Source organism: Parasteatoda tepidariorum, chromosome 7 (genome assembly GCF_043381705.1).
Source record: "Parasteatoda tepidariorum isolate YZ-2023 chromosome 7, CAS_Ptep_4.0, whole genome shotgun sequence".
NCBI lineage: Eukaryota > Metazoa > Arthropoda > Arachnida > Araneae > Theridiidae > Parasteatoda > Parasteatoda tepidariorum.
In genome coordinates this window covers 80,725,000-80,855,367 of record NC_092210.1, presented here as the reverse complement: position 1 = coordinate 80,855,367, position 130,368 = coordinate 80,725,000, and the positions used below count along the sequence as shown (strand labels likewise).

General features: G+C 29.3%; 1 protein-coding gene across 1 annotated transcript; it reads right to left on the bottom strand.

Annotated features, from left to right (window-relative positions):
- Positions 1-42,916: 42,916 nt before the first annotated feature.
- LOC107457172 (heparan sulfate glucosamine 3-O-sulfotransferase 6-like) lies at positions 42,917-100,914 on the bottom strand. Its single transcript, XM_016075270.3, has 2 exons — positions 98,632-100,914; positions 42,917-44,688 (listed from the first exon to the last, which is right to left on the bottom strand). The coding sequence occupies exons 1-2, from the start codon at positions 99,516-99,518 to the stop codon at positions 44,070-44,072; spliced, it is 1,506 nt and encodes a 501-aa protein (XP_015930756.2). The 5' UTR covers positions 99,519-100,914; the 3' UTR covers positions 42,917-44,069.
- Positions 100,915-130,368: the final 29,454 nt, after the last annotated feature.

The window sequence follows — 130,368 nt, the reverse complement described above, 5'->3', positions numbered from 1 at the left end:
TTACATTTATTCGATATTTTAATATCTGCTGAGGATAGATTAGGAGAAACATTAGTGTTCGGAGTACCGGTTAAACACATACGTGCAGTTTCACGTGACTTAAAAAAAATATCAATGCAGGGTGAAAATACATCAAGGTGGCTCTGACCCTTAAAAAACATTGATATAGGGCATACCGGGCAATGGCACTTAACTAGACTTAGTATATATTTCGGACATTTACCTAAGTGACTATGTAACTGTCAACATTCACTAGTGGAAGTCAAGAACAACCAATTTCGGTCATTCACAGTAACATATATATATACACCCTTGTGCAAATTAATTGAAACAATCTCAATAAATTCAGAAAACTAAGAAAAAACGCTATTTTATTTCAATTTATACAAACTCAAAAATTTTTAGTACATAATATGATCTCCACGACACTTTATTAACATTTGGACACGATTCGGCATGGATTCCACTATTTTTTACAGTCATTTATAGTATTTGTGTCCTTGTACCACACATGAATTAACGCCATGATTAGCTTCTCCATAGTTGTACAGTCCATATTTAATATGCGATTCTTGCATATGGCCCAGAGATTCTCAATTGGGTTGATATCCGGAGAGTTCCCTGGCCATTCCAATATCTCAATTTGATTCTCAGACATGAATTTCTTGACAATTTCGGACGTATGACAAGGAGCTAAATCCTGTTGAAAAATCCCTGTTCCATCAGGGTATCGTTTCTTCAACTCTGGAACAACTTTTTTACCCAGAATAGTAATGTACTGCTCAGAACACATCATACCGTCAATAGGCTGCAAAGGTCAAACCCCATTGTAACCGAAACAACCCCAAAACATCTTCTTTAAAAAACACGAAAAAAAAAAAGTTTGTTTCAATTAATTTGCACAAGGGTGTATCTTTGTGCAGCTAGGATCGGTAGAGAAAACTTTTTTCCCGCTTTTTCTAAATATTAAGATATTATATAAATTAAATAGGTGATTACATTACTGTCTTATTAATGGTTGGTTGTCGTGTTATGGACATGGAAAATAAATCAATAAGGGACTGTATTGGACTGAAAGTCCCTTACCCTGCTTCAGCTATATTTAAAATTAATACTTAATTATTATTAACTGTTTTTAATTTAAGAAACTCTAATGGATTAGAACTACACTATAAAAAATTTGGTGCATAGCTACTACTATTTTTGATGTTGAGACATACTATATGCAAGTTCAAAACTGCAATACAAAATAACAATTGTTTGAAGCTTTCAGTGAGAATATATTACTGAGAAGGAGTTTGTTTTTTAAACGAAATGTTTTTGCAATTATACCATAAATTTATGTTTATACGCATGCAAATGTGGTTTTAGTAAATATACAAAAAGTGCCTAAATAAATGAAATAAAAACACACTATCACAGTAAAAAATAAATAAAAAATGCTGTTCAATTCACTGCAGAAAGTTTACATGAACACCATACACACGAAATATTTTCCAGAATAGATATTTCTTAATATCCTTAAAATTTATATAATTAATAAAATTATAACCCAACCATCTCTACAAAAATTTATTTCTGCTTATGCAAGTATTGAGTTCATTTGATTAATTTGTCAGGCAGTACTTCATAATTTCAGCAGAAAATGAAATAAGTTTTTAACATGCAATATCACTATCTAAAGATGTCATTTAAAAAAAGCAAGAAAGTAGTAGGCGTGTTAAAAGTACAAACTCTCTTTATCTTAGAATGAATTTCACTAACGGGGCTGAACAAACTCGCACGAAATTCCAATTTAAAAACACTTTTTATGAATGAAATTTTATTAAGTAGCATGAATAATTAATTTCGTCTGGTAAAGTGTGGGAAAAAACCAGTTCCAACTGGCTAAAAATCGTTTTATGTCAAACATTTCAAAGTGCTCTCCATTGGTTTCAGATAATGCATGTATGCCTATTAACATTGCGTAATAAACATTGCGTGTATGCCTATTGATTTTAAGAAACATCATTCATTAACTTTGTTTTTCATTCATATGTTTAGTTACTACGTGGGCATTGGTATTTCATTGCCTCAAATATTTTAAATTAGTATAACGCATTTTTTCGTGTGACATCATTCGTAGTTAAATAAAAACTCTTCATAAGAAATAAAACATTTTAAAAATAAATCAGAACTTTTCATTCTGAAAAATTTTTCAGGTATGAATTATTTTTTAAAAAAGGAAAATGGAAATGCTGATCAGGTTTTGCCTTACATAGATTTAAAGTCTATTGATATGGAGAGAACGAAAAACTCTCTTCAACCAATTTTGAGATCTTTCCTGGTGTTTGGACTAAACATTGAAGGTAAAGGATTCATGGGGCACCTTCAGAATCAGTTATTCTGGTTTTGGTCAGTATTTGTTTTGATATGTTTTCACTATATTCTGCTATCCGACTGTATTTGGTACGCAAGACACGAAGTCCAAGAAAACGCTGTGGCTGAAAGTGTATCGATCTGGTCTTCTGTTCTAACACTCGATGCTCTGTTTTTAAAACGAAAGAAGATTATAAAAATCATGAAACTTATTCACAGAGAGACACTTAAGTTAGAAATTAACGTACAGAAAAAATTTGAAAGATTAGTTTTAATACTTTGCTTTTGCACTTGGGCATACATTTCAATTTACGTCATTCAAGGTGTATCTTTTCCATACGACAAAACTTTTGAAAAAAGGCACAGTACAACATTATTTCACATTTGGTACAAGCGATTAAATGGTACAGGAAGAATTTTATGTTTAAAAATCGATCGATTTTTCGAGTCTTTTTGCATCCAGGGTATCTTGTCGCTAACCATTGTTTTGTACATTATTCTATGCGTGAATACAAAATTATGGTTTCAGAATTTTGGAAAATGCTTTAACCCCAAGAAGTTTACCAACAAACGATTTGACGTGAAGCAATTTTACAAGTCTTACGAAATGCTGTCTGACATTGTTTCTCAGCTTGATGATATATTCTCACAACTCGTTTCGATCTGGATACTTATGATTGTGGTGACACTATGCGTTCGTATAGTCTCCATCTTGAACCCTTTCACGAACACAACCAATCAGATGTTGGTGGAAATAATTTTAAGTTTTTCCAGAGCCTTAATAACTCTTGTAGGTGTCAGTTTTGTTGCCGATCACGTCCACGCTGAAGGATTGAATGCATTGATTAAACTGATCGAACTTGTCAGACAGGAAGACACAGCTACTTCGAAATTGTTTTTTGAAGCTCAGATGACATTCACTCAATACGAGTTTAATCCAACGCAACTCACTGTTTGGAAATTTGCTAGACTGAACAAAGGTTTCTTAATGACTTGCATGGGAATGATGATAACTTACGTTATAATTTCTATTCAGATATATCCTAATGCAATGAAAGGACTGAGCTCTTTGTAAATGTATCCTGTAATATGAATCTTACTGTAACGAAAAGACACTTGGAGACGAACCATAATGCTTCATTTTAACGTCATCATAGTTCTATTTATGTAATTCTATAATTTAAGTTAACTGTTTTGATTTTAAACTAGCTGCCTCAGTCGTAACCTAATCATTTGATTTTAACATAACCAAGGCATGAATCTTGCGTCAAATATTTACAACACTCACTCACGCAAAACAAAAAGACACTTTGCGAGCCAAAACTTTATCTTCTCATCATTAAGCAGATTTTAAAAGTGATACAGCCAAATTAACTAAAAGCAAATTTTTTTTTATTTATTCAGACATTGCTCGTGCCGAGCTGGATTTCAAGTCGACGACGAGGCATCTTACATTTGGCGTATGGGCATATTTGCCTGGGTCGCCGTAACTGAATTCCTTTATTCAGTCAAATCTTGAAATGTTATTACAATTGTCCAAATTTGAGTTTTAATCTAGTAAATTCATAAAAACAATTAGTAGTTCAACTTCATTATTCACTTATTTCAGTATTGTCGTTTCCCTTCTATGCCGGAATAAAGTTCCATTTTTGAGGAACGATTATTTATCTCTACCGAGATTTTTATTTTATGACCCCACGCTTGAGATAATGTTGAAAATAATGAAACAGGAGAAGACAGAGAGAAAAAGATTAAATGTTGCCAGGTATATATCATGACATTAACTTTAAAATATTTTGAAACTATAAAAAGCTTTTTCAAGGCACGTAAAATATTTTTCAGTTTGAACTGTAATAATGTTATTTAACTGCTATATTAAAAATCATGCTTGCTAAAAATTTAGTTCTTAATATGATTTTTTTACAAAAGTTTATTTTTGCAAGGATTCTCACTCAGTAATAAGTATAATATATTGATTAAACCGTTTGTAATTATAGTATATAAAAAGCTAATGTTAAAATAGGATTTTGTGATCTCCGCAATCAGGTAGCATGGCGTACAAATCTAAAAAAGCTTTTTTTTTAAAAAAAAAGTATTACATTTCTTTCTGTTATCTACTATGTTATAACTGTGTAGATAAGCAGATTTAAATAAACCTTTCTTTCTAATTATACGCAATACAATGAGTTAATTTTCCAGATATTAAGTTCATTTTCCTACAGTTAATTTTAAATTAGAAGAGTTAAAATTGCAAGAGTGTCTTATAAGACATTAAAAAACACTTGATACATTAAAACATTAAAAACGGTGGTTTCAAATAACAATAACATCAAGTAAATCGCCATTTTTTTTATCTGTTTCTTTAAAAACATGTTAAGAAGTTTTTGCAAACTCATTTAAAAACAAAATTTATACAAAATGAATGTAATATATTGAAATATAATCGTAATATTGACTGAATCAACTTGATTTATTTAATCTGCACCCGATAATTTATTTCTTATTTTTCTTCAATGCAGATTCATATTTCTTTAATTTTTTTTAATATTAATTTTATTCTAAGCTATGTGAATTGGGTTTATAATAAATATAAAAACTATTTGATTTTTGTTGTAGCGTGAAATAAGTTTTTATTTTTATCTGTGACATGACTCTTTCTGGGATGCAATATCATCAGAGAGGGATTAAGAGCTTTAAAAATGGTAATGTATGTTAATGTTATTTATAACTAGGTGATGTAGCTATGTAATAAAGGTCTAAAAGCTTTATTATTAAAAATATATTTCTCCTTCCTTTTTATTTTCAGATGTATTCTAATACAATGAATGGACTAAGTAGCTTATTAGTATGTATTATGTCTAACACAGGAAATATATCTTTTCATTAGTTCGATATTTTGTTCTTATCTTGTGTGTTAAACTGCAGTTAAACTTGTGTGTTAAAGAAAACTTAATCTGAAATGGCAGAAAAAAAATTTATACCTTTGAAATTATGTAATTAAAGTTATAATAAAATAATTATTTTATGAAATTATGTAATTGAATTAAAGTGTAAGGAAATCCCTAGAAAACTTTTATCTTAAACTTGAAACAAGTTTAGCCTTTGAGGCAGGTTTAGCACTTCAAATATTTCAGTGACAAATTCAAAACTCTAAAAAAAATTATTTTCTTTCAAAATAAAAAAAAAATTATTTCCTATTACATTAGTGCATAATGAACGTTTAATTATGAACGAAATTTTTTTTCTAAATATATGTATCTTTTGAATCGAATTCAAAAAGTAATTGTAATTATTTTGATACAAATAAAAAAAATTGAAAAAGCAAAAGTTTCACTTAAATATTAAATATTTTTTAAAATTAACCCAATTTCTTTATAATAAATATTTTTACAAAAAATGGTAGAAAAATATCAGAATATATTTATTTTAGTTATTTTCTTTGTCAGAAGTTAAAATGCCAACACCAAATACATCACTAATACACCAAATATTTTTTCATGTATCAGGCAACCTCATTTTCATGTCCGTAGAATATATCGTGTTAACTTTTCAATTGTAAAAGTGCGAAATTTAACAGATGAGCCCCTATTACTATTCTTATTATATTTTTAGCTCCTATAACTTTTGAATCTGACTTATTTTGTAACACTATTTGATTTCTTTTTACTGTGTTACGAATCCGCTATCTGTGTGTACAAAGCCACAATAAGGCCACTTTACATAAAGAAGTCAATCATTTTACATTTTTTTTGTTGTAATTTATTGTTGATTTTTCGAATTGCTTTGGCATAATTAGTTTAAAAAAATTTCTCATGACAAATTTCCTCTATTCTATAACGGAGAATCTATATATTTATCTATAAGGAAGTACACTTAAGAGCCAAAAAAACTGGTATATCTGCCTAATATCATGTAGGGCCCCCGCGAGCACGCAGCCGCAACACGACGTGGCATGGATTCGATCAAAGTGTGAAGTAGTGCTGAAGATAACTGACACCATGGATCCTGCAGGGATGTCCATAAACCAGTGGGAGTAAGAGTGGGGATATCTTCTGAACATCACGTTGCAAGGCATCCCAAATGTGTTCAATAATGTTCATGTCTGGGAGTGGATCCAAGAGCACTCTTCTGAATTTAGACACTTCCGCTAGCCACCAAAATCTCCAGACATGAACATTATTGAACATATTTGGGATGCCTTGCAACGTGATGTTCAGAAGATATCCCCACCCCCTCTTACTCCCACTGGTTTATGGACAGCCCTGCAGGATTCATAGTGTCAATTATCTCCAGCACTACTTCACACATTCATCGAATCCATGCCACGTCGTATTGCGACACTTCTGCGTGCTCACGGGGCCCTACACGATATTAGGCAGGTATACCAGTTTTTTTGGCTCTTCCGTGTATATGCTATCTCACTCTTTATTAGAATGGTTAAGTTGATGTCATTTTTCAGAAAAATTGCTGTACAAATTTACAAAGGTTAAAAGTTCTAGCGTTAAAATGAGCAACAGCACATAAACAAAAAAAAAATAAACTGATTCAGCAGTTTTTAAGTAAAGTACTCCAAAGTTAACACATATTACTTGAACTGATATAAAACATTCAAGAAATTTTGGTATAAAATTATTATTTGTATTTTTAAATCATGAGAATCCTCTTCGTTGCAGTAAATTTATTAAACTTATTCCAAACCATATAATCACGTTAACGTTTTTATCGATGCGTTTTAAGTCACCTCATTATATTAGTTTACATTAATTTTTGAAGTTGGAATCTAAATGCATAGCCATGCTGTTTTGAAAACGATGCACTCAATTTATATTTAGTTCGTTTCGGATCGAAAACCTATTTATTCCTGGAAATGTGCCCTAAACAATCTATTGTAATCGAAACATTTCTATTCATGCCTTATTTTTCATTGGACACGATTCATCAGATCATTCCAATAGTTTTGTAGAAAATCGCCCCCAGATATGGAATCAATTGATTCCTCTTCGAAATATTCGAAGAATACACACAGAGAGGAGGGGAACCACCAAGATGACATCGTGAAAGCACTTTAATAGTGATCCTGCAATAAGATGCAAATCCCTTGATAGCTCTTCACAAAGATTCAAACCCTTCGGAATGAATGATTGGGGGGGGGATGGGGGTGGTATTATATTTGAGCATTGGGTACAGAGGAATGGAATATATTTGAGGTTTTCCTCTTTCCACCACGAACTAAATCTGAATTAAAAGTTTGAATACCAGAATGTGAGCATTGATAGGGAATATTCTCGGAACTTTTATTGTAATAAACGCTCCGTTTTCGATAATTAAATTTATCCGAAATATCAGCTTTTCATTAAATCTAGTTATCTTTTTTAAATGTGACTTCAGATAGAATTGTGTGCAAATGTATCCGATTTCAAGGTGAGATTAAAAAAATTAATTAATCTCAGTTTATGATTGCAACTGAAAAAAATTGATCCGGGATTATCCATGTTATCCATTGTAATCCATGATTACAAACATACTTTTACACTCGACAACTGATTACATACTTTTGTTCAATTTTTGATTTAAGAAAAAACTTCGTAGCCTTTAAAACGTAAATGAATCCTGTTTTTCTCTGCAACAAATGAGGATCTTAGAGTAAGCAAGTTAAGTGACGAAGAACTTAAAAACACCATCTTTGTAAAAAAAGATGCAACTCTGCAAAAACTAGCTGTTTACAATTCGTCTGCAAACCGTCTTAGTTAATGACCTAGACAAGAAAATGAGTTCTACAGCTGGCCGTAGCATGCTCTGGACCCAAAGTTCCTGGCATTTTTAAAATAACTTATTTACATTTTGCTTTTTTTTTTGTACGTAATGATATTTTTGAGCTGATATTTGATAGTACACACAGCAAAGTACCATTAAAACAGTTTTTTTTTTACATCGGATTAAAATAGCAAATAAATACAAATAATAAAAACGCATGATAGCGCTAATTATTTTATTATTGAATCAAATAAAGATTTCTTGAAAATTCTGACATTTCAGCAATTATTACCAATCAAAAACAAAGAAACTTATTCTTTCCCTTCTTCAAATTATCTTTCTCAATATCGAAAATCGCAGGCCATGAAATGATGAGAAAAAAGCAAGAAAATGAACTGCTTTCAAAGATTTACATTCGCTTCTATGCAAAGTCATAAAAATTCTGAGAGCGTAAATTATTCTTGACGAGACCACACAAGGCTTGTAGGGAATAATTAAGCCACATCTTCCCTCCAATTACATAAAAGTAAAGGTCGTAAGTCTTTATTAATCTTTATGGCGCCGTGATTTATGAATGTTAGGGCAGAAAGAAAATTTACCGGTTTATTATAAGGCATATTTGCATTCATAAATTAGATCTAAAAGAGTTATAACTCATTGTGTTATAAATTTCAGCAGTTAGCGGTGTTAAATTAAGTTTTAAAAAAAATAAGTTACGGTATTGATGATATATATGTTTACTTCATTAAAGGAAACTTTTAACTAAGCATTGTAAGAATGATACGTTTGCTTTAGATACGATATTACGGCGTAAATATTATAATTACGCCTTACGTAAAATTGAAAAACAAGATTTAGCTCTTAAAAATTTTACGAAGAACAGAGAAATTCTAATAGAAATACATTATATTTATGCATATAATTTATTTGGTATTTTGTTTTTACCAATGAATATTTTCTATTTCTGGACGCAAGAGTTGTACTTCTATAAATGTAGTTACATACCAATCTATAAATTTATATCTATAATCTTGTATAAATATAGTTGCATACACCCAATGTGCCCTACCGACCTTTCCTCCTTTTATTCTTCTCTTATTTTTTCTTTCTGTTTTAACCGTCAGATTCAGTTCGATATCTTTGTTTAATTATCTTACACTAATATCCAATAAAGTTTGCGAATCCGAAATGTTGTTTCTTAGTTGGCTGATCACTTACAATAGTGGTATAACTAATGGTTACGTACGAGATTTAGATATCAAAAATAGACTAATGTAGATTTGAATTTTTAAATATCAGAAAAAAATGTTACCAATAAATTTTATGCTAAGTTTTATATAAAATAGGGTTTCAACTTACTATGTGAGAAGTGCATACTTACCAGTTCTTTAAAGATAAAACCTTTCGTACATAATACCTCCCTTTTTTTCATCCGGAAAATAAATTTTGGTTGTTCTTACGAATTCAACAACCTTAAAAGTTAAAAACCAATCTTCTTAAGTTAAGACAAAAGTTAAAACATTCCCACCATTTGAAAGCATCTAATCTATGACTCACATTAATAAATACATTGCCTATTGAATCGCCTGAATTGGGACTTTTTTTACAGTCAAAAATATTTAGAGGTTTCCCCAATCAGGTGTTAGCTAAAAAAAAAAGGGATCCATTGAATCTTCTGTATAAAAGCAATTAAATCAGTTAAACTAATGAAAAAACTAAATTAGTTAAACTAGAATATTTAGTTACGATACAATAAGAGATAATATCGTCAATATATTCAGTTGTTTGACACAATGCAGCTACTTCTGAATCTCTTGTCGCCAAAATTGGCATTCATTCCAATCCACTTAGTCGATTCTTCAACAGCTGAAACTTCAGGATACATTTAGAAACTTTTGCTTTGTCTGCTTATCGCTTTCTTTGGAATTCAAAAACTAAAATTTCTAATAATTTTTTGTGAAATGTATCTAGAACTCTCATTTCCATTCTTTTACACACAATATGAAATAAGAGCATCTTTTATTAATAATAGGATTAATTAGTTTTAATCATTTCCTATGAACTTTTGTCGTTGGTCTTAAAAATAGGTTAACAGAACTGATATTCTACAAAATTGATCTTTGTATAAACCTATCCATATAATCCCTCTTCTGCTCTAGTTTTAAAACTAACGAAAAATATACCTTAACTTATTAAACGGAAATATTTTTCCTCAAAATTACAGTTGCCTTGTTGAAGACCTTTGAAGAAGAAAGACTTTCACCATTTATCTTCTACCTTGCAGCCGAGCCTTTGTAATTAGGATGGTCTCTGAAAACAAAAGACTTCGAGTCGCCTGCAAATTGTGAGATTAAGGGCTTAGACTCCCTACAAAGAGATTTCGAAATTTGATTTTTCACATTATTCTTTACAACTCCATCCTCCGCGTACAATCTCCTTTTTTTTTTACTAATATTTCTTATCATTTGTCTTTGTTGCTAGATTATACATTTATATTTTCTATTATCTACGTGCTATTTATGTAAATAAGCAAACCGGAGATTATTTAAAATTATGAGAAATGCACTTTTAAGGATATTTAAGCATTATAACGATTAAAAGAATTTTACCATTCTGCGCCTATAATCTGTTTCTAATTGCTCGTTTTAGAAATTATGCTCTAACTACTTACAAAAATTTTAATTTTGCAATGACTTTTAAAAAAATAAAATTTTATTCAGAAGACTTACAAATTTATTACTCTATATTGCTAGAAGTCTTAAATATTTGTTTTATTGACTATTCTCGATTGATGCAATGAAATAATGAAGATCATCGCGAAAGCATATTTTAAATTACAGTTCAATAATTGTGCTAAAAACAGATTTATAATGTATAGAAACATTAAGAGGATGATCTCAAAACATTTTGACTTCCAAATAATTGTAATAAATTTTACACAGCTATACATTTCACCAGTGAAATCAAGGAGATTTATTTTTACATTTTTATATTTTCATCGGGAAAAAAAATCAAGTGTTCTTTGGGAAACTTCTAAAATTATTATAATTTCTTTAAATAAAAATTTATAAACAGATGAATTAGATGCCGTGGAGTTATATGACCAAGCGTTTCGCATAGAGCAAATTTGTATCGAAATTTCAACTCGAAACTCATTAAGTTATTTGACATTGTGGATTAAATATATAGAATATTTAGATATCTACGTCAATAATTAAAGCCAGCTAAAATCCATGCATTTATAACAATTATTAATTCTTTTACAATTTAATTCTTAAATCTTCAATACATTTTTTTTCTTCAGGAGATTAACCTTCTGTCATAATATGGTTTTAATAATCCATGGTTTTAATTTTTTTAATGATGCTCATTTTTACATATCCTAGATTTATATATCTTAGATTTATATATATCTACTTTTATATATATCTATTTTCCATATATCTTAGATTACAACACTATTTGGCCGATTTCATTAATTATCTAATTAATTTTATTAATTAACGCTGCAGTTTGAGCATGTGCTATTTAGATTCGATAATTAAATTTTATTCTTGTTATGTGTAATACTTGTTATGTGATGCATCTACAGACAATGGAGATTGATTATTTTTAATTTTGTTTTTGTACCAAACTTGGTTTGGTGATGCCATATTGTTTCATTATCTTGGAAAGCATAATATCCTTTAAAAAAGATGCAGTATAGCTATTTCTGGTTCTTGTGCAATTAAACTATATATTTCATCACATGCGTTGTCAATATTTCTTGAATTAAGAAATTTTTTAAGGAGTGGAAAAGTGGCAAATAAAAATTGACTAAAATGACAGCATTTAGTATTTCCACAAAAGAAGGGAATGACTATTTAATGGAAAAGTAGCAGGTAAAAAACCATCAAACCAACTAAACATCCGGTCTAAACATATTTACCAACTAACCAAACAATTAGGTAACCAACAAATGATCTAAATATCGGGTGAATGTCTGATTTATCCGGTTTATCAACGTGCATTATTAAAAGTTAAGCATTTTAGTGATATTCGCTATTGCTTTTAAGGCGTTAAACATAGATTTCTTAACACAGTTAAAGCGTAAAACTTCGGTCAACAACGCTGGATATTCTTCATAATTAAAATATGCTCCTAAATTTTAGCATGCCTAGTTTCAATTTTCAAAGAATTAACATATCCACCTTATCAAATTCAAACGCCTGGACAACCCTAATACACTCCCCTTAAATGAATTTTGTCTTCTAGTCTTGCGTAGCGCTTGTGTTTCCCGTTTTGACTATTCTCTTTCTATTTATTTTCCCCCTTTTAGGAAAAGCCTAAAGAGAACTCGGGAAGAAAATTCCATTCCTGGAGCATTATCATTTCCTCTCTTCTTTTCGTCATCTTGGGTTATCTGATGCGTTATAAATTAATTAAGAATACTTTTGGGGAATAAGAGAGAAAATTAAATAAACTAGTAGCTTCTTTCGTTTATTTCGAGGGCACAAATATGAGTAGGCTGGAAACTGCAGGTAGAAGGGGAAAATAGAATATTTAGGTGGTAATTTTATTTGAAATATTCCAGATGTTAAGTGGAATTAAAGAGTGGAAACAACTGGAAAAAAAAGAAGTTTCGTTGTACTTTTAATTACGTTAATTTCTTGCTAATTTTTTATTAATTTGAATGCTTGAAAAGGTGTCAGTGACTTTTTAATTTAATTATGTAATTAATTAAAACGATTATCGTTGTTGCATTTTTATAATAAATGAAGTTAAACATAATATTATTTATATTATATGACATAATATTAATATGACATATTATTTAACATATGTGATGTAAAATATTCTTTTAAATTGGTTGTCCTTACAAATTTTATTGCATAATTCTTTAAGCAGTTTCCGATCACTTTCTTAACTTTAACCTCTAATAATTTTTATCTGACATTTTAAGGTCATTCTTTTCATTTCAAAAGACTCAGGGGCACGAAAAAACTGAAAGTTATGAGAAGTTTTTTTTTTTGAAAACTATTGCAATTAAAGAAAAATTGTGTTTTTATCTCATTTAGAACGCGCGATTCTAATTTTTCTAATTTTGAAACAATTGAGTTTCAAGACCTTTTAAAGATAACATCATGGAAATTGGAATACACACGCACGCGTATATATTTAGCACTTGATGGAATAAACGTCAAAACTCTCTTTTGGATGTATTCCTTTACGACAGAGGCATGATTACGCATAGTTTCACTTTCTATCTGAAGTTTCTGTTATCTGGTAAGGGTCATAGAAGGTGACCATCTCATACTTGGCCCAGCTGTATCCAAACGTTCTCTTGTGAACCGATATTGGGAGGCCAGGGAACTTATAGATGACTATCGCTACAGCTGCTTCTCTCTTATTCTTTATGCTTTTTTTTCTTTGTGTGTTTATTCTCTACATGGTTCTTTATGTGTTTTATTTTTTTGCTATAATTGTTTTTAGTCTTGCCATTAAAAATAATAATTGTTTAAATTGGAAGCGTTTTTTGTTTCTTTCAGTTTGCTGCATTTTTTGTTGTTGAAATTTTCCAGATTATAGCAAACCTGATTGACTCGTGTTGAATCAGTTATTAGTGAAGTGAAATTAGTAAAATTGATACCTTTTTGTCCCCCTTTTATGACAGAATAGTGTTGTTTATCTACAAATGAGAGTCAATAATGATTTAAATGAGCTAAATAATATAATTGCACGGCGGTTATTTGAATGCTCACTGTTGGGAAACCAAAGAGTTTTCTTCTGAGCTAATTATAGATACATGAATAGTTTTTTCGGCTAGGTTTCAAAGAGAGGTTCAGGGAACCTCTCATTGAAGAGAGAGAGGAACTTGTGCAAAATAATATATGCTTCCAAAAAATGAAAAGAAATATACTAAAGTGGAAAGTTACACAAGTTCCTTAGAATAAGGAAAAATATTTCAATAAAATTGAAGATATTTTTATAAATAACGTTGCTGTATTTAAAACATGATGATAATTTGTTATAGTATTTTAAACATAAATCAAATTGAGATATTATATGATGCATGCTTGAGCAAGTGGTTAATTACTTTTAGAAAGAGTTATCAAATCTGAGTGGGTCGACAGTTCTTAAATAATTATGTTTTATTAGTTATGCCAGATAAGCTCAGGGATCAACATGGATATCATGGGAGAGTTGCTTCACCAAATTAGTATTTCAAAAATTACTTGAAACCAGTTGATTATTTTTCTTACAGCTATTCTTTTAAAACGCGTTGATCAAAAATTAAATTTTTTATCAACGGTAATTGAAATAAAAACAAAAACAATATACACAAAAATAGCATTGATAGTGAAAATAGCTTTTTTGTGAATTGCTTGATTGTAACTACCATCAAGAGCATCATTTTCAGGACTGAATTAAATTGAATGTAGTTAAACCATAAGTTGAAAAGCTTAACTTCTAAAAAAGTGTTTTTCTGAATCTAACAACTGAGAGAAACGTGCTTTTCTCAAAAAGGGTAACAAATAATAATTGTAATTATTTAAACTCTATGAATTTTTCTGAAATATCGCTAAAGTATTATTACCTTGCTCACATCCAGTTCGGGCCAATTCGAGGTAACTAACAAATCAAACACACATCTGTATTATAGTAAGAATGAGCCATAAAATACATTCCACTATCCTTCATTTGCACTTCTATTTTCATATTTTATAATCTGTCAAACTTGTTACGAAAATATTTTAAATCATTTTTGAAAGATGCCAGTGAGTGGAAGTATATTTGAAATCTCTACTTTATATATTGCATTTTGTGCTTTTTCTTAATTTTTCTTAAATTTCTAGTTTTCATTTTTTGCTTGATATGTTTTATGCTTGATCGTTTTAATTTTTCTTTTGCTCCTCAAACTATTGCATTGATATATTTTGCTTTGGGTATATTGATGCAATGATAGAAAACACTCTTCCTTGCGGACATAACCGTGTGAGCTGATGTTGAGATTAGAAACGCGTGGTTTCATACACCTTTTAAAATACGAATTTGGTGACGACATTACCACGCGCCATGAAATTAGTAATGTTGATTTTACTTCTAACAATCAAATATATGTAACCGAAATATATAATCTATACCAGGGATGGGCATTTCAGCACNTGAAATGTTTTTGCCAGGTTGGTAGATTAGTAATATTCGATGCACGAGTATGCCATGAAGCTGTATAGATGCATTCAGCAAGATAGTGTTCTGGAGTGCCCAGAAGGTCGCAAGTACAGTGATCATTATCTGAGATATTTTAAATAACAGGGAAAAGGAAGATGCCCAGTTAAAAACCAGATTTCTTGTTTGGATGGTATCGTCTTAAAATAATCTACTTTATTAATAATTTTATGTAATCTTCCCTTATCTGAATTGTTCCAATAATTTTGCCAAATTTGTGATAAAGAGTTCCGAAGTTGATTCTTGAGATATGAGATCGGGAAGGGATATAAGTAATTTCGTTGATTAGTTGTCGACAATTTAGCTAGGGAGTCTGCATTTTCATTACCTGTTCTGTCATCATATTCTTTAATCCATGAGATAAATAAATTTGTATTAAGGAGTAATTTTCGTATTTTAGCCGAGGGTGAATTTTTCGTGCCTGGGTTGATTAGAAAGTATAGTACTGATTTAGAATCCGACCAGATTGTATATTTTTTAGATACCTTCAATGAAGTCTGTGATTTGATGAATCTAATGCATTCTAAAATAGCAAGTTGTTCAGCTTGGAAGACTGAGTTGTTATTATTAATTGTGTAATAATTAGAATGATTTATGTTGCAAAATACAAAACCAGTTCCAGTATTTTGTGGAAAAATTGCATGGATCTAAGTGATTATAGTTTTTATTTTCTGCTAAACTGATTAAATTAGTGATAGACTGAGAAGGGTGAAAAATCGTTATTGTTTGTTTTTCCTCGTAAGTACTGTATTGATAATTTATATTGTTATAGGAAATGTCTTTTTTAAGTTGAGTTATGATTATTGAACAGGACAACGACGCAATCTGTTCTGAGAGAGGTGGGAATCCAGCTAAGACTTGTAGAGCAGCTGTAGGAGTGGAATGATAGGCCCTTGTGATATTCAGATGAAATTTCTTTTGGATTGAGTCTTAAGTTCTTGAGATTCTAGGCGAGATTTTTGGTGACCATGCACATGAACCATGGGCTAAGGAAGGGATTATTACAGTTTTATATATGAGTTTACGAGCTCTCTGGTTTATGCCCCAGGATTTTGTATTAATTTTACAAAGAGAAGTGAGTAGTTGATTTTCAGATGACTATCGCTACAGCTGCTTCTCTCTTATTCTCTATGCTTTTTTTTCTTCTTTGTATGTTTTATTTTTTTGCTATAATTGTTTTTAATCTTGCCATTAAAAATAATAATTGTATAAATTGGAAGCGTTTTTTATTTCTTTCAATATTTTTTTCTGTTCTTTTTTTTCCAGATTATAGCAAATTTGATTGACTCGTGTTAAATCAGTTATTAGTGAAGTGAAATTAGTAAAATTGATACCTTTTTGTTCCCCTTTCTTGACAGAATAGCGTTGTTTATCTACAAATGAGAGTCAATAATGATTTAAATGAGCTAAATAATATAATTGCATGGCTGTTATTTGAATGCTCACTGTTGGGCAACCAAAGAGTTTTCTTCAGAGCTAATTATAGATACATGAATAGTTTTTTCGGTGATGTTTCAAAGAGAGGTTCAGGGAACTTCTCTTAGAAGAGAAAGAGAGAGGAACTTGTGCAAAATAACATATGCTTTCAAAAAATGAAAAGAAATATACTAAAGTGGAAATTATACAAGTTCCTTAGAATAAGGAAAAATATTTCAATAGCCAGGTGATTATTTTTTTACAGCTATTCTTTAAAAACGTGTTGGTCAAAAATAAAATTTTTAATCAACGGTAATTAAAATAAAAACAAAAATAATATGCACAAAACTAGCATTAATAGTGAAAATAGCTTTTTTGTAAATTGCTTGATTGTAACTACCATCAAGAGCATCATTTTCAGGGCTGAATTAAATTGAATATAGTTAAATCATAAGTTGTAAAGCTTAACTTCTAAAAACGTGTTTTTCTGAATCTAACAACTGAAAGAAACGTGCTTTTCTCAATCAACACCAAGAAGGTAACAAATAATAATTGTAACTATTTAAACTCTATGAATTTTTTCTGAAATATCGCTAAAATATTATTACCTTGCTTACATCCAGTTTCGGGCCAATTCGAGGCAACTAACAAATCAAACGCACATCTCTGTATTACAGTAAGAATGAGCCATAAAATACATTCCACTATCCTTCATTTGCGCTTCTATTTTCATATTTTGTAATCTGTCTGTACTGTGTTTCTTGTTTTGTAATCTGTAAACTTGTTACGAAAATATTTTAAAACATTTTTGAAAGATGCCAGTGAGTGGAAGTATATTTGAAATCTCTACTTTATACATTACATTTTGTGCTTTTTCTTGTATTTTTCTTAAATTTTTAGTTTTCATTTTTTGCTTGATATGTTTTATGCTTGATATGTTATCGTTTTAAATTTATTTTTTTTGCTTCTCAAACTATTGCATCGATATATTTTGCTTTGGGCATATTAATGCAATGCTAGAAAACACTCTTCCTTGCGGATATAACCGTGTGAGCTGATGAGATTAGAAACGCTTGGTTTCATACATTGCTTATTTTTACTTTTTTTAAATAATTTTTTAAATCACTGTGATAAAAACAAATTAACCGAAAATTCTAAAATGTGCATATTTTTTTTTTGTACAGAGCTGTTTAGATTTCTACTTTGCGAATGAAGGTGACAGTGGATATTTGTAGGTTGCAAAAATTTTACGTTACTCTTGATCAAATATTTTCTCTCTTTATGTGACGTGTTTATCTTTCGTCATATCTCATATGCTTAAGGGGGAAAAATGAAACGTCAGCTTCTCTTTATACAAGGAAGAGCGTCCATTTTTCGGGAAAGTGAATTCACTTCAGTTGAAGCAAAGAAGAGCGGAGAAGGGAAATAAAAATGAAATCAATTTTGTAGAAAGATATGGAAAAAGTTCTGGTTGGGCATCAAATCATCGAAAGAGAAACCAATACTGACAGGTGAAATGTCGAAGAAGAGACCCTTGCAAACGATGTTTTTTCATCCTTCTATTGGTCTCTGTTACACTTGAAAGTAACCTTTTTTAACAGATCATGCGGGTCCCCTTTCAAATTCCGACCCTGAGCGTCCGTAAATATTTTTCTTGTTTTACGAAAGTAAATATTTTTTATTTACTTAAATTTTTTTCTGGAGAAATACAATGTTTATTTACCAAATATAAAAGCCGATACTTTTTGCCCCGAGCAGTATAATTTTTTTTACACACACACTTTATATATATATATATATATATAAGAGATTTAAATGAAAGAAGAGTAAAAATTATTAGAAAATATAAAACAAATGTTAAAAATGTAAACAAGGAAAAAATATTAATTCGTTGTGAGAATTAGAAAAATTAATAACCGAAAGATATAATTTTGTCTCCAACTCACAAGATTATTCTGAAATTTATACTTATGAGACGTTGATGTTTTAATTCTGATTTTCCTCATTTATCAACTTGAATTTTAGAATTTCCTCATCCAAACTCAAGGATACGGGATATTTTCCGCTTATTTTACATTCAAACAAATTATAAAATACCTCAGTAACAGATTTTAATTCGATTTAGCTCTTATATTAACCTTGCTATCCTGATTTTAAACTAGTGTAAACCTAGTTCGTTTGATTTTAATAAAATTGCCTGAATTTCTATCTTGTTATTTTGCTTCTTATCTGTTATAGGCGTGGTATAGCCAAAACATGGCTCTTTGCGCAAAAAATTTCATATCAATCAGTAAATCAATATCCGCAAAAAATAGTGTTTTCTGATATTTTATTAATATAGCAAAATAAGAATATATCAATATAAATTTCGTTGAGAACATATCATTTGAGTTTGACACAACATAGCCACTTATTGTTCTTGTGCCGTAAAATTCTATAGTTTACCAAAACCAATAAAAAAATAAAGTATTGAGGCTAACTTATTTGTCCAAAATCACTTTTTGAAGCCTGGGAATCGATGTCCGAAAGTAACAAAGATGCTGATTTCTTCGCTTTCAGCAAAAACTGTATTAAGTGGTAAAGAAATTAAAAATAACAACTTTTGGTTAAGTTAGGAACTTTTCAAAAGCTTATACTCTTTTATGAACATTAGAATTATTTATATGAAATGATATGTAGATTCAAATTAAATTAAACTTAATAAATTAGAAATCCATCTTTAAAATGTAATTTTTGCTACCACTAGGAAGAATGTGCCCACAAAGCAAATTTGCATCAATGCAATCAAATAAGCTACAAGTATTGTAATCGCTTAAGCAATGTGATTTTTAATCCACCACTCCTTATTTTGAAATATGTGCATATAAAGCAAATCGTTCCATTCTGAAAATGGAAACGATGACCAGAATGCTCTTTGATTTTCTTGACTAAATTTTAGTATTGAACTCTTCTACCCGCTTTAGAGTTAATGATAATTTTTGCGCGTTTTCTATGTCTGGGACAGGTTACAAGCAAATAAAAAAAATTTAGCCATACTTATATAAAATTTGTTTATCAAAAGGTAATCTTAGGATAAAATAATTTTTTACCAATTTCTTATCATTTATATTAAAAAGATCGAAAATATTTTAAATGCAAGATTTGTCAATTTCCGCATCATTTTAAATTGTGCAATTTTTAATAGCAAATAAAAGTTTCGAAACAAATCGATAAAACAGTTCTTGAGAAAACCAAAAAAGTAAATGCGACTCAGAAACTACTTAAACGATTCAGCTTTTTTTTTTTACTTTGATGAACGAATTTTAATTACTTGAATTTTAATTACTTTAATTACTTGAAAACAACCCAAATTTTCAATCGCTTTCCAGAATAAACTATTGACACCATAATTTTCATATTGTGACTTCTTTCCTCCATTCTTTGATTTCCGAAAATTTGAATCTGTAAGGAAAAAAGGAATGTATATTCATAAAAAGAAGAATTTTGTGTCTGATTTAGTAATTTAATTGATTGTTAACACTGATTTATTGGCATATTTGATGTCAACTTTTCAATTATTAAAATCGGAATTCGTTGCAAGAAAGTCCTTTTGTTAGATTAAAAACTATTTAGGGTTATAATTTTTTATTCTTTTGCTCTCGTGCAAGAAAAATTCAATGTGCCTTCAAATATTTTTAATGTGTGATTTTAAATTTGTTTAGATTTACATGTTTGCGTAAACATCTTCTTAGAAATCTATCATACGTATATTTTTATTGTTTGCAACAAGTTAAACTTTTTAAAAGTATTTTTAAACTTCTTCGTTTGAAAAAAAAAAACAATTTTAAGAATTGATTTTTTATCTATCCTATACTTAATTTTTTAATTATCTTAATTTTTCAACAAAAACAAATTTTTTTTATTTATAGTAAAGTAAATAAAGCATAAAATAATTCATTCATTTGCGTATAATATATAGCACAGTTAATTGTATCGTCATCCCCCAAAATTTAAGGTAAAGCAGTTTATGAATAAAATATTCAATTTTGCTGTATGCTCTATAGTATTAAACGTTGTTAAGATTTATATATATCTAAAACTCTGCAAATTTCATCGATTTTATAGGAGTTTAGGAACTAAAACAATTCCGCGTTCAAACAGAGCCATAAGTTAGAGAGCAGCCGCTCTACTTCGAGAAGTAACTTCTTAATTGATGCTCAAACAAGGCGGTGAAACAATTCAATTGAAAGCAGCAATTTATTGAGCACACATAAAAGTGACGCACCCCATAACATATGACGTGATTTCAAACCTTAAGTGTCAGGAAAATCTAATTTTCACGCCTTCCTCTTTCCTATGTTTGACTGCCGAACAGAAAAGAGAAGTGGATAAGACTTTGTTAATTTATGATAATACTTTGAAAGTGCTGATTGCTGCCTTTCATTTTAAAGATTAACATTTACTAAAGAACATCCGATTTCACTGTAAAAAAAAATTAGTGTATCTCAGCACTAAACACGAGGGCAACTACTTTACACTCACTATAAGTGCTGCGGTGAATAACTTTCCTTTACATTACTTTTGGTGTAAAATATTTTGCCACCATTGATGTTGTTCCGTAGCACTAACATTTATAATAACAATAAGATATTTACTCGTCAGTGAAGTTATTTTTACTGTACAATTTTGAGTGAGAACAGTTAAGGCCTGGTTTCTTAGGACAGGACGCCGTCAGCTGGAAATCAGCGCTAACCTCTGATTGGTCCATTTGTGAGTTTGATAGTATACGTCATGGAACGCTCATCTTGAACTACAATTGCCGTCCAACTCAACTGCAGTTGGATTACAACGTGACGTTAACCACAGAAGCAATGGCGGACAACATCCAACAGCACATTGAAATCAGCCAAGATTTTGATTTTGACATTAAACATAGCTTCTTCATTAAACATAGCACTCTTCATTTAGCTCAGCTATAATGTGTTTTTTCTTGGACAAAGTCATTATTTGTTCCCTAAAACACTGGTCGAAAATAACAAAATCAATACAAATTCAAAATAAATATTTGTTTACGTTATTAACGCATGCGCAATGAGAGATAATGTCTGCGTAGGACCGACTGCTCACGCTGAGCTGACAAAAAAGTATTTTTATGTCGTCAGCTCTACGTCAATTTTCCGCTGACGCCCAGATAAGGCGCTAGTTCTAAGAAACCAGGCCTTGAGCTAACAAACCAGTATTTTGTTGGCGTCAGCGTGGCGTTGACGTCCCGCTGACGCCCAGATAAGGCGCTTGTCCTAAGAAACCAGACCTTTAGTTGAATGATACGCTACATTAATTCTTAAAATAAAATTAGCGAAACTACATATTACAGAATGACGTAAAAAATTTTACACCTTACAATTCAATTTTTTTTTCTGTAATATAATAGAATTATAAACATTTACCAATTTTTTTGAATGGAATTATCTTTAGATAAATGAATTGAGCGCAAAAATTTTTCAATTCGCTTAAAAAGTTCCCAAGATATGGCGAAATACACAAAGAGTAAAATTAACATTAATTGGTTCAAACTTCGTATCACTCACCTGATCAAACTATGGGGACCCTATTTTCCAGATAGCGGCTGCCCCCTTTGTTTTGGGAGTCAGAATATCGTTTGCACTAATTAATTAGCATATTTGAGATCACCCCTTTGATAGATTAAGAATGAGAAGAATTAGATTAAGAGTTATTCTGGGTGGTGCGTTTTCTTTAGCGGACTATGTTTATAATCGCGAATTTCGTACTTTTTTGTTTCAGTAGATGCATAGCGGCTTCGGAGACAACCACAATTATATACCAACTCATACTCTATTCCGCATTCTTCTAATGGTGTTTTAATTAAGTACACTATCATAAATGTTTCTGGCAGAGAAAATAATTCACGGATAGTGACAATGCGTATAAGCGTTATCAATTAATAGTACTCGATTTGAAGTTAACTATAAATAAAGTTTTCCATTAAACAATTGTTTGGTTTATTTACATTAAATTTGGCGAGAAATTACACCACAGTTTTTACAATTATACTCATATGTTAAGGATATATGATTTTTGGCTGATACTTATAAATGTAATATTCGCTTTTCACAGAGACTCATCAATTCGAATCCAAGCTTTTGCATGTAATCAAATTTTTAAATTGGTACTTCATGTAACAGTCTACTAGATAATTAGTAAACTTTGCTTTATTAACGAGGCACCCAATTATTGTAAAGAAAATTTTTGTACGGATTTTCAAGATCTTACTTAAATTTGCTAACATTTTTTTTTTCATTTATAAAAGTCAAAAATTTTTATAGTTAAACATAAAAGTNTAATTTGAAATGTAAACGAGCGTCTCTTGTCTGAAAGTAAATTTTCATTCCTGCAGAAGCTTCTTTCAACGTCTACTGATGTTATAGGTGCGTACTTGAAAAGGACGGTCTCACTTACTGACAATTCTTCTTCAATTTGAAAAGATTTTGCTTCACCTGTTAATATCCTGATCCTGTAGATTTTCTTCATTGTTTAGAAGCCAGTGTAATAATGAAAATTGATTAAAAAAAATAATAAAAATTGAAAAAATTAAAAAAAAACTTTGAAAAATGCATTAAAATGCAAAATACACCCCAAACATTTGAAGAAAAATGCCCTATAAATCTAAAAAAATGCTCAAAAAGACAAAAAATGTCCAAAAATGCAAATGTCATCAAAATCCGGGCCTTAATAATAACAATAAGATAACTCGTCAGTGAAGTTATTTTTACTGTATAATTTTGAGTGAGAACAGTTAGTTTAATGATACGCTACATCAGTGTTTCCCAAAGTGTGATACGCGTACCCCAAGGGTACGGGAACTGTTTAACGGGGGTACCAGGGTGCGTAGCCAAATTATTCAACAAAAATTTAGCACTTTTCAAGCACTCAAAAAATATTTTTAAGCACTTTAAAAAAATATCATAATGAGGCAGGTTTGGGAAGTTTTTGACAATTGACGATTTTATCTTATTTTAACCGTCATTGTTTTTGACAATTGTCAAAAATTATGAAATTTTGAATCATGTAAAACGAATGGCGTTTTCATACGCTACGGACTGACAATTAGATTGGGTTTGAATTTATTGTGAAAACGTTGAATAGAACAATGTAAACTGTGTCTCTGCATAATTTGAAACGAAAAAGGGAAAATTAAGCACCTTTTAAAAACACTCAATGAAAAAAGCACCTTTAAGGGCTTTTAAAAATCGAAACTAAGCTCCTTTAAGCACTGTTTAAAAACGATACGAACCCTGGGGTACGCGTTCTTATGCGAAATATCTTATCTAAAATTTCAAACTTTTTTATTTAAAAACAAAGCTAGCCATGAAAATTTACGATTATGTATTTTTCTATTGGCTATTTTTTGCAGAGTCAACAGTTATTAGTTAACAGTATGGGTGGTGTCAACAGCGAGTTGTGATTTTTAACTTCTGTGCAATTTTTTTACAGTCAGAAACACATTCATTTTTTTTATTAGTGGTACACAGCGTTACGAAAAATTTAGAAAGGGTACAAAAAAGTCGTAAGTTTGCGAAACACTGCGCTACATTAATTCTTAAAATAAAATTAGTTTGTAAATCAATCTACTCATAGTATGGAAATAAAAGGCGAAGATGGGATACCGGCCACATTTTTATATTTTTTTCGGTCTCTCTAATTACGACCAAAACTATATTTTTGATTCTAAAAACAGTTTAATAGTTACTAAAAATATCTGATAGAGTATCGGAATTTTATTTGTACTAAAATATAAGATCCAAAACAAATAGCTTGAATTTTTTTTCATTCATACTTAAAAATTTATCCATAATTGATTTTATAAATTAAATAAATTTCAATGATGAATAGCTGTTTATCTTAGTTCGAAGTAACTGTAAATTAGAGAACTTATGGTCTGGACGTGAGCCGTGTTTAAAAGCCTTTAACACAGATACCGGTGCTTAATGCTGTATTTCAAATTCATTAACTATTAAAATACAATTTAATATACAATTTAATTAAATATTGTCTGCACTAATTAATTACCATATTTGAGATCACCCCCTTGATAGATTAAGAATGAGTCCTATAGCGTGAGGATCTGATCATATTAGATTAAGAGTTATTCTGGGTGGTGCGTTTTCTTTAGCGGACTAAGTTTATAATCGCGAATTTCGTACTTTTTTGTTTCAGTAGATGCATAGCGGCATCGGAGACAACCACAATTATATACCAACTCATACTCTATTCCGCATTCTTCTAATGATGTTTTAATTAAGTACACTATCATAAATGTTTCTGGCAGAGAAAATAATTCACGAATAGTGAGAATGCGTATAAGCATTATCAATTACTAGTACTCGATTTGAAGTTAACTATAAATAAAGTTTTCCATTAAACAATTGTTTGGTTTGTTTACATTAAATTTGGCGAGAAATTGCACCACAGTTTTTACAATTATACTCATATGTTAAGGATATATGATTTTTGGCTGATACTTATAAATGTAATATTCACTTTTCACAGAGAGAGACTCATCAATTCGAATGTAAGCTTTTGCATGCAATCAAATTTTTAAATTGGTACTTCATGTAACAGTCTACTACTGTGTTTCCCAAACCTATGACTTTTGTGTGCCCTTTCTAAATTGTTCGCAACGCTGTGTACCACTAATAAAAAAATAAATGTTTTTTTTTCTTATAAAAAATTGCACAAAAGTTAAAAATCACAACTGGCTGTTGACAACACTAATTATTAACTGTTAACTCTGCGAAAAATAGCCAATAGAAAAATACGTAATTGTAAATTTTCCTGGCTAGCTTTGTTATTAAATAAAAATTTTTGAAATTTTCGTTTGCTGCAAAATATTTCGTATAAGAACGTGTACCCCAGCTAAAATGTTCCCGTACACCTGTGGGTACGCGTACCATACTTTGGGAAACACTGGTCTACTAGATAATTAGTAAACTTTGTTTTATTAACAAGGCACCCAATTATTGTAACGAAAATTTTTGTATGGATTTTCAAGATCTTAGTTAAATTTGCTAAAAAAATTTTTTTCATTCATAAAAGTCAAAAATTTTTATAGTTAAGCATAAAAGTAATCGATGCAATTTTTTAAGCTATAGAGCAGTAGTTCCCAAGTGGTGTTCTGCGAAACCTTAGGGTTCCATGAAGGGGTTCCGTGCTTTTTAGTACTTTTTAAAACCCAGTGATGAGTTTTGAAACTTCTGATTATAATTAGATTAAATCTGTAATTAATAATTTATTTAATCTTTCGGTTACCTCTATTAAATTACTGCAAGTAAAATGCCAATGAAATGGAAATTGCATTTTTGAAAAGAAAATATATTATTTTTAATAACAATATATTGAACAAATTTTGAAAAGAACAAGCATTTATGGAATATAGCATTAGTATTACCTCTAGCACTTTTCAAATAAAAATAAAAATAACAAAAGTCTTTAATAAAGAAATATATTTACCTAATAATAATTTTCAACGTTTATAGCAGTTCTTACAAGTTTTCATTTTCATAAGTTTTAATTCGGTTTATTTAATTCATTTTCAGCTAATGTTTATGCACCAACTGCCAATTCATAACTAGACTAGATATAGCACAAGGACTGCAAATTAAAACTGGCTAGCATAAAGTTGAATTTAAGATTATTATAGATAAAACGATTAAAAGATCTACATTTCTCTTATTGAATAATTTAAAAATTGTCTTTTTGTTATAACGTTTACAATTACCTTAATGAATTTGATTATTGAGGGTTCCGTGGCCAAACAAACCGCTGCAAAGGAGCATGGCTGTAATAATCCCCAATTACTAAAAGAATTTCTTCGATAAATCAGAAAAACCAATGGAAATTTCAATTCCTATGTTAAAAATTCGAAAAAAGCATTATTTAAAAAATAAAATTAAAGAAAATATTTTTCTATCCTTTTAAAAAATCACATTTTCCCTCCTCTAAATAAGGGTAAATGTTACTTTTAATGAATCAGAATACTATTGTGACCAAAAATAGTCTGGAATACTTCATTTAAAGCCTAGCAATGATGGATGTTGACTGCAAACTTTTATCAAACACTTTTCTGACTTGGATAAACATTTGAAAGCTGTCAGCAAGATATTTTTTTTAAATCAATTTTGAAAGATAATTATTTATTTACTTGGAAGATATTTATCTATTATTATATTATAAATGGCTTTAAAACAGGGGTTTCCAACTTACTTGAGCCGGGGGCCACAATTAAAAACACAAATCAAATGGCGGGCCGCAACTTTATCAAGATTTTATGTAGGACTCTTTTATGTTTGAAGGAACATTAAATATTACTGTCAGATTTTTACCAAGTTGTACAAAACAAAAGTATTGAATTACAAATTAAAATAAGACGGAGATTTTTAAAAATATTTAATTGCATATTTAAAAATTCTGGCTACAATAACTTTAATGTGCACCCATGTATTAAACAATTAATGTGCAGCAGATATCTAATTGTTAAGAAATAAAACTTTAAAGAGGTTGGTATTAAAACTTACATAGCAGCACAAAAAATTTTCAATTGCAAAATTGAGGTTTGTTTGCTGCAAATACCAGAGAATAGATATTTGCATTTTAAATTTAAATTTACAAGTGTGTGTGTAAATATTTTCGTCCAAAATGAGTGGTTTCAAAAAGTTAAATCGGAGAATTTCTTCGAGAAATTTTCTGATACACACATGCCAAATTATATTGAGAAAATGCAAAAAAAAATGAAATCAAAAAGAGCAACTTACACGATTATTTTTGTAATTGAATAAATATTTTCGTGGATGCAAAACCTGAGAAATAATTTTTTTTTGCACCGTTGGTATGATAAATTTCACAGAAACGAAGATATTAGGTTTTTATTAGCGAGAAAAGTATTTTAAACCCATCTATATTTTTTACGAGAATTGTCCGCAAAAAAATGACAACTAATATATTTTAGTTCGCGGGCCACAAAAAAGGGCTTCGCGGGTCTGGATGCAGCCCCCGTGCCGCCAGTTGGAAACCACTGCTCTAAAATAATTAGTGTTTAATGAGAAAAGGATTTCCACTCCGTTTGATTTCTGAAGTGGCAAATGTTTTTAAGCGAAGAACGTGCATTTTTCGCATTTCTTATGGAAAACCATTTTAAATTTTGCAAAAAGCTTTCAAAAATGAAAATTTTTTTCACCAAAAAAATAATCAATATTTGATTGGTTAAAAAGTTTACCGATTCCATTGATGAAGAATATCAAAATATCAATAAAGTCAAAGACTCGTTGATCATCGTTTAACAATAAAGGACATTATTGAACAAGATCCAATACTGCCAAGCAATTTTAAAATAACAATTAAGGTAGTGATGCGTTGCAACTCCAGTCCTTTCAAGAACTTTGAGTTTGTTCCAAAAACAATAACATGCTCAAATGACCCAAGATATGCTATTTTTAAAACAGTTTATTCCAGTGATGGATTTTCGCTTTTGACACAAAAACAGCTCGAAAATCAAGCTCTTGAAATGAGCACTGCATTTCTTGATTACCGCAGCGTTGTAGATCATGAATTCCTAACCACTAAGTGAACATCTTCCTGATTGCATTCATTCGATAAAATAAATTTCGTTAAGGACTTTTTGTTGCATTTTTATTTCTATTAAATAAAGAATAAATATATGTCTTGCTTTTAAACAAGTAACATTTTATTATTTAAACAATTTAAGAAATAACATAACTATATTAAACCAATTTAGCATTTTAACATAACTGTTTTTGAATTAGAATACACAATTAAACCAGCTTATCATTTTAACATTAATTCTTACGTGCTTTTAGAATATATGGANCAGAGTTGATGTGACTGAGTGGATATAATTTTGGCATTTGTCGAAATTGAATTTATGTCCAAGATTCCAACAAGGTGCAGCGATTGATGATTTCTTGATATCGGACATATCTGTCGTATTCCTTAAGTTTTAAATCGCGTCTAATTTGTCCGATGTAGCCAAAGTCGCACTGATAAGGAATGTGACAAATGTGGCGTTTTTTAATTCTGTTAAATAAAGAATAAATAGAAGTCTTGCTTTTAAACAAGTAACATTTTATTATTAAAATAATTTAAGAAATAACATAACTATCTTAAGCCAATTTAGCATAACATAACTATTTTAGAATTAGAATATACAATTAAGCCAACTTATCATTTTAACATTAATTCTTACTTGCTTTTAGAATAGATGGAGAGAGAGACTTACCAAGTTTAGTCATGGTTTCGGTTTTAGCGCTCTACATGCTCTGGCAGATTGCTCTTGTGATTGCTTGCCCAACCCTTTCCTTTGGCTGCTTTTATATCGTATTTTTTGCGTGATAATAAGTTGCAAATCTGAGGAAAGGTCAAGTCCAAAAGTTGTTGTTTTCGAGTTTGTCCCATGATGGGGGTGACATTGTAAGATTTAAACCTAATTTTTTATTTGAATTACTTTATCCGTATTTAAGTTACTATTGGCCGATGGAGATTTCCCACGGTAGTTTTATTTCATCGAAGACAATGAAATGTTCTAGAAATCTAATTTTAGCCTTTTCTCTTGATTTTAATTTTGAGTGACAATAAGCGTGACATTTGAAAGGAATTTTCAAACACTATTAAGACATTTTTTGATGACTTGTTGGCAGAAGTACGTTGAAGTCGGAGGAGAGTAATTTGAAAGAAATGAAATAAATTGTGACAAATAGATTGATTTCTTTTGTTTCATGCCACGAGTACTTTTATACCAAGATAAGTAAACGGTTACCTGTTTCAATCAGCATAAGTTGAAACCTGAACTTTTCTTTGTGCGAGGAAATAAAAGCTTAATATTCTGAAATTTTAAAGCTAGGATTAAAAAAAATTGTAGGTACAATATTATTTCATAAAAAATTAAAGAAAGAAGGATCACTTTTGGCGCAATTTGGCGCTTCTTTGTGGCAACCCACTTACCAAGAGTGGCGAGAGTTAAACAGTTGGACAGGCGGCTGCCAAGAAGTCCATGAATAATGGACTTTGGTTGACCCTCTAGGGTCTTATTCTGCCTTCTCCTCCATCTCCCTCTATCTATCTTACACTCTTTTTCTGTTCTTTTACACTTCTCTGCTTCTGTTCTTATTGGAAAGGCAGAGAAAGAAAAGACTTTGACCTACACTGCACCGTCTTGCATTGTGACTTTCGAATCCAGTGGGAGACATTGGTGGGAATTGAATCAAGACATAGAAAGCACTGATTGTTAAGCGATAATTGGGTAATTTCATTATGTCTCTTTAATTAGATATCTGCAAATAATATAATTAATTCATCACTTTCATACAATTTTTTTTCTAATTAAATTTTAAAACTTATAACGAGATAAATTCCGTGGTATTTATCAATTTTAAGTAAATAATTATTCAAGTAAATACCGGTTCTCCTGGCATCCCCAGTGCTTTCTTCCTTCTTTCATGCTTTCCCCAATTTTTAATTTTGTATCAGGCTCAATTTTCTAGATGCAATTTAATTTTCTTATCTTCATAACCTACGCTAATTACGTTTGTAGTATTATAGCCACCATTAGTATCTATATGGATATTCTTAGATATTTTTTTCCCTTTTCAACTTTCGTTTTGCTTTCAAAATGTATGTAGCGGAAATTGATTTCTTAGCAGACTTGAGAAATGCAAAAGCGTCTGTAAGTAATGATTGTTTTATTGCTGTTACAGTAAGCAATGTTTTTCGCCATCAATCATAAAGCATATCCACTCACAGGTTCCATATCAGATATAGCTTGAAGCACGTTGTAAATACGTAAATCAGGGTGGGTATGCATTGTCGTAAGCAAATTCTACCTTCAATCCATGATCCCATGGTAACTCAATCCTTTTTTGCTTTTTGTTGTTCGTATTAGGTAATTTTTACTTGTACAATATACCAAGTATAGTTTCAATAATTTCTAATACAATAGTTTCAATACAATAGTTTTACAATGCAATACAATAACAATAGTTTCAACAATGCAATAGTTTCCAGTCATCATCAACTCATCAGTTTCATCTCACGCATGCGAAAATTCGTTCACCGAGATTCTCAACTTAACTGTGATTTCAACCCCTGGTCTTTCTTTCAGTTTACTAAGCTATATATACTGATGTCGTTTTTAAAGGTTACTGGAAAAGATTCTCACCTATCGTTGCTTGACCAGTAGTTCCTAGTATCAGTAGTCTCTTTTAATGTTGCAAACATTTGCAAAGTATTTAGCGATTTTTCCGATATTATTGAGCTTATTTCCCATACTCCGTAGTAATAATGTGAAGAAATTTTCAAGCTTCAAGTTGTATATTCTTGTTGTCTTTCACAATTTTGCAATCTTTTCTTCAAATTGAAAAGAGCTTATGAATCATTCCTTATGTTGATCACGCAAACCCGCTACTCTTTGTGAACAAATAAGTATCGACATAAAATGTTTCTAACCGCATAAAAGTTGCACAAAACAGCATGACCTGTCCGCGTTTAGTATCTTTGAAGCAATTCAATTCAGCACTTGAAATTACCTTAGCGCCCCTTTCCTCGTTGTTATAATAGAGAAATGGGAAAAGAAGTAATCAACAGTCATTTAAATCCTATCAACTATTTGTATAAACCTCAAATTTAAATACACGTAGTAGGGTAAACTGATTATAAAGTCTATTACCATTCAATTTGATATCTCGCTTAGCTGTTAAAATGTGTGGCGTAACTAACACTATAAACATTAAATACCGAATCACTAGTACTGTAAACTAACCAGTGAAGGAACACTTAAGCTTCGCTTGCTTTTTAAAAAATCATATTAATTTCAAAATTCGTAATTTTAGTTAAATGACAGTGTCAATATATTTGTTNTGTTGATCACGCAAACCCGCTACTCTTTGTGAACAAATAAGTATCGACATAAAATGTTTCTAACCGCATAAAAGTTGCACAAAACAGCATGACCTGTCCGCGTTTAGTATCTTTGAAGCAATTCAATTCAGCACTTGAAATTACCTTAGCGCCCCTTTCCTCGTTGGTATAATAGAGAAATGGGAAAAGAAGTAATCAACAGTCATTTAAATCCTATCAACCATTTGAATAAACTGATTATAAAGTCTATTACCATTCAATTTGATAGCTCGCTTAGCTGTTAAAATGTGTGGCGTAACTACCACTATAAATATTGAATACCGAATCACTAGTATATAAGACATGTTAACTTGATTCTCTCTGGAGGTACCTTTTGATAATTGAAGGTTGACATAGTCCATAATTATAATTCCCCACAAATGTTTAAATTACCAATTAAAGGGAGGGAAAAATTATATGTCATGGAGAATAATCTAATGATAATATCGTGATTTTTGTTTAGATTTTATTGTGAAAACCATTTTTTTTTTTCGTTCAATTTACTATTCAGTATTGTAATTTTTATTAATGGTGTCGGTAATGAAAACTTAAATTTTGGAAATAAGAATTTCAGATAAATTATAAAGAGCTGTGAAATTATCAAATAAATGATTCAATTATTGAAAATGTTAATATTGTTTACCAAACCTCTCTTTTTATGATCAGAAATGCCTTCATTCAATGATTTTTTTCAGACTTTTAGTGAGATCCCAGACTAGGATCCCAGACTATTCCGTCCAAAAATATTTTTCAAAAAATGATTAAATTATTACTATTTATAGAGTTTTGCTCTGCATCATTGTCACATATGACTTCACCTATTTTCCTAAACAACCTGTCTCACGAAAAAAAAACTAAAGCAGTATTGTTTTTTTTTTACAATAATGTAAAGAAGTCATCAAAAAGTAAATATATAAAACATTTTATTTGCCTCTCAAAGTTAATATGCACACGTCTAACGGAAATCAATAGAAGGCAGTAGATTATGATCACCTTGATTCATTACTCAATTCACGCTATATAAAATATGCATCATCACACTTCATCACCTACGAAATCTATCGCCAAAGGATGCCGTTAAAATCTTGGCTGAACTTTATGCCACGTTGCCGTTAATCAACCTGCAGCACCAATACCTGAAAGTTTAGGAATATCCCGAAAGAATTTGATACTTATCCCCTATGAGCGATGGGTGGTTCGCGCACATTAGTCTTGTCTTCATCCCCCCCCCTCCCTTTCTTTTTCGTATTGGCATCTGATGATGGATTCCTTCGCCAAGAGGTTGACTCAGAAAGAAAAATATAAGCGTTTACTTACACTGTCTGTAATCTTTACGTTCGTTCAATAGGAAGTGATTTGTTCTTTTAGGATATCCCATCTTATAGCTGTTAGTTTGCTCCATATTTAGCTGAATAGTCAAGATTCATTTCTCTATATAACATAAAAAGATAATAGTCTAAAGCCATTTCTCATTGTTGTCCATCATTGTGTTAACAAAAAAAAATCGAATGATAAATTTAAAAGAGAAGAACCAGATTTTGTTGGTTCACATTAGCATAAAATTAATAAAATTTATAAGAGTATTTTCTACCTATACAATTTGCGATCGCAACGAACTATAGGGGGCGTTGTTGTATGAGACGAATACCTGCGATTTCTATATGAACAGTCGTTCAGTAACTCTGGAGATGTCTTTAATGTAGCGTGAAGCATTGTAACGCTCCTTCTTTATTGTGGCTAATTAAATTTGAAAAAGAAAAATTTTTGATATTCTTCCTTATGCAAACGAAAACAAAATGGTATCTCTTTTTTTAGAGAAGGAACATCCAAAACACATCGGAAAAATATTTGTACATAAACAGAAAAAATATGGATATTCTTAAAGCGTTAAAACCTAATGCCCGAGAAATAGTTTTACTAAATTTAATGATAAAACATGAATGGCCTATTTAAACTTTACATTCCATAGTTTTAAGAATCATATTACTTCAAAAATTAAAATGAACAAAAAGTATACATAAGCCTCATAATTTTATGAAATTTAATTTTGTAAAAAGTTTTTTGAAAACAATTTTTATCAAAAAATTTCAAGTTTCAATAAAAATCATTATTTAGAAATTAATAAACGTAAAATAAAGAATGCTGATGAAACAAAAACAATTCTTTGTTGTCGCCATTTTTTAGTACTACGAAAATTCGTCTTTGGGATTTCCCAAAAACAAAAAAAGATGCAATTTTATTTTTTCAGGAGCGAAATATTTTACCGAAAAAACGAAAATTTTATAATTCCCACGACATGAAACTTTATCTTAGTAAACGTACGTTTTGGAAATGTTATTTCATTTGGAATCTTATTTGTCAGAGTTCATATAGCGATATGATTGTTTTGAATCTCTGCTAAACTCTATATCGACCCATTTTCCACCGAAATCCGATTGACTACTTTGATTTTAAATAAAGTGTTTTATTTTATGATTTGTCGCAAAAATTTTAAGTGTAATTTCAGATTGGCGGCACTTAAAAAACCGCCAAATCTGTAGCGGCGGTGGCGTTAGTACGTAAATAAAACGGAACTATATGCAGTCACGGATGATTACTAAAATCCTATACTGCAATGGTCTTTTCTTATCTTGCAATGGAGTGTAGTGGTATTTCAATAAGGACTACAATCATATGTGTCTTAGCTTTCTTTTTTGTCACCCTATATAATTTCAATAATATAGACTCCTGAGGTTTACTACAATTCTTTGGAGAGAAGAAAAGACTATTATTTTAAAGTTAATGCCACAGAAGAAGAAATAAAACAGCTAAGATATTTTAATCCAACTGGAACTAAAATGCTGATTATTTTCCCTCTCACAATTCGCCGTCTTTTCCTGAGAGTTGAGTAAATATCATTAGGTGGGTAAAGTTCGTGTCAGCCAGAAAGCCCGGAGGCTGGAAAAATCCGGTATGAAAGAGTAGGGTTCACCAATTTAGTCAATTACATAATACCCTATGTATGTTAAAACAATAAAGCTGCGTGAGCATATTTGATACCTTAAAATGAAAAATGAGATATGTATTTAAAGATATAAAAGTGTTACATCATATCAGACATTTACGTTCGTCATGTATCTAAAAAAACTGTATGTTTAAGGCTGTTTAATATTTCCAGTGCAAAATATGCTAAAAAGTATGAAGCAAATAAAAGCCAATTGTGCAGAATGCATTAAGAACTTTTGTTAGTACACTAATACATAATTTTACTTTATGTAAAATAGTGATTTTTTTTAATTCAAATTAAAACTAATTATACGTTTTATGATATTTACTGCCTTTGGTGTGAAAGAACTTTACATTTTCTTGAATAGAAATCAATGTCTTCATTTACAAGATTATCTGTTTTCTAAAAATTTTTTTGATACAACTCATTTTTTAAAAAAAATTACATAAAAGGTGAAACTAGAAGAGAATTTGCGAAGTCGCGTACAGACAGGATCGTAAGGAACGATCTCTGCAATTATAGTTGTTTAGGATTATTATAGTTGCAATTACAGTTGTGTAAAAAGGAGTTGAGGCTATACTTTTTTAAGTTATCGTTTGCTGAGATTGCGAATCGAAACCAAAGATGGCGCATGTGGTACAACAAATTTTATGACATTTTGGGAGTTACGAAGTTTTGACAAATCAACAACATGGAAACTCGGTTCGCTCCGAGAGTTATTACGTAGTTAAGATTGGCCATGCTGAAGAAAAAGTTCTGTTAACTCGCAAAATTCATTTTTCTCAGAATCAGCTTCCATGGAGATAAGCAGTTCTTGCCTCTCGATCTTAAAATAGTATGTGATTTTCTTCCTTCACTTCTTCACCTGCTATTTTGGGTTCAATATTTTTTCTGATCAGGTGATCTGAATCGATTATCATTATGAACGTTTGGGATATCAGAGCTCTCGTAAGGCTGAAGAGCTCCATCCTCGTCCTAGAAAGATTTAAAAATAAAAGAAATAAAACAGAAAATAAAAGTTGTTGTTTTAAATTTCAGCTTCATAAAAATCAAAATATTTTAGCATAAGTTGTGTACTATGAAAGCTTTACTTGAAGGCTCTTCTTTAAATACTTGGAAGTTCATGATAGAACTGTAATACTTGGTGAGATTTTAATATCGGGAATTACCCAAAACATTTAAGACAATTAGCATAAACTGTTTATTTGCAAAAATAACTTAACATAAAAGTACTTTAATTTTCCAAGGTAAATTGGATACCCGTATTAGTGACACAGTGTGTGTATTGGATACTTTGAGTATGCTCTCGGATGAAAGTGTAAAGGGAATTTTCCCTAGATCACCTTGTGTTATTATCAAATTCCTTACAAGTAGGGATTATATATTATTACAAACAGGCCTGAGGAAATTCCGTTTACATTTTCATCCATGAGCATGCGCAAGAGACGGCATGTGTCTGTGTATAAATGATATTCTTATTTTTGAGTTACAAGTACCCAATTCTGGACAATTTTTTTTTCATTCTAACAATATTTTGAAAATGATTTTTTAATTGTAATGCTAGATGTGTTAAACGTTTTAGAAAATATTTAAAACATTGACATTATAAAAAAGTTTTTTTTCAGTGTTTTGCATATTTTTGTATTATTATTACTATTTATGCAAACCAGTTTTTCATTTTTGTTTTAAGAGTACGATTTTGTTTATGTATTTATTTACTTATGTAATAGAAAAAGTTCAAATGAATACGAGGCTTTAATAAAGATTTTTCTGGTTCTCGTGTAAAAGTTGTGGTATATTGTTGGTTATTCACTCAATTTTAATTTTATAAAATATAGCAATATTTTAAACTAGTCTGTTTCTTTGTTTAGCACACTCTATTTTCTTCCAATCCACATTTTAGCTTAATGCAACGTAACATAAATACATCAAATATAACGTTTTTCAACGTAAACAGCACTTTTGATCGCAAAAATCTTATTTACCTTCCCAAAATTTAGATCTAGATTCATTAGGAAACGATATATTTGATAATTCACAAGAAGCTGTAAATGATGAAATATTTTGGTTAAAATGTATAAATCAAACATCTTTTGTTTCCAAAGAACCATATAGTTTATTCTAAAGAATAGGATTGAAAGTCCAATTTTGTTGTATGTAGATATCGCTCATGGGCTGCAATAGTGGCACAACTCAAAAAATACGAGTTTTGGTTTAAGAACAGGTGTAAATATGAAAATACACATTCTTTCAGCTGCAATACTAGCACAACTCATAATTCAACTTGAAGATAAGCTTCCTTGAAGCAAACTAAAGCATTTCTTATGCATTTTGCTCAGCAAAGTAAACTTTAAACCCACTAATCTCAAAACATGATTTCTTGAGTTGTGCCGCTATTGCAGCCCATGAGAGATATAATGGAGCTGAAATGTGTAAATATCTAGTCTGTAAAAGCATTTTCTTATAGACTAGATATGATCATTCTTTTACAATCTATACGAGATGTGCTTATTCCTTTTCCAAGTTATTATGGAACTGAAATTTAAGTTAATTTTTCCATTTACTGGAGTTGAGAAGTTGTTGCATTTGTAATTTTTTATGATTCTAGTGTTTAAAATGTTTTGAAATCTAGACCTTTATGAGATGAACAGCAGAGTATTTTCATGTATCTATTATTGTTGGTATTAAGTAATTTTTCAATGCGAGAAAATGTGTGACCATCGAATGTAGATATCGTAAGAGAATTGGCTCTCACTTTAAGAGCCCCATTGAAAACAATCTGCATGTTACAAATATTAAGTGTTGCAATAAAAATACTTTAATTTAAAAATTGAGGTTAAAATCAAATAATAAAGTATGTCAAGAGTAATACGAAAAATATTTTAATATTATTTTCCTAACCCTTTGGCAAAAAACCGCTTATATATTTTTTTCTGACGCTCTAATTACAAGCAGAAATATATTTTGGTATATATACATATTTGGTATATATACAAAATATATTCAATTATTAGAAACAGTCTAATTATTTCTAAAAAAATCTGCCAGATTATCAGAATTATATTTGTTCCAAAATAATAAAACAGTCAAGAAAAGAAAATCCATTCATATTCAAAATATCAATAACTGATTTTGTAAATTAAAAATTTTCGATGATGAATAACTGTTTCTGTTAAATCTAAACTGCAAATAAGTGCAAACTTCAAAAACTATTGTCTGGAAGTAAGCCATGTTTGGTAGATTTCACATTTAACGCAGAAAAAAAAACCGGTGTTTTATGTTGTATTTCATGACCGTAAAATATTAAAACGCTAAATATAATATTTTTTTTAATTACTTCGATCTAAATTAATTCAAAATAATGAAAAAAGTAGGAAAAATATGTTTCATAAAATTCTGCGTCAAAGGGTTAAAAAAAATAATTGCTTAATTATAGCGTTGTATATTTTAATAATAATTAACTCTCCCAGCTATAACAAATTGAACAACAAATAATTTAAAGCAAACAGAAATATTTTATTTATATTTGAAATGATCTTATAATGATATCAGAAACAGAATTTTTTTTTTGTAAAATCCTTAATACATGTTCTATTGCTTTCATCACAATGGACAATAGTAACTGCTTTTTTCCAAGAAACTTATTATTTACAGTTGAATAAATCTATATTGGCAAAAACTATTTTTCACAATGTCACACATGTTTCAACATTCATGCTGTATATTTACATATTATGTTTTATTTACATATAAACAATACACCTGAATACAAACATACACATTTATGTATATTGTCTGATTAAGCCATAGTGTGTGTTATAATAATACCAAAAAATGGTAGGTTTAGAATATCGTTATCAAAAGACTTGATTTAGAGAGCATTGCATTTGTTTATATTTCAAAAACATTTTTAATGAAAGCGTGTGTTTTTGAAGAAAGATTACCATTTATAAAACAATCTATGTTTTATAAACGAATTCATTAATTATGAAGAAACTGAGTTATTGTAAAATGAAATGAATAATTCGTAGTTGTTATTAAGTTTTTACAATTAAATTTTCCTAATTGAAGTAAAATAAGTACAAAAATTGAGTATTCTTATTATCTGCATCGAGTACTCTCTTAACGCAGAAATGAATTCAAACTCATCATATTTTATTTATTACAAACTAAGTTTTTATTTATTTCAAGCTGTTAGTAGGGAGCTTCGCATTGATCTAACACAATACGAGCGCTTCTAAGCAACGCGTCAGAACCGACGGGGATTTCCTTAAAAGCACCAACGAAACTATGTTCAACTTAAAAAATGAAGCGAAAACTATCAAAATATTCACCTGTTTGTTTTTAGAACCAAAATTTTTTTCGACGTCCAATTTTGAATTAAATCTTCCTTTTCCAGGATACCTTTTAAACTGGTTTGAATAATATCGAATTTCATGTTAACCACATTATAGTTGTGTCTCAAAAGAGGCCTCAGTATTGAAGACATTATAAACATGTAACAGTCAGACAGTATACGAATTGGAAGGATGTCTTTAGTCACGCAGGAGTAAGAATGTTACAGTAAATAAATCTCATGTAATATTTAAGTAATTATAAATACTAAGCATAAAATTATTCTTGGGGAAAATATATGCGCAGGAATGTGATAAATCAATATGAACAATTCAATATTATTACTTTATTTACATTTATGATTTCATCCAGTGTGAAGTTTCCAAAACATCAACTGTATTCTGTAATATGGGTAAGATACTTGAGTTCTATAAATTAAGTGGCCATGCAATTAAGGGGAATTACTGGAGCACCTCACCTCAAAGTTAGGAGAAGCCTGAATTTGCTGAATATGTTTTTGCGACATATTATGATTTTAACAAACCAAAACTAAAAAAGTATAAAAAAAACTTTATTTCGGATGCTTCATTATTTTTTTCAAAAAGGTTTTAACATCATTTTTTAAAATTTTAAATCAAATATGTAAAGGGTACAACGCAAACTGGAATTAAAAAAAAAATTCACATTTACTTTTTATCATATTTTGTATTTACTCTTGATAATCCGTTGACCTCCTGATAAAATATTGGAACAGACTTATTGTTTTTAATAATCTGATTTATAACGCATTGTGTATGATTATTGTCAGACTCGTGCCGTCATAAATTTTCATACAGTTTTTATGACTACATAGTTTCATGCATTCATGTAAATATCAGCTTGAAAAATCACACAAAGCAAAAATGTCATACATACTGTATTCAAATACCTCTAATTTAAAAAAAAAATTACTAACAGAAAAATATTTCAAATTTCACGGCATTTTCTTTCTCACAATTTTATTTCCCAATACATTGTTAATTCCTCTGATAAATCCACAAATTCCATCCTACTTCCATAATTAAAAAAAAGTTAAACAACTATGCCAGTGGCAAGTTACATTGCTTCAGTATCTAATTAATATCCATTGTTCATATTTACTCTACCTGCCCAATTACACTTCAATTGCTGTCCATAACCGATGCCTTCACGATTCGTTTAACATGGCTCCCTTCCAAACTTTGAAGCACCTGGATCAGATTCTATTGATAGAGGGCTACTAATTAGAGATCCCTAATTAGTTGGATAGAATAGGGCAATGTCTCATTCGAGGAAGGAAATGAAGTTGCTTACAACTCCCAGGGAAGGACAGTCGAATGAATTTTGAAACATAGAATATTTAACAGTTCATGATTTACGCATGGCAGAGGTTGTTAAATTATATAAAAATGATTCTTTTGTAGGAAAGTTTATTCGTTTCAAAATTAAAACAGGTTAAAGTTTTGAAATTAAAATACGAGTGAAAGTTTGAACTGTTTATTCATGGAGTAATTATTGTGATCTGTTTAAAACACATTGCAGTTGATTTTATAGAAATTTAGTTGGCTCAATTATGTTAAAGAATAATATTTGAGCTATATGTATGAATTGATAAATTTTGGAACCAGAGTTAAGAGAGAGATGACTGCTATTAGTATTATTTTTTAAAAAAAAACCTAATTAAAATAAAAAAGTCTCAGATTTCTCATGCATGAAAAAAATGCATTTAAAGAATGTGATGACATATGAACGTTGTTTTAAAAAATAAAAGTCAATATATTAAATCTAAAGTTTACCTGGATTTATCTTCACTAATTACTCGAGAATAGGAGCACACTGATTTGGATCGGGTTTTTTTCCCAGCACTTTGCAAATTTTCAAAGGGGGGAGGTTTAAGCAATCACCTTTTTCTAATGTTATGCGCTTCGGGCACCTCAAGATTTATGAAATTTCACTGATGAAAACCATTGTCATAAATTTAATACTTTTTTACTGTTTCCAAAGTATTCTTTTAACTTATAAAAACTAGGTTCGTTTCGTTGGAAAAAGTATCACAAATGAGATTCTTTGGCTAACATAGTTAATAATAACGAATAAGAGTGCAGTTTGAATTTAATCATTTGATTGATCACTTGATACTATTTGAATCATTATTTATGAAAAGCACCCTTGAGGTAATTAGTATATTTTTTTAATGTAAGGCATATTATTTTAATGTTAGTATTAAATATTTTAATAATAAATCCACGATACCGTACAAATTGTAAAATACGAAAATTAAATCCACTCTCTCTTAAGCAATATGAGTTTACTAACATATTGCCTAGATTTTTTAAGACTGTACGATTTTAAATCCTGGTATGCTTGAAATTCTATTTATTTAAAAAGGAGGATCAGCTGGTTCCTTAATAAATTTTTTAGTTCCTTTAATTTAAAAGTTGCTTCTTTTTTGTTTAAAAAATAAATTTCTTTTAAATTTCGTTCGTATTTTAATTTCACTAGTTCTTATTGTTAAAAAAATCTCAAAATCTAAGCAAAATCGTTTTAATTATTTAAAAAATGCAATTTATTTTGAAATCTAATGTCATTGTTTGGAAAAATACAAGATAAAAATAAATAAATTTAAGAAAAAGAAATTGATAAATAAAAATGTGGATTACCGTGAGTTTTTATAGGCAAAATTGCTTCATCAGGCAATTTCACAAAATTAATGTTTGTTTGACTAGTTAAAAATTGAGAATATGTAGAATTCATGCATTATATTATTCATTTTTAGAACGATTCTTGTAAAAATATACCCAGATTTTAACAATCACACTCTTGCACTTATTAAGATTTTATAAAAGAATAAATAAAGGGAGAAAAACGAAGAGTGTATTTAACTTATCAAACAAAAACTACCTAACGCACTTATAATATTCACCGATCAAGCTTTTTGGAGGTTAGGGAGCTGACCTAATGCCAGACAGGTCCCGGGTTCTAATCCCGGTCAAAGACATGGATGTTCTTTCCTTCTTATCTATGCCATCTGTCCTTCTTACTGGGGGATATCATTGCATATTTAATAGGGTGGCCCCTAAAAAAGTGATTCTTCTGATATCCTAATGATGGGTCATGCCAACCCTCAGTTTATGGGTTGGCTTTGGAAAAATGAAACACTCAGCTATCGAACTGCATTAAAAAATAAAATATTTTATCATGGAACATTTAAAGATAAAAAATAAAACTTTAATGGTAAATCCCAACATGGACATTGGTCGATTCACCAAATTCATCACTAAGAATTGAGTATTTGTTCTATTCCCTCCGCCTATGTTATATAAATCAAAGCTGTAATGATAAAAAAATATAGGTTGGTGCAAATGATTTAAAGTCGAGGAATTGAATTGAATTGAATGTAGGGTTTACTGGCACAAGGTCCACAAAGCACATTACAATTTTATTAAAAAGTAATAATAAAAAACTTAATTAAAAGTTTCGTGTCTTCATTCTTTCATTTATATCATAACTTTCTTTTATTCATTTATTTTTGAAAATCTAGTTCAAATGGTAAAGATGAAGCTTTGTAAGTTTTCTGATGAGAATTCTTAACCCATTGTAATATTTACTTTCTCATCTAAGCAGTCAAACATATTTTTCTGGAAATGATGTACTACTTTCACATTTTCAAGGCAGTCTCTGGATTTTTTGACTTAAGTTTTACATGTTATGCTGCATTTCATCAAACCTATTTAAACCTATTTTCAATTAAAAAAAAACTTTTTCACCAACCTAATTAGCGATACCCCAATTCTATACAATGTTTAATCACTATAGGCTGAAAATTTGAATTTTTTTTTTTTTTTTTTTAAGANTTTTTTTTTTTTTTTTTTTTTTTTTTTTTTTTTTTTTTTTTTTTTTTTTTTTGGAAACACTTAGAGAAATTTTTAATTCAAAATATGAACATTCGAAAGAGAAAGTTAGAATAATTTCTTATGAACAAGAATTTCTTATTTAATTTATGATATGATAAAAGCATGACTAGAATGCAAAAATAAAGTATTCTCTTAATTTTTCAATATTTGGCGCGGCATATAATTTATAAAACATCTTTGGCATATCTAACGGAAGATATTTACAAACATTAACGAAGAATAATACTTTTTCATTAAACGTAACAATTTTTTTCATTTACTTAAAAGCAAAATATGCATCTACGAGTTATCTTCATGTTGTGAAAATGAATTGCCAAATCATATTAATTGATTCATCACACAAAACAAATTATTACTCAAGCTAGAACTCTATTCTTTACATAAAAGATCACAGGAAACTTAAAAATTAATAGTTAAAATATTCATAGTGTTATAATACTTTAAGTCCCTAAAGAACACATTCATCTCAGTGAAAACAATTTACTTGAACTTTATGAAGCAAGAAATGCTTTTTTTTAAAAAAAAATTTATTATTTTTTTTTAACTATTACTAAAACTTGAATGATAAAGTGGTTTAGAAGACACCATAGGCAGATAAAAAGGAGATAGTAAAGAAAAAACTATGTTTCATTAGCCAGAATAAGATATAAAGTTTTATTAATAAATCAGTTTGCTGGTAATCAAAGTATTATAAACCAATATGAAAATCTTAACCACTTATTGACAAAGCTGTTGAATCCTTTTTATTGGTAACAGATTGCTGAGGCAAATCTTTTGAGTGATTTTCACAATATTTATAATAATTTTCACATAATTAGAAAACACAAAAAGGACTTAAATCAAATAATTTCAATAATAAAACAAGGCTGTATTTTTCGTAAATTGGCAGAAGAGTCGTATGGAGAGTTTAACAAGACTAATGCATACAAATTCAGCGTAAGAATTTTTAATATATTTTTTTTAAATGGATATATTCATATATTAATCCTAAATTGATTTGATATGCTTCAGTCTATTTCTTGCTGAATTACTACCGAACATTTTGTATATGTTCATGATCTACAAAATGTATTGCTGTTAAGAAATATTTAAATCCTACGATTCACGCACAAAAAGTATTACGGCCATCCGAAATTCCTACCCACCATTTGATAAAACTTCATGTTAAAAGGTCTGTAAAAGTCTCTCAACCTTTGAATAGTTGATAATGATATATCTGGATGAGCTCGTCCTTTGGTTTTGCCTAAACAATGCGGATTACCACTGCCTTCGGATTTCTTCAGGCAGGGGAATCCTTTAGTTTCATTGAAATAAAAATGTTTGTCTGATATGACTTGTTTCAAGCCCAGGAAGTCCTGGACTTTTCCCATTTCCCCAGCAGGATCTCGTATTAGATTTTCACCACTGATAAAATGTATTCTGTCTAAACTGAAATATCTAGTCCACCACTCTAGAAATCTGGCGTAAACTCCTATTCGGATGGCACTCCAGGACGTGTCCACAAGTCCAGTACTAACGTTGAGGAAGGCCATGTCCTCAAAAGACGGAGTGTCTTTTCGCTTACTCGTGGATTGAGTATAGTCAGAAATGGCTCTGGTGACGGGATCTCGTACGACTACCAGTAAGCGGACGGACGGTGACATGGCGTGTATTCGGGGCGGAACTTCTTTAGTAATAAAGTAACTCGGAGTTTTCTCCATAGTAATCTGTCCTTCCAGACTCGTAGGCATTTGTTGCCTGTAAAATAAGAAAATTTTTTTTAATCACAATAAATAGTTATTGAAATTAATAAATATTTAAATAAATTTTTTGGCTTTGATAATAAGAGAAGGGAAAAAATACTTATTTCATGTTAGAAATTGAAACATTCACTAGGGACTGTCTTTGTAAATAAAATGAGCGTTTCAAGGTTATGTAATTTCCACACTATCAAGACTCTAGATTCGTCCGTTACCATAGTACCCGCAAATCTCTCTTTTTCCCCAAGCCAGTATATTATTATTTTAATAATATATAGTGATAGATACTCTTTAACTGCCTTTAGAATAAAAAAGAGTTGAGTTGCTGCCTGCCACATCGTTACCAAGGTATCGAAGAAAGTGTGATCTTGAAACGACAATTTTATTTACAGAAAGCATAAATAATTACATTATAAATTCAAAATATTATTAGATATTGCAGTTCAAGGAAGTCGATTACTTCCTAACTATGTTTTCTTTTCAAGCACAAGCAATGTAATTTTTTTATGTCTAAGAAGTCTCATGTTTTAAGCACTAGAAATCTAGAATCATCATAAGTACAAAAAAAAAATTCAAACATTACAGGTCAATTTGGTGACTGATTCGTGACAAGACATTTCAGTGATGGGTGCAATTCAAATACGCTGCACACAAATAAAAAATCCCAAGAATTTTATGTGTCTGACATCACTGTGACGTCATCTCTCATAAAATTATTTACCTCATAATTAATGAACACCGCATCGTCGCTTTGAAACTAAACAGTGGTAACTCAAAAAAGCAAGTTTTTCAAGAGAGCGATTTCTAACTTTTCAAGAAGGCGAATCGCTCCAATGCGATAACGATTTATCTGCTCTCTAAATTAATTTTATGGAACTTATGAAGATAACACGTTGTTTTTCTAAAAGGGTGATTTTCTTTACACAAAATGACCCAAACATCTCATTTTTCGATTTTTTTGAGTTACCACGGTTTAGTTTCAAAGCGACGACATGAGTTAGTTCCCAAAATTATAAAAAAAATAACTCACAAATGGCTCGAAGAAATATTTAGCATTTTTATTCAATGACCAGAATGAAAGTATTATTTAAAAATAGCGACAAAGTCAGACATATAATATTACTAATACAAATTTAATTTAAATACTCTTCATTATAAACTCATTTAAAATGCATTTTACATTATGTTTTGGGAAAAAAAGAGAGCATCTTGTGTCATGACGTTTGAATATAAAGGATAAAAATGTGATATCTGCTTTAAAATATAACTTGTTAGAGGCAGACAATTTTATTTACAATTTGCGAAACGAAGTAAAATCTAAGGAAAAAACTGCTCGCAAACAAACATTTTTTTTTTCGCCTTGTATTATTAAACTGAACAAACTTTAGATTACATTCGATAGTTTTTTGGAGGGAGAAATAAAAAGAAATATTTATATTCTAAAAGATGTATTGATAAAAAAAAAAGTGGAACGGGAATAGAAAAAAAATGTTAGCAAAAGAAATCATAAGCAAGACGTAGAAATCTTCTACAACATATCGAGATGACCCTTGAAAAATCTACTTTCTTCTTGAATGATGGTAATTCCAAAAGCAGAGAGCGAATTTTCCAACCGTCATTTTTCATTTCACAAAGTTATGGAAAATAGCTCTTCCCACCATTCCTTCTCGTGTCCCTTTTCCTAAAGGTGCGTTGAGTTGTAGCTTATCTGATAAGAAAACGGAATGAAATATGTTTGATATGTGGAACAAAAGGAAGCAAAGGGAAAAGAAAAACAGAAGGTAAAATATTTCGCGAACGTGGAATTTTATACTAAGTACATACAGCACACAAACTCGTATGAGGACGTATTTTATTTTATGAATACCACCTAAAAATATCGTCTTTTTTTGGCATTGCCAACTCGTAAGCGCAAAAGTTAGAGAATGTTGGAAATTATTTGTATATTCCTTAAAAATACTAATCACGTTCCTTTAGATCTGTCTTTCTCTAATGTTAAAATGTTGGAATGCTTGGGGTTTACATTTCAAAAAAGAAATAAATAATACTGGAGATTGATTGTTGAAACTAAAGAAAAAAAATGGCAAAATGGAATCATCTTTTTAATAGTCAGTTTTTAACATCAGCATTAGATTAAAAGTGTTCTTTTGAGTTTTGAATTGTTTTGAAGCAAGCATAAGTTATGTAAATTTGGAAAGCAAATTTTAACAAATTTCATATATAGGTCAGTTCCTGAGTACTTCAGTGCGGAAATAATTAGAAAAAAGTTGGAAAGTGTTTTTTAATGTGTGGTTTCGGCCGAATATGGATACCTAAAGTTTGACTTTTCACTCAAAGTGAGCTGTAGCTGCCATTTTGAATTTACTGAGGAGTAGAGGGATCAGAAAGGGAAAAACTTCACTGAATAAGTGAGGAATTGCTTTCTCTGAAATATTTAATTTTAATCTGAAATTCATATCTAAGCAAATAAGGTATTCTCTTAACCACATTGAATAGAATAAAAACCAAAATAATTTATACGACTAATAGTTTAAGATTTATAAAGTATTATGTATGTGAAGTTAAGTTTCGTAAATCCTATGTATGACATTGTATGCCATACCTATTTGATTATCTGGCATATACTGAAAAGCAAAGTATTGGATGCCATATGCTTTTTACGCTAAATACAATGAAATCAAAATTAAGTTAATAGAACGAAAGTTTAATAAGTTATAAAAGTTTGAAATATTGAAAATATAGTTTTCTGTTTATACATTTTTAAACACAAAACCCCAGTGACTTAAAAATTTATTAGTTCTACCGACTTACTTTTGATTTTATTGAACTTAACGTTAATAAGTACATAAAGAAAATAATGCCTCACTTGTCTAAATTTAATGGTAAGATGCATGAATATGTATAAGAACAAATATTGCAAATTTTATTCAATGTTCAACGCAATACTCAGCTTATCTGCATTACTTATATGCGCTGAACTCAGCTGTCGCGAAACTAGAAAATCAATCATACAGTTATAAAAAGAAAAAGTAATTGAGTTTTTTTTTGTTTCATACTCTCTATAAACAAATTAAAAAAGGTCTCTTGCTTAAAATTAAATTTTCAGAATCGATGAATGAACAATCAAATAGATGCTCAATTAAGCTAAATTAATATTCACGCTTTTCATCACTAATTTACCACGAGCGGTAGTCAATTAAATTGTCACAATCTCCCCAGTGAAGAAATTTTTCATTCAGTTGAATCCCCCCCCCTTTAGAACGTAAAAACCATTCCTTCATCTCTCAAAACAGTTTAAATTCTCATTGCGTTCCGTGTGAGAAGTAATTAGCATTGGAACGCTAATAGAATTTGACAAACGAGAGAGTTAAAAATCCTCATTTTTCATCACCTTAATCACCATAGCAAAATGGAAATTAAAGAGCTTTCATGAAACAATTAGTTCGAGAAGTTGGACTTTTCTTGCGAACTGCTAGAGTTAAGCACTTCGCAAAAGACGCATCTGTCACTTTTGTGAGTATTGATTGGGCGTCATTGTTGAGCATCAGCTGGCAAACTTTTAATCACCTCCTATACTCTACCGATGGCGAGAAAAAAAATTCAAAAGCATTGATTTCAATTGATGTGCCGATACATGTCATATTTATAAATTTTAAAAGTAATAACATATATTAAGTACCATTAAATATTGAGAAAATATTTTAGGTACGTTTTTTATGTCATAATTATATTCCTTTATAATAATTCTAGTCTCGAATGCATATTTTTTATATATTACACAAAATTAATTATTTGTGTGATATATCGTAAGTAAATGAACGTAGTTTCAATTCAGAACAGAAAAATATTCTAGCTGCATGCATATGCAACAACAATGGAACAAATGCATTTTACACTTCTATTGTCATTTCTTTTTCTTGTAAATTCTAAAATTAATGTTTGGTATTTACAGCAATTGTGACATGTTTACTGTAGCTACCATTAAAAGTGTAGAGTTTTCTGGAAATACCTAATTTAGTGTATTTTTATGGTGTAGGAAATGTACGCGATTCAAATGGGTAAAGTTCTACTTTTAAGTAAAATTGTCTGATTATCAGTCTCAAAACTTAAATGCACCTGCATGGAGTTCCAGTGATGACAGTATCTATACACCTTCCATTTTATATTCCAAAATTGTCGAAGTATTTCTAAAAGCCGAAATAAATTTTTCACCATTTGTTTTATTTATTTTATTGTAAAATTTGTACAAGATGTAATTGAATCTGGAACTTTATGTCATATTTTTCTATCTTTAAGAATAATAAATTTTATAAAAAAAATTTGTATTGATGAAGTTATTTAAATATGATTGCTTTTATGAAAAAAGTCAAAAAAGTGTAAATTTATGCAATGTAAAATTTGTGCTTTCTATGGTAAAGACGTTTTTTTTCTCAGAAAGCACAATGTTAAATTTTCTGTTTTTCAAACAGGAATAAAGTACGCAACTACTGTTGTAAATTATATCCTATGTATGTTTTTCAATAGAATAAGCATTGAATTTTCTAAAAAAATTAATTACTTCCTTTCAAAATAAATAATAGTATTGAAATACAATATTTCAAAATACACTATTGTAATTATAATTAGGAATAAATTATGAAATGTATACTAACATTTATGACCTTAACTAAGCAAACTGGGTGTTTCATATTTAGTTAACTAAAAATAATTACATTGTGCGAAGTCCATAACTGTTTCATATGGCAACCGGAATAAAGTTATTCCGTCTCAATAGTTTCATATGACAACAAACAATTTTCAACGTACTGCAACATTCCGAAAACATGAAACACTACAGTAAAGGTTGAAGCCCTTTAAAATACGCTAAAACACCATTGTTTATTGTCGTTCGAAGACATTTTCCCGCAAATTTCGGGAGAAAAAAAACCAATGGTTCAGCGCAATAATTTAACGATAGATGAAGACACGGTAGACAGGACACGGCCAGATCAGGACAAAGAGCAACTGTAGCAGCGAACTGTACAAATGCTCGAAATATTTACAATCGCTTATTCTATCACACGTATGGCAGGAATTGGAATATTGCTTAGCATGTTACCAAAAAGACGAACACAGAACATTTACTGAAACAATAGTTATGCATAATTTGATTTATTAAAATGAAGTGATTAAAGCGTTCATAAGTATGCTTCGTCTTTGTCCAGTTCATTAAAACAGGGTTTCAATTCCCATAGTCTGCATTCGTCTAGAAACTTGTCTAGATTTATCAACCAGCTCTCACAAATCAAGACTAGTATCACTTTATTTTTAAATAATAATATTCGTATAACTATATTTTACTATGCACCAAAAATATTTCGCAAATGACTACACTGGGGAACAAATTTGTAGGTATTGCAAATCTTAAATTATTTATTGTCCTAGAGCTACAGTTTTTCTTAAAGGGCATTTTTAGTCTATTTTTGTCGAAATGTAAAAGTTTAAAAGGGTTTTATATATAACAGGGACCGCTTAAATGTTGCAAAAAACTTCTAGGGAAGTTAGGGCATTAAAATTGCATTTGTGTCATACATCTTGTTGTCAACCATACCATCAAAACTCACACGAAATTATTTTAAATTAAAAGTGGATACAGAAATCACTTCAAATCTCTGTATGTTAGTCGATTTTCGATCTTTTTCTTCTGAACTGTATATATTATACTGTATATTTGCTGCCTTTATGTCTTATAACATTCTTTTGAACTTTTCAAAACGGCAAGGTTAATATAAAAAAATCAGCATTTTTAATTCTTTCTTTTTAAAATTTCATTTATAAAAAATAAGATATTGTGAACAACAAAAACAAGATAAAATAGCAGTTGAAAAAACACAAAAAACAAACAACTAAAATCACTGCTAGTTATTTAAATTATCTGACAGTTGATATTTCATTAATTAGTAACCTCAAAGCAAAACAAACTCGAAGCAAGCACATCGTTAAAAAATAATAAGCTACAAAATAATCAAGATGTTGTATAAAATCTAATTACTATCTATTTTTAAATATGAAAGAAATAACCTGGCTATAAAAAAGAATTGTATTGAATTTTTTGCCTTTTCGCTAATAGTAAAACATATTGTAAAAAAAAAATTTTCACTGTCCATAATACGAAGCCTGAAACCCATTAGATTAAAATTAAATATTTCGTAAAAGAACTTTTTTTTTCTGTATAAAAAACGCCACAAAGGTATTTCCAGTTCTCATCGAATCAACATTTTTTAACTCTTTCACAACCAAAATTTATTTTTGCTTTTATTTTTTTCTTAAATCTTTCATCTGCACAAATGGAAAAGTAGAATTTAAAACCCTTTTAGGCGAATGCAAAAGAAAATATCCCGTAAAACAAACCAAAAAAAAACCCCATTCAAATCGATACTGATGACCAATAAAAAAAAAGAGGGAAAATTCAAATAGAAAACGTTCGAAATGCGAGAGTATCCAAAGGAAGGTTTGACACAAAACTAAAGGAAAGAAAAATTCGAAAATAAAATAAATAAATAAAAAAATATATAAAGTTCGATTTTTCTTGCGTAAAGGGGGTTGGAAACCTAAGTTAGGTAGCATCGATTTTCGGTAGGTGGCAATCAGGGTTGCTGAAAGTCCCGAAAGGAAAAATGTGTAAAATTTGCCTTTTTTTAACGTCGTGTGGAGATTTGGAGGATGAAAAATCCAATAAAGTGAGTGGCCGAGAGAATTTTTCAACAATGTGAATTTGTGGCATCCAATAAATTAGAAATTCGATGATGAAGGGTTGAGGCATTCCTCATATAATCATTTTATCCAAGTTTCCGGAAACATTATATTAAGAATCCAGTATTGAAGTGAAAAAAGTAACATTTTTTAAAGAAGTCGGTTATTGCCAGTAGCAATTTTTAAACGATTGTTTGATATAAAAGTAGCCAGCTTCACATTAAACACATATTTTCTTTTTCTGGTGGCTATTATTTTTTTAAGATTATTTTCATAAGAATAGAGTTAGTGTATAAATGAACCATTCGCAGAACATTAGTTAATTCCTTAAAAAAATTGAAAATGGGAAGAAATAGTCTAAAATAAAAATAGAGAGCACCTTTATAACTTCCAATCTAATTATTGGATTTTCCGCCTTGAGATACTATTGTAATGATTCGAGAGAATGACTTTATGCTGAAATATTTGTGCAAGTGATATTTAAAAATACGTAATCATACACAGAAGCGTACTTTCTTTGAGTAAACATGTATTTATTTTTTTATTTGCTTACCCATAAGGTATAAGTGGCATTGCCATTTGCAGACAAAATTGGTTACCCAAATCGGATTCTTCAGCTGGTTAATATGCCTCCCTGTATGCTGAAAAATCTTCATGGTATCTTTTTTAAACATTCTTATTTTTCGAGTAAATACAAATTTCACAATAGCTAAAAATTATTTTATAAGTATTTATAAAATTCAACTTCTATTTCTACAATGTGGAACTTAGTAAATGTATATGTTTGGTTTCAATACGCTTGTAATATAGATTAATACATTCAAAATAAAGTCAATAAATTTTACAGGAATATATTAATTTCTTCTATTGATCTAAACTTAAAAAAAATATTTTAATATTACAGTATCTTTTGTTGTTTATACTACTGTCATGCTAAGGATGATTACCGGCATTAAATTCAGGCTGCAACAAATTAAAAAGAAAATACTAACTTTAGGTATTTTTTTACATTTTTAAAGCCTAAAACTATTCTATATGAAAAAATTAATCCAATATTTACTTTCACTTAAAACGGAATTTTATAACAAAAACAAATGTCCAGAAAAAAAGTCTGAAATCAAAATTAAATTGGTTAAAAAGTGAACTATTTTGTATTCCTATAGCATCATATGAATAGGTAATTGAAATGTTTAAGCTGACATCACTTCAATTACCTGTCCACTGGACGTTCGTTAATGATCAATCAGTTACAGATAACAACCAATACGAATCCGTTTCTATTGGTATGATCCAATAGAATTGTCCAATAGAAATATTGTGAACGACAATTGATTGATCTATTCCGTTCAAGTGATGCAGTTGAAAAGATATCTCCATTATAAGTATCTCACTCTAATAACTTTCTTACTGAATTGAACAAGCTTAAATATTTAGAGCTGGAAAATTTCGTCAACGATTAATAAAGTTTCAATTGGTACCTTTAAAATTAAATGATGTTATAAAAATACTTTATATTGAACTCACATTTTTATTAAGCTACATTAGGGCATAGTTCTTTATGCATGTCTTTGTTCTGGCATATTTATTTACAAACTAAAAAAGTTCGAAGGAATTACAAAAATTCAAACGAAAGTTTAGAACGTAAAGGCTTTCAGTGCGCAGAGATTGTAAACAAACGACATATGAGCACAGATGATCTCAGTTCCTATTGGATAAAAACGAAAGTAAGCGTCTTTTTATTAATAGTTCAATAATTAGCAATATTAAAAAAGAAATAGTGTTTGGGGGTTTTGAGTGGTTCAAAATGCATAAAAACTGAATAAAATACTGTAATTGTCCATTAGAATTAAATGTAGCCAAAGATTATGCTTAAAATTAAGATGACCGTCGAATTTCGACTGCTACTCTAAAAAAGCATCAAGTTTAGATCGACAAGAAAAAGTGCTTGACTAGCATTTGAAACTGCTGAAAATAACGCAGAAGGCACATTTTATGGATCAGGATGCATTATACTTAGTTGCAAACTTGTATATTTATACGATCAAATTTACATACATATTTATATAATCAAAAAAATTTAAAACGCAATGTACTCGAAACTATGTTTCTCGTATTTGCTGTGTCTCTAACCAGTAACATTTTCAATCGATATACTTCAAATTCTGATGCAATATTTGCAATGTAGTTTTCGATGCACGTAGGGAGTTTTTTTTTATTGCATTGAGGGGTCCAGAGTAAACCACGAAAATGTTATTTTACGTCATTTTAAAATTTTGTTTTTAGACTCCATCATTTTGTGAGATAAATATCTTAAAAATTCAACCATAAACTAAAATTAACTTCATGCAGTTTTAAAAATCAAATTGAAATCAAATTTGGTTGATTTTTTTTTCAATTTATGAAAATGGAAAGTTAGGGATAATTTAAAAAAATAAAGTTTAAAACATCGTATTATATAAGGGCTATTTTTTAAAATTTTCGTATTTGTAATATGATAAACTAGAGATTACAATATGTGAAATAAAATAAAAGAAAAGTTCCCCCCTTATTTTTTTATGAATTTTAATTTAATATACATTATTAATACTCCTACAATAGACTACTTGGGAGGTGACTTCTCTTTTTCTAGTCATCGATTTTTCTGATTGTTAACGGGTTTTTAGATCTGATTTGACTCCGTCAGACCTAATTGGAGATGAGAAACAACGCAATAACTCTTTCCACACAAAAAAAAAAAAAACGTTTTACTTTTGAAAAAGAAATATCACTTAGTTGCGTCTAGTAAGTTCTTAAATTTTGCTAATTGATGCATGCCAATGTGTATACTATAATTAAGGGCATAGTTAGCTTTATATATGTATTCACGCCTCGGCTAGCTTTATATAACACTCTATGTAACACATCAGATTGTATAGACCAACGTCTACATAGACAAACAGATATCCCAAACTTTCCCATGCTTAATCAATTATTTGAAAGCCGTTTTTAATTTCATTTTTACACAAAAATTCTATTCAATTGATAGAACACGTTAAAAAATTATATTCTAACAAAAAGAAGGAGATATGCCAGACATTTAAATGTTTATGCTTTTTTATGTGCACAATTTTCTCTGATATCTTTTAACCGCTCTTAATTATTCAAATGAAACCACACATCATTTTGCATTCTTACATATGTTCTGTTGTTATTAAATATATTTATTGCATTTCAGTTTTTGTTTAAGAATATACCAAGAAAACTTCAGCCTAAAAAAGGCATCGACGAAAAATCACTCGCCAAGTGTGGAGTATATTGGCGATACGATCAAAAGTCGACGAGCATGAAATACCCTTTGGAACTTGAATGGACTAGAAAAAGACTGTAACAAGAAACAGAAACTTCTTATTTTTGGACTACTAGTGGAAATGGCGGGGTAAAAAGACGCTTTTAAAGGGTGTACACTGCGCAAGAAAACGATTCAAAAGATTTTTACTTTCTTTCGAAATTCCGTTGGGTGGTGAAGGGAAAAGAATATTTTTTCTGCTCTCATTCTTTTTAGTATCGTTATTCCTTTGCTGCACATTTTTATGACAAAAGGAATCTTTTTTCACTTTTTACAATGATATTGAAAAGTCGGAAAGCGAGACTTCGAATTCATGTATCAAAATGTTAATGCCCCTTTCTTGTACATCGCTTTTTCGATTTTCAGATCGCAAGAAGATATGCAACAATAGTTTCTCCCTCAAATGATGCAACATTAAATTCGAAAGATATTCAGCAAGCTCTTAAAGGATTTTACAATTGAGTTCGAATTCAAACTGGAAGAACGATACTCAGAGTTTGCCTTATTTCTCTATTTATTGTAAGAACTAAATTATTTTTATCAGTTTTAACTGTTTAAATCTAGATCAAGAATTACGCGTCATTTTTTAAAGAAACTAACGTTTAAAATAAAACGATTGTCTACTTGTGAGGATTTAAGTCTCTTTAAAATACAGAAAAGTGAAATTGAAACTCATAGGCAAATAAAAATTATTCAATCAGTTTTTATTCACGGTAGCTTTCAGACGAAATAAAATAACTAAATTTTTAACTAAATTATAACTCGAATGTTATGTTAGAACATGTAAGGTTTTACTTTTATGGGAAGAATAAATAACAAAACCAAAGAAAAAAATCATTTGAAGGACATCAAAACCATGAAGCAAAATATGAAGAAACGCTTGAAAATAGATGAAACAACTCATGAGGAAACTGCTAATGAACTCCTCACCTGAAGAATAAATTAGTACATAAAACAACTTACCCTAATCTACTGATTGAATACTCATACATTGAAATTTCAATTTTTAAGTTTCAAGTGGTAGACCTGGAATATATTACAATAGTGATATGGGTGTTTAGGAAAAAGGACACATCTGATAATACATGTTTAAGGAAATGGACACAGCTCAAACTGTGAGGGCATAGCTCAAAACACGCATTTGAGAAAATGTAAACAGCTCATAACGTAACATAAGCAGCTCAATGTGAGGATATAACTCAAAACATGCATTTAAGAAAATAGATATAGTTACATCATTATACATTATTTATGTTGACATTATTTAAGAAAGCTATTATTTATTTAAGAAAATAAGCATATAACATTTAATTACTTTTTTCAAACTTCTCTGGTGAAAATTATTTTTTTAAACAAAGGTATTCTGTTTATTTGCACACGCGCTTGGTCTACGCTGATTTCATCAAAAGAGGTTGCAATAAAAGAAAAAAAATGATGTGAAGTTTACTTTACAGTGTGTCACGCAATGTAATTTTAAATATCGCCTCTCTCAGAGTATCACTTCTGCTTGAAATGGACTTGCTTCGAAGTAATTTTGTTTTTGAAAACAAACAATAAACACAAAATTATCAAATCGACTCACTACACACTTTTTTTTCAATAAACATACCCTTTTTCAACGAATTCTGATTCTGGACCCTCAAAATTTGCAGAATAACTGAAATTTATCAAATCTTGCTTTCCATAAATTTTGTCAGAAATGTGTTCAGAAATATATTTTCCCAGAATGTGTTGTTTTCTCAAATGTTATTCTTACTTTTTTCATATTTCTGGAAGAAATAGCTAAAAAAATTTTTTTGAACCCGTTATAAATTTTACAACTGTCTATGGGTACGAAGCAGACGTCGTGAGCAGAAAATGCGTTTACGTTTGGTTTAAAAGGACACTAAAATGCGACACAAACCATTCCGAGCGAATTCTTTTTCATCTATATCAGTAATTTAATATTAAAATATAGAAAGGAAAGTTCATGTAAACTTAGTTTAGTAATCGTAGTTTTGACCTTTTCCGCTTTGCAACCAAACTCTTCTCTACTGTTTTTCGCCAGCCCATCTTTGCCAATATGAACTATCCAGTTCATTCTTTTAGCTGTTATATTTTTGATAATACCTTTTTCTTGGCACTCTTTTCACTATTATTCTTAAATATTCAGGTAAGCGCAATTTTTTTTTACCATTTCATGCTGAAGTTCTTAAAGGCGTGTGACAATTGTGTTCCGATTGATTTTGGATGAGGCCTTCACTGACATTAGCTTTATCGATGTTATCTATAATGTATTGTGATTTGGTTTTGAGTAAAGGTATTTTGTTCCCACGTTATATTTTATGCTAATATTTGCCATGTTCTTCAGTCGCACTTTTTATCTAAGTAACACTGTTTTATCAAAAGCAATAATTTTAATATATAGCAATAGATAGAACAAACGTGCCCTTTTTGACTTAGAAATGGATGAATTGCAACATTAGCTTTTATTTATGATATTGTGTTTGGTTTCTGAACTATTTTTCTTTTTTGGTAATAATGTTATAAATAAACAACGCCGTTTAGGAAAATGCTCAACGGTGACAGTTAATTTACAGAAGAGATAAGTTCACGAAACTAAAATCAATCAATTAATAAAAGGTTAAATTTCACTTAGATTAGAAATTGAGAAGAGTTAAATACTGATTTGAATTATTAAAAAATTAATCTAAAATGCTCTGGACATTACAATTATTTATATAAAATTCAAACGAAATTCAAATTAAATAAATGGTTAACGTTTTTCATACAAAATCTTCATCGCCATTTCCTAGCAAAATATTTTGGTGCCTCTTAGCAGATTATGCAGATAATATTGCTACGTCTTTAACATGTAAACAAATTTTGACATATTTAATTAAATTCAAACATTTAATCAAAAGGTGCCATTTAACTACAAATTGTAGCGTTTAATCAAATTTTGGAAATTGAATCGAATTTATTTCGAATAAAATAAATCGTTTTAGTCTTTTTCACGAAAACCTACACAGCCATTTTGCTAGCAAAATATTTTGGTCCCTCGTCGAAAAGATTGAGAGATAAATAATGATACAATTTTGAAATTTAATTAAATTTCATCATTTTATCTCAAATGTTTTTTTCAACAAATATTGATTAATTTTAAATTAATTCAATAATAAATGCTTATACCCTAATTTTAAAACGCTTTGCTTCGTATTCCAATTCTTTTACTCAAACCTGCGCATTTATTAATTCAGTACAATACAAAGTAAAAATAAGAAACAAACAAACACAGAAGAAATAAATTGAACGAGTCAGTTTTTGATCTTAAGGTCCCTGTCTGTGATCACAGAAATTAGTTTAATATGAAAAATATTTTTTAGAAAAATTGAAAAAACACACATTCACAGGAAGGGAAGCACAAAACAGTGAAGAAAATAGAAATATAATTCAAAGATTGAAGGGTGAAAGTCAGGAGTATCTGGTTTAAAGAAAGCCATAAAATCTCAAAGACATAATTAGGAAGAAAGATACACACAGATAAGATAAAAAGGAGCTTAGTACTACTGTGCTATAATATCTTTAATATTAAGTAGAGTATTTAAAGTAGTAAAATTTTTAGGAGTATTTTATAATCATTTCTGCTATTATGCATTTTGAATTTCAGCAAGGAGTAACTCACGATGTAACCTTTTTTATTATAAGAGCACATTTGAAAATAAGTTATAACACTATTTAAATCCATATTACTTATGGATAAATTACTAATTTATTGCGGGAAATATTTCTTCAAAAGAATTGCACTATTCACATAAGAAAAGGCAAAATATTCTTTTTGATGTCGCTTTCCAATTCCCTTTTGGTTCCATCAAATAGCATTTTTTTCCCTTCAAATATTCCGCGATTCAAAAACAGAAAAAAAATGCAAAAAGAATATCTATCGTTCGAATACAAAGGGGTCAAACCAAGCTTCAATTCATTCTTCAGTAAAGAGATGTCATTTTACGAAGACATGAAATGAAATTGCCACTTATATTTGTTCATATTATTTTCTTAGCCTTGTTTTGTATGACTGTCATTTAGAAGATGAAATAAAAATAGTGGTGACAAGCTTTTTCATTTATATCTCTTGTGGGGAAATGAGTGTTCTTAAAGCATGGAAATGATTTATTCATTGATTTTTTTAAAATAAATTTTAGAGTATGCAAAGTGAGAAACATTAAAAAGGAACTATTACGCAAGATGGCGACCAACATTAATATACATTGTCAGAAATTAAGTTGAAAAGTAAAACTATGAAAAAAAATTGCTATCGAAATACAACGAATCATTATTGAGGATGCAAGAAAGTATAATTGCATCAAAGTGTATTTGATTGCCGGAAGAAAAAAAAATCAAAAAAGAATTCAGCTAGCGGGCTTATGAGTTGCATCAGACTATTAAACGGATTTTGATGTTTTAGTTAGTGTGAAAGTTTTGATGTTAGCAAGTTAGTGTGAACGTTTTCTTACATGAATTAAATTTATTTTGCATTTGATTAAATTTGATATTTATAATAAAATTTTAAAAAAAAGTATGTGAATAATACTTTTTTTAAAAAAAATTCCTATGACTTTCTAACTATTTCAGATTACAAGTTTGGTTAGAGAAACTTGTTTGTGGTTTCTTACCTATTCAGTTGATTTCTATGAATTTTACTTACCTAATTTTTTTTTTTAAAAAGTGGATAAAAAAATTAACTTTGTGTTTATAGTATATAAATAAATATTAAGCATAAAGTAAGCTCGATAAAAGTAATTCTACAATTTTTGGATCCATAAGTCGGCTATTTAAGAAAAAAATCAGAAATGTTGCTTAACCACTTTACAGGAAAAATTAAATCAATCCAAAATAATCCAGCAGTCATAACTTTCTACGTATCTACATAATATTGAAACAAGGTCTGCGATTTCTAAAATATTACTTTCCGATAATTGATTCGCTCATCTGTTAGTCACATTACTTGAAAGAGGTAAAACGATTCCGATTAAAATACCGAAGTAAATTCCTTTTCCATCGTTCTCTTTCATTCGGTGATAAAAATATATTCTGCACGGCAACACAGGTGATACGATTTTGACATAGTATATCACTGAAGTTGGATACTTTTTTCGAAGGAAGAAAGAGGATAGAAATCAGGAAGTGGGTGAAAATCAGGAAGCAAACCATTAATCAAAGAACGGCGTCGCCCTCACTTAATACGAAACCTGTGATTAATCGTTACTTTTGGGGGAACATCCACAAACTATTCCAAAAGAAATGCACAAGATAAAAAAGATTAAGCAGTATTTTGATTTTAACATTTATGCAGTCGTTTCTATTCGAGCAGAATAAAAAAAAAATTATTTCAAAATTTTTTAATTTTTTTAAAATTTTTAGATTTTTAAACTTTAATGATGCTGTGTCGTAATAGTTCACTTCTCTTGCTTACATGGCTTAAAGTTATGATAATTATCTCAATTACCTTCATATTTATGGTTAGCTGGATGTCATGTCTACATTGCGTTAAACGTAAGCAACATTACATACTTCTGTTATCAAGATCAAGTGTTTTTATAGTTTAAGTCTAGAGCAAAGAAAAGAAGAAAAAAAATTGCATAAAGCAGAGTATTAATCATTGGAACATTTCGGGGTCATTGAACCAATGTTTATCAAAAGGAAGTAAGTCCCCTGACGATTTATAATCATAAGAACTAGCATAATACACGTAGGTATAATGCGCCAAAGAAGAAAAAAATGGATCATCCAGATTAACTTTTGATTTAAACAGCGAATCTCAAAGATTCGAGGAAGTGACCTCAAATATGCTAATTAATTAGTGCAGATTATATTCTTAGTCACAAAATTAGACAAAATAGAATTAGAAATACAGTAAAATTTTATGAAATAAACGTGTTTTTCATTCCTTTAAGAGAGATATTTTGAAATAAAGAATAATTATCCTAAGATAAAAATTACTCTTTCTAAATATATTAAACGCTGATTCGAACTGGAAGTCGAAGATTTCAATACTATTTTAGGCTACCAATTTTACTTTTTTAGTACTTAAATGGAAGTTAAACTCCACAATTTCATGACTTACAATTTCATTTCATGATTGCAGCAATGTGGTCAGGATAGTATATAAATAGATTTCACTTCTCAAACTAGTTGCTGCCTATTGATGTGAAGCTAGGTGCCATTGAGAACCCTAGTCTTTTACAATGATAAATCAGCGCTTTTACTCATTGCATGATAGCTACACATGAATTCTGATCTTTCACAACGGACACAGTGAGCCGCAAAAAACCGACCATTCTGAATAACTTTTGAATAACGAGTCGGTTTGTTTTGTGAATATGGGAGATATAACAATGAAATTCACCAGCGATTTCTTTCACATTTTGCTTTCCCATCAGGTATAGTTTCTGTCATAATTTTACAATATTGCTATCGTATCTTATCGCGTCTTAGTTTCGTAAAGCTAAATTCTGTATTATTTCCATGATACTTCATCTTCATTCCGATCTTTCTCTTAAACAGTATTCATTAAGATATTTTTATGAGAGTGGTTGAACAGCCGGCACATTTTTTTGGAGTTAATGACACCGTAACGTATAGTAACTTTTGAGTTAATGACTCCGACTTGTATTTTATATCCATCTCCTAGCCTTGTAATTTTGAACCCAATTCAGAAGACAAGGTAACTCCTGGATCAAGTAGTAGGAGAAATTTGCCTACATGGAGGGCTTGAGATGGAATTAACCTGCTTTTGTGTTACATAGAGTGAAAAACCACAAAAAACTCTCACAGTTAGCCTGACGGAAAAGTGACTCTAACCAGAGTGACCTCGAAAGGAGGAATTGACAGTCGAAAAGGAGTTTCAGTACTGACACTGATATTCAGCTCTGACGTCACGCATCACGATCCATGTTTCAGCTGATCTTGTGTTAATTATGTGCTGTGTTGATTCTCGTGTTATAAATCATATATAAAATCGTCAAAAGAGAGAGTCACTTTATTTCATGTCCTGGAAGATATAGATTGTACATTCCAGTTTTAAATAATTTCCATTCATATATTCTTCATCGATTTCTAACATTGATTTGTGAAAAGAAATGTTTCTAATTAAAACAATGGTAGCTTCATGAAATGGATGATGAGGATAACGAATTCTAGTTTTAGAATTTTAGAAATTTTCTTTAAAATGCTGAGCAATTTCCTCTGAAACTTATGTAAAATAATTTTTTTACGAGTGGTAATGAAAAACAAATTATATTTTGCTCTAGTTGGTTAAACTTAAAGCGTAACGCTAACTCACATCATATTTATGTATATGCATATGTATATGCATCTATATTTATTTATTTTAAAGATTGCACCAATAATTTTTAAGTTTTGGTGAGGTTATGTCTTTCAAACTCTATTGATAAGCTATTGTTTTAGTTTGTTAGATGCACAACAATTGAAATATTTTTACAATATCAATCAGTTATAAAAATTAATTCTCGTTAAATTGTAAAGAACTAAAAAAATTTTCCATGACTAATTTTCCCATCTGATAGTATTCCAAATATATAGGTTCAAAACTTAATAACAATATATATATTGAATAAATCATAGTTGAATCATAAAAGTGTAGTAGGTTGTTCAACTTGTATGCTCAAAAAATATAATTTACAATAAATTATTGATAAGCAACATTTCAGCTAAATCACAATTTTATTTTTTTTTTCGGATTTAATAAAGGTAAAGCATGGAAAGAATATTTACCATCTTTAATTGATCAAAATAATTTTAAAAATTTAAATGCTTGAACAGAGCACAATTATCATTTAATAAATAAGCTAGTTATTATCTCTTCGTACATTCAGATCTTTACAACTTTTCTTATGGATGATAATTTCATTTGCACTAAGTTATGTAATGTTATATGCTTGGTAATAAAAGATGCAAAATAAACTGAAGTATATGTATTAAATTTATATTATGTTTAATTAGTATATTTAATACTGACCTACATTTTATGTACTCTAATTCTTCAATTAGAAAATAGCTGAAAACTTTTAATGTCAAATAATTTAGGCTGATGAAAATTTTTAAAAAAATAACTTGTCATTCGTTTTAAGTCACGCTTTGAGTTTAAGATTTATATACTACGTTCTATAGTTAGAAAGAAATTTAGTTTTTTTCTTTTTTTTCTTCCTTTTTGCTTAAAAATCTGATATTTTATAGTTGAAATATTTAAACGTATTAAGATTTAATTTTTTTTAACTCTGCTTACGATCCATATTTTAAATTATAATTATGCAGATAAAAGAAAAAGTTAATTTTTGTAAAGTATTGCAGAGAAATTCAGAAAATAATTAAATAAATATTCTTTTAAAATTATTAGTAAGGAAATTCAAGAATTATATTTTCGTTGAAATGAAGATTCCCTTTCCAGCAAAACTTTATATTGAATGAAGTGACGTGGCCCACTGAAGTAATAAACCCTCCTTTCAAGGTAGCCCTGCTCTAACCCATGATTACGTCTGCTACTGAGTATATTTTACGTTAGCACAGTGATCGGTGCGAACCGTGTGCAGAATTCATATCGACCAGCTATAGCTAGGATTCTGATACGATAGTTAGACGTTTAAAAATGGTATTCAACATTTTAAGCAATATCTGAGACACTTTAGTTTCATTTATCTCATACCGGAACTTTTAAGGGTTGTTAAACTTTGATGTGACATTTTCCTTTTTTTCTTCTTTTTTTTTTGTACTTTCTTATTATTATTTGTTTATTTTTTAAACTGTAGTTTATTTTCGTTGGACCGACTAAATTCTTTATGATAGTAATATCGTTTAAGTGGGAATTAGTTCATTCTATTCTCGATTCTAATTATTGGGAAAACGAGCAATTTAAAAGAAATGAGGAGAACGTTATTTTTGACGCACACTCTTCTATACGCTCCCTAATTCTCCTAATCAAGTCTTGGGTAGTGAAAATCAAGCTTTAGCCAGTGACTAGAGACAGGGAAAAGTCATTGTTCATTATTAGCCTGCTTCCCATTCACCGATATAACAGATTTTGGCCATTAATAAAACTGTTAAGAGCGCAATCGATGTTGTACTTGCATCTAGTTAACACATCAATGAAAGCTGATCGTGATTTATGTCCTCATTATGCAAACAGAGGTCTTCGATCGGACTTTGGTCACTCCAATCGCTCTTCCTAAAGTGTAAAGGTTGGTAGTTTTCAAAAGAACTTTCCTCTCTTAGGATCGTCACTCATTTGAATTGCTTCCAGAGACTAATTTAGAACGTATTTGAATGAATTGCCAATCTCTTTTGCATTGATGATTCGAGTTTTAGTTCTAAAGAAACGAGTAATCAAGTGCAGTAAGTTGAAGAAAAAAAATACTTTAAAGAAATTCGCCATAAAATCAACGTCATGTTTTAATATCTTGAAACAACGTGTTTCTGATCATATTTAATGTTATTTTATTTGTGAAGAGAAATTAGTCGATAAATATAGCAGTTGTAAGATATTTAAGTGCTCGCCACGCACACATGAATTATATTCTGATTGAAACTAATTACATAAATTTTCATTTTTTTTTAATTTAAAGGTTTCATAAAAAAAAAAACTCTAAGCAGTTCAAACTTTGAAATGGGATTATCAAGCTTTTTAAATTTTTTCTTCACAGCAAACTATTCTCAAAGGGTTTTTTTAGAAATAAAAACGGTTTTAACCGAGGGACCTCAATGATTTGTCCAGGTTACTCATATTTTTTTCGTTAGACTTAGTACTTAATATTTTTTCATTCAGCTTACCTAAAGTATATAATTTTATTTACGTTTGACCATAAACTATCTATCTTAAATCTATTACGTAAGTGATCGATGTTAATGAGAAGTTGATTTTAGAAGAAGTGGAACCCATACCCTATGGCGATAAAAAGATCTTATCAAAATTAAATAGTAATGTCATAATATTATATAGGTAATATAATATTATATGTTATATAATATTATATATTACCAGTATGGTTAAATATATATATTATATTTAACCATACTGGTCTTTCAAACACAAAGCTTTCAGGTGAAGATTGGTTTCTAGACAATCGATCTGCGAACGAAAGTAAATATCAAAAATTTCTTGTGGCTGTTATTTCGATCTATAATTAAGTAGGATTACGATTAATTGTGGCATAAATTAAATGTCTCCCACAATTAAGAAAATCTTAATCGATTGTTCCCTCAAGGGCAAATTATTTTTTTTAAAAAAATACTAGCTTCGATATGATAAAACAATTACATATATCCAAGAAAATTTAAAATGATTTTTACAGGAAGTTAGAAGTTTCGGGAATTAGGAAATGGATAAAAGAGGACAAAAGTATTTTCAAATATAGAAGGCAAATAATCGTGTTTTGAGTCAATTATTGCATGTTATTTTCTCGATTATAATCACGTCTCTCTTATCATCAATCGGTTCAACTTGGCAGCATTCGTAATTCAAACCTAATACGATGATTTTGTTAATTGTTTTTAAGATTTCCGTTTTATAGTGACTATCTTGTTTTTTTGCGACTCATACTATATTCTTATAAGACTCGGGGACAAAGTTTTACTATGATATAGGTATTTAGAGCTATTATACTGTCCAAATTTTCTGAAACATATAAGTATAAGGCACTCAATTGAACCATAAATGTGTGATCACAGCGTGGCTCATGGTGCAACAAAAATGTTTTAAGTGCAAAAAAAATCTGAAATTTAGAAAATTTTGAATTGATATTTAATACAATTGCGGTTAAAGACATCCTGTATTTTATGTTGAAAAATATTTAATCGTTTTTCAAGCGTTTCTATCTTGTTATACGAAATGACTTAGAATAAAAATATTATTGCAGAAAACTAGTTTTTTTAAGGGAGGGGGGGGATTAGAAATCTTTTAGAGATGTTGGAAAGAGTATAAAAAAGGGGAAAAAAAGGAAAATAGTTTATGGCTCGACAGCAATCAGATTTCAATTTTGTTTTGTAAACAGTGCAACTAAATTATCTAAGCTTTTGCGTTTGGATGTTTTATTGCAAAATTAGCTGCTTGAGAACAGCATCAAATTCTTTTACATAATAATTGTGCGAAGAGATTTATGAAGTAATTATTAATATTAAGGATATTGAAAGTTTAATTGTAATAACTGCTTATTTATTTTAGTATAATGTTTATTTCTTTAGTTTAGAGTTTATTTAACTAAGGATATTCATATGCATGTTACATTGCGTTATTAAATGCGTGAAACAAGCAGGAAAATGATTCAGAAGAGTATTCAACATTTACTATGGTAAAAAAGAAATAATAACAATCCAAAATAGATAAATAAAAAAATACCTTTCATTAATTTACACTTTACGACTCGTAATCTAATCTGGTGCTACAAGTAAACTAATATGCATGAAAAAATGAGCAGATTAAAATATAGATAATTAATATAATTAACTCTCTATTTATTGAAAGTAAAATAGATTTCTAAATTTCTTTTATACAGTATTATATATTGAGTTTATTACCACCTCTCATTGTTAAGGCTAATCAAAATTAAAATTTTTCTATTCTTACATATTTCTTCCAATCTTTAAAACTTCTGTTCCAAATGTTTAACTACCTAATCATTTTTCGAGAGGGAAATAAAAATTACCTGTCAGTATTTTTACTAGAAGTATTTTAACTAATAATAAAAAAAGAACACAATTTCTTCTCAGTTGAGGCTTTAATTTGTTTCTTTTAGTATTTAAAATGTGCACAACATGCAAATTGTCACAGTAGAGTATATTTCAAGACTGAAAATAGTTTTTAACGCTTTTATTTACTATTAACAATATTTCAAAGTGTTTCTTTTCTATACAATAAATTTCCTTCTATTTTTTAAAAAAAATTAATTGGTTCATTTCCATACACAACTACGAATCGAGACAAAAATTACTTTTTTTTAACCAGAGACTTGACGTTCATGTAAGTGAAACATTATTTCCATCATATGAAACATTCATATAATGCTACTCATTTATCACTCGCCATATCACTTATTATTCATAACGATTGTCATAGCGACACGCGATTGTATAAAAACGATTAAAAGGCAATTTTTGTTGAAACATGATCATTGTTGTTAAAACATGATTAATATCATTAAAATATAAACTCTAAAACAGAAAGAAAACTGATATAGAAAAAATAGATTTAAAATAGAAAAACAAATTTGTGAATTTTTTTTCTTCATAAAGGCCCAATTTTTGACGACTTTTTTTATTTTAAGTTTCATAATTTTGTAGTTGAAAAAAAACCGCGTTTAGTTTATAAAACGTTTCGCCGATAGATGGCTTGATATTCAGTTTTAATAATAAAATTATATTTATTTATTTTTTAAATAACATAATAGTATCAGTTCGAAAATTGTTGCTAACGTTATCGAAAAATTTTCCTGAGTGTGTAGTGTGAATCAAAATGAGAATTGAATTAAATAATTGAAACCATAGTTCCATCTTTGTATTTGAAATTAATAATATTTTCAAATAAATCACGTGCTTTTTTTCAACAGCAAGAAATCACTGGTAAGCCCATTTTGATAACGATTCAAAACTTTACTAATCGATATCGTTTTTAACCAGAATTATGAGATTTTCTTCAGTACAGAATTTTTTTCTCCGTGTGGGAACTCATGGCAGGTCTTTACATTTGATAAAAACATGAGAAGGAACATTGTCATAGGGAGTATAGCATTCAACATCTGTGAAAAGAAACACTTAGTTCAAAATATCCATGCCGATGCTGGCTTACTATGAGAACAGCCTCACACATACGGCTGGATTTGATGCAAATCCGCTGGTGTCTTTATTTCAGGGATGTGTACACAACTCTGTTTCATTAAACTCTATATTCGTTCCGTAAATGCCAATCCATTTTAATGAAGCTGATTTTTTTCCCTATAGAAATCTTATTTCTAGTTAGTTAACATTATTTTAAGAATATTTAAATCTCGAAATATTTTAATCGCTTTTTAACGTTTTATAAGGTTTTCCCACCATTTCACTTACTTTTTCTAATGTTAATGGGAAGTTATTTTTTGACATATGATTTGTTCGCCAACAACAGACGATAAATCCAGAAAATACTGAAAAGATACTTATGAAAAGATTTTTTTCATTAATGTGATTAACATCAGTAATAACAGTAAACTTTTGCATGAGGTCAAGGAAAGAGGACACTTGTGGAGAGCTGTATTTTCTTGTGCATTCGATAATTTGCTCATTTCTCATTGAGTTCATTTGCAGTTATAAGCACAGAATTTTTAAATTTGGTCATTCGTAAGTGCAGAAGTTCTTCAAGCTTATGGACATGCTTTACAGCATGTAAATTTTTAAAATCCCCAACCTTCTGCAAAATCCCCCAAAAAAGGATCTTAAAAATCAAATTAATTTTAGGTAATAAGCTAAATGAAATTTTTTTTTAATCAATCTTAAAAAATATTTTCACACATCATCACTAGAAAAAAAATGAAGTTATGAGTTTACAAAGTTAAATTATATCTCAATAACTATATTCTCAAAAATGGTTCTGTGTTTTAAGGCAGATAAACCTTTCCATTTACGATTTCGTGAAATATGTTTCAATGGCTTTTTATTTTTACGTTGTAATAATTTTAACTCTTATAACCGATATCGAATTAATTAATTAATTGACTTCATATTATGTGAGTTTCGCAATGAAATCTCAAACTTTTTTCGCCTGTTTACATGACCATGTTCATTGCCTTTTTCTTTCTTACCCAACCCCTTACCGATCTTTTGTTCGCATGGCTTGATACAATCGATATACGTTTTGTCAAGCAGGACTCGTTAGTAGAACGACCGTCTTTCAATAAAAGATCCTCATGTAATACAGCAGCCGTCTCCCCTTCTATTTCCTCTTTGTCAACTCCAACACACCCCGACTTTTAAAAACTTTCTTTTTAGAAGAAAAGTGGAATAAGACAAAACACTTTGTTGTTCAAAAAAACATTGAATCTTTCTTATATTAACTTCAATTATTGAATTAGTTGCTTTTTAGGTGAGGAAAAAGTATTTAGTGAGGAAAATAATTTATTTCATTCATTTCAGTTTTTGTTTATTCAATTCCTTTATATTTCATTCTATTTTTTTATAAATTGTAATATATACCGATTTAATATAAATTAAAATAGTTGAGGAGACTATTTTTAAAAATTTATATAAATATCATCAAACTCTGCATTCAAATATCAGTTTTTTTAGTAATTTACTTCTACTTAATAAATACAAAAATGCAATTTTCACTAAGAAAACAGTTTGTAAACAAATGAGCTTGAAAACTATCAAAAAAAAATACAATAAGTTGGATTTCGGTGATCATCTTAGATGGTAATAAACGTAGATTAAAGTTTGTGCAGTTAAGAATGGTAAATCAATGCCAGTGAATGAGAGAATGCAAAGTATAGTGTGAACAGAAATGTTATATCACACCATAAGCTCAAGGAAAAATCATTTTAATCTTCTCTGAAACGAAAAAAAATGTTTAATTCTTTTCGAAATGATAGATTCAATTATCGTATTAGTTTATTTTAATATGTTTTTGAGTACATTAAATTCATATGCTCGCATGTAAACAGAACAAATTTGAGTGTAAAATTGTAAGTTAATAATGTACATTTAAATTTAAAGCAGTACTTAGAATATTGTTCAGCTGCATATTAATCACGAAATTTAACCCCATTATCTGCGAAATGCTATATGCAAAATTCATAAGAGAGTAAAGTTTGAGATAGGATTCTCAGCGACTACTTCACGAACGTGTGCTTAAACTCACGCACTGGTCATTATTGGATATTGTTTTATGAGGAAGAGACCACGCTTAATATAATTATCTGAAAACAAAGGTTGGTAAAATTTCATCATGATGCATTGTGTGTCTCATCTACATTTTATTTAAAGTGTCTCCCCTCAGGCATGTTAAAGGTGTCTCATCTAATTTAAAGAGTTTAATATAAAAATTACATAGATACACTAATTTCATCAACTAATGTTTTAAAACAGTTAACTAAATATGCTAACATAATACTGTGGTTTAAAATGTCTGGATTGCTTCATGTAAACTTTTATCAAACAGTTTTACGACTTGTATAAACGTTTGGAAACAGTTAAGAAGGTGCTTCATTTTATAGTTTAAAAATAGTTTAGCTCTAAGTGACAAAAGAATTTTCATTTCGTTGATTTTGTGGCGTATAGTTTTGAGAAATGAGCATGTATTAAGGTTTGTTTTCGAAATGAAATTTCTGCTGCAAAACATTTAAAATATTTAAAAAGCTTTTAAAGATGACTTTTAAACAAGAATAACAGTATTTGATTGGTATAAAAATTTCAAAGAAAATAAAGAACCCATTGAAAATAATTAGCTTTATGGTAGATAATCATCATCGGTTAATCAATGATATATCAATAATAACGTTAGTGAATTGGCACTCCATGATCGTCTGTTGATAATAAGAGAATTAATTCAAAAAGTTCCTAAATCTTTTGCTCCAGTCAAGAGTTTGCATGAAGCAATTCATCGAAATAATAAGGTTGAAAAAGCTTTAGCTTTAAACGTGAGAAGAAAACAAAGGCGAAGGAGAGTATTTTGAACGAGATGAAATACATTTTAATTAATAAATTGATACCTTTTATTTTATGCCTCTATTCCGAGTACTTTTTGATCACAGTACTATGTTATATTTTACATTTAAATGGCTGAAATACACAAGCCTCAATACACGTCGTCGAGAAAGCAAGTTAAAACATGCAGTGCTATATGGAACGACTATGTTGGCTACAGTATTTTTTTTCTACTTTTCAGTACAGTAATTCAGTAATACTGAATTTTATTAAATGCATTTATTAAATAAAATATTTATATGAAGTATTACTTAATTAGAAGCATTTTAGTAGTTCTGAATATAAAAAATATATAAATTCCTCCAAAATCTAAATCATTAAATTATCTTCTACTTTTTGTTTTTATAATAACTTAAGTAAAAAATTTATTTCACAAACCTAAATATTATTATTTTGAATGAATACAGTCTTCTTGAACTATAACAAAAACATGTAAATTAAAGCAAGTTTCGAAGTTTGGAGGCAAAACATAGCCTAATAATAGAAATAAACAAGTAAAATTAATCGTGGTTTTCAACTGTCGTAATTCAAACTAATGGTATATGAACTTTTCATTTGTTTACTAACTAAATCCTTCATTCATCAATTTATTAAGTTGTTTTCATTTAATTCCATTCATTCACTTTCTTATTCACAAGCTACGTCATTTTAAAATATCCTTAAAATGACGGTGAAATCCAAACGGTTGAATAGCAATAAAGGATAATAAATAGCCAAAGTCAATATTCTTTCTCTAAGTAAATATGCAGAGATTTTATTTATATTTTATTAGATTCTGTATTATTTGGTCTCATACAAAACCGAGTTTAGGAAAGGTAAATTTTACTTTATGAATGCTACATATTGTTTCGCATGGTATACTGGAAAGTGTTGTACCTCAGATATCATGTATCCTGAATCAGTTTAAATAGTAACAACCAGTCCGAGTAAAAATTCCTTATTCAGTGTAAGAAGTTACAATAGCAGTTCGTGTCCCTTTAAAATTTTTCAGACATGTCTTAAAGAGCTTTTTTTAGTTATTTATCCATTAATTTGATTAAGATCTAAAGCCTATAAAAAAAACCTTAACTTTAATTAAAATTACATTTTAATTGCGTGAATATTCAATTTCAATCAACTGAGAAATCTATAAAGCAGCAAGAACTGAAAATGAACCTTGCCTAAATAGACAAATGAATACTTATAGACAAATGAATAATGTAGTTGTAACCAAAAAAATTCTTAGCTTAAAATTAACCTTATTAACTTAATTCAAAATTAACTTACTTGAATCAATACATTTCGTACAACAAGGTAGATTGTTAAAATTGATACCCGAGACAACTCTCTTCCATATTAAAAGCATGAGCTTTGGATTATGCTAATGGGGTATGGAAGTTATGCTAATGGAAGTTATGTTATGGAATGCTAATGGAGTATATATTTTTCTATAATCTAAATTCTTCAAGACTTTGTTCTTACTGATAATTTTAAAATTAACTTTTTTTCCTCTGCAAACAATGACGGAAACAATTTCTATGTACCTGGCATAACAAAACAAGTAAGAAGTTTGAACGATACACAAGAAAAAAAATTTTTGTGCGTGATATTTCAATATATATCAAATGATTCTGATATAATATTGTTTAATGATTATGAAAAGTAGAAGAATATTATGGTATTCACATCATAAGGAAAATATCGTTATTTATAATATAAATAATACGGGAAACCCAAAATTCCTATTGGAATTTTTCAAAAAAAGGAAATATCGTGTTTTTAGAGCAATATTCTGAGAAATTTTTAAAAGACACGTATCTAATTGCTGTGCTATGCTCCTTCTTCAAGGCCGATAAGAGCCACTTCTTTTTTAAAATCCACCAAATTCCGAATTTTCATTGAATACCCAATTTTTTAAAACACATTCTTGGAAGATTCTATAGAATATATCCTTGAAAAATCGATCCATTATGATCATCTTACGCTGACCTGTTTACTGTATGTTTGATAAGATCTCAGTTCAGTTTACCTCAGAATTTATACATTCGCTCGTGGTTTCTCCCCCCCCCCCATTGAAGCAAACCCTTCCTCTTTCAGTACAGTGCTTGTAGGTAACGAAGCGTTTTATTAGAGTAACTAGGTATCGGAATTCCCAGATAGAAAGCTAAAAGAATTTCAGATACAAAGTGGCAGGGATAGGGGAATCCCTTTTACGGGCAATGATTTACGGAAGTAAAATATTTCTTTAGAGTTTCAGGTAAGGAATTTTCACCACTTTTAAAAAAAAAAAAAAAACTGGTATAATTTGATTATTTAACCGTAAAAGGATGAATTCACTCTCCAATTAAAGTATTAGTTTATAGAAGTATTCATTTTTGATTATCATACGGAAAACAACAAATGGTATCTATTAAAATGGCTCATAAAACGACCCTCTAAAGATCATATACATATATATATACTGAAAATAAAAAATTTTCTTGATTCTCAAGATTAATTCGATGTATTAATAGCATGATAATTTTCTTGTTTAAATTTTTAAAAATTAAAATTTTCAAGGAAATGCTTATGGAAAAAAATACGAAAATAAATATAATTTTGTCTTTTATTTAATCCTTTATTTATGCTAATTTTAATGGTTGCTAATTTTACTTTTTGCATATTTTGCCATGTCTCGTTATTTTTTTAAATGAATTGAAACATTTTTGTACACAATTATAGAATTTGTTTATCCAAGGATAATTACAAGCAAAAAATAATTTTTCGTAAATATTTATTATTTTTTATTACTGTATGTGACAGCAGTCTGAAAAAAGTAAATTGCAAGGTCTACAATTTTACATCATTTTAACGAATGCAATTTTGCATAGCAAAATACAAAATTTTAACGAAAGCAGTCAAATAGTTTCTGAGAAATCGAATTTTAAAAAAAGCTGTACTTTTAAAATTCAATTTCACGGGAACTATTTGTTGTATGGGAACTATTTGCTGTATTATCTATAACTCGTTGGGAAACAAGCTCGATGAACTCGTTGGGAAACAAGCTTATATTGTAAAACAGTCTGAAAGAATAGCGAAAACAGTAGTCAGTTTCAATGTTTGGTGAGAACAGCCCTCAGAGTATTTATAAAGTGCATTATAAGTAAGTAAATGTGTACGGTACTTCAATATTATAGTATATATAGTAGGAATTATATATAGTATATCAGACTTAGACTTACTATGACTAAATATAGCAATTGCAATGCACAAAAAAACAATAATAAAAAGTACCTATTAATTTATCTAATAAATAAGTAAATATATACAGCTCTTGAACAATGCAAATTGCAGAGAATAGGTAAAATGTTTAAATGTAGCAATTGCAATATGTAAAAGAAAGAAATAAAAAATAAAGTTTCCTAAAACAAGAGAAAACCTGCGATTTCAGTTCAGACAAATAAAATAAATTCTGAATAATATCATTTTGTTCAAATAGTATTTGATGTTATTTTATTGCATTCTATTTCATTTTAACTAATATTTTATTTAATTATCCAATACTAATTTACTGAATAATGTTTTTAAATGATGGTAATGATTTAAAAGTAATTTATATATAGTAAAAATTTCAAAAAAGGAAATATTTACTTGAAAAATCAAAAATTCATATCATTCATCAAAATTTATAATATCTAAAAGGAAAGCATACATTTATCAAACTATACATTTTATCAAGTACCGAGTCAAAAATTATAAAAGTTTGCTAAATACTTTCTTCATTTCTTTAAAGTTTTATGAGAAGTCAAATTTTCTTCTAAGTTGTCTCTGAGAAAATGATATTCAAAGCCAAATCCTCCCTGAAAATCTTTTTTCTTAATTACCGTTTCACTTAGAAATTTTTCGTTTTTCTTTTCTCTGAGAAAATACTTTACATACTTATAAGAAATATTAAACGAGAATGATACATTTTCCACTTTGAAGTGACCATTAAGAAAGTTCAATACCATCCTCATTATTTCCAATGAACTTACTTTGAACATTTACAACTAATCCCACCTACTCTTCTCTCGTAAGCTCAGAAGCACGGAAAGTACGGATAAAAAATCCCTATTCTTTGCCTGAATGGATAAGGGGAGGAAATGACAGCAATTTAAGAAAACTGATTTTTTTTTCGCCTATTTTGCGATATACTTCTAGAAATCGTCTGACCGCTTCGATTATCTTCTTTTACGCTTTNTCTATGTACGTAAGACACTTGACTTCGGTGATCTACTGGGAACCGTGTCTTAACGATCAGTCCACTGCGGGACTTCTAAATATCATATACATATATATATATACTGAAAATGAAAATTTTTCTTGATTCTCAAGATTAATTCGATGTATTAATAGCATGATAATTTTCTTGATTAAGTTTTTAACATTAAAATTTTCAAGGAAATGCTCGTGGAAAAAATACGAAAATGAATATAATTTTGTCTTTTTATTTAATCCTTTATTTATACTAATTTTAATGGATGCTAATTTTACTTTTTGCATATTTTGCCATCTCTCGTTATTTTTTTAAGTGAATTGAAACATTTTTGTACACAATTATAGAATTTGTTTATTAAAAGATAATTCCACGCAAAAATAACTTTTCGTTTTATTATTTTCATCATTGTACTTGACAACAGTCGAAAAAAAATTTAATTGTAAGGTCTACAATTTTACATCATTTTAACGAATGCAATTTTGCATAGCAAAATACAAAATTTTAACGAAATCAGTCAAATAGTTTCTGAGAAATCGAATTTAAAAAAAAGTTGCTCTTTTAAAATTTAATTTCACAGGGAACCATTTGATGAGGAAGAGAAAATATTGTGAACAAGCTTGTATTGTAAAACAGCCTGAAAGAACAGTGAAAACAGTAGGCAGTTTCAACGTTTGGTGAGAACAGCCCTTAGAGTGTGGACTCCCATGTATTTATAAAGTACATTATGAGTAAGTAAATATGTACGGTACTTCAATGGGAATTATATATAGTATAACAGGCTTATTATTAATATGACTACATATAGCAATTGCAATACACAAAAAAACTATAATAAAAGTACTTATTAATTTATCTAATAAATAAGTAAATATATACAGCTCTTCAACAATGCAAATTGCAGAGGTCTACTGATTAAGTTAAAAAATTACAATACGCAAAAAATTTAGTAAAAAGTAATTAATTATTTACCTAGTAATTAAGTATAGAATAGAGTATAGAATAGTTAAAATGTAGCAACTGCATAAAATAAATAAATAAAAAATAAATTTTCCTAAAACAATAGAAAACCTGCGATTTTAGTTCAGACAAATAAAATAAAATCTGAATTATACCATTTTGTTCAAATAATATTTATTATGTTATTTTATTGCATTCCATTTCATTATAATTAATATTTTATTTAATTATCAAATACTAATTTACTGAATAATGTTTTTAAATGATGGTAATGATTTAAAAGTAGTTTATATATAGCAAAAATTTCAAAAAAGGAAATATTTACTTGTAAAATCAAAAATTCATACCATTCGTCAAAATTTATAATATCTAAAAGGAAAGGATACATTTATTAAACTATACATTTTATCAAGTACCGAGTCAAAAATTATAAAAGTTTGCTAAATACTTTCTTCATTCCTTTAAAGTTTTATGAGAAGTCAAATTTTCTTCTAAGTTGTCTCTGAGAAAATGATATTCAAAGCCAAATCTTCTCTAAAAATCTTTTTTCTTAATTACCGTTTCACTTAGAAACTTTTCGTTTTTCTTTTCTCTGAGAAAATACTTTGCATACTTATAAGAAAGATTAAACGAGAATGATGCATTTTCCACTTTGAAGTGACCATTAAGAAAGTTCAATACCATCCTCATTATTTCCAATGAACTTACTTTGAACATTTACAACTAATCCCACCTACTCTTCTCTCGTAATCTCAGAAGCACGGAAAGTACGGATAAAAAATCCCTATTCTTTGCCTGAATGGATAAGGGGAGGAAATGACAGCAATTTAAGAAAACTGATTTTTTTTTCGCCTATTTTGCGATATACTTCTAGAAATCGTCTGACCGCTTCGATTATCTTCTTTTACGCTTTCCCTTCTATTTCCCAAGACTAGTATATCTCTTCTTTTACTTTTTTTTATTATCCTCTCTTGGACATCTATGCGTCTCATAGAAAAACATAACGTCAGCAATATCTTTAGAGGTTCGAAGAGTGAAAGTAGAAGTACTTATTTTAGATAATCTCGAAGCCATAAATTGATGCTTGGAAATTAAGAGTAGCTTAGGGCAGCAGTCATTACGTAAATTTCTAAATAGTTAAAAAATGTGAGTAAGAATTCTTTAACATTTATTCATCAAATATGTTTCCATATTAAACTGGATATTATTTTAACAAATAGTTTAATAAATCTCATAAAATGTGTAGTTATTGTCGATTTAATTATTTTATTTAGCGTACATATCAAACTTAAGCATAAATTGTATTGTTTTACCTCAAATTAAACGCTCAGTAATAAATTACATAAATATGTCATTAATTCTAATGGATACCAAAAGGCACAAATAAGGTATCAGAAAACTACTATTGTTAAATTTGATGCAAGACGAAACGAAAGAGAAAAAAAGCAAAAGAGAAAGGGGTGAGATAGTACCAGATATAAATCATCTGTCCTTGCCCAAATCTATAGTCATTTCTGTTGTATTTAATAAAAACATGAAAATTTTTATTAAACGAGGTATATATCTTTTAAGAACACTATAACGAGTTAGAAACTTTCATGACAAATTTTAATAAAAACCATAAAAAGAAATCCTGGAAAGTTTTAAATGCTGAAAAAATGTTTTTAAAATCTCAAACTTCGAATAAATTATTGTTGTTATTATATCCCTATTCTGTAATCCTGCACTGAATTATCCTTTCATAATTTGTATGTTTTTATATATTTTGAATTTTTTTTAACAATTTAAATTTTATAGTTTACTCTAAGTTTATTTGAACTTACTTCGAATTACCAATGGATCCGCAATGAGAAGTTTCTCCTGTCATGGTATAGAATGCTCTTAAGGGGCAAAGTCATACGTTGCAATTCTTTACACTTTCGAAGCAGTAAGAAAAGAAGACAATTTCCAAAAGAAAAAAAATAATAGAAAATATTTCTTCATTCCTTTTAAGTAAAATTTATGAATATAGTTTTTCACCATTTCATTAAAGGACTTCTAATTAGTGTGGCAATATTGTTTAAAACAGAACAAGTGGTTTATAGAACAATTGTCCCAAGTCATTATTCCTAAGTAAAGTGAACCTTTTTTTTTCTAAGCGATTACGTATTCTTTAAAAGTTTAAAAAAAAACGAATGATTCGGTAATGATGACTTATTAAAAAATCATTCTCAACTACAAAAAATATGTATATAAAATACATAAAATTTAAAAAAGAAGATATTCATTTTTGAACAAGCAATAAAACACTAATCCATCATTTTTCCCGAACGCCTACACTGGTTTAAATTAAGTAATATTTCATTCCAGGCTGTGAATTGCAAGAGGCATGGAAGCCACTTACAGCGATTCGCTTCACCTTATTAGCACTGCGGGCAATTTCTAGAGAAAGACCTTAATTGGAAGTTAATGAGTACGTCCGCCAATCTTCTTATATTTTTCCTTTAAGTCACTGTAATTTGTGAAATTGGCGTTGGCGTCAGTGGGTCATTACCAAAAAGAAGCGCTTTCATTCTTTTATCTTTTCATTTGATTCTGAGAGACTGTGTCATTCTTTCAATAAAAGAAAAGTAAAAATTCTAACGGTTTGAAATCTTAAAAAAACCTAAGTTTCAGACGCAAAACATCCAGTCTCTTTGTAAACATAAGCTGAATTTATATTTACAAAGAGAATTAAAAAAAACTATTTTAACAATAAAAAATCTACAATTTTTTTTTTCTTTTGCCAAATAAATGTGTAAATATTTTTTAGGTAGAACTACTTTAAGTGCATAAAAATAAGATGATAATTATCTGTTTTAACTAAACATAAGCAGTAGTTATCTGTTTTAACTAAACAATAAATATTATGAGTTTTCGTTTTTTTCATTAAAAAAATAAAATCATGAAATTATTCTAGCAATAAATTCACTAAATTATTACAATACTGAGTGAAACTTAAAGCTAAGCTAGTTCAGTTGTTTAAACTAATCTAAGTTAAAAGTAATTATTTACAAATTTAAACATAGAAAATGACAGCAAAAGTACAATTTCTATAAATGGTAGCATAATCATTCGGTGAAAAATTATTAATTTTTTCCTTTCGTTACACTGGAATGGATTTTTTGAAATAAAATATAACATTTTAGAACAATTCTTAACTGTAGCATATCTTATAAATAAAGGTTGGCCAGTTGTGTAAAAATATGAAATCTAATTTAGCATGTATTTCATCGAAGCAATCTGAAAGAGAAATTTTCTTAAATAAAAACAGTCGCTTATGACAACAGTGCTTGTGAGCTATTCTCAAAAAAAAAGGGGGGGGGTATAACGCCAGGTTTAGTTTTAAATCTCTGAAAACAATTCAGTTTAAATTTATAATTCTGTCGAGTAAGAGAAATTAACATAAATTATTGTAAAAGTTTTCTAGAAATACCTTAAAAATATTTTATTTTAAATTAAAGGTATCAATTTGAGAGATTTATGATGATAACTGAATCAATTTAATACCCCAAATGTATTTAAAATAGTGCCACTATGCTTAAAAATGAAAGCAAGCATCTGTCAATACGGTAATATGATATCCTTAACAAATCACAGCAATAAATGAGTTATATTTTAGTATGTAAAATACTTTTAGAAAAAGCAATTCAGTGTTTTGATGCATGCCCAAAATGTACGGAACCACTAAAATATTTCAACATAAAATAAGTACTTATTTATCCTTCCTTAAAATATTTTTCCAAGTATTAAGTATTTTATTTAATTTTTGTGAAACATTTCTGCAACCAGATGCTATTTTCTTACAGGCAATATATAGGATTGAGTCAATTATGTAATGTAACCAACAACGATAACAATAATATAAAAAATGTATAAAAATTATTTTTTTAATATTATTATACATGGGAGTATAATATATGTAATACTTCATATAATATATTATAAATGTATTAAATTTAATTAAATTTCTATAAATTTCACTATAGAAATAATGTTCTTAATTTAAAGGAAAAAAATTATTATAGTGTTCTTTGAATAGAAAATTATATTACACAAGTAACGAATATTTAGAGCATACAACAGAAATATCAATAGAATTTAAAATTAGCTGCTGTTCACGTCATTGTTCCCACCTTTTAAGAACTGCGCTCTTCATGTTGCATGTTAATTACTTTAGTTTAGTTCTAAATGCCAGTTCAGCGATAAAATAGATAGCAGGGCTTAAAAACTGTCATCTTAAGTTCCGTCTCACTTAGCTCACAAAAAATTTTTGCTTTTTTTTTTATTCAATAAAACACCCGATTGAATTGCACACAAAATGTAGAATCAAAATTTGGACAGTAGTATAATTTTTTATATTATACAAATACCTTATTAAACAAATACCTTACTGTGGAATGGGTCGCGTTAAAATTAAAGCATTTTAACTACTTTTAAGCAATGTTTCATAGTAGAATTAATTATTAAAATAAGTTAGCATTTAGAATAAATTAAAGAAACTTATATATTTAATCTTAACAAAACACAAATTTCAAATTAACCCTTTAGAGTGTTTCTGTCTTCCGATAACAAACACTAAAATGTCCATATAATCTAAGTTTCTTTTTAGTTTAATTTTTGCCTTCTATAGTTTCTAGCACCATTTTTTAAAATATATTTTGTTTAAGGGACATAGTGTTGTGATTTTAGCACTTTTTACTCACTTCGGTAGTTGTGCTATTATATACGGAAAAAAAAAGTGAGAACAAAACTATATATAGTCCAATTTACCGAGTTCCTGGCTCTATGGGAACACCAAAAAACCAGGTAACTTTCATCAAAGCGCCATGATAATGACTTTTTGATAAAATAAACAACAAAATGTGGTTTTTTACACCATGTTGTTTGGTATTAAATGTGATTAAATTAGATAATTTTAATAGCGATGGTAAACAGTGCTAGTATACTCTGAGATGACGATGGTGAGAAAAATGTTCATTTTGTTGGTCTCTATTTTATTCAGAAAACACTCTGTTAATTTTATTTCTCGTCGCTTATTTTTTTTTCTTTGCAAGCTGTAAGTTAACAACTACCAACATTTAAAATTATATTAAAATAAACCTTTGCAAATATACAAACGCTTGGACAAGGCTAAACCTAAATCAGTCACTTAACTGTTACTTAATAGCTATTGTATCAGGGAATATAAAATTACTCCATCAGAACTGTCCCAATATCTTGAAATGGAAGCGTAGTGGTGGCAGGTTCGAATTTCACTATACAATGTGGGCGCATCTTTTTTATGTTCATCTCTGCTTTTTGATATCTGTTCTTCACCTTGACAACAGCTTATAAGAAATCATTCCTTGTTATGAGCACACAAGCTTGTATGCGTAACAATGAAACAAACTTTTGGAATGGTAATGATTTTATTTTAATTATTTTTGCACTAGTCTCGTCTTTCCGCCAAGTGCTACTTAAAATACAGGTAGCAGGTTTGAATCAAAGCGTAACCATGGATGTGTAACAGAAAATAAATTCGGTTTAGATACATATATAAGAGCAAGTTATGCTTATTGCAATTGACTGCCCAAAAATATTGAACCTATGGGGGAAAGATCATTAGACAATGCCAACCTTCATCTATTAAAAGATACCTCAAGATTGACTCAAGTTAGCATGTCTTATATACTAGTGAATTGATGTTTAATAATTGTAGTGGTAGTTACGCCGCAAACCCACTATGTTTACACGTCTGAGCGATTGGCAAAAGGACAACACCGTGCAGCAATAACATATGGATATTTTACTCGAGCCTTGCCGAGCAGTATCGCTATTCCGCTCAGAAGCGTTAATATATTGGGTTCGAATCCCGCTTTAGTATTCGATGCATATTCTTGCTGTCTTTCGAAAAAATGTGCTATCTGCTTTTTCAAACTGAAAAGAGTTTTTTAAACTGTTCTTTGTATTTACAAAAAATCTACATGTGTACGTAAATACATAAATAAGTTCCACTACCTCATGAAAGATGTATAAAACAGATGTATAAAGATGTATAAAGAACGATGTATAAAGAACGATGTATAAAGAAAGATGTATAAAGAATTTAATTAAACATTTGAAGCCATCATTGTTGTCCCTTTAACTATTGTTATAATTTAGAAATTATATTGGAATAAAAAATAGTTAACAGCGCCATCTAAATTCTATCAACCATTTAAATAAATCGTCGAAGTGTAAACAAATTATTACCCTGCTTTTTGGTAGGTGGAAAAGTCATCAAAAGAATAAAATTACCAAATAAATCGTAAAATTATTGATAGTTCTGAAGATCATTTTTGTAATTTAACAAATGACTTTAGATCATGTCATAAAAATAATTTATTTGGTTACATTTACTTTTTGAGATTCGCATTTGTTATTAAATATATTGTATCAAAAACACAGAAGAATAGAACATTTTGGAAAATAGAATTTCTGGTAAACAGTAGCAACAGCGAACAGTAAATTTGCCATACGAATAGCTTAAATATCGTATATTTTGGTTTAGTTTTTAGAATTTTTGTTTCTTTCAATAGAAATGTCTTTACCATCGAAGTATGGTGATTTTGCCAGAATTTTTTTCGTCTAGTGATATTTATTTTTTTCCATTTAATTAAATCACTTTACATTAAATCACTAAAACATTATTATTATTTTATAAAGTGGCTCTTAGCTAAGACATTGGTATTTATTATGGAAAATTAATGATTACCTTTTAATTTTAATTTACAATAATGTTTGTCTAAAGGTCAATTTTAAGAATAGTAAAAAAGATCTTCGGGGTTTTAAATATAAGTCCCGTGATACTAAGATACCTAGCAGCCTTTTCTTCTGATTTTTTTTCGATTTTAAACTCAGATTATTACACTACTTGTCTTCGCTGCTTTGATAACGCCTACCGCATCAAAGCAACTTATGTCCGGTATGAAAATGTGACATCAAGCTGTACATTCCATACACCAATTAAGAGTATTTTAACTGTCCACTTCCAGTCGGTAAACTTAATCTTTTTTAGATATATTTAATGGGTCAGTCTGCGTAGGGACCGAGGGTGTGCGGTATGGGTCCTCGTTAAACTGTGCTACCGTAAAGTGCTCGACTTCGCGCGCAGGTCGTCGGGCTATCGAAGCGGGGGTGCCATCCCCTCCGCAGAGGATCAAAATTATGATGGCATGTCTTCGGATCATCCTCCGGGATGTTTCCCAGACCGTCGCCAATAGCCCATTGTGCAGCTCTAGTGCGACGTAAATTAACAACAACAACAAGATATATTTAAAAAAAACGGTAAATGTTTACGCGTCTAGTTTGATAGAAAATCTATTTCGAGTTTCGGGATATGCGTATATCTCTACCATTTGATGCCCTGGTCAGTAAGACAACAATAATTTATGCTTCTATATTTATTAACAAATTAAACAATAAAAAAAAATAATAATTAGACTGAAAACAAAACAACAAAATATGAGAAATAGGATCTTTCAAGAAATGCTCCTTCGGGCATGAGTATATCGAGAACTACTGAAAATAAAATATAATTTGATTGGCGACGAATTGACACCGCCAAAAAGAATTACTTTGTAACAAAATTCCTTTTAAACAAATTCTAAGGATAACATGCTTAAACAACTCACAAATTAGCAAAAACAAAAAAACAAAACAATATTATTTTAGTATGTAANCATCAAATTTATGAAATATTTATTGTTAAAAAATGCACATAAAGTTTACGAAATAATTATTTTTGCCAAACGATCGCCAAATAGCAAGATTGTTCAGGATTGCTCACAACCTTCTCCCAAAAAAAGTGAAATAGTATCGTCGCATACGACGTGATGAAGGCGGAGCCAAGTGCCAACTCCTGGTGAACGAGCTATATTTTAACTCTCCACTTCCAGTCGGTAAACTTAGTCTTTTTTAGATATATTTAAAAAAAACGATAAATGTTTACGCGTCTAGTTAAATTCCTTTTAAACAAATTCTAAGGACAACATGGTTAAACAACTCACAAATAAGCAAAAAATTATTTTGGGTGGGGGGTAAATGACAGTTTACATTTTCCGACGTCTCGCTGAATAAAATTGGAGATAAAAAAATTCAATTTTCAGATGAGAAATTCCTCATCCTTGAAATTTTTACCCTCTTTCAAAACAAGTTTATTTTCTAGCCAAAAACTATATATTTTTTTCTTCTTTTCGTTCTCCGGACGGTTAACGAGTATGTTTAAAAGAGAACCGAAATCGAAATGAAATAAGCGAAAGTGGACATTAGAAAGAAGCACATCTTGACGTGGGAGGAATGATAGAAGTGAAATAAAGCAAAGGGGGGTGAGGGCACTGAGCTAAATGACACCTGAGGGATGCATTAACTCCCCCGCGAATACTTCTGAATATAAATCGACTGCCTTCCCGTGGATCCTCTTTAAGAGTTTTTACCATTTCTTCTCTATTTTAAGGGGGTCAGTACCTCATTTATCTTCACCTTCTACTGATACTTATTTAAATGATTATTTTTGTGTCGTATATACTTTTAACAGCTTCTCAAAGAAAAATTTCAAAGTTTTTACTTTATTTTTATACAGTTACTTATTTTGTTAAGGAATTGTTTTTAACACGAAAGTTCAATGAAAAATTACTATTTTGAATAGAGGTTTGATAACTGAAATAAGTGATAGTTGAAGCAACTTTAATATTATGAATACTGAAAGAAAACACAAATAATTAAATTCGAAAAGGATAAAACTTCTTTGAAAAAAACGCGCTTGTATTGAATATTATGAAAATATTTCTGATTTATTTTGACTAACATAAATTTGTTATCGTAAAGGAAATATTCGGTATTTATTGCGTAATGTTTAGATTTCAGCTACTACTTTTACTATTTATAGAAGTGAAAAAAAAAAAGAAATACTCTCTCTAGATGTATTTTAAAAAGTCGTATTTCTAAAATTCGATTTCTCGGGTACAATTTGATCAATTTCGTTCAAGTTCTGTATTTTTAGAAATAAAATTTCATTCTTTAACATAGTGTAACATTTTTGTATATCTTACAATTAAAACCTTTATTCGCTTATTATTAATTAAAATATTTAAAAATAAGCAATTATTAAGAAAAATACTTTTTGAAAATTTTTTATTATTGTGTGCAAAAATATTTCAATTGGCCTCAAAATTTCACAAGATACAGCGAAATAGGTTTAAAGTGAAATTTTCATTAAGAAGTCTAGACTTTGGACCGCTCTCCTGATCAAACTATTGGGACATTTTCCTATTTCCTAGGACATCCAAAAATATTTTGAGGGTAAAATATCCTAAACAATCGAAAAAGGCTTGTTTAGAAAAAAGTATTCTGAGAAAGCATGTTTTATGTCTGTTTTCATAACTTATAATATCATCTGCTCAACTTTCATATCAGCATATTTGTGGTCACATCTGTGAATCATTAAGATTGAGTTCATTATGGTGTGAAAATTAAATGAATAGATCAAGGGTTATCCAAGATGTTTCGTTTTTTTTATTAAATTTATTTTTTGCTCACTGTACATTTTGATTTAGCTTTATCTTACATTTTAGTTTTGATTTGTTGTTTTCTCATTCATGAATATTTTTCAGATAAGCCGTTAGAATGAACATGCATCTGTAATTGCAATGCTATGCATCATTTAATATTTGATCTGTGCTCCATTGATTCAAGCTTCATCAAAGCTAAACACTTTCGAATGATTTTCAAGCTAACAAACAGGTACAAGCACTCAAACTACCAATTGTTTCCTATTCTATTCGAATTTCAGTAGTGAAAATCACAAAGTAGATGCCTGCGACTTAATCTTGCAGAAATAAATAAATTAAAATGAAACTAAAATCTTGAGACATGCTTATTTTGAGTACCATCTTTGCAATACAATTTACTCAAGTTCAGATGTGAAGGCTTATTTACAATAATTTTTAAGCAATAAGTAATTATTTGGTAATTACGTTTTTTAAGCACACGCTTTGTGTAAAATGTGACCATAATTACATGATTTACTCATATTCACGAAACTCGTATTTAGTACTTAACCTTTTGCCTACTGCGTCTGATAACACTTGCTATTTTGGAGCATCAGTTAGTTGTACCAACCAATGAGTGCTTGTACCGTTACCCCTCTAGTTGTGATCTCTAAATTTAACTTTCGTAACGGTTACCCAGGTTATTTAGTAGACAAATATCTAATGAGTTACAGGAAACTCTCAACATTTAAAACTCATTTTTATTGCAACTCTAAATCTTCAAAAAACATAATTCCACACATCTCCAAATGCTAACATGAGAATAAACACTTCCCCTTTATACATTAATTAAAACAACATTAAAACACTCAAGCATAACCTTCAATTCATACAGTTCAAAAAAGACATTTAAGAAATAAAAACTGCATTTAACCTTACTAAAAGCACCTAAGACTTGGTTTATGATGTCTATAAATCACACTTAAATACTCATTGTTCTCCCATACAAAAAAAACATAAACAGTTCAGAATTTACGGTAAATGATTCCTCTAAAATGTTAACAAAATAAAATTTAAAGTTTTTTAAGTACCCAAAAGAATTTACTGTTTGCCCTCTGGAAACGCCCACCGAAATGGTAGATGAGCTCGTGGGCAAACTCCTCGGCTAGGATCTCAAAATTAGCATCAGTTAGTTGTACCAACCAATGAGAGCTACATCAAATGCTAAAAACATCTGAATCAACGTAATTTGTATTTCTATACAGCTGCTATGAATATTTAATGTAATATAAATATGCTGACAAAATATGAATGTTTGAAAACGCTTAAATTCTTTAAAACAGATCGGAAAACACTTCCATAAATAATCTTTATTTTGAATGCAACCGTTCGATTGAAGCGAATATTCTCAATTACTACTCAATACGAGTAGGAAGATGGCATCCCATCTCAGAGGGAGAATTCAATAAAACATCCCTTATTTATATCCACGTATGAAGCTATACGTAAAAGACGAATGAATTATTCAAAGAAGCGAGTATAACTTGTGTAGACTCCCTAGCCAGCTATTCCCAACATTATACTAATTGAGCATTGATCTGATAAAAGGTACCATCTCTTTAGATTAGGATTATTGCTTAAAATAGATGAAATGGCAAATGACTTGTAGACATAGTCTAGAATTCTGGAATAGTTGGTGATTGTTTGAAAAGTTATTTGCACGTCATATTCATAAACCAACGAATATTTAATGTGAAAAAATAAAGTTATGCCTCACGATTTGAATTAATCACTATAGAAACAACTATTTCACGGAGCATTTTAAAAAAAATACATGATATCCTCAAGATAAATTGTCATAACTTGGTTTAATTGATTTCTACAATAAAGGAAAACAATTTAATATTATAGGGTTACGTTACCGCCCTGTACTGAACTATTTTGAAATGAAGACTTACACAGTACTTTCCACTGTGAAAGCAATATTTTTGTTTCCTCAAAGCAAACATTTTTCCACTACAAGAAGATAATGTCTGCTTTGATATCCTAAGAATATACACTACAGTAATTTTTAAGTAATCCAAAGTTAAATGCAGGAGCTGAAATAGTTTGTATATATACATTTATTAGTGCTTCGTTTTGCACCGCTTCATTCTGAGAATACAAAAACTAACCCAGGTTTTTTTTTTTTTTTTTTAATGTGATACAAACGAATTGCGCAGACCAGTTGCAGTTTGAAAAGTTATAAATATAAAATTATTTTCAAAAATAAATAAATAGCTTAAATAAAAAATTTTAAAAAGTATTGAAGCATCACATTAATGAAGCATCACAAAAATTAAACAACTATTAATATTTCAGAACACCTATTTGATCAATGTAATTTATACGAACAAAATCGAAAGTAGTAGTTAAAATTTTTTAAAGAAATAGTTTAAGAGCTTTTGGTTATTTCAGTTAAATAAAAACAACAATTAAAATTAATTGAATAGTTTAAAACAGCCGTTATAAAAGTTAATGAAATTAATTAACGCAAATCATTGTTTTCAAATCGTCAGAAACTGAGAAACTAAATTAAAAAAAACCTAATAATCTCAAAAAATCATAAGTGAAAGAGCAGAAAATTATTTTTTTGTTTGATTTAAGGAAAAAATATCAAATGATATAGTTTTTTAAGTCGACGAATATCTGAGACAATTAATCATCACATTTTCAGTAATTTTTTTACGGCGGACCATTAAATTGTAATTAGATGGAAATCATTTATATCACAATTAAAAATATATTAAACAATTTATTTAAGTATCATGAGCCATTTATAATTTATCTAATTAAAAATTATCGCATCGTTTAAAACTTTATTTTGATGAACACAGATTTAAAGGGCGCGATTAAACGAATCATTTTTTTCAAATAAAAATTTATTTATTCAGACTGAGTGCATTGAATGAAGCTGCAAAAGAGGAATATTGAGAATGAATTTCTTTATTTTTTTCTATTCAACTAGGAAGACCCGATGATTTAAAATTATCGAAGAGCATTTTGTTTTCTGTTAATATATTTTGACAGTTATAAAAATTATTTCATTTTCAATTTTTATAATATACATTTTTTAAATTATAAATCTAAATAATATAGTTATGAGAGAACTTTTATCAAAAAAAATATATGAAAAATTGTCTCGTTCTCCAGATGATTTAAAAAATCAATGAATAAAAGAAAAAGAAGATGGAAGTCTTCTGCATTCGTCTGGGACTCCAGATATATTTTCTAACCTAGCAACAAAACTCGTTGAGAGATCGTTGCAAACTTGAAAAAACTATAAATCGATTTTTTTTCAGAAAAATAACCACATCTTTCAACAATAACATGATCTGGTCAGAAGATAAAATTAACAGATCCCAGTGCAAGCAAACCTAACCGAACATGTATTTCGTATTCATCTTTTCTTTAATTGATTTTTGGAAACTGTCAGTCTTATTTTAAGACACACGGTTAAAAACGAATTGAAAGATAGATTGCTATAAAAAAAACAAGATCTCACACATTTTCTTACAAAAATCTTTAAAAAATATCAATAGTGAACTTCTATACAATTTGCACAGTTTCAATGCTTAAATATAGTCAGCTCTTCATAATGAAATAAATACTGCGTTTTAAAAACAAGTACTTCTGGAATAAAATTATTCCTAACTCCTTTATGAACTAAACTTTAATAAACTAAAATTTAATAATGAACTTGATGTGGTACATTTGTGACACCTAGTCAATGTCGAAATAATTTGTTTTCAGTAGGATTTTTAGATGTTATTTGCAGATTTTGACCTTAAATTCTATACGTACAAATGGCGTACAGTAATAACTGCCCTTGAGGTACATTTGAATAATCTTTGACAAAAAAAGGATATAAAAAATCTATAGAGAAGAATTTTGTGAGTAACTTGGAGATGTTACGGGTATCGACTGCATTTACTGCATGCAGACATTTTCTGCGGAAGGATGCACATATTTACATTCGTCCATGTGAAAATATTCTTTTCTACATTTTAGGGGTCGCAAATAAGTGAAGACGAAAGGAAAAGAACGGTTTCTGTCCATTTTTCACAAAAGTGATGATTAGATAGCAATAAATAGTATTTTGATAATTACTAAGTTTTAACAAATCAATAACGTAAAAAAATCGATTCTCCCCGAGAGTTATTACGGAATGAAGATGAGGTAGAAAATCTCTTCATTTCCACGCACAAAATCATTTTTTCTCCACATAAGCTTGAATGGATATAAACCGTTCTTCTCTTGTGATCTTCAAACATTTAGACAAAGAAGGAATAAAAAGGGGTTTGAAATGGGTCAAAACCCGAGTGACGAAGGATGGAAGGAAAAACATCAAAACAAGTTTGCTTTCGCTACCTTTTAACTTTTTTTCATTTGCATAACAAACAAGTTAAGATTTTTTTTAATGTCTCCTTTTAATTTTGTGTAAAACTTAGTTGTTTGATTTTATTGCATTGAATACGCAATAAGATTTAGGTCAATTAGCCCAAAAATTAAAATACCGTCATTAGTTGCACAGTTTGGCATTTTAGTCGGCATCCGTAAAAAATATATATTAACTGTTTTTTTACGTTAAAGGACGAAAACTGATTTAACGAAATTCATAAACAGTTGCAAAGTTTCTAAGTTAGCTGTTTATCTTCGAAACGTTTTTAAAATGAAACTTTACATTATTTCTTTTTTTAAAAAAAATTACAAATCATAGTTCGTTATAATTGTTTTTCAATAACTAACTATCGTCCTTCATAAAGTTTGAAATGTTATTCCCTTTCTGCATAGCATGTGATGGGGAATATCTTTCACTTTTCCCCCATCCATTGATGCATTATGAATGTTAGGGAGTGACGACTACATGACCGTCAGTTACCGATGACAGTGATATGGCGGCAAGTAATTATGTTATTAACAAGTACGTTGCACGACGGCACACTAAATTGAATCTAAAGTTAGAAAAGATAGAAACAGAGTTTTCATCACCATATTTTGCAGTAATTGATAAAGTTTGATGATTTAAAAGCGCTCCAAACTATAATATATATGGGTGATTCTCACGAAACATGACAATTCGGACCAAAAAATTTCTTCAAATTTAAAGTCTTCAAAATAATCTAAAATTTTTTTTGTATACTTCTTTAGCTACACTTATTAATATCTTATAGACAGCAGTGTAGTTTATTGACATTTGCTCGAGAAAAAAAATAAAATAGAAATTCACCAAATCTTGAATGCCAGGAAAATGACATATTACCTTAGAAGTTTAAAAAACAGTCATTTTAAGTTAATAGTAAGTAACTCAACTTAAGCCTTTATGTTAGATGGACCATAAATTGCTTAAATTAATTCTTTTTATCCACTGTAGAAAGAAACAAAAAAATTTTTGTTGCTGATATGTACAGAATAAAATTGTGTATAATAATCAATCATTAAATAAATAAATAACTTTGATTACATCCAAGCATATTACAATCATACATAAACTTGGTATTAGGTTAATATTTGCTTTCCCTCTTTACAGTATTAGCAGTTAAAAAGAATTTCTGGTAACACTTCAATGTCCTGGCATTCATAAGCCAGGAAAATGAAAGCCAGGATAATGACAAATTCGCCATTTTATAGCATATAACTTTACTTTAATTTAATATTTTGGCCGAAGACGTTTATATTCTGCAGAAAACAACAGTATTTCTTAAAATAACTCAGATAAATCTATGTAGTTTTTGTTATTAATGATTTCAAGAAGCCAGGAAAATGACAGCATAAAAACCTACTCACCTTGAAAAATTTTTTGAAATAGATTTTGAGCCAGAAAATTGGTTCTTTATTCATGCAACAAGACATGTTCAGATAGGAGGGTATCTAATCAATCTATTAACATAAGATATTGATTCCTGGCGCTATCTATTTTGGTTATAAATCACTAAATAAAAGTAGCCAGGAAAATGACACATTTTCATGGGACAAACAAATTATTGACAGAAAAAATTATTTTAAACGAAGTTTTAGTAAACAATACCCTCTGCGTATATTCTAGAAATGCTTACATAGGATAAGCAAAAAAAAATTAGATTTTGAAAAATGTATTGGAAGTTTTGAAGCTAGTTATTATTGGAAATATTGTTTGGGACATGCCAGGAAAATGACATTTTGATATTCAATTAAATTTTTTAAGTATACAAAACAGTCAATGCTAGTGCAAAGTCATTTTAAAATGCAAACAGCTATGCTATTCATTAATTTTTTTTTAAAAAAAGTTCTTTTAGTATTATAGTATTAGATCTTGGAGCAAGGGACAGTGAATTGTGATATATATATATATATATGATTCAAAGGAAAAATATAAGTGATTGACATGTCTATAAAAAGAAGAAAAGTCATGAGTTCGAAAATAATTTTTAAATGACTCAAAAAGATTTTTATTAAAAAAAAATCCTCTTACTAACATCTGTTTTCTCTCATTTGGTGTAGTTTTACACTTTTAAAATATGATTTTTTTTTCTTGCGTAAAAAACCACTGTTTCATAAACTTTCATCCTAAAACAATGTCAATATCAATTGTCATTTAAGAAAAAAATTTTCGAACGTAAAAGTATTTCCAGCTAAATTTCTTATATAAAAAGATTTTTTTTACTTTTTATGAAATAATATTTGTTGTTGAGTTAAACTTTTTTTTTTATACTTGACGATTATTTCATCATAGGTTTAATAAAACAGAGCAACAAAAATTTCTCTATGAGAACTTTTTTTTTAATTTACGGCATGCCAAACTATCAAGCTCTGTAAAGGATTTAAAAAATTTAATTGAAATCAAAATTAATATTGTCTCAAAATATTTTGCATAAATATAAGAAAAGAATGGAGATAAAAATATATTTGACAGATTTAAAAGAAAAATTAAATATTCTTTTAACAAATTCCATTCTCTAAATATTTTAAATTATGAAGTCTGTCGAAGATTATGATGTCAAAACGTAAAATTATTCAGATTAAAGTTTCGGGTTTTCAGCAGTCAAACATGAGTCAAATATTATCTTATTTCAACCTTTTATCAGATTTGGGGGGAAAGTTTTTTTTTAATTAGATTGAAGAAAATGTTTTATCTTCTTACTGAAAAAGGCTGAAGTTTAAAAAGAAGCTTGTTCAAGTTTCAGGTTTTTTCCTTTCTAATAAATTTATTTTTATAGGATTTTTTTGTACGAATGTATGTTTATTTTTTGTTTAGTATTATTATATATTAATATTTTATTATTATTTACTTATACTTTTTATTGATTTCTGAATATGCTTTGGGCGAGTAAACATTTCATTATTAATATAAAGTCAGTCCTAGATAATTGTGCCATTTACCTTAACACTGAATCAACCAGCCAAACGTTAAGTTCATAAAGCATAGGTCAAAGAAAATATATTAAATTGAACGTAGGGTTTAGTGGCACAAGGTCCAAGAAAATGTATTGAAACCTCATTCAAATCAAACATGTTGATCTTTAAAATTCAAAGATGTTTTTTGTCACAAATTTCCATTCAGTTATAAGTATAATTGAAATATAATGAATAAAATTTCATTGTTTAATCAGCTTTATATTGAACTGTATAGCTACAGTTTTTAGACGTTAGTTAATAAACTTTTAAAAAGATAAATAATTGTATGAAAACGTGGAAATAAATACTTCATGTTTTTAAATTTGATTCGAATTTTGTAATTTTGAAAAATTTAAAAGCCGAAAAAATGTTCAAAAGCTGATTGAAAAAAAAATCAATTGTCAAAAATCAACCAAAATCAAAAATCAACCACAGGAACTAAGCGTTATAAATAGAGATAACAGATTATTTTCAGCTTTCTTCCTTTAACGCATTTATTTCTATGCAGCATATTTCTGTACATGTGTTACAGACGATGCATGAAATCAAGCATTCTATTGGAGCCTTGTTTCAGTACAGAATGCTTAAAATAAACCAGCTAAGTATGGAATTTTCATATTTTAACCGTTGTTTAGACATTCTATAGAATGACTTATAAAAAAAAAACCTACTATCATTCTATATAATGTGTAGGTAATATATATAATAATTTTCTCATTCCTTACTTCGACTAAATGCAATTTTTAAGTTTAAAGAGTCAGTAGTTTATCTCCACAATGACATTGAGAAGTATATAAAAGCTCTCATATTTATTATCAATGTAAAGAAAAAACTAAAAAAAAAATTAATCATTAAAAACTGCCAAAATATTTTACCATATTTTTGTTGTTTCGATTATACATTTTCCCCAGTTTGTATTTTACCGTCACTAACCGTATTTCTAGCTCTATGGGAACTCCAAAACGCTTGGTAATTTTTATCGAATTTGATATTTTTATCATGATATCTTAGAGAATGTCATAAAAACTTTTTATTCGGTTAAATTTTTCCTCTTCAATTTTTATTTTTTACTAAATATATGGTAATAAGAATTATGATTTTGAAAAGCAGAATTTCAAGTAAACCGTGAAAGAAAAATTACCATATAAATTATTCAAATTCTGCATATTTTGGTTTTATTACCAGAATTAGGGTTTATTTTTACCAGAAATGTTATTACAGTACGGGAACTTAACCAGAATATTATTCTCTGAGAAGTAACATAGATATTATTTAGATGAAAATTATTTCTTTTTCAATATTTCATAATATTTTTTTATTATTTTAAGTATAAAAATATTTAATAATATTGTGTAAATATTTTCTTAAAATATATTTCTTTATGTAAAATTCAATAGTGAATAAAAATTTTCTTTAAGTCACGTCATTTAATTTTAAGCAATGACCTACTTTAAGTTTAAATTTATTAAAAAAATGAGAAAAAAATATACTACATATTATAAATGTGCGTCTTTTTTATTTATTAATTTAAAATTGAAAAGTACTTTTATTCTGAAACTATTATAACTGTCTTATAATCAAATAGATACATTTCAGTTTACATTAAATGAAATTTCCCGTAGAGATTATCATTCGTTTCCATTTCAGCAAAAAAATAAAAACTAATCCTTAAAAAAATGATGAAATAAAAGATAAAAAAATTGAGGAAAAACATAAATTTAAAATAATTTGGCAATTTATGTTTTTAAGTTTGTAAAAACTTTAAAATGTACAACCTTTTAGGGAAAAGGTTACACTTTTATTTAATTAGTAACGTTTACATCATGAAAACTTGTTTTTATATATTTTATAATATATATAATGCATTCAATATGCGTAACTGCGTTTTGTTTTGTATATAAATGTTTCCATCGTCTAGTTTTGTTTAAATGTTTCCATGACTATTTTACTTTTTATTACCCCTTTATACTGTTATCAAACAATAATGTTTGTAATTTTTTTATTATCTTTCATTATTATATAAAATAGTTTCAAATAGAAGGAAATAAAATGAATAGGCATTTTAAGATTATTATGATGATTATTCATGATGATTATGTGATTGTTAAATGTTGAAAATCATTCGAAATACAACTAAAACTTGTAACACTTCAGTCATTGATGCACTGACAATTGAGTTGAAAATTGAAAGAAGTGCTTACATTAACTTCCCAAATGACTTAATAGACTCTATTGAGACATATAAATACATGGTATTATTCTGTTTAAGCTATGCTGTGAACTCAGTTTAGGAAAGAGAAATAAGGAGGAGTAACTTTCGGGGTCGTAGGGCCCGTATTTGCCTGAAATCGGCAACAGCCTTATAAACAAAATCCAGACAAAAGAACTGTTTCTGTGAAATTTCAGACAATAGAAAAACAAAAAGCTGTTACATTATGTCATTTATAGAGCACGCTTACAAGTTTCGGTGTCTAAAGAGCTTTTAACACCAATTATATTTTTGCAATTAGTTGCAGTCTTGATAACACAATTACGTAGATGAACTATTTAAAAAATATTTTCATTTGAATGCTGTTGCATTTATATTCAATAACGAATACAATATCCAATTATTGTACTCGTATTTAACTATTATAGTGCCATTTCATTCTTTTTTATGCATTTTAATAGAAACGTTTAACAGCAATATTATGTACAGAGTCTTGATGCAATTTTTTTTCAAACACTGAATTATATGTTTATTCCTCTTATTCCATTTAAAAAAAGTATCAAAATTAAATAAAATTAAATTTTTTTTAATAATTAATTAAAAAATTTCTTTTAGTCTATACAATAACTAATAAATTTCATGACGAAATATAGCTTGTTATATAGGTAATTACTTGTTATAAAGCTAATAAATATTCTAAAACTATGCATGTTATTTTAATTTCGTAATTGTTAAGAAAATTAGATTTAATAAAATAATTTTGTTTAGCTGGTTTAGATTTAAAAGTTTGAGAATCAACTGCACAAATAATAGACCCATCTCGTAATACGTTACTCACTATGTAGCTTAAAATTGCAGTAATATGAACTATGCCAGACATTTTCTTCATAAAGCCGCTTATGAAGATTTACTCTTACAAAGATTGAACTTCATAAAGTCGCTTCATAATTAATGAACACGCTCTACAGTAAAATATAATATTTTATAGACTTAATGTGTTATTAAATAAAATTGTATCGAAGAAGTAAAAGATAAAAGCAAAAAAAATATTTTATTAAAAAAATTAGTTTATAGATGGGGTGAATTACGTTTTTATCGAACTCGTTTTTTAAACCAAATTATTCGTATGAAGCATTTTAGTCGATATCTGGAAAGTGATTTTCCCTCCTCTGCACAGTAGGCCAGCATCCAAGGTTTCGTGGCCAAAATTAGTATTTCGGTAAAATTTGCTTCAATATTTGGGGACTTTTATTTAGGAGTTTTTATATGCAGGTAAATTGAATTCATAGTTTAAATTTTGAAGTACACTAAAAATACCCACAAAAAAAATGGCGGCTGAAATATGGCGACCAAAAATAAAAATAATAGTACGTTTAAATAATTAAATATAGCAATGAAAATATACTAATTTTTGTAATTTGGGAGCTTACAAAATTACGCAAATTTGTTACAAAATAACGCGAAAACAAGAAGAAAAAAACAAACAAACTTTATTTTTCGGTATATTTAGTCCACCTTTGCAATACAGGCAAAATGGGGTAGGTTTTTTCGAAAGAAGAAACATCAAAGAAAACAACAGAAAAAAGTTTAGCTAATTACCTCGTGGAACGTTTTGGAACTAAGTATCTAAAGTCATTCAAACATTGTAAAATGTCAAATGTTAAGATATAAACTATAAGTTTGTCAAGAGTATTAACAAATTGAAAAATTGTACTATAATTTCAGACTAATTACTCTGATAAAAATGTAACACTAAGGTGAAATTCCTATATATATTTCTGAAATAAAAATTTAAAAGTTACATTTAAAAAAAAATTATTTTATCATATTTTTCATAACCTTGTATTCTCGTCGGTCCAAAAAGTAAATGATAATGTTTGGAATGATTATGAATACTTAATTTGGGCTATATTGAAACTGCCTACACATATCTTAGTTGAAAATTTAATTTTTGACTTTTGGCCAAAGATCATGGTCTTCTGGCCCACAGTGCTCTGTATTTGGGAGCTAATTTATTAATTATTTTTCTTCGTACTTTTTTAGCCCTTTTTTTATTATTTCATATTACTTTTCACTTGCTTATTTATTTCATTATTTTATAAAACCACTTTTTTTAATAGGCGAGTTTTTCCAAATGTGGATAACACATTTCTAAACAGTTCAATAATTTTCAATAAAAATGTTGTTGTATCAGTATAAAGTCTTATTAAGCATTTCACTGTTACGAAGTTTTTCTTGCACATTAATTAGTTCTTTATTGAAATAAAAACGATACACGTATATAATGTATTTATCTGAAAACAGTACGTACCTGAAACATTCAAGGACTAATATGATACAAATTTCTAAATAAAAATAATTAATTATCAAATATTTTATTGCATGCGTCGCAAAAGATAACAGAGTAATATAACACACGACTTAAAATATTATTTTTTAAAACCGGTTTAAAAACGTATCAATGAAGCAAACAGCTAAAAAATTCTGCATTAGCAATCATCAAAATGTTAAAAAAAATGTATTTGACCAGTTAAAAAAAATAAGTGCATTAAAACAATCACGTCTGCTAATTGAGTTGAAAGTAAAATGTATACTTTAAGTCAAATAAGTGAACATTTTAAATGATTACAAGCTATTAATTGCTTATAATCGATTACAATTCTAATAACTTGTATAAGTAATCATGTTTATTGATCATAATTTCAACCATAACTGTGAGGAATAATACTTAACAATTGTAATCTTAGTTATAATTAGCACTAAATACTAAGTAATAATTATTTAATATTACAAGTAATTATGATTACCTCGATAATAATTGCAATAACAGTTTCACATGCAAATAATCATGAGAGCATTTAATCTTGAATACAGAGTAATTAATTATTGTAATATATTATTTTACCCAACCGAGCTCAATATGTTGAGTACGAGATTTTTTTTTTCAAAAAATTGTAGTGCGAAAGACAAGCTAGACTCATTTTAAAATTTGTTTTAATTTAAATATATTAAATTACCAAGAAATATTACATTTAGACATGTGGATGTAATATAAAACTACTTCAACTTTTGGAGATCCTCCGTAATACCTGAATGTAATTTTAAACTGACATTTTGGTTCATGTTTCTTTAAAATAATATTTATTAGGCTGTTTCTCTTTTAAAAATCTTTATGTTTTGATCCTCTTAACAAATTTTCACTAAGTAAAACCTGCAGCGAGTAAATCACTAGATAATAATTAGATTTTTCGAGCACGATCCTTTTTGTAAAATTGTTTTCTTCAACATGAAATAAGTAATTTTGACATCAAAATTTTTAAAAGGCCAACATTTAATTAATAAAGCAAACAAAAAAATTTTTTAGTAAACCTATAGTCACTTTTTCTTTCAAAAGTCCATCCCATGTGCATCAGAATACGTGCCTTCGACTTCTCGTATTATTATTTCATCATTATAAATACAGTAATAGACTTTGTAAGGAATGAATTTTATTTTTGTAATAAATTTCATTTTGTGTTGCATTATTGTTGTTAAAAAATATACAATTCATAAACTTACTTACAAAAGTTAGGAAAATTTTTCTTCATTTCAGTTACAAACCCTATATTACCATATTTTGAGAAAGGATTCAAAAGAAATGTTTTGAATCAATAGTTTTTTTAATAGTTTGATATGTTCAATTTAAGGAAAAAAAAGTTCATATGTATTTAAAGGGGGCTAACATTGAAAATTCTACTATTGGCCATTAGCCGATAATAAAATTTCTAAATTTTGTCTTAGAATCATAAGAATATATGCATGCCTTTTTTTTTTTTTGCTTTGAACTAAATAAACGAACTCACCTGTACCACTCTAGGCCCCTTTGGTAATGCCTATCAAAGAAGTGAGTTTCTGGTCCGGACGCCCTGATATCAGGATGAACTCTCAAAAATTCTAAAAGTGCTCTGGTGCCACATTTTTTCACACCAATAATCAAGGCTTGAGGCAATCTTTTAACGGGTGGACTAATGACACTCCTTTTTCTCATAGGTACTATTACGTAACTATTGCTTACAGTGGTGATAGTGGATGCCACAGGTAAGGAATTAAAATTAGTTGATGATTCACTATCATTTGGCTGGTTTTCATAATTATTTGATTCAACTCTTTCTTTAATACCTCTTGGTAACCATGCTTTCACAACATATTGGTCAAGTTCTACAGTAGGTGGAATAGACTGGGGAGAAGTCGTTGGCGATGTTATTTCACTGCCGTATGAATCTGATTTCACAAAAGTCGTTGAGACTTTATGCTTTTTTGTTCTACTTGGCGATGCTAGCTTTATGTTGGATTCTGAACTAATTGTTTTTGCAGTCACTAAGCTTGGTTTTCGAGTGGGACTAATAATCCAATCATCGGCAGATTGTGCTTCTAATGTACTTTTATGCTTGAGTTTAGGGGGATAGTTTGTTTCTTTGCTTGAAAATTTAAAGTGCATTTCACTTTTTGCGTTGATATAATTCAAGTTTATGTTGCTATCTAATTTCTTGTCTGATTCTATAGACATCTGTTTCAAAATGCCTGTTTCTGGAAGTGCAGGATAATTGTTGAAAATATATTCTCCGTACATATTTGGTCTACAGCATAAAATCGTGTACCAAGAAAAACATGCGAATAAACTACAAAGTCCGATTGCAAGAAACAAAACATGACGTAGACTACGACGACGCTTAAATCTACGCTCTAACATTCTTCCAATATTGTATTTAATAACAAAATTTGTTCTTTTCTTTTAATGTATCATACTTATTATATACATTTACTTTGCGAAAATAACTATTGTATGCATTTGAAAAAAAACTCAATTTATAATTTGATTCATGGTTTACTTATTTATGGTTTGATAATTTACAATACTAACAATTTCTTAACTAGTGGTAAAAAATCATTTATACAGTTAATTAAAAATCTAGATTTTTTTATGCTATGTATCCCAAAATCTGAAAATCAGAAGTTTACTACTGAAAGGAAATAGGTTCTTAAATTCAGCATGTTAATTTGAAAAATGCACTTTTTAGTCATTTAGAAACATGAGAAAAATAATGATTTCGTGTCCAGCCAGACTAGATTTGTGCCAATTTTTACGCCAAAACGACCTGCCCATTATTAGCATGAAATATGTAAGAGATCTTCCTCGTTTGAAAAAAATCATAATAAATTGCTTTATTGTTTTGCTCGTGAAAACTTCACTAAATTTTCTTTTCCTTTCTTATTCGCAAAATCTCTATCATTATAATGAATAGTTATTTTCTTTTGTTCCTCAGAATGAATGACTTCGTAGAAAGAGATTGAAAATCTCTACAAAAAGAAATCCTTTTTTACTGAATTACAAAGTGACATTTTTTTTTTCGTTCTTTGACGACAAAAAGTTACTTAAATTTTAAAGTATGATACTGAAATATTTAATAAACACTTTTAGAAAAATATTTAAAATATTTTTTTATAAGTTTTTGTATGATATGTTAGATTCTAGGTTAAATAACTTTAAAAAATCCCTTTAAAGGTTAACTAGAAAAAATTTAAACATTTGATTAAGTATAATATTTGGTTATATTTTTTTTTTAATTTTCATTTCCTTTCAGCCAAATCACATTTCAACATTTTTTTAATATTTCAAATTAATTATAAATTTTTATTTTTCTTAGTTATTATGAAGAAATGGTATATATTTTAGTAAAAGCTTCGAATTTCATCATAAATCTTTTTGATACAAATTTAAGGACAAAAATCCCGGATAAAAGTTTAAAAACAAATTTTTATAAGATTCAAAACTGAAAAAAATAAACAATAAAAACTTTTCTTGCTATCGAACATTCGCATAACCTAATATAAATAAACTCGTTAATTTCGGATTAAATTCAAGTTAATACTACAAAAATGTCTTTCCTTAAATTTTGTAGATTTAGTCACGTGGCATAACAAACGCTTCACAAATTACCCGTCACTCACCACACCACCTCCGTCACCAAGTGTGCCAAAAATTGACTCGCTCATTAAAAGGAAGAGTCATGACTGCTACCGATTGTTGGCAGGAGTGTGACTGCCTGTGACCTGAGGATGCATCCCGAGTTAAAAGCTCGACAACCATCCCGAGTGTGCCTAGTGAGGGAATTTGCGCAGCGCCCCCCGGTGGTCAAAACAAGAATGGTGTGTAATAGTCATCGATCTTTTAAAAAGAAAGTGTGATTGTATCAGGATAGATGGATTGAAATCCTCACACGAAGTGATATTATTAAAAACTCGCGTCCGTTTAAAAGAAGAAAAGTTTTTTGCTTACAGCCGATTTAATTTTTTTAACATCACTAAAAAGGGTCTGAAATTCACCCATTGTTGAAAAATTATAAAATTAAAATTTTTTTTTTAAAGTACGTTTTTAATATGACTGAAAATATGAAGGCTCGATATTTACATTTTCTGCTTTATTTCAAATAAAATTGTCTTTCCTTTAATTTTTCTTCAGCATTTCTGGTTGAGGTGTTTAAAAAGATGTGAAATTTCTAAAAACAAAATTTCATATATTTTCTATTTATTATTTGAAAAAGTTAAAATGAAATCTAAATATTATTTTAAAAAATTTTCGGAAAACAAATGCAAGTAAAATAGGTAAAATGTATGCTAATTTCCTACAATTACCTTTTTATCAATTTTATGATATATCATCTTAAAATAATCATGGTATATCAATATAATGAAAAATGGTACATCAATTTTATGATATAGGGGAGAGGGGGGCACATGTGAACAGGGGGCACATGTGAACAGGGTATGTTTTACCAATATGATTTGAAATAAAAAACCTCGAAAAATTTTCAATTGATGGCAGTACTAGTCCTACCTCTCTGAAAAACTTTCAGAACAATGAGACATTTTGTTGGTCTATTCTGACAATTTCTTTGTATCAGCTGGTGTTGCATATATTATAATCNCTCAATACTTACATTTTCTGGTTTATTTCAAATAAAATTGTCTTTCCTTACATTTTTCTTCGGCATTTTTGGTTTAAGTGTTTAAAAAAATGTGAAATTTTTAAAAACAAAATTGCATTTATTTTTTAATTATTATTTGAAAAAGTTAAAATAAAATCTAAATATTTTTTTTAAAAAAATTTCGGAAAAGAAATTAAAGTAAAATAGGTAAAATGTATGCAAATTTCCTACAATTACCTTTTTATCAATTTTATGATATATCATTTTAAAATAATCATGGTATATCAATATAATGAAAAATGGTATATCAATTTTATGATATACCATTTTTGCCGGCCAGGTGGCCGAGCGGTTAGCGTGCCTGACTGCGAAGCCATAGGCTGAGGGTTCGAATCCCGCTCTGGGCATGGATGTTTCTCTCTCTCTTTGTGCTGTCCTCTGTTGTGTGTGTGTATGATGTGTGAATGTGGCCCACCCTATAAACGGGTTTGTGGCAGTGTGGCGTGGGCAACGTTGCTGGCTTCCGTGACTTTGGTTCACAGGTGCCCACTGGGTAACGCGAAATGAGCAACAATTCTGGCATAGTATAGGCAAAGATACAAATTCAGTGCCTGCCATTGGAGAAAAAAAAATATATATACCATTTTTTTTTTCTAAGTTGTTAGAAAGCTCATGACTTTTTTCTTAAATTTTTAAAACATTTTAGATTCTATTTCTGTATGTGATGAACTTTCAAAATTCGCATAACACTCAAACTTAATGAAAAGTCCTCCAAATTTATTGAATGATGTTTTATAAAAAAGTATTAATCAGAAAATTATTTTAAAAATGGGATCATGTCCGGAAATTCAAAGGTAAAAAAAAGTATCATCACTCCAGGAAAATCAAGAAAATTTATCTTCAGAAAAATACGGGCTACGTGATCCTGAATCACCTTTGCTGCCTTTCTTTTGCATTTCATTTTTTCCTTCGTTCAATTTTTTATTCTTATATGTACTTTTTGTGAATCTAAAGTAGTTTCCATCATCACATAAATTTATTAACTTTTGTGGCAAATAATAAATAATAAGTTCGCCAGAGTTGGTCACATCATAACTACATCCAGCTCTCGTGCCATTAAACTGCATTCTCTTTCAATATTATATGTCTTTTGATTTCTTTTGTTTTCTCTTTCTTCTTCGTTTATTTCGTTTGCGCTGTTAAATGGTGCTAGTATTTATTTTTATTAAGCCAAATTCATAACCTCTTAAAGTTGATTTATTTTGAATTTTGCGTAATATTGTGATCTTGTAAAATTAAATATAACTTTTAGGTCGATTCAAAAAGTGAAATTACCTTATTCACAAACTTTAAATTTTTTTATTTTAATTGAAATGAACTAAGATTGGAATAAAAAAAAATTTGGAGCTGTACTTTGAAGCAAAACTATTTTTCATGAGTTCATAAATTGATTAGTTTTTTTTTCTTCAAAATTTTTTTTCTTCAAAAATTTACTTTATTCCAAAGTGTCTTAGCGCCTTTTTCTACGTTAAAGTTTTTCTCATGTCTTTCTATTTGGTTTTGAGTTTATAATTATATCAGGCTAGTCGCAAATTATTGTAAGCTTTATACCTAGTCTTTGAAATTTCTAGATTATATATATACCTAGACTAGAAAAATTTCGTGTGTCACCCATGCTTAGGAACACAAACTTTTAGGTATCTTCTTCTAATAAAGACAAGTTATAATAGTTTTGAATAAATGAATTAAGTCAAATGAAAGAAATTTTATGCACAAATTCAGGTTTAATCGGCAGTCAAATTTTCTCGTATTTTGCAACAGACATTCATAGTGGTTGTGTAATTAATTCTTTAATGAATTAATTCAGTTCACTAACTCATATAAAGCTAACAACCTCGATATGTAACTAATTAGAGTTTTTATAGTAATGTGTTGTTACATTAACGTGATAGTAAATTTAAGCAAATTTTTGAGCGATTATACAAAATGATTTACTACCAATGATTTATTCGCTAACATTTCAAGGCAATTAAGTTAATCATTCTTCTTTTTCTTTTTTTTACTTAATTCTTTAATTTAGTTCGTGTTTGCACGGTATAAAAATTCCTCAATCTTGTGACATTAAACTTTACATTATACCAATCAACAACCATTTTTATACTAGATTCTTTAATTTGGTTCGTGTTTTCCACAGTAAAATAATTGTCCATTCTTGTGCCATTAAACTACCAACCAATACATTGTACCATAAACAACCAACTTTGTATTCAACTAAGGTGAGCCAACAGCTTTAACTTTAACCACCAACCCACTAAGTCGAATTTCATGTGACTTCTGAAATAGCATATGAAAATTATTGTGACAGGAGTATCTAAATTATATAGTTAATTTGCATAATATCAGAAGATATGTTATAACATAGTCTGTACTTTTTTTAATAATAAAACCATTATTATTTTTTCCTATAATATTATGATAAATGTGAAGTTAACAATCAACCGATAAATACACCGAATATAGTAAAAAAATTCCCCTTTCCTTTTCTGCGTTTGCGCTTTCCGGTTGATATCATTAAGCCTAACGGTTCTAAGAAACAAAGTTTCTGCAGTCAAATAATCGCATCTTTTGTTCTGGGCGTTACTTTATTCTTTTTTTCTCCTTCATACTTCTTTTCTGCCTTATATATCATCTAAGAAAGGTGATAAATGGCGTTGTTTCTATAGTAACCATTACAATGACGGAAATCAAATTGGAAGACTTCGTGAATGTTTCAAAGCAACTTATTAATGGATTTGTTCTTAACTATCTGATTAAGATGTGTTAAAATGTAGAGCAATTATTCTTCCATTTCTTTTTCTTTTAATATTTTTTTAAACTTTTTATGAATGCATTCTCGTTGAAAGTAACTCAAAAAATAATGATCAAAGTTTTATTTGTATTCGTATGATTAGATTCAATGAAGCATTCATTTCATTGAATTCTTAAAAAAAGAAAAAAAACAATTTAGTTATTGAATATGTAGTTTTTGTTATATCAGACAATGTAGTTCATAATTAAAAATGATTTTTTGTTCTAAACTGGTTAAACTAGTGAAATATACCAATAAAATTTATAATAATAAATTTATAATAATAAAATTTAAATAACAGTCTACATTTTAACTTTAATTTTATAATGAATGAACAACCATACTTTTTTTTGACTTTAAAAAAACAGGATTAAAATTATTTTTCTGTTTTTTTCTACATGAAATTTTATCTGCAAAGCTAATTAAAATGCTGTGGCAATAATAAAACCAAATAAGAAGATTTTTTAAAGCTTCAAAGCAGTTTATTAATGATCTTCTTCTTAACTATCTGACTGAAACATTTTGGAATGTATACTTTCATTTTTCCTTTGTAACAAGGTTATTTTTCATTTATTACGAATGCTTTCTTTGAATGTAATACAAAACATGTTATCAACTTTTTATTTGTATTAAGAGAATTTATGAAACATCTTTGTTTCAAAAAATTCATTAAAAAAACCCCTAAATTATTGAAACAATATAATTTATAAATTTTTATATTTACTAAAAGAGTTTTAATAAACTAGCTGAATGTGTCAATTAATCCAGCCAAATTTGTATTAAAATACAGTTCAGAATTCAACAATAACAAATTCGATAGTGTTAACAATTTAAACAATTACTTTGTTTAATGTGTTTTCTTCAATTTTTAAATAAAATTTCGATTTATTTTACTAATTTTTTTATCAAGCGATAAAAAAGAGATTTGAATGGCTTTATTTCTATGATTATCAATATTATGATAGAAATCAAATTGGGAGAATTCGCGAAAACGTCATTTATTATGTATCTATAATTTAATTAATTAATTGTGTACTTATTAAAATTATAATAAAAAATAACATACCATTTACATTTAAAAACAAACCTTTCAAAATCTCCTAACAATGCCAAATATATCAACCAAATTTAAAATTTACACTGTTTGAAGCTATATCAATTAATATAGCGTATAATTGCTTCCTTCAGTTAACACAGCGTTTACTTTCTTATAATATTTTTCCCAACTCTGTAAAATTTGACGCATTCTGAAATATAATTATGTGGAAAAGTATGATTCGATTTTTAGCTCTAGATATACGCATTAGCACGGCGGGAGAATACTGTGTCAGATTGTGCACTGTAAGGCTTTCCTGCTCTGGAACTCTGTAGGCAAGGAAAACAGTTTTACAGAATTTTTAGAAGAGTTTTGAGCTAAAACAATGCTATAGAATATTTGATTAGCAACGTAACAACCTTTTTGCTTCAAAAATATGTATCTTACAGGAGTTCTACAAAACATAATATTCATTAAATTAAATAACGATAAATAGTCGAACAGTTTTAAATAATATTTATCATAAATCTTCGATCTTTAAAGGAAGATATAAAATATTTGAAAATGAAAACTGTCAATATAATACATAAATTTCAATAAAAAACAGAAATGGAAAATTTTATTACCAACTTAATAGATTTAATACCAAATGTTGGAATCAATCGATATATATATATACACACACTGGATGTGTATTCCTATTGTCTTTCCATATTGTCTACTGTTGTCTTTTTTTTTTCAAATTGAAAACAGATTTTAAATCGTTCTTTATGTATACAAAAAAAAAACACATTTGTATGACAATAAAACATAAATACTACTTCTTCCATAAAAAATAGTTAAAATGAACATCATAGTTCCATGTGTCTGAGCTTAGTACTTTTAAAGTACTTTAGTTAAATATTTCAAGCCATATTTCATGTCCCCCATCATATAATTGAGAAATATATTTTAATCGTCATTTTCCTCCTATAAATCATTTAAATAAACCTTAGTGTTGTAAACAAATTAATACTATTCTATTTGGTGAAGGCATAAAAAGCCAAAGGTTGAAATTACCAAATAAATGGTAAAATGAATAACAGTTCTGAAGAACATTTTGATAATTTTAGCGTGAAATGTTAAAGCATGGCATAAAAACCATGGTTACATTAATTTTTTAGTTTTACATTTTTATTAAATGCTTGGTAATAAGAACTATAATTTAGAAAGCCAGAATTTTGAAAAAATTGTTACCATACAGAATGGAAAAATTATGCCAAATGAATGGTTTAAATACCTTATATTTCAATTTAATTACCTAAATAAATAAATATGTTCTATGTTTCCTTTTGAAATGTCTTTAGCCTACAAATATGGTAATTTTCACAAAGTATTCTTTCCCTGACTACGTTCGTTCAATATTACAATGATATAATGAAAACGATTGAAGTCAACACTTATTTTAATCTTCAATCAAAAAATTTAACCTAAGATTACTAAACAATTGTTTAATAGACTACCAACCACTGCTAATTTTTGAGAATTCGAAAGTACAGCATTTTTCTCACTCTATCTCACTCACTATACCTTCAAAACTAGTAAAATGAGTTCGCTGAAGCGTGGCTGTAACTTTTTTACTTTTTGAGATTTGCTGTAATCGTCGTCTAATAGTCGAATGTTTGGTTTCTCAAAATAAACATTGAAGAAATTTTAAATATTAAGAAGCTTACAGAAGATAGGACTAAAATTGTGGCAAACAAAAGCAAAATTCGAACTTTCTGTACATTATGAAACGTAGAATGAAAAAACGTGAATGCAACTACTATTATAAAGGTATTTAAGAAGAGCACACTTTTAACATCTGGCAAGAGTGTAACTTAAAAAAATAATATAATATTTTATATTGAAAAATTATATTATTTTTTTAAGTTACGCTTATTTGTCTGAAATAAATATAGAAAATAAGAAAGTATATTTGTTTATTATTTGTTGTCTATTAGTCAAATAATTATTTACGGATTAACACTGATTTTAGTTTAGGTATCTAGTTTTGAAAGAAAATCTCTTGAGATAGGAAATTGATACATAAATCAAACAAAAAAATTATGTTAAAGACTGAAGTTTTTAAATAAATATGTAATTGAATAAGTGTTAGAATAATTATGTAATTCTTCGTAATAGCCTGTAGTTAAAAAAGAAAACAATTTTACAGATTTTTAATTTTCTGAAATGAAAGTTTTACCTTCGCCGAATATAAATATCACTTTTAATTCAACTTCTTTTGCATTTGCAGAAGCAGTTCTACATCAAAGCCGGTTTTAATGAAGAAAAGTAATCGAAGAAACAGATATCAAAAATTATTTTAAAATGCTACTTAAAGTATTTGTATTGTTTTTTTTTTCAATTAAATTGCCTCGAAATAAAACACCTACATTACTATGGCAATATTATATGCTTAATAAATTTCACACAAAAAATTTTAAGACATGAATATTAAGTTTCCAATTAAAGTTATACTTAATTTAGTAGAATTTGACTGAAGGAAAATGCTTAATGAATACCCGTCCCCATCACCTGATATAACCCATCGTCTTTAAAAAGATGGGGTTGGTGATTTTATTCGAATGCCACCCAGCCAATTGAACAGAACGACAATAATTAGCTTGCTGCGTAAGAAGAAGTGGTGCCCTTGGATGAAAAAGAAAGCATTTGGCGGGGACAGCCAGGCTGTATGATTCAAAAGGTTGAATAGAACATCTGCCTCTTTGATCTTGAAGGGGAACTTTGTTCCCCTTTATCAGAAACATCCTTCCCCACATCGCCAAATGCTTTTCTCCACTAATAGAGACAAAAATGAAGGAAGTAAATTGAGTTTCTCATAACGAAACTTTATTTGGGAGAACTGAGTTAGTTATGTCACATTTGGGTCTTTGAGTAAACTAATTAGTCAGTAGTTAATTTATAATTACAAAGTAACACGCTATTACGAGCTTTTTATTTCTACATTTTTCTTACGCAAGCAATAATAAATTTTCTAACTAGAAAATTTTATTATTTTTTTTAATTTATTAATCGTATTAAATTTAACTCAAAGGACGAGGAAACTTCCTTTTGTGGGAATCAATCTAGTCGTTGCGTAATGCAGAGAAAGAACACATAAAGTATAAAAGTTAAAAATTCTTTAATGAGAAATGAGTCAATCATCATTCAAATCCGATACACCGTTGACAATATCTTTTTTAATGAAAACTATTCGTGTCATTGCGAGTTATACAAGATTAAAAGGTAAAATTCAAAACTCAATATTTTGTGTTAGAAAAAATAGTTTAGAATCACTGATAATATTTTTAAAAAAAATTCCATGAAAGTTTAGGATGTCCCCAGAAAGTATAAATTATCTTTTATGCAAGTTGGTGATTACTTTTTCAAAACAAAACAATTAGATGAAATGATATAATTTTTAACATTTGAATTTTTGAGATACTTGTATCTATATCTGTCCACATCTATCTACAACTGTCTTTATTTTCTTTACTCATCTATAACTTCATTATATCTATTTCTAATATGTAATTTATAACTACAACTCATCTCATACGATAATATTTTTTATCTTTTAAGAACCATTTTTTAAGAGTTGTTCAATTTGAATAATTTGAAGTAAGGTTAAAATTTAAAATAGATTAAATATAAATATATAAATCTATTAAAAATGAAACTGCTACTTTCTAAAGAATATTTCTGCCCAAACACAACCTTAATTCCCATTCTGTTGTGATAACTGGAATTAAAGAAAGAGTAGTGCTATCGTAATACACCCATTTTCGTCTCTCATTTTTTGTTAAGTTGATGGCAACAGCAGCTCAAAAAATAACGCAACATAAATCATCTATAATAATCGCTCCAGTTCAATACGTGAAAATAATCGATATTTCTATAAAAAATTGAGCACTTAGAATAATCTGAAAAATGAAATAAATGGAATGAACTTAGAACGAAAGGAATAAAAATGCCACAACCATTTCAGTTTTAATGGTAGGAAAGAATTTATGAATATTGAAAATTATCTTTGGAGTGGACGTAAAAAAAAAATTAGCTACTAGATTGGAGCAATGAAGTAGGCGATGAGAGTTTCTTACACTTCTCTCAGTGAATGCAGGGAATATTGATTATATTTTCTGTTCAGTAATTTAGTTTTCTTTTTTTGGGCAGGATGATGAATCGTTTTCAATACAGAAATCGACTTTGATCGGATTTGAGATGGTTTATTTCCTACAAGTAAATGTTTAAAAATGAAATATTTATGGGATACTAATCATCTTGATTTATATGAAATTGTAGCGTGCTTTTGAATTTAATTATTTTATTTTTGTTATTTTGGAAAGAATAGAAAATATTCATTTTATTATTTTTCCAGTTTGGTAATGGGTAAATGTTTAGAACTTTGATTTCCCGATACATATTTTTTTTTTCTGTGAAAGTGAGTGAGTAGATTAATCTTTTAACCAGTAACTTATGATTAAATCGTTAACTAATTTTTAAAAATGCATTTAAAGATTATTGTTTTTGAGTACTTTGGTTATTTGTAGCTAAAATGTTTAATTTGCTAGGATAAAAATTTATTTTCCTAGATTAAAAATCTTCAGAAAATGCTAAATTTTTTTTTTTAATTTCAAAAAATGAATTAAAAATTTACTATCCTCCTATGGTTATTTTTATATTTTTAGAATTTTTTTAATGCTTGTTAAAAAAAAGAGATTAAAAAAATTAATTCATTAAAACCATATTGTCTACTGTNATAATCGATATTTCTATAAAAAATTGAGCACTTAGAATAATCTGAAAAATGAAATAAATGGAATGAACTTAGAACGAAAGGAATAAAAATGCCACAACCATTTCAGTTTTAATGGTAGGAAAGAATTTATGAATATTGAAAATTATCTTTGGAGTGGACGTAGAAGAAAAAAAAATTAGCTACTAGATTGGAGCAATGAAGTAGGCGATGAGAGTTTCTTACACTTCTCTCAGTGAATGCAGGGAATATTGATTATATTTTCTGTTCAGTAATTTAGTTTTCTTTTTTTGGGCAGGATGATGAATCGTTTTCAATACAGAAATCGACTTTGATCGGATTTGAGATGGTTTATTTCCTACAAGCAAATGTTTAAAAATGAAATATTTATGGGATACTAATCATCTTGATTTATATGAAATTGTAGCGTGCTTTTGAATTTAATTATTTTATTTTTGTTATTTTGGAAAGAATAGAAAATATTCATTTTTCTTATTTTTCCAGTCTTGTAAATGTTTAGAACCCTAATTTCCCGATACATATTTTTTTTTCTGTGAAAGAGAATGAGTATATTGGATCTTTTAAGCAGTAACTTATGATTAAATGGTAAACTAATTTTTAAAAATGCATTTGAAGATTATTGTTTTTAAGTACTTAGGTTATTTGTAGTTAAAATGTTTAATTTGATTGAATAAAAATTGATTTTCCTAAATTAAAAATCTTCAGAAAATGCTTCATTTTTTTTTAAATTTAAAAAATAAATTAAAAATTTAATATCCTTTATGGTGATGTAATTTATTTCTGAATGTTGAGAAATTGAAGATTGTGATGAAAACAGAAGATGATGAAAATTTGAAAATGAAAACCAGATCATAATTACTATAAAGCTTTTATTTAATATATTTTCAGAGCTCGAGATACAAAAATTATATATTATCCATGATAATGTTCAGAGTTAAATAAATTTTGCATAGTAATTTTAATTAGGACAGGCCATGGGGGACAAATCCCCCACGACCTGCCTTAACAAAAGTCAAATTAAAAAGTACGTGTAATTTGTTCCCAACGGACACAAAAGCATGGGTGGGAGATCCAAAATTGGCGAATTATCATAATATAACATAGCCAAAACAAAGCCAACCAGCATATAAATATTGGATTAAAAACAGCACCTTGGCGATCACGAGTCGCCAACAAATTTATGAAAATTAATACAACCATGCAATTGAAAAATTTAGCAGTTGGAAATTAGAATAAAAATTTATAAATAGATTTTTGTTTTCGATTAGAGGCGACAGTGAATTAATAAGTCTGTATTAGTAATGAAATAAAAAGTATCCGTTACATTGATCTATAAGAGAAGAATAAATATTTTATGTTCGTCTAAAAAGCTTAAGTCTTTGATTTATTTTAATATATAATTAATTCTATTAAAAAAATAAGCTTAAATAATGGAAGATATTTTAAAAGATAGTAAATAAATATGTAATGCCAATTGTGGCATCACATCCTTGAATGGTTATTTTTATATATAGTTATATTTTTACGATTTTTGTAATGTTTGTTAAAAAAAAGAGATTAAAAAATTAATTCATTCAAACAGAAGATATTAAAAATTAAAAGTAAACAACCTTTTTTTGCCACTGTTTAATTTAATTCAGATAAGTCTGTAGTTGGACTAATGCATGGAATGCAAGGTATATTCATTATATTATTTCCTAAACGTTTTCAACCATTACTTTACCCATATTGATTGCTTTGAATAGCTAAGAATTGTGTGAAACTTTATTTTTGTACAATCTTAATTTAACCCATGCATTTATATTGTGAATAAATACTTCATTCAAAAGTTTTTCAGGTAAAATAAATGATTTCCTTCAACAAATAGTTTGTATTTCGGATGCTAAATTATCTACTTTTATACATTTAATGGATGTCAGAGATTGATTTTATAAGATTCTCTAACTTCAGAATTTGTTATAGATTTAAGTAAGTAATAAAATTATTTATTTCAATTTTCTCTTTCTCCTCTATTCGAGTCTTCGTCTGGACACTATGTTTATAAATCATTTACAGGTGTCTGATGGAAAATACATTTAATTCATCATTTATCTCAAAAATTTCCAAGTTCATTTTTCTGTATAAAAATAAATTAGTGATTAATGTGCATGCACATATCTAGATAAATCGATTAGCATTGGTTAGGGCAAAAACTTTGACATTAAGGTCAATTTAAAGTTAAGAGAACTAGCAACCAATTTAATTATTTTTCTAAACATGGGTATTTATTGTCTCCAATTTAAACTCAAATAAGATTACCTCAAGATATTACAACGCATATGGATGAGACTTTTTTATATTTTTTTAATTAGTTATCTTTATTTAATATTTTTACCCGCTAAATCGTAATTTTTTTAATGAAAAAATAAATAATATTTTCTTGCACTGTTAGAAATTTCTCGCAAAAATGGTTAGCAATTTATTTAACTATTACTTAACCATGTTCGACCAAAACAGTCAAACAATCATAAATAAGATGATATTCAAACTGTTAAGTGTGAGAAAGGAACTTTATTGATTGTTTTTTTCCTAATACGGTTAAACAACCGGAATTCTAACAACGCCAACTAGGTCCACCTTATAAAGCCATTTTGTTCCATGCAGCGGGGTACATATTGTAACTGAAAGAGCTAATCCGTCAATCTCTTGACTGACTGAACAGGGGTTCGCATCCCAAGGTTGCTGCTACACTATTTCTTTAATTCCTTCAATACATGAAGAGCTTCTAGTGTTATATACTCTTCAATCAGTGACCCTAGACCAGGGGTGGCGAACCTTTATGCACCAACGTGCCATTTTTTCAAAAAATTGTTTAATGAGGTCATAGGCGTGCCGTCAAATAATTTTGACTTCGTGATCATTGGGAAAATAATAATACTAAATACTATCAGCTCAAAATTCTTTATTTACTATGAAAAAAAATATGGAATGTGTCTGTTATCAGCGTAGTTCAACTTAAAGTAACATCAGTGTGACTTCTGTTGTTGCAGATTCGATGACAAATAACTTATATCAGGTTGTAAGATGTTAGTTTAAGCAGGACTGCTAAATTTTTTTTGCCGGTTATTTATTATTAGCTTGGTATTTATGGTCATAAATTGTTTTGTAGGCATTAATTGTTAATTTTTTTGCTAATAATTGGTTACTTATTTTTTTTAAATTTATTTTAATTGTTAACACGCTTCATAGTGCACTTTGTCATAGGTGGCGTGCCCGGAATAGTGTGTCGTGTGCCATAAATGGCACGTGTGCCATTGGTTCGCCATCCCTGCCCTAGACTATAAGAATACGAAACTATCATTCACGCAGAAATGGCGTAGCATCCACAGAGCTCCAATGACCATTTAACTTCCCTTTCTACGGTTTAGAAACTATGCTTGTCGTAATTGGTTACAAAACCGTATAGTTTTGTATTCACGGTCTTATAACAGTACCTGTTTAAACGGTTTCAAAACCATTAGGGTCAAAAAATGTTAATAACAACAAATTTATGGCTATCGGATGAACAGACTGTTTCCGATTATTTTACCATCATTTCAGAATGAAAATTCAAACAGTGTTGATATATATTTTACATAAAGGTTTCGATCTTCCTAGATTCGTTTGTACACAAAGCAGTAAATGCAATTAAAGGAAATATGCTTTTATTACATAAAATTAATCTAAGAATTAGTAAATAGAATTAGAGAGATGATCGTGTAGCATTTTAGTGCAATAAAAAATGTCTTTTGACTATCACCTTCGATAAAAATGATAAAATTCAAAATAAAGAACTTAATAAGAAAGGTGTAGACTGTACTAGCAAATAAATAGCCAATATAAAATTCAAAATACAATGCCTTATAAAAATAATAAAATGTACAAGAGTTCCAGATTTAGAAGAAAAGTAGTAAGTGATGGTAAAAAAAGTTTAGCAGAAAAGTAATAATCAGCTGAAAATTTAAAAATCTCCTCTTTTCACTTCATTATAAATAAAAACCAATTTATTTAAATTTTTGAAGCTCTTTTTGTATTTAATTTCAGCCTGCTTCTTAAAAGAATACTTTTTCCAAGAACCCGAGTTGCCCTAAGAACCTTTTTTAAATTTGTCTCCATAACGCATGAAATTAAGCATAACCGCAACAAACTCTTATGTTAATCCAATCCAATCCTGCATGTACTTTGTCTATTGAACTGTTTTACCATATTGTTTGGCGCAGCATGTCCTCTTTTGGACTTTGTGCCACTAAACCCTACATTCAATTCAATCCATTCCAATCCAATCCACGCCCTATGATATCAAATTATATCGACTAAATCAGACGTTTATTTTAATTTTGGTTCTATAAGTTTTGTCATTTTTTAAAGACAAGGTTGGAAAAGGATAATTGATAAGGGAACATAAATCCAAAATATGCTGTAACCGTGTTTACCTTCTTCAGGTCAATAGAGATCATTTTTCTTTGCATCACGCTTAGTTTGTCTCTTTATCTTGTTTGTTACTTTCTGGCGCAAAAGTTGAAAAGACTGTGCCAAGTACTTGGTTAATCACGACTTAAACTGAGAAGAAGCATCCGATACCATTTCAATGAGCCAATTTTTAATATATTGTTAGTGTACCACTTTTATTTGCTCTTTGGTCCCTTTCTTAAATCCTACCAGTACAATACCCAACATTCAGGACCATTTAAACGGGTTTTTCCTTGTATCTTAATGTACAGATAAACCATATTTTTTTGTCTCTTTATGTATATAACCATATAATATCAATTATTCCACTAATGTCAATTATTTTTTTAAATCTTCAGAAACCATTATGTCTGAAACTTTACGCCCGGTTTTTGAGTTATGTATTCTCTATTGTTATGTCTGTTGATTTTAGATACACAGGACTAATCCTTTAAAGTCGTTTTGAAACATGAAGTTTTTTTTTTAAATTACCAATACTTAAGTAAAAAGTTTATACGAAGCAATGGGTTTTACGATAACGTTTCTCCATAAAAAAAATTTCTTTTTTCATTGTTATATTAAACTTGTTTTTTAACTTGAATCTGCTGCAACAATTTTGTAAGAATTAAAACAAAATAGATTTATTTAATAATAAATTTTCAATTCACAATACCGTTAGAATTTTCATTCTAAGAACTCTGCGAACGGCCAACAATCTATTTTTCCATAATTAACCATAAAGTTTGCGGTTAGAGACATTTTTTTACCTTTACGGGTTTGAAACCTCTTGCTACTGGAATGGTTTATAAGATCATGATCACAAAACTATTCTGTTTTGTAACCAATTTCAACTAGCGTAGTTTCAAAACCATAGAAATGAAATTTATCTAGCCATTGAAGTTGAGCTATATAAGGTTAAATAATGGACATTGGAGTTAGACTGTAGTTAAGTTGTGTTTTATCAAGTGAACCATGTAATGTGGCTTAATAAGTTAGCCTAGTGTTGTAATTTATAGTAAAAGATGGGAAATTCTAGACATGTAAGTATTAAATAGCTCTGTGATGCTGCCATCTATATTTGAATGAAAGTTTCGTTTTCCACTAGCTCAGTGTTACCAATTGTAAAGTGCCGAACACTGAAAACTTCTCATGTGTTGAAGCAGTAGAAAAAATATTGTAGTGTCCCAGCTGGAATTCGACCCTCGATTCAACTTGTCTTTAGACAGATTAGCCCTTTTGGGTTCGGTGAATTACCCTGATGCAAAGGAACTAAGTTACTTTATAAGGTGTTCACCACACACTTATTACTATAAGATTATTAGGCATTAAAAAATGAAAAATAAAAATATAAATTCGTAATTCTAATTCCATGGCTTAGCTTCCAGCTTTCAACGAACATGAACTCGACTCTTATTGTCTGTGAGCCCAGTTAGTGGAGATAAAATTCTAGCTGCTTAACCGTGTTAGGTGAAAGTAGTCAATAGACGATATTTCTCACAGCTAACAGTGTTCCGTCATCAATAAACAGTTAGTTTTAATAATTGTTTTAAATCGTCTGCCGATATAATAACTGCAACTCCAGCTGGTTGCTAGGCAACCAAACGACTTTTTCTTATTGGAGATTGGTGGGAGCGCCTAATCGGATTAGTGAAAAATTGTCTTCGTAAATCTCTTGGTCGGGCACTATTGGATAAAGAAAATTTATCAACTGTACTAGTAGGGATAAAAGCCTCCCTTAACAGCAGACCCATTGTATATGAAGAGGGAGATGAAGATAATACGGAAGCCTTGACACCGGCACATTTCCTAACGGGTAGAAAATTAACATCCATACCCACAAATCCGAATAACAATCCAAGACTTACGAAACTCTTCAAACAACAACAAGACGTGTTGGATATATTTTGGAAAAGATGGTCCAAAGAATATCTGCTGCAACTTCGCTCTTATCACCAAGTTCGCAATATTCATAAATCCTTCAACATCCGTGCAGGAGATCTTGTGCTACTACAAGAAGACGTCAGACCCAGACACATGTGGAAGAAAGCCCGAATTACCAATCTAATTAAGGGACGTGATGGGGAAATCCGAACGTGTGTGTTAAGAGTGAATGGAAATACTATAACTCGACCTATACAGCTGGTCATCCCTCTTGAGGTTGACCAGGGTGGGGAGGATGTTCCGTCATCAATAAACAGTTAGTTTTAATAATTGTTTTAAATCGTCTTCCAATATAATAACTGCAACTCCAGCTGGTTGCTAGGCAACCAAACGACTTTTTCTTATTATTAATGTTTTTTGTTTATCCTTCGTCTCTGTATGTCTGTGGAAATAAAAGAATGTAAAAGCTAACAAACAGTTTGAATACTATTTTTTTAGGGCAATTTGGCAGTTATTGTTGAATATAGTAAGAGGTAGATATTCACCCGACTCCGCCTTGTTTTTAAGGTTATGTGGGAAATCTTGAGAAACTCGTCACCGCGACACCCCCTCTCAGGAGAACAAAAGCAGGTTCATACCGGCACAAGTCCCGGTCGATCGGCCCCGGTTAAATATGGTAAAGCAACAATTGAATAAATTGCTGTTTAACAATTTTTTCAAAGGAATATTTAACAGTGTACTCGTAAACATCAGGCAGATGTCACAATAATGTCTAATATATTTAATTTATAATTTCAAATGCTTGACACATTTCAGTACATCACCTGTACTAAATGATGGGGTGCTAGTCATTAAGTGAAAAGGTTTAAGTTTATTTATTAAAATTTTGACAGTTTAGCTAAATTATATTTTTGGCCATGTGAAATGTGACGTTTCATATCAAATAAAATGATATTTTTAATATTATAATAATTTTAACAACTAAATATGTATTCAAAATGTTTAGAGAGTTTTTAAAAAACGGTATCAGAACTATTCCACGAAAAAAGTTTGTCTCCGGAATTTTTTTCTCATATCTTTTTCCAGAGTTAGTATCAGAATAAACTTTAAATTTTAGTGATAAAACCAATTAAAAATTCCCTTTTCAAGAAGAGAAATGTAATTAATTTCAAGCTAGCAAGTAGCAGTTTTCAAGAAGAACTCCGATCAAAAGGACTTTACTTTAGGAAAACATGAATTCCGCAGTTCAGCACACCCCAGTGATCATTCTTTTTTATCTTACTTATTTTTCCTCATACTTAACTTACAACGCCGTTTAAACTCAATGTTTCAAGTGCTTAATAAAGTTTGTGTATCTTGCATAATTTGCTTCGATATCTTGTGCAATTAACTTCTACGCTTTAAAAGTCAAGGAAAACTGCCGAAAGATTACCAACTCTAAACTTCTCCATAGAATGTTACTATCAGAATTATTAGTATTAAAGACCAAATTTCAGGTTTGATTTATTCTACTTTTCCTCATTTTTTTACCAAACATAACTTTCGCACATGATATTTAAATTTTCTAGTGTCAGTTCGTCTTGATATGATCCTGTACTGCGCTAGTACTTATACAAAGATAACTGTCATGAAACCCAAAATGATGTATTCTTAAAATATATCTTTCTGTCCATAAATTGTGTTGGGTTCATAGCGTTTTGCTCAACTTTTGTTGAAAACAACTCCATATAAATAATCATAACTTTTCAGAAAAATATTGCTGGTGCTTTTACTAAAATAAACTATTAATAACAATAAACAACGAGCGCAAGTGAATAAATCTTGAGAAGTTTGGAGGAAATATCTTCTTCTCTCACCGAGGCAGTTTTCTCGAGCGAGAGAATAAAATGTAGAACTGGCACCTTCTAAATTTGAAGAGCCAGATTTTGTTTGACGTAACGCAGGCACCCATTCTTCAGATCCAACTAGAAACCAGACAACCCCTTGTACGCTTTGGCGTTAAACGAAAAATGTGAAAAATGGTGAGGAGCTAGTCATCTATCTGTGAGGCAACGTGGGGAAGAATAAAGCCATTACATTGCCTATCTCGGTAATAAGCGGCAAAGGAGAGCCTAGGGAGTGAGTTATTATCCGCCTCATCTTGTTGTCTACCTGTTTCACAGTTCGCTTAGCAACACCTCGTTGAGAAGATGGAATTTTTTTTTCCTTCTCTATTCTTAGCCTTTTTTTTCTTTACAAAGGATTATAGTCTCTTTAGCAAACGGAGCGCCATCTTTTATTAGTTTTAGGATATTAATGACTGAGTTAACAAAATACGATCTGTTTAGTTCTTTTTTTCTTTCGTAAAATCATTCCGATTTGTTGAAATGAAGAATGGTTCGTGTATAAATTATCGCTAAACAGTGCCAGAGATTTAATCCCATATATAACGTTATCATTCTTGGTATCGAAAAAAATACGATAAATTATTGTAAAATGTTTTTTCTCACAGAAATTTTTGAAATTATCTTTAAGAACAGTGTTCTTTTATTCCTTATTGTGGTTCACTCTCTTAAAAATTCAAGAGATAAATTCGATTAACTATTTGCCATAGAATGATTATGTATGAAAGGTCTATGTAAAGGTCTAATTTTATAAGTTTTTTTTTTGTATTTTAGGAGAATAAACATTACGCCTATCTTTTATTTTTTTATTGTCTCCAAGCTTCCAATTATCGAAAGCTATGCATTCCCAGCACTCATTTTAGCTGTTTGTTCACGATTTGGTGTTAAAACTTTGTTTCAACATTATGTTAAAATCAAAGCATTTTAAGTTTGTTTCTAACTGTTAGTTTGCAAATTCCCTTGAAATTTTTCTTCACTCAAAAAGTATTCAAATTATTCATCTATTATTCAATAAGATGTCTTGAGTTTTATGACTTGGCAAAATAAATTAATTTTGTGTACTTTAAGACTAAAATGAAACATTCCGCAAGGAATTACAAAGTTTTGGTTCTTCATTGATGTACAAAAAAATCCCACTATTTATTGCTTCTTGCCTGAAAATGCAAATTGAACCACAGGTTATAAAAATTTCATAGCACATTCTTCGAGCTCTAAAGTTATTTCAAAAGAAAGTATATTGTTCTCGGAACAACAACATAGATTAGTGAAATAGTTTTCGTCATGCATTCTTTATTTTTCTTTTCAATAAATAGGAATTCATCTAGAGGATGTCCTAATGTTTGCAACTTATAGTCTGTAATTTGAGCTTGTAGTCTCTAATTTAAGCTTGAAGTTTCTGCAATTGAAGCGGATGAAAATGAAAATATTATGACAAACAAGTATCATCAACACTAATCATTGAAAGAAAGTACCACAAAATTTCCCATGATGAAATTGACGGAAATGAATTTCTAGCCAAGAATGGAATTACCTTTGATAGGTAAGTAGTAGCTCCACAATCCCGAGGCGCAACGACAATATTCACTCAATTATTAGTATTTTTAAAGCATAGATTTTATTTATACCATAATTTAATCTACATAACTATATAACATAATTCTATTAATGTTTACCACATTGTATCTGTTTCCGACTCTACATTCAAATTAACTTTGCTTTTCACTGCTTACTTCGGGTAAAAATGGATCCCACAGACTCTAAGCACCCTAGTCTTTCTTTTATTTTTGCGTAAAACCCAATTTACACTCGTGTATGAAAATTCGAAAGAATATTGCAAACTGAACTAAACTTACATGAAATGTAAAGTGTTGTAAGACTTGCAAATGATCAGAATTAGAAAGCAATTTCACATGCCTGAGAAGAGAAGTGGCTTCTTATCAGCCATTTGTTACACCATTGTCAGCTTTTTGTTATCAGCCACGTATATGAAGGATTGTCGAAAATGCGTTGCACTTACTTGACGAACAATTTGGGTTCAGAACCATACTGGACACCTCAAAACAACTACTCTACATAGTTGATTACATTGATAGAGGTTAACAGATAACTAATATCCAAAATTCTGTTTAAGTAATACTAGTGTATTTAAAGCATAATGTATTAAGGTGTAATTATTTAAAGTATAAGTTTAAAGTCGTTTAATTAATTCCGAACCTCTAATCCCTGTAGCTAAATAATTAAATTAGTTAACGTCACTTCATAGCTTATTATTTCTAATATTCTTAATTAATGCGTAACTGTTTTTAATAAAGTACTAAAGTGAAATTGTTCTTTTAGGCTTAGTATAAATAATTCCCAACTTCTAATCCCCGTGGTTATATTCTTAATTTAGTTAATAGTGCCATAGCTTGTAATTTATTTTATCAAATTCCTAATTAATTTAATTAATTTTGTTATTCTCTAACACGTGGATGAATTAATTTCAAACGCGTGCTGTAACTGACTTGAAAAACTCTCCCTACCCTAACACCAGCTTCCTTTCATAACCTTGAGCAGCTTACTCTGATCTCTCCAACCTCCCACTTAATCTTCTCCTCTAAGATCTGGCAATAACAGTCTTATGGGGTAATACAATAACAGTGAAGGGGCAGATACTGGTGCATTTCGATAGAATAGCTGCCAGTGATTTTGAAACTTCAACTAAATGGTCACTTGAGCATAACTTTTCACAGAAGCTACTTCTCCCAATACAGAGAGCAGTACCTTGAGAATTGAAAAGGGCGAGATCTTGGTAAATGAAATGTTGGGCACTTCTGGGTTTGGGAGAGTAATGATGTAAAATCGAGCGTAATCAAGCAGTGAGGGTGTTGTTCCGCTGTTTTTTCTTTTCTTTTTTTGGTGTGCGGAACTGAAGCTACTTTCAGCCATAGAAAATATAAAAAAACCACTTCGATTATCAGCGCCACCACCAGTCACGGATTCCAATTTAGGGGATGCAAATAACAGATAGGTACTGGGACTAATCTGTTATTTAACATCGATGCCGACTTATAGCTATACGTCCGCGAGTCATTCTTGAAGCAGCCTCCACCCATAACGAGGTGATCGCGGACATGACCCTAGCCAACAGATGATGCTCGTGACTAGCCGGTTGATACAAACAGGCCAATATGCACCTCCCGTTTACTTGAAGCACTGGTCAAAGCAGTATATTAGGGTACCAGGATGCCCCTCAAATGCCAGGTTCCCCCTTTTTCAAGAACACAGATCTCCACGCACGGCAAACACGCGTTTGGTCTCTTCCCATCTGGGTCCGATACAACAGGGTGGTGATCAAACACAGATGAAAAGCCCTTACCAGTAAATTCGGCAACCTTGACAGGGGGGAAGAAAAAGAAGAAAGAAGTAAACGGAGAGGAAAACGAAGGGAGGATAGATCACTGGGGTACCCCGAGCGTGACTGTCTGTCTTTACCTAAAGAAGGTATATCCTCCTGAAGGTATTTACCTAAAGTAGGTAAACACTTGAGGGATGCCCGAATGAGAAAAAGGCTGTGCAATTTCCTTATACCTAAACTAGACCCTAACTTTGTTAATGCTTGAACATCAGTATGGTGTTTGATGGAGTATTGCAGAATGGAGTAGTTTTCAAACTGATCGTGCCATTCCCACCTGGAATAATTAAGTTTATATGCAGCTATCTAGTAAATAGAAATTTTCAAATAAAAATGAGAAGTTCAATGCCACAAGGTAGCATATTTGGTCCAATTCTATATATCCTATTTACACACGATTTTCCTATTAATAGAGAGGACTACATTAGTATTGCTGCATTATACGCTGACGACGCATGAGCTATTGTAAAATCCAGTTACCCAATTTTGGCAATTGAGCTATGAATGTAAAGAATGGTTCTTAAATTAGAAATAAATGCTCAAGTGTCGCAGTTGCTGATAGCACAGAGAATTTATATTAGAGCATAATAAACTAGTACTTTAACAAAGCGATTTCCAGAGTATCAAAAAACTGCATACTTTTCTGCATCGTGATCATACTTTTTTGCATCGTGAAATCACAGCCTGCGCTTTGTGTAATGCCGCAACAATGATGTGTATTTCGAAGTGATTGCCACAGGAGAAACAAGATAGAAACTTGGCAATGGGGAATGCAATAGCACAACAGACACCTCATCCTCATGGCTTTGACGGCCCATACGCGTAACTACAAACTGTATAATTTGGGACGTGGTTGGCGAAACATGGTGGATAACTGCTCCATGTAGGAGACAATGTGTTTCTCCCTTCGAGAAAGATGTTAAGGGCAACCCTTAACGTTGTTTTTCGAACCTCTTTCACCAAGGAAAATATAAATGGTTTAAGTGTTTTACACTTGAAGCAATATATAATCTTTTAAACTATATATATAATCTCGTCGTGAAGAGTTATCTTAGCTTTAAAACAGACAAATAACTTAAATATTTTAAAAGTTATTAAACTTTTTTGAAGCTTTTTAATTTGGTTACCTTTTTCCACCTAGATTAAAATTATCAAAATCACTGTCATATTCTCAGTTTTTGCAAATTTATATGAGTCCAGGTAATACAGCATTGGGGTAAGTATTTAGATATTGAAAAATTAGACCATAAAAGCTTTTCATTTTCACAAAACTATGACTTTTCTCCATATTGAAGTTTTGCGCTATTTTCAAAATGAGAGCGATCGCTTTAGATAGACTAAACTTAACCTAACAGTCATGAGAAGCTGTTGCAAAGTCACAGCAGTTATAAAAATAGCATATTATTAGCAAAAAAAAAATAANATTAAAATTATCAAAATCACTGTCATATTCTCAGTTTCTGCAAATTTATGTGAGTCCAGGTAATACAGCATTGGGGTAAGTTCTTAAATATTGAAAAATTAGACCATGAAAGCTTTTGGTTTTCACAAAGCTGTGACTTTTCTCCATATTGAAATTTTGCGCTATTTTCAAAATAAGATTTAGAGCGATTGCTTTCGATAAGCTAAACTTGAGCTAACAGTCATGAGAAGCTGTTGCAAAGTCGCAGCAGTTATAAAAATAGCATATTATTAGCAACAAAATTTTTTTTTCCATATGACGACGGAGCTTTCGAAAGACAACCTTAAGCTCATTAACTGATGTTTACTTTTTCAAAACATCTGACTGACCTTGTTTTATTTAACAGTAAGTCCGCATTGCTCTCAATTTCTTTTGAAAATAAAAAGGATTATTATTTGTCATAATTCTTCCGTTCGATTGAATTTGTCCTTTCGATTAAAAGTGCATAAGTTTGAGAAAGAATTGAATTAAATATAAGATTTAATGGCACAAAGTCTAATGGAGGACATGCTGTGTCAAACAATATGATTAAATAGGTCAAAACTAAAATGCATGTTACACTTAAATTATCGTGAAATCAAATTTGATGAAATGGTATAAGTAAGTGAATACGATGAGATAAAACGTATGGACATAATATATAATGAACGAATTATATAAAATGGTACGGATATGGTAAAATATTTGTAGAAGTGAATAAAATTGAGAATGCATTATAACTTTTATATGCTGTTAAAAATATCGACGGCACGTAAAAACGCAAAAATGTTAGGATGATGAACGTCATCCAACAAATCCTGTATGCATAAAATGGAACTCTCAAATAAGATAAAACGTTGCCAGTTAAAACATGGGCAAATTATTAAAATGTGATGAATGGTGAGAGGAACATTACACGTATTGCATTGAGGAGGAGGCTCTCCGAACAGTAAATGAAGATGCGTTAACTGGATGCGACAGATTCGCAGTCGAGTAAGTTTAACGTCTGCACTACGCAGGCGCAGCACAAGCAAATGGTCCAGATTGGTTTTAACACTATGTAGCTTATTAAGAGTTCGGATATCCCTCCTTTGCTGCCACAAAGATGACATAAATTTCCGAACATAAAGCTTGACATCCGTGAAAGATACAGATAATGACAAGAGATCAGTGTTGCAAACCTTGCAATAGAATCAAAAGTTTGAGAAATATACATTAATGTTGAATAATACCGCGATCGCTCATGGCCTGCAATAGCGGCACAACTCAAAAAATAATATTTTGAGATAAGTGAGTTTAAAGTTTTCATTGCTAAAGAAAATGCATAAGAAATGCTTTAGTTTGCTTAACCCTCTGATTCCGANATATTTTGAGATAAGTGAGTTTAAAGTTTTCATTGCTAAGGAAAATGCATAAGAAATGCTTTAGTTTGCTTAAACGAAGATTACCTTCAATTTGACTTATGAGTTGTGACAAGCAAATAGAATTGTAAACTTCATGCATACAATTTATATTATACAATATAGATTGCATAACATATTGTAAAATAATACATTTTGTACGGGTTTTNAGGGCGCTGCGCGCGCCACGCACGCGCGATGGCTCTGAAACTTTATTAATTTGCATAATATCCTATAATTGACATTTGCTGCGAATTTCATTTGATTCTGATGATTCCTTCATGGTGTTGCATTTTCTACAAACAGCAGTTTATATTATACAATATAGATTGTATAACATATTGTAAAATAATTCATTTTGTACGGATTTCACACAACGTTTGTAATAGGTAAGCAACGAAAATGTACATACATATGTACCTAAAATTTATGTGCTTGTATAAGTGCAAACAATATAGACTTGAAAGTATATATGTAAGTGCAATGGATGTATATATTTTACACGCATATTTGTGTACAACGTATGTTCGTGTTTGTATAAAAAACACGCAATGTACTTGTGATTTTTAGTGCGAACATTGTACATTTAGTGTGAATATATTGTGTGTACAATGTCTTAATGTAAATACATATATTTTATTTTTATTTTATATCCGTTGTTGAACAGCCGACCCATAAATACATATATTGTACAGATGCATTGTATGCATGCATGAACATACATACATTGCACGTAATATATTTTATATGTGCATGTATTGAATTGAATTGAATGTAGGGTTTAGTGGCACAATGTCTAAAAGAGGACATGCTGCACCAAACAATACGGTAAAACAGTTCGAAAGACAAAGTACATGCACCACTTTCAATTTCGTACAATTATATCTGATTAAATGGTAATAAGTTTTTTTAAATAGAATCAGATAAAAGGTTATATGCGTATGTAAATAAAAGGTAAGTACACATGTGTTTGAATATAAAGTATGTTTATTCCTGAGTGTGTTCATACAAATTATGCACGTAATTATGCGCAGACAATGAAAGTACGTGTGTACATGAAATGTTCATGCAATGTATGTATGTTCATACAAACATTGTATGTGCATACATGCATTATTGCAACTTCATACTCTATAAATATTCACATACATACATTGTACAAAATATATTGATGATATGCACAGACATGCATTGTATACATATACTGTATAAATACATAAATTCATTGGACATACGTATCTTGTACATATGCACATACATACATTCTACATTGAACATGTTTAGATTATACACATGTATTTCCATAAATAGCACAGTGCGCAAAATGAAAAACGGGCCACCCTGAATAACTTTTGATTTAATGATCAAAACTTCACTCTATAGGTCTCGATTTTAAAGGTTTGAAGAAGTATCTAATGAGCACGTTTGGGATTTCATTGGTTCGCGATTTGCCTATAAAGCTGACGCTGGTGCGCCACGTGGCGAGACTAAAATTTGGCTCCGATTCGAAGCCGTATTTAATCATTCTCAACGATTTTATCATTCTCAATGATTAAATTCAGAACCTGTATAATATAATTCCATGAAGTGCACAGACTATCATCACTCAAGATGGTGGATACACAAAAGACTAATTATCGCCGCTCTTTTTAATTATTTTCACTCTTTGATCGTTTATTTTTATTACTATACGTAATATTTTAAATAAATTGAATTCATTTCAGGCAATTCCACCATACTTTTATAATTTTTTACAAAAATTAATGTATAACCCCATTTTATCGTTTTCAATTGAATACGAAACTACTTACATGTAAAAGTTAAATAATAATATTTGATGTTGTTGCTAAAATCTGCATTCATTCAACCATCTATTACTGCAGTATGTGCAGTACCCACCAACCACAAAAATATTGTTCTGAACCAGTTCATTTGGGATAAAGGCGGTTGCTGTACCCTTTAACCATCCCATCATTTCTTTATATATATATAAATTGTATTTTGCATTTTATAACCATAGCTGAACTCCCGACCCTATTTTTCGGGTTTACGACAATTAATGTTCAAGTCCGTAGCCTTGTAATTTTAAATCCTACCCTGAAGATCAGAGAATTTCTGGACCAAGTATTGAGAGAAAATTTGCCTTCGAAGAGGACATTTTGATGGAGCGAACCAGCATTTGCGTTACATGGAGAGGGAAACCAAGAAAACCTCCGACGTTTAGTCTGACAACAAGGAGACTCTAGTCCATGATCCATCTACACTGACCAGTAGTGTGCGAGCTGGCTGCGGAATTCGTATCGACCAGCCATCGCTGGCATTCGAACCTGGTGCACCTCATTGGAAGACGAACTCTCTGAGATGGGACCTTTAATTGCTACAATCTATAATGCACGAGATTATTTTATTTAAACTTTCTTTTGTTATAAGTAAAACTTCCGCAAGTACTAGGGAATGTAGGGATTGATGATTTTTTTTTCCATTTTATTTTTTTTAATTTGTCCACTGTTTCCTTTCACATCGAAATTAATTTGTATGTTTGATAATATTTATATGTTGTGAAACTCTTTCAGGAGTTTGCTTCGCTTAAAATAATACAGCTGCCACGATGGAGTTCCTCAGCCATCATAATTACTTTCTTTTCTTCAAAATGTTTGATTTTATTCCTTTTTTCTTCCGTGATATCACTTTTACCTATAGCAGCAAAACCGATTTTAAATATTTTGTCATTAAACTTACAGTCAATCAAACTGTCAAACATTTGCTATTTGGAAGGGATTTCTTCATGGGGCAATTTCTTAAACATTACATGTTTGAAATAATAAATTCAAATTGATCAACTGAAATAATAAATTCACATTGACCAACTGAAATAATAGGTTCAAATTGACTCCAATGATATTCTGTCCTATATTACAGCAACCAGTGGTGTTTCGAAGTGTACCACCACACATTACAGATTTACTCTTCTGGTGTTAATTATTTTAACCCCATATCGTCGCTCAATCGAACTTTTGTCCACTTTTAATAAGTTCTAGTTCTTAATTATTACACTCCATAGCCATTTTTTTTGCACAGAAAGAATGTTGCCTACCTGGTCCTCTCTACGGTATAAAAATCAATATCGAATTTGCAACAAGAACAATTATTTAATTTTCGTTTCCAATCGAATAAATAATAACCCTTTATGAACGAAAAAAATTATTATTATGAAACTTTACCAGCAGATTCTCTAAATTCGCCACTCTCAGTAGAACCTTATCCAACCAAAGAATTCGCATTATAACAATAAAAATAACGTGTTAAATAAATAAATCTAGGAAGAGATTCAAATTTTACTCGAGTCAATCCATGTTTCCATTAAAGAGGTACTCATAACAACCAGAAGAGTGAAAATAAAACCTATTTAGTAACGAGTAGAACTTAACTTATGACAAATGCGGTGCTTGGTTGGAGGGGGGGTGGGGTGGAAGTCCAGTAGGAATGGCCCTGGTCGCAGCTGGCACCTCTGTCAAGAGAGATGAGGGGTCTCCAAACGAGGGAAAAAGAATCCCCCCCTTTCTCGAGAGAGTCTCAAGAACATTGATTTCTAAGGAAAAGACTCACCCCGTGCCTCGGGAGAAAGAATATCGATAGAAAGGAATCGAAGAAAATCACGCCTACGCTCCTATGGGAGGGGAGTCGTAGGGGGACAGAAAGAGGGAGAAAAAAAACTATTGTGATTTAAGTTTTTTTTCCCCTTTACCTCTTTTACTTTCTTTTGTCTTACTTTGATATATTTTCATTTTTATTTGTTTAAAGAAGCAGAGAAAAGAGAATTTTTTTAAAGGTATTTTTATTTAGATATTTTTTTGCGGGGGGGGGGGAATAAAGAAAAAAGGTTTTTATGAGGAAATGCTTCGTTTAAGAATTTTTTCCCCGAGAATATATTTCCTGCAGACGAACATTTAGAAAAATCCGTATTTGTGTGTGTGCATGTTTATTTCTTTCTTTTTTTTCTATAATTTAAAGGGAAATGCATTAAAGATAGAGTCATTCGTCTGTGACAGATCCGCTGATCAGGGCGGTTCTTTAAAAAGAATATTAATGTGAGAGAGTTTTACCGCAAATTCCTTTTTTTTCTTCTTCAAAATCTCGGAGAATAATGTGATTTACAATTCTCCATAGAATAAAAATGTTTCGTATCCATAATATTTATAATAAATCAATGCAAAATTTAGCATTTTATTAACGAATTGAAAACGCACACTTTTAATGCTTTCCATCCACCATGCTTCTAAATTTTAATATTTATCTGTTAAATAAAGAGCACTTTTAAGATATCAGAGGCGCAAATTAATCACTTAAAAGTTATATTTAAATTTATATTAGGCGGAAACTTTAACTAAAGTTGTTTTGCGGATTTTTCAACTAAAAATATCTTATTTTCATTTTATTTATTGTTTTTCTTTAAAAATATGAAGTGCGAGATTAAAAATTTTTTTGATCTTCTTGAAAAAAAATCATCGTAAAATAAAATATTTCAAAATTCAGCTTCAATTGAAAGTGTTTCACAAGTTGATAGGAATAAATAAATAAACTTTGCATATTTTATAGAGTTCAAATTTATATAAAAAAAATATTATTGTTTCATCATTTGACAGATAATTAAAAATAGCTTAAAGTGAGCATAATAACAAATCTCAACATTTTTGCAATTTTGGGTGGATTTTTTTAAAAATTTTTTAACTTCCAATTTTACCTATGAAATTTATTTTTATATAAGTCTTAAAAAAGTCTTTATTAAAGGCAGAGAAGAAGAATTTTTTATGATTAAATTTGCAGAGATGGCCAATCAATATCTAAATTTAAGTTTTGTGCTTGCCAATTTCAAATTTTCCAACTTACAAAAAATATAAAAAGGTGAAAAAGTGACAGTCTTAGGTTAATTTAATTAGGTTTAATAATATAATAGATAAAACGAAAGTATAAACTTAGATTATGTTATAATAAAAAATTTTAAAGGTTCAATCTGGTAGGCAACCTGTAAAATAAAATCACATTAATATGCATGAAAAAAATTAAAATTAAATAAACTAAAATTAATTTTCCAATAGTGACTTTAAAATTCAATACGGGAGTACTCTCTGAATGAATATACTTTTTTGGTCCTAAAAATATAATCGCAATAAAACTTTAGTGTGTAGAGTTTTGACCCCCTAATGTTGATTTTACTTTTTGTGTATTTTGTCAAATCTCGAGATTCTTAAGCAAATTGAAAACTTCTTCCACGAAATTATGAAATTAGTTTATCCATTATTTAATTTAAAAAAAGTCGAAAAAATTCAGAATTTTAGAGTACACGAATTTGTGCATAATTTTAATGAAAGTAATTTTCGATGTCGAAGTACGAAATTTGAAGAATTAAGTGGTCAAAAAATAGTTACTTAGAAATTGAATTTTAATATATATATATATATATATATA

Excerpts from the sequence above, each read along its gene's own strand:
- LOC107457172 (XM_016075270.3), bottom strand. The coding sequence starts at position 99,518 with ATGTTAGAGCGTAGATTTAAGCGTCGTCGTAGTCTACGTCATGTTTTG. Across the intron at positions 44,689-98,631 it reads AGGGGCCTAGAGTGGTACAG|GCAACAAATGCCTACGAGTC; the intron begins GTGAGTTCGTTT and ends CTTATTTTACAG.